This window comes from Hordeum vulgare, chromosome 4H (genome assembly GCF_904849725.1).
Source record: "Hordeum vulgare subsp. vulgare chromosome 4H, MorexV3_pseudomolecules_assembly, whole genome shotgun sequence".
NCBI classification, from domain to species: Eukaryota; Viridiplantae; Streptophyta; class Magnoliopsida; order Poales; family Poaceae; genus Hordeum; species Hordeum vulgare.
In genome coordinates, this window is record NC_058521.1 from 325,104,387 (window position 1) to 325,248,565 (window position 144,179).

Sequence of the window (144,179 nt, forward strand, 5' to 3'; positions counted from 1 at the left end):
CGACAGCACACGCACGCGCACTCGGCATCGTTCAAATCTTGTTTTTAAAAGTGTGATGAAAACTTTCTTTTATTGGGGTGAGATTTGACGTGCAGTGGTATTTTTATTTAGGTAGGCCGCCTGTCAAGTTTCGTCGCAATCTGAGTCCATCTCGTACCCGAACGGTCGACCGTAGCGGCACCGTATTCGGTCTACCGACGGATGGTTGTCGATGTTTTTTAAAATATGTTGCCGGGTGCCCGTTTTCCTTCTCATCTCCGCCTAACCCCTCTGCACAATGCATCGACCCTACGCGTAGCCCAGTACGAAAACCTCCCGGAACCCGAACCGGGCGATCGTGACCGTTGGGTCCGGATCAACCCCATTTTACCGCAAACAGTCATCAGTTTGTCCAATGGTCTCCCTAACCTAGTTATTTTCCGACCGTCTGATTTAATTGAAGGGTCCAAATGCCCCTTTGGACTAACCAAATTATTATTTGTAGTCCACCTGGACCTAACCCTAGCCCAATCCGGATCCCCGCTATTTTCCTCGATCTCCTCTCCCTCCTCCCGACAACGCCGCCACTTCCCACCTCGATTTCCTCATCTCGTCAACACGCTGCGCCGATTTCTCGTTGCTCCACCCCGCGCCGTCTTCCCCAACCGAGCTTCCCAGGTAGCACCGAGCTCTCTCCAGTGCCTCCTCGAGCCGACGACCAGCAGCACATCCAGGAGCAACCGCTGCCCGATTGACCCGCTAACCGTCCCCGGGAACGGATCCCACCTCGCGACCCCGCGCCAACTGGATTTCGCAGTGCCGCCACGCCTGTCCCCGCTCGGAGTCGAGCAGAGCACGGCGCTCCAGGGGCGTTGACCCCGACGCCAACCGCGCCCGTGTCTGTCTCGTTGCGGGAGAAGCAGCGATCCTGGCCAAGCCCCTCGCTTCTCTTCTCCTCCCGTGCTCTCTTCTCTCCCTCTGGTTCTCACCCCCTGCTCTCTGTCTTTCATCTGCAGGAGTCAACCATGGATGAGCTCTAGCATGAGGTTCTCCCGCATCCAACCCAGCAGATCTTGCCGTCTCGCGTTGGGATCTCGTTGGATCCGCGGCCCCTCGCCCAGCCTCGCCCATCCTCAGCTGATTCGACCCGCCGGCCCTCCACAACTGCAGCAACTGCTGCTGTTGACTTCCGTCACAGCCATGGTCTTCGCGAGTCCATGGTGAGAAAGGCAGGCCTCGCCGTACATCTACTTCAATAATGCAGTGCCCTCACTATAGCACGAGCACGGGTAGTAGCGCAGTGGTAGAAGTCACTACACCGGGTCAAGGAGATCCCGGGATCGAGTCCCCACGGGTGCATACATTTTCTTGCATTTTTGTTTGCATTGGAGCAGCTGGGCTTAGTGTTCATTACATTCAGCTCCTGATGGTTCTATTTGCAAGCACATGTGCAGCCGAGGTGGTAGCCGATCCGCGCCATGAACCACGGTGTCTCGGGTTCGAATCCCAAACACCCCATATTTTTTGTCAATTCTTTCCCTTTGCACACGCAGCCACCACTCTGCTAAGTTCTGCCATGCGCGTCGTTTAGTTAAGTTGCGCCATGCCTGTTGGGCCCAATAGTAACAGATTCGGTCCGTGTATTTTTTTAAAGCATCGTGTGATTTTCCAATTGCAGGGATTTTCAAAAAAACAACATATTTTTCAAATGCCCATAGTTTCTAATCCGTTATTCAGATTGCGATGAGTTATATATGTAACTTGGCTAGAATTTTGCGTAGAGTAATATTTTTCAACTCTCATGCATAATTAGATCTTTTTAGTGTGCTAGTTGCATCGGTTTGCGTGTCGCCTTGTTCAAAACGGTTTAGATCGTAACTATTTGTCCGTAGCTCCGTTGGAGATGTGCCATATATGAAAATGGTGCAGAACGAAGAGTAGAATCAGGTGAACCACTCTGTTTTTCTGTTTAACAAACCTAATATGTGATTAGGACAAATCTGGTCAGAATTAAGATTTAACACGTGGGGTCATTCCGGAGATGCTATATGTCGTTTCCGGTCTCATTTTAAATGCCTAGCTAGATAGATTAATTATTCTTCACCCTCGTGCCATGTTAACAACATTTATTATAGCCGTGAACCTAAACGGGAATGAACTAAATAATTCAACATGGAGTTTCGTCGATATGCAACTCGTTGCATATCGACCTTCACTTAATGTGTAGTGTTTGATTGTTGTGATTGTCATGCCTTGCATTAATCCGTTCATGCATCATATGTGTTGTGCATCATGTGGTGAATATCGTGTGTTGATTCTTGTTTTCGGTTTCCTCCGTCTCGATAGAGTTCCGCAAGCGTGTCGGATTGTGAGGACCCATTCGACTACATCGCTTCGTCTGCTTCACGGAATCATTCTTCTTCCAAGCGGGATCTCAGGCAAGATGACCATTTCCCCAGATACCATTACTATCATTGCCATGCTAGTTTTATTGCTTCTGTCGCTTATGTCTCGTTGCCTACCACTTGTTAAATATCAGCCTCTCAACCATGCCATGATAACCTTCAACCTGTTCGATCTAGCAAACCACTCATTGGCTATGTTACCGCTTGCTTAACCCTGTGTTAGCGTTGCTAGTTGCAGGTGCAGTTGCTTCCATGTGACAACATGGGTTCCTTGTTATATCACCATATTAAATGCTATATAATTTGATGCACCTATATACTTGGTAAAAGGTGGAAGGCTCGGCCTTTTTAGCCTGGTGTTTTGTTCCACCTTTGCCCCCTTAGTTTCGGTGTTATGTTCCATAAACGAGCGCTCCTTACACGATCGGGGTTGTTATGGGGACCCCCTTGATAATTCGTTTTAGATTAAAGCTGGTCCGGCAAGGCCCAACTTTGGTTTTACATTTGTCCAACATAATAATTTTGTTAACTCTGAAATGCATAGGGCGTCATGAACCCGCGGAGTAATTTTACATAAACAGGGGGGCCAGTGCTGATGGTGGTGGTCCCAAACGGTCTGCCTACGGGGCCACCACGGGGAAACCCGAGGTTTGGCACCCGTAGCTAGTTCCATCCGTCGTGTCCTGAGAACGAGATACGCGGCACCTATCGGGATCGTCGACACGCCGGGCGGCCTTGCTGGATTAGTTTTACCTTTAACGAGATATCTTGTGCATCGGGATTCCGGTGATGCTTTGGGTAATCGCAGAGTTGAGGTTTTCCACTAGGGAATCCGACGAGATCGCGAGCTTCGTGATTGAGGATTTCTATGCGGCTTGTGGTAATTTGTGATGGACTAGTTGGAGCACCCCTGCAGGGTTAAATCTTTCGGAAAGCCATGCCCGCGGTTTTGTGGCAACGTGGAAACTTTGTTTAACACTAGTTCTAGATAACTTGAAGTGAACTTAATTAAAACTTGCCAATGGTGTGTGTAACCGTGACTGTCTCTTTCGTGAGTTCCTTCTCCGATCGAGGACACGGTGGGGTTATGTCTGACGTAGATAGGTGTTCAGGATCATTCGTTTGATCATCAGTAGTCACGTCCACTTTGCGTAGATCTTCCCCCCTCTTATTTCTTGTACTCGTAAGTTAGCCATCATCTATATATGCTTAGCCGCTGCTGCAACCTCACCACTTAACCATGCCTCATCCATTAAGCTTTGCTAGTCTTGATACCTTTGGAAATGAGATTGTTGAGTCCCCTGTGGCTCAGAGATTACTACAACACCAGTTGCACGTACAGGTAAAGGTTACTTGACGCGAGCGCGTTGATTGTTCATTTGGAGTTGCTTCTTCTTCTTCTTCATCATCGATCTAGGATGGGTTCCAGGCCGACAGCCTAGGATAGCAAGGATGGACGTCGTTCTTCTTTTCTCGTTTGTTTTCGTCCGTAGTCGGACCCTGCTCTTACTCTTGATGGTTATGTAATGTACTAATGTGACTATGATGTAGCTTGTGGCGAGTGTAAGCCAATTATCTATATATATCTCTTCTTTTTAGTACATGTACTTGTAACGATATCCATTCTTGCGACACGACGAGATATGCTTCTATCCCTGACGAGGCCTTCGTGCCAAATTGAGGATACGGTCGCATCTTGGGCGTGACACCACACTTGCACGCGCCCACGACATCGTCAAAACCTTGTTTTTAAACGTGTGTATAAAAGTTTCTCTGATTGGGTTGAAACTTGGCATGCGGTCTTATTTATACGTAGGTACGCCGCGTGCCAAATTTCGTCACAATCGGAGTCGGTTTGGTACCCGAACGGTCGACTGTAGCGGCACCGTCTTTGGTTATTCGTCGGACGTGTTTCGGTGTTTTAAAAACTCGTTGCCGGGTCGCCTGTTTTCCCCCTCGTCTCCGGCTAGCCACTCTACACAACCACTTAGCCGTCTCCGCGTGCGAGTCCGTCTGATTCCGATCGCGTGGTCGAAACCGGGGCGAAAAACTGCTAAACCTAGCCCCTCCATTGTTATAAATAGACCCCAAAACCTGCCAATCTAGCACCTCTCTCTCACCTCCTCGTTTTCTGCGACACCCCACCAACCCCTAGCGCAGCCTCCCACCTCTCTCGCCTCCTCAGCCACCGGGCCCGCTTGAGCCCGCTTCCGGCCCGACAAGCCCGCAGCGCCGCTCGCCCTTCTCTGCCCGAAGCCGCCGCGTGCCCCGAGGGGAGCAGCAGCCCAAGCTGCCCCTCATGCTCCGGATCGGGAGAAGTCTGATCACCCTGCCCCGCCGCGCCGCCCTTGGTGCCTTGCTGGAGTACCGCCTCGTGCCGTGCCGCAGGTAGTCGTCGCGCCGTTCTTTGTCGCGCCGAGCGTCACCTCCGCTCGAGCGGGATCTGGATCAGCCAGATCCATCGCCGCCCTGGCATTGACTCGAGGATGGGCCGGCCTCGTGCGCCTGGGCCGCCATGCTCGACTGACCCGACTGGCCTGCCACGCCACGCCGGCCTAGTTGCCAAGCCCCAACGACCGCATCAGCCCCGGCCCACGTCGCCTTCGGTCAGCCGGGCCGTTGACCCGAGCCGGCCAGATCCGGCCCAAGTGGTCGAGGTGAGCCTCTCCTCCCCTTCTGCCCTATCTAGCACCGCAGGCGCGTTATAATATATCGCGCTGCCCCTGTTCGGCCCACTAGCTGCCGATTCGGCCCATGGATTTATTCAGAATAACATGCGAATTAATCCAATTTCAGGAAATTTGCTAAATGTTAAAACGCCCATAACTTTTATTTCGTGTTTCGGATCGAGATGATTTAAATAAGTAACTTGTGTACTTTTTCACGTAGATTCACATTTTACAGCTTGTATGCATGTTTGAAGTGGTTTGAGCCGCCGTATGCCTAGGTTTACGTGATGTCCTAATAGGGGATTATCCCGTATTTAGCTTTGTGCGTGTCCGGATTGCTCAAACCCCATAGTTGAAATGTTCATGTTATTAAGGACCCTTTGCCATGTATTTTAGAGTAGTTGTGTGCATTTTTGCATGTAGGTTCCGTCACTAGTTTGCTCTGACATATTTAGCACATACTCTCGCATATACATGTGGCGGTAATTTTATTTTTGCAACCCCACATGTTATATATGTTTTCCGGGTAGAAAAATCCATAGAATTTAACTGTGCATTTAGTTTTAGCCTTTGAGCAAGTTAGTGCGCGTGATATTTTGCCATGTTGCCCTATTGTTTAATTTGTGGGATTTAATCCATGCATGATATGAATTAGTTGTCAACTAGAGATATGCCCTTGGATGTGTAGGCTAGCCTCTGGTAATTTTGGTTGCAATAGAAATCCATGTTTAGGTGTTGTTTGCTTGCTCTCAACATGCGAGAAAATAGTGCTGATTTGGAGATGCTGAAGTATTTCTAAGTCTGAAATCTATTATATTTTGTCGTTGTCTTGTCATGAGTTTATCTGGCGATTTGTAACCATTTTGAGGTTGGTGCCATGGAGTTAGTTGTAGTCCTTCAGATTCTCTAGCATGCTGTGGATTTTCATGTCATTTGGTGCCATGTAGCATATAGTTTTGTTGCTGTCAAAATGCCTTCAGATCGAAAACTGCACTGTCTAAAACTAATATTTTCACTAAGTCTGAAACTGTGTGTGACATGCCATTTTGTGAGTTCTTTTCCTAGTGATCCATGCTTCCATGCTAGAGGTTATTAGTGCTATGTTGTAGTGAATCTTGCCCTCTACTGTCTCATGCATTGTTTGAGCATTTTGGAATTATGTAGCTCGTTGTTGTGGGGTGTAGAAAATGCCATGTTGCTGTTTCGGGCAGATTGTAGTGATTTCTTGTTTAGCTCGTAGTTGTTGGACCGTTGCTCCATTTTGATCGTGTCCTACATGAAACTTGCGTAGAATCTTGTGTAGTTTCATAATATGTTGCTGCCTTCTTGGTTTGGGATGCTTGTGACTGTCGTTGCACACATATTGCATTCATGCCATCATATCCTCCGGTGGTTGTATCTTTTGAACTGTAGCTACGCTGGAGAGGTTCTCTACGTGTAAATTGATTGGAATGACACGTAGAGTCACGTGAACCTATTTATTTTGCGGTTTAACAAGTATTTAAAAGTGATTAGGACAGATCTGGATAGAATTATAAATTGACGTATGAGGTAATCTCAGAGATGCTATATGTCGTTTCTGACCTCATTTGAAATGCCTAGATAGGTAGATTAATTATGCTTCACCTCTTTCCATGTTTAACCACATTTAATATTCTCGAGTAAATAATCGGGATAGAACTAAATAATTCGTATGTGGAGTTTTGTCAATATGCGACTCGTTGCATATTGAACTTCACTTAATGTGTAGTGTTTGATTGTTGTGATTTGCCATGCCATGTCTTGCACATATACAACTGATCATGCATCATATGTGGATTGCATCTTGTCGTGCATGTGCCGTGGTGAATATGTGTGTTGATGCTTGTTTCTGGTTTGCTTCGTCTCGATAGAGTTCTGCAAGCGTGTCGGAAAGTGAGGACCCGTTCGACTACATCGGTTCTTCTGCTTCACGGAGTCATTCTTCTTCCAAGCGGGATCTCAGGCAAGTTGACCATTTCCACAGATATCATTATTATCAATGCCATGCTAGTTGTATCGTTTCTATCGATATGTCTCGTTGCCTACCACCTGTTAAATGTCAGCCTCTCAACATTGTCATGAACCCTTCAACCTGTTCACAACCTAGCAAACCACTGATTGGCTATGTTACTGCTTGCTGAACCATTTGTTAGCGTTGCTAGTTGGAGGTGCAGTTGCTTCCATATGATAACATGGGTTCCATGTTATATCACCATATTAAATGCTATTTAAATTAATGCACTATATACTTGGTAAAAGGTGCAAGGCTCGGCCTTTCTAGCCTGGTGTTTTGTTCCACCTTTGCCCCCATAGTTTCGGCTACCGGTGTTATATTCCATAAATGAGCGCTTCTAACACGATCAAGGTTATTATGGGGACCCCCTTGATAATTCGTCTTAGATTAAAAATAGTCTGGCAAGGCCCAACTTTGGTACTACATTTGCCTAATAACCTAGTAAAGTTGCATAGGGACCCACCAGCACCTGCGGAGTAATTATTCAACCCCCGGGCCAGTGCTCCGCATGAGTGTTGGTCCAAACCGGGCGATGTCCGGCGCCCCTGGTCACCCGGGGTTTAACCAACCCGACGTCCTGCCCATCCATCGTGTCCTGAGAACGATATACGCGGCTCCTATCGGGATCGTCGACACGTCGGGCGGCCTTGCTAGATTTGTTTTACCTTTGACGAATGTCTTGTGCATCTGGATTCCGGTGATGCTTTGGATAATCTCATAGTTGAGGTTTTCCACTAAGGAGTCCGACGAGATCACGAGTTTCGTGATCGAGGATTTCTATGCGGCTTGTGGTAATTTGTGATGGACTAGTTGGAGCACCCCTGCAGGGTTTAATCTTTCGGAAAGCCGTGCCCGTAGTTATGTGGCAACGTGGAAACTTTGTTTAACACTCGTTCTAGATAACTTGAAGTTAACTTAATTAAAACATGCCAACTGAGTGCGTAACCGTGACTGTCTCTTTCATGAGTCCTTCTCCGATTGAGGACACGGTGGGGTTATGTCTGACGTAAGTAGGTGTTGAGGATCATTCATTTGATCATTATTAGGTCACGTCCGCTATGCATAGATCATCCCCCTCTTTATTCTTGTACTCGTAAGTTAGCCACTAAATAAATGCTTAGTCGCTTGCTGCAGCCTCACCACTTAACCTTACGTCACCTATTAAGCTTTGCTAGTCTTGATACCATTGGAAATGAGATTGCCGAGTCCCCTGTGGCTCACAGATTACTACAACACCAGTTGGAGGTACAGGTAAAGATTACTTGACGTGAGCGCGATGATTGTTCATTTGGAGTTTCTTCTTCTTGTTGTTCATCGATCTAGGATGGGTTCTAGGCCGGCAGCCTGGGATAACAAGGATGGACGTCTTTCTTTTCTCATTTGTTTTCGTCCATAGTCGGACCCTGCTCTTCTTCATGATATTAATGTATTGTACTAATGTAACTCTGATGCAGCTTGTGGCGAGTGTAATCCAATTGCATATACTCTTCTCTTCGGTACATGTACTTGTAACGATATCCATTCTTGCGAAACGACGAGATGCGCTTCTATCCCGGTCAAGGCCTTCGTGCCAAAATAAAGATAGGATCGCATCTTAGGCGTGACACACTTCACCAAAAGTGGCCACCTAAATTATAATCACCCTCGGGCATTAGTGGCACCCGATGGGGTTTTCATAAACTCTTGATTTATACCAACAACATGCTCATGCTATTATTCTAGTATTACTTGTCAACATGATAATATCGTGATCCTCAAAGGGGGTAGGATCAAGCTCAATGTATGTGCTCCGGAGGAGCCGTCGGTAACACCACATCAAATGATTTACTGGCACTTATGATCATATGGAACGGAAATACTTGGTATTTTAACATGCAATATAGCATATGTTCACTCATGGTCAAAGGGATGCTTGCCTTGGTCAGCTAGGTATCATGGGTCTTAGCGGTCTTCCACTCCAATTCCCTCGTCACACGGATTTTCAATCATCGACAAAAGAATAATAGGAAATAGCTCACTCGAAAACAGATCCCAAAGTCATTTTTAAAATGTTGTTTATTACTGATAAATGTAAGTTGTTATTTTGAAAAATATTTGTCTCTCTTTCCAATGAAGGACCATTTTTAAAATCAACCAAACAGAAGCAAAACTATTCCAATTTAGTCCTTTTTATTATTGGAAAACAAAATAGTTGTAGAAAAATTCATCCCAAGGTCTTATTAAATACTACATATTTTTAGAAGAATAACAGTGGAAAAATTATATTTTTACACTGGTTAAATGTTTTTATAAAAATCTTAGAAATCAGATTTTAAAAATGAAAGAAAAATGGGCTAAGTCCCTAGCCTGGCTCGGCCTGGAACTGGGTCGGCCCAAGGCCAGACGACAACCTGCCCAGCCACACGCACCGTCAGGTTTGAACCTGACGTGCGGGGCCCTACGGTCAGCGGCTACGGGTAGCGCGGGGGAGGGAGCTGGGCCACTCATAGGTGGGGCACACCTGTCGGGGTCGTCTCATACCTCTGGCCAGAGAGGAGGAGGAGCACGCCGGTGATGTTGTCGACCTTCTCAAGCCCCAGTGAGGACAGAAATGGGCTCAACATGACGCCGCCTACCTGTTGGTGGTCGGAACAACGGCGGAGAGGCAAGGGTTTGTCGGCGATGAGGAGGCCACGACTGAGGAGTTTCGGGAGGTGGTCGAGGAGGCAGCTAGGGGCACAGAAATGCTCGGGGAAGTTGGGGAAAAGCTTCATGGGGTCGAGGGGATCAGTATAGTGGGTCGAGGTATGCAGGAGCCGTCGTCTAGCTTGCGAACGACCGGAGCTCCGAGGCAGAGGGGCGTCGGTCGATCTCGAGCACCGGGGCTCTGCTGGCTTGTTGGGGTGGCTAGGAAGGTGCTAGTGGTCATGGTGAAGCTATCTGAGGGGTGTAGGAGCGAGGGGGAGGGATATAAATATGCCCACGACGGTGAGCCGATTCTGGAGCGCCGGTTACTCACCGTGGCGTGCATGGGGGTGCAGGGAGGAGCTGGGGTCGAAACCACGGTCTCAGGACGTGGTTTTGGACTGCCAGAACCATCTGCAACAAGGGAGACTGAGAGGAGTCGAGCATCCGTGGCCGCGTAACCTTGGTCGGTTCTGGTACGCGCGGGCACGCGTCGCACGAGCTCTAGCACGGAAGAGGAGGGGCCCTGAGGGTTGGTCGATGCAGAGGGGTTGTCGGGGAAGAGGTTGGACACCTCGTGGGAGGCTGGAACAAGACGAGAGCGTCGCCCCCACCTTGGTGGCTTCTTGTAGCGCGCCCAAAGCGCAGTTTTCGCATGCCACGGCATGTTGGTGCGCTCTGAGGGACTTTGGACGTGTCTAGCATGTCCTGGCACTAGCTGGGAGTGAGGCTAGCCGTTTGGGTCTCGTGGGAACTTTGGCTGGTCAAGGGAGACAAGGACTACTGGTGCTGTCAGCCTTGAACTGAAGCTTAGATTAGGTTTTTGGCATTTGCACTTTGAACTAGTGCGGCGCCAGTTAACTGGGGTTAGGCATTGATACTGGCCACCTAATCTATGAGTTTGGAGCAAAGGGGTTGGGTTTAGCTGTGGCTAAGAGGGCTTTTTCCCATACGTCAGAAGGTGCTGGACAGTGGTTTGAGGGGGGTGCACTCGACCACTGATGCTACAACTTAACATGTTTGGGTTTGGTGCTAAAACATGGGGTTTCACCAAGTCTGAGCTCGAATGGACAAGTTTAGCTTTGTAAACTTGAAAACACAACTATTTGACCAGATCTGTCCTTTCCAAAGAGAGTGTGGGCAAACTAAGTCCCACAAATCCTAGTTTTGGTGTGGAACCCTCATTTGAGGTATTCGGCATCCCTGCAAAGTTTAAGCATCATAGGACAAACTCTGCCATGTGGAGTTACTCTAACTACAATCTGGACAGAAGGGTTTTTTGCGGTCCTTAATCACCTTGGATCAAGGTGATATTTTATGTGGACACCAAATATGGCTTAGGGATACCACTGGAATTTTCTAGGATTTTATTGAGAATATTTCCTTTGGAAATATTTCAAAAGGTCAAAAGAGACAAAAATGGGTTTCAGGGTTTTACTCAAATAATTATAATAAAAATAGGGGTTTAAAATCTTATGAATTGAAAATATATGTCCTTCTCATCATCTCCAAATTTAATCAGATTTTTCTAAGGCAGAAAATTATTTTTCCATGCAGGAATACCATTTCTGGCCTTAGAAATGGACTTGTAAATAAATTAAGAAAACAATTCTCAAAATAATTATTTTTGTGGTTTTGGAATACTAAAATAAGTTAAAATCGGATCACCAACTTTGGGTAGAGACCAATCTTGCCATCAAGGGCAAGTAGTGCAACTCAAAGTAGGGTTTTACGATGATCAGAAACAATAAGAAGGTTTTGAAAATAATTCAATATTCTGAAATGGGGTTTTATCATCACATGATCATAAGACAAGTCATTCAATGACAAACATGTCACTCACATCATTAGTTTTGAAAAAGTTTTAACAAGCTCAGATTTTTGCATTACAAAGAAAGTGGTAGCAAAAATAGGGTGTGACATACTTGATGGAGACGACGAAGAACTCACTCGATGGTGAGGAGAACACAGAACACAATAGTTTACCCAGGTTCGGGCCGCTGTGAAGCGTAAAACCCTACTGCTTCTTTTGGTGGATTGCCTCTCACAAAGGTTGGTGGATGAACTAGTACAGTGCTCTCGAGCCTCCGGAGGCCAAGTGTCTAGGCGTGTTGTTCTAGGGTTTGAATGATCCGATCCCTTTGCCACGTATCCTACCCTCCCTATTTATAGTGGAGGCCCGGGTGCTCTTCCCTTACCGTAGGCGGGAAGGGATCCCATGACGGCCAGTTTCGGTGGGGGACAAGGGAACATACTTCCCATGTGAAAAGTGGTCTTCGCCTGCAAAGCAGCCGCCAACGCCGCAGCGGTGGGCATAGGGATGACGCTCGTCCTTCTGGCGGGCGACCGTGGTCTTGTTGCACCGGAAGGGAAACCTATGGGAGATGCCTTCGGGGCCCTGATACGCTCCTTCCTCTTTTGCACTAAAAGGGTAACTGCCTCGTCCTATGATCTCCTGCTCGTCTGTCCTTCCATGGAGTCATCCTTGTCTCCTGAGGCCCGGCCTTACCTTGAAATATCCGTCGCTCTGGAGGGGTCCTGAGGAGGACCCATGCGGGTCTTGATGTCGCTCTTCCTCGCGAGGCTTGGCCCCTCGTGAGGGCCTTGTTCAAGGTGTTGTTGTTCCTTGTTGATCTTGTTTTGGTGGAGTGGGCCAGCCCTGGGCCGAAGGCAGACATGTCTGGGTACCCCCATTCCCAGAACACCGACAACCATATTCAATATGGGTCAACCTAAAATAAGTGTTAGCTGCATCTTGCGAGACATCTTATCTGATCGTTCCCACGCGCGATGTAAGGGCTTCAACTAGGGTGTGGGCATATTCTTGGTTCGATAGTCATTCTGCCAACATATAGCGTAGGGACTTCCACTTGGACGTGGTAGGGTCCTCCACCGCAGCCACAACGCGACCCGTTGTGGGGTTACACATAGGAGGCCCGGGCGTGTACAACCGCCACTTTATTACGTGAGAGGGTCACGGGTAGAACCTCTAGAGATGTTAAATGGTCCACCCGTTGGCCACGTGCTCCCACCCTCAGTCTCCAAGCGCGCGGCGCCAGGCCCGGAGACAGGGCCGATCTTGAAGGGGCCCTCCCACCCAAGGGAGAGCTTTGAACGCCCTCCCTAGATAGGACCCTCCTAAGGACAAGGTCTCCAACTTCGAGTGTGCGGGGGGGCGGACGTGGCGGCTGTAGTAGTGCCGGAGGGATTGCTGATATCTTGTGGGGCGAAGGGCGGACCGACGGCGGGCCTCCTCGAGGAGCAGGAGGTCGGCTTCCTGCGAGTCAGCTTGATGCATCTCATCAAATGCCAAAACCTGCGGGGAACCGTACTTGAGCTCCGCGGGGAGGACGTCCTCCGCCACGTAGACGAGGAAGAAGTTGGTCTCGCCGATGGGGTTGCTCAGTGTGGTGCAAATAGACCATAGCACACACTGTAGCTCGTCATGCCACCCCTTTACGCAAGCTTCGAGCTTCTTCTTGAAGTTCCTTGTTTTGAGACCCATGAGGACCTCGGTGTTAGTGCTCTCAGCTTGGTCGTTGCTGCGTGGGTGCGCCAAGGAGGCGTAGCATATCTGCGTAGCAAGGTTAGAACAATATGACTTAAAAATACCGCTCGTGAATTGGGACCCCTTGTCGGTAATGACGCAATTGGGGACGCCGAAGCGGCGCACAAGACCCTTGATGAACTTAATGGCCGAGTCGGTGAAGATGGTGGAGACGGCTTCGACTTCCGTCCACTTGGTGAAATTGTCGATGACGATGTAGAGGTAGGTGTATCTGCCGGTCGTGCGGGGGAAGGGGCCTAGGATGTCCAGCCCCCGCACCGCAAAGGGCCAGGAGAGAGGAATAGTTTGCAGCCCCTGCGCGGGTTGGTGGATCTGTTTGGCATGGAAATGGCAAACCTCATAGGACTGGACCGACTCAATGGCATCGCGAAGAACAATGGGAAAGTAGAAACCGCTACGGAATGCCTTGCCAACGAGGGTGCACGAGGAGGAATGGTGCCCGCAGTATCCTTCATGCATGTTGGCAAGTAGCTCACACCCTTGCTACTCTGAGATGCACCGCATCGAGACGCCGTTGGGTCGACTGCATTACAGCTCCCTGTCGTATAGGCAATAGGAGGTGTCCTGTTGGACGACACACTCTACATCCTCGTCCTCAGCGGGGAGGTCACCGTGGGTCAGGTAGACCTTGAGCTTAACGGTCCAATCGCCCTTTTTGAGGCTCAAGTGCAAGTAGAAGCCGACCCCTGAGGGCGGACCATTGTCCAGCGCGCCCGTTGTTCGTGCCGGCGGCAGCCTTTCAGGCAGCGGGGCAGTGTTGTCAACAGGCGGCACAACCGACGGCTTGAGGACCCACTTCTCCAGGACACCCGGTCGCTCGGACTCCCGACACGATGCCCGCTCGACGATATCGTCAGCCTCCTGGTTGGCATTGCGAGGGATGCGCTGCAATTTCAAATCAAAAAATCGTTTCTCAAGTTTACGTACCTCCTCCAGGTGTGCTCATACTTGGGCGTGTACTTCTTGTAGGAAAAGTTGACCAAGAGTTGCGAGTCGCCCTTTACCATGAGGTTCTTGACGCGAAGGGCTAAGGCATCTTTAAGGCTCGCGATCAGGCCCTCTTACTCAACAATGTTGTTGGAGACCTTCATGTCATGCTTAAAGCATAACTGGGCCATAGAATAGAGCATGTCACGTTTCGGCAAAGTGAGCCCCACGCCAGCCCCTGGGCCATGTACAGAGAAGGCGTCGTTGAAGTACATGGTCCAACCGCGAGGTGCTTTGTCCCCACGCAAGGTGAACTCAACCTCACAAGGTTCTCCTTCACTCAGGTCCGTCCATTCCGCGACAAAGTCCGCTATGGCCGTGCCCTGATGACTCTGGTGGTGCAGAAATTCCTACTCGGAGGCTTGCAGCTTGATATTCCATTCGGCGAACCTGCCAGCGGCACTAGGGTACACAGGATCTTCTCCACAGGGTAGTCTGAACTGACCTTGCTCGGATGCCCCTAGAAGTAGTGGTGTAGCTTTGTGGAGGACACCAGGAGCGCAAGGAGGGGCTTCTAAAGCATGGGATAACGCTCACACGCATCCCTCAACACCATGCTGATGTGGTACATAGGGTGCTCCATGTGCCTCGCGATTGTGGAGTCATCGTCGCACTGATCGAAGGGCTCGTGGGGTGAAGCCACAGGCACAATCGAAGGTGCGGAGTCGCGGGTCTCGGGAGCCCCCGGCGGTGAGGCAGCCTCCCAAGGCGAGAAGTCCTTTAAGGGGAGAATGTCTCCGAGAGGCGACACCCCGAGGACAGTGGCGGCCTCCTGAGGGTCACACGCTCCATGGCTGACAGGACCCGCGCCGGACCCCTCTGTGGGTGTCAAAATCGGCGGATCTCCGACAAGGGGTCCCGAACTGTGCACCTTGGATCGATGGGTTGTAGGAGACACAGGGGACAGTGTTTGACCCAGGTTAGGGCCCTCCTAAGGAGGTAAAACCCTACGTCCTGCTTGTATCTATTGATGGAGTATGAGGATTACAAAGCTGATATACCTCGAGATCGTATGAGCTAAACCCTAGATGAATCAATTTGTCTATGTGGATGAAACCCCCTGGTTTATATAGACACTAGGGGTCCCTAGGGTTACATACAACCGACCTAAGCCAGGGGTGAACGTGCCAATCTAGCCAACACAACTTGGATTACATTCCAATCTTTGGAGCATTCCTACTTGTTTACGAGATTTTCATGTAGTCCGGTGTTCAATACTACGGCCCATAAGGTCATCTCATGAACAACAGCTCTACCGCCCGAGGACCCCTTAATACTGGACTCCCTGAGTAACCCACAAACTAGCATCCAATGCTGATGTAAATGGTCTTCGACAGCTCTCGAGTAATAGGATTATGAGGCAAGTTCCCCTTATGTTCAAATGCTTTTAAACTTCATCCTTTGGTGATATCATGCCTTCTAAACAGCCACTGGTTATTAGAAGACTGAAAGTCCCGAGTGTGAATAGTTCCTCAACTGATAGCCTTTCTAGCAAAAGGTCGCAATAGTTAGTTATGACAAAAACTCGATTCGCGGCTCGAGGCCTCTTTCCCACAAGCACGTCTTGTCAACACGGAGATCGTGCCCCGCATTTAAGGGGATAAGGGTAATGGTTTGGGTAATCCCAGGCGCATTTACCGGCTCGGTCGTTTGAGGAAGTGCCCGGGCCGGCGGCGCAATAAATAAGAACCCTTGGCTCAGTGCCACCCATAAAAAGCAAAAATATCCATAGAGCAGCCACCCACACTCCTGACTCAACCTCCTCTCATCCTTGCTTCCAAGAGCTCAGATCCGATGTGCTTTCCGTCCTCTCCCCTTTGTCCTCCCCCAAGCCCAGCCATGGCCGAATCAAGTTCTCACGTCAAGTGGAAGATTTCCTCTGTCTTCGACAAAGACATCCGGGGGATGAAGGAGGCTGACTATCTTTCGCCAGATATCGTTCACCGTGCACCACATGAAGGTCAGGTGATGTCCACTCCAAGGCCGGGCGAAAGAGTGGTGCTTGTTTCCCAGTTCACACAGGGACTAGGTTTCCCAGTCCACCCCTTGGTCAGGGGCCTGATGTTCTACTACGGGTTAGATTTTCATGCTCTTCCCCCGAACTCCTTCATGAACATTTCTTCCTTCATCATCGTTTGCGAGGCCTTCTTGCGGGTTCATCCAAATTTTGGTTTATGGCTTAAGACCTTCAATGTCAAGCCAAAATCTGCCAGCGGCCAATACGTTGATTGTGGCGGAGCCATGATCAGCAAGCTTCCCCGAGTTTAATGGTCGGAGGGCATCTTCACCTACACCATCAAAGCATGGCAGAAGGAATGGTTTTACATCACCGAGCCTGGGGAGGCTGGCTGGCTCGCTCCTGCCGGGTTTAGATCTGGACCCCCTGACAGGGTAACCTCGTGGGTGAAAATGGGTCTCGATTGGGGATCATCCTCGAAGGTGGACGAGCTGCAGAAGCGCGTCAAGGAGACGGTGAAGAAGAACGTCGAGCTAACCGACGTGGTTCAAGTTATGCTCCATCACCGCATCCTTCCCCGCCAGCGTCACAACACCCCAATGTGGTCCTACAAGCTCCGAGACCATGGTGTCATGAAACAGTTCTACCACATCACCCTCGAGAAGTTGTGGAAGGTGTTATTCTAACTTCAACTAGAGTGGCCAGCCGAGCAAGAAGACGTCGGCTTGGATGCCGCTAACCCCCCCTTTGGAGGTATATTAATCATGCCTCTTGTTATTAAAGCTTTTCACTTTATCAGAGCTCTCATTTTCTTTCCCCACCGTCTCTGCAGGACTGGGTGGAGAATGCCAAGAAAATAGATGGCCCGGCCCCCTTGCCCGAGGAAACGAGGTCGCAATTGCTGACCACGGTGCTGGTGTTGGAGCCGTACACGACGCCGGATAAAAGGAGAAGAAGAAGGAGGAGACCTGCGAGGGTCTCCGCTCAAGGGGTCCTCCAGAGACTAAGTATGGCAAGAACTATGCTTCGTCTGCCTATGAGGAGGAGCAGGAAGAGGATGGAGGGGAAAAAGATTCCCTCCAAGTGAGGAAAAGGTCGGCGCCAGAGGACGCCAACGAGGGCTTGCCTCCCTAGGTCCCGAAGAAACCTTACAGATGCAAGGTAATCCTGCCCGATGATAGCCCGGATTGGACTTTGAGGCCTTTGAGAGGGGTCCCTGAAGGACCCCTACTATCAAACCCCAAGCCCAAGGGTACAGAATCCAACTAATATTCAATGAATTATGCTGAGCTTTCTTTGTTAACCATACATGCTCTTTTTCTGATGCAGCCATGCCCGAGACCTCCCAATCGAACAAGTCTTGGGGGGTCCTCTACGAGCCGAACTGGGAGAGGGCGGGAATGCACGCCGTACTACTATCCCTTCATTTGATGAGGCTACGAAGGTGATGTACAACCAAGCCCCTCCAAACACGGGGGACGAGGTGGTGATGGCCGAAGTAAACACTTCGGTCAGCGAATATCAGGAGGTCCCGGCAGAGGTTCATGCTTCGATCACAAAAGACCAGGAGGTCCCAACCGAGGTTCACGCCTCGGTCACTAGGACCCAGGAAGTCGATCCCTCTTTGTGATGGGAGAAAAGGACCTGGACTCTTCCAAGCTTATTCCTGATACAGCTCCACGGAGCTCTCGTCCTCTTGCTTCTTCACCGTTGCCTCTGATGCCGCCTGTGCCAGTACAGACTGCGGCCGAATGGCCCATAAAGAGGCGAGGGCCCTATCCCGCGCTCCCATCGCCGATGAACATAACAACCTTATGGGTGCTATTCTGCAAAGCATTCAATCCGTTGATAGTGGACTGAAGGGGACCTTCAGTAGTCTATTGACAGGCTTCGAGGTAAAATGATTAGTGTTTAGTTTTATTTGTAACGTTTTTATAAGCCTTATAGGTATGATATCCCACCAAGATATGGGTGAGTTGAAAAGCTTGCCCATGGCTCGAGATAATTTACCAACTTTGAGAAAAATTAGTTCGGGGGACCCATGGACTATTACAACTCAGTAGGATACTTCGGCCAACTAACCCAATCCCATTGACATGGATGCTTATAAAACCTTATCTTGTTGTTGCAGGCCTCGTCCTTGGCTGTGGCTACTAACAACCTAGAACTAGCCCAGCTGAATTGGAAACTCTAGGTTTTTGATGAGGAGCTTAGCCGACTTAATAGTAGGCTAGACGAGAAGCAGGGTAAGCTTAACGAATGCCACTGATACTTTTGTACTACTTGAATAATTTAATAGTGTCTGGCATTTATACACGACATCATGGTTCCGATTAGGACAACTGCCATAGACATGCAGTTTGAGAAACTCTGGGACGAATTGGAGAAGGCCAAGCAGGAGGCCGCCACTCAAAAGATGGTGGCGAAGAAAACCGCCGCCGAGCTAGACTCGCCGAAGATCGCGAGCGATGGGCACAGGGCTAGAGTGATTGAGGTTCAGCAGGAGCTACAAGATACGAGTGCTAAACACGAGGCCTTGGAACAAAAGTTGGAGGAACTGGCGACTCAGATCTCCAAGCTGTCCACCACACTCAAATTGGAGCGAGAAGAGAGGCGCTTCTTCAAAGAGGAAGTGTGCTCAAGATTGCGCGTGGTAAGCCATACTTACTACAAAGTTCCTTTGATGGAAACATGTTTTCCTTTCTTAAATGGCTATGGGGTTCCCAATGCGCCTTTACAAGCCACCCGTGGAGTGCAACAGACACGACCAAGCACTATGTGGTCCGTGACGGGGACGTTGGGCAGAGACTTTTCTGGGCGCAGTCTGAAGCTCCCGAGGACAACCCCCTTATTGTTAACAAAATGAAGCAGCTGATGGAGATTCACAGGATGGCGGAGCAAGCCATGAAGGACCTCTACATCCGGTTATGGCCTACCGAGCCTCTCAAGAGCAGTTATTTCGGCTTAATGCAAAAGTTGTGCGATGTCGTGACCCATCTCGAGGTCCTGAAGCGCTCCGTCTGCATAGAGGGAGCTCAGATGAACTTTCCGAGGACCATGATGCACCGGCCAGGAGTGAAGCCCCTGACGATGGCAACTATGCCTCCGCCTCCTGGGAAGGAACATTGGTGGCCGAAGCTTTATTTCTCTGTTGTGACGGAGGGTGCTCGAGACATCGAAACCCAATGTCCCAAAGATGTAATTTACGAGTAGGGATATAGTAGTGTGCCTTGGAACAATTCGTTATTATGAAACTTGTCTCGATAATGAACTTTTAAATTATTTTTTGACTCCTATTTTGGTCGCTTAGTATAAAAGTTTCCAGTCGTAGGCTTCAGCCACCATGTGGAAACTACAAAGGGTGTTTCGACATCCGCACTGTAACCCTTAGTCGATGTATCGCGACCCGGAGGCAATAGTGTGTGAAGGAAACGAGGCAATCAGACTATTCGGCTTTAGTTCTTTCACTTCGCCTTAGAAGCTTTGAATGCGGGGGATAGCCCCTAGTTTCGCGTGGTAATCGGATGAACCGAATTTTCCAAATAGTTACCACCTGTTTTGCAAAGGTACAAACCTCTTTGTATAACACGGAATAAAACCTCCATGAGTCTTTAATTTTTAACTCAGATTGCAGAGTGGTTCTCGCTTATTATGACAGCCAGTTTTTGGGTCTCTCCACTGAGGTATTTTTAGCCAGGCTAGCTAGGAATACAATCACAATATTTCTCCCTTTACCCCTTTAGCCAAACTAGCAGAATGTAAGGGGGTAAGCACAGGAGCGGGGCAACCCAACTATTGACCCAAGACATAATTCGGAACCGATACATATAAAGAAATATCCATGAAACCGAACACTAAAAAAGGTAGTGGCGGGACAGTGCTCGGGGCGGTGTTTTATCCAAGCCCCCGTCCTATTAGCCGACCGCACTTGATACCTGTCAAATAAATCTACCGTTCGGCAGCGATGAACAAAACACATATGAATGTAAAGATGTTGTAAAAAAGGTATATGAATAATATTTATTATAAATCATGGCGCCAAGGCAGCTGTTACAGGGAACTATTGTTAGGATCATCATATTTAAAGGCGAGCTTTTCTACACGGCTTATCATGGGTGACTTGACGCCAGCCCTGCTTCCAGCTATGCGGTTTCTCCTATGCTTCTTAGGAAGGAGGGGTAATCTCCTTTAATATTTTCTTTATTGTCGGCAGGCGGACCTTGAATAGGAGTGTCTTGAGAAGCTGTCGTGCTATAGGTAGAGGAAGCTAATGCTCGAGAGATCCTTAACGACATCTCGTTCTTGTCTGTAAAGACATGTTATTCATAGTTCGGTCGAGTTGAACATATGGTCCTTGGTTGTGGATCACCACAACTGCCCATGGTATTTTGAGAATGAAATTTTGTCTACAAGGGACATACTTGACGGATGATCGAGTTGTGCCGTGGGATGTGTATCTCTATTTGTTTTGGGTTGGACACTCCTCCGGGGGATCTGATTGAGCTCGGGCTCTTCTGCCCGCTTGTCATGCCTCGATGACGAGCTTTCTGCTTGATGCTTCAGCATTGTACTGGCATTCAGCTAGCAAGGACGACGTTTGCTCCTCAGTCCAGAGAGTTCACTCTCCATTGCTAGCAAGGACGGTGATAACACCTCTGGGTCTGGGCATCTTGAACTCTAGGTAAGCGTAATGAGGCACGACATTTAAGCGGGAAAACACTATGCGACCGAGTAAATTTTGGTACCTGTTGCAGAAAGGGACGATATTGAAGATTAAATCTTCACTATGAAAGGTGTCGGGTGAGCCGAACACAACCTCCAGTGTTACTGTGCCCAAGCAACAGGCATCGACATGTGGAATTACTCCTTTAAAGGTAGTGTTGCTGGGTTTATTTCTTGATGGTCTATGCCCATCTTTTCACCGTATCTGTGTAAATAAGATTATGGTTACTTCCTCTGTCCATAAGGACTCTGGTGAGGTGATACCCATCTATGATGGGATCGAGGACAAGGGAGGCCGACCCTCCATGATGAATACTGCTCGAATGATCCCTACGATCGTACGTAATCAGGCAAGCCAAACATGGTTGCACTTTGGGGCTATGGGCTCTACACCGTAGACCTTCCGAAGGGTTCACTTCCTTTCCTGCTTTGGTATGTGAGTGACATATATAATCTTCATGGATTTCACTTCTAGGGGGGACTATTTTTGGCCCCCAGTGTTCGGACGACGAGGCTCTTCATCGTCCTCTCTTCGTTGGCTTTTGCCTTGTTCTTCGGGGGCTAGTTTGCCAACCTGCTTAAACACCCAACAGTTATGGTTGCTGTGGGTGGCGGGCTTGTCTTGGGTGCCCTAGATCTGGCAGGGCCTCTGCACAATTTTATCTAATGGAGTCAACCCATCCCTGTCCCCTTTGAAAGGTTTCTTCCACTATCCGGATTTCGAACTCTAGAACCCGGCATTGACGGCCACGTCAATGGCGTCACAGTTACGGTTACGACTTTTGCTTTTGTTTCGCCTTGACTTGCCATTCCCATCCCAAACATCAGAGGTACCGGGATAGTCCACATTATGGCTATGCCGAGATAGCCAATTGTCTTCTCCCACGTTAAAGCAGGTCATGAGGGAAGTGAGAGCAGACATCATTCTTGGCCTGTCCTGGCCGAGCTGCCGAGACATCCAGTCGTCTCAGATGTTATGCCTGAATGAGTCCATTGCTTCGGCATCCGGACAGTCCACTATCTGGTTCTTTTTGGTGAGGAACCTATTCCATAATTCTTTGCCCTCTCGCCAGCCTTTTGGACGACGTTGCTGAGGTTGGAGAAGTCTAGGGGTCGGACGTAGGTTCCCTGAAAGTTGTACAGGAAGGCTTCCTTGAGCTCTTGCCAACTTACGATAGAGTCTTCAAGTAAGCCGTTTAGCCACTTCCGTGTTGGCCCCTTTAACTTTAGGGCGGTACTTCATGGCATGGAGGTCATCTCCCCTAGTCATATGGATATGGAGAAGGAAATCCTCTATCAACACGGCAGGGTCCATAGTTCCATCGTATTGCTCTATGTTCACGGGTTTAAAACCTTCAGAGAATTGGTGCTCCATGACCTCATTTGGGAAGCATAGTGGGTGAGCGGCGCCTCTGACCCGAGCTATACTGTGCCGGAGATCATTTTTTTATTGTGCTCGGTATGATTCCCGATCTTGTTACTATGAGTACACCTAGGTTGATCTCCATCCCATCGAGTCAGAGAGTGCCTTGTGGATCCATAGATGGATCTGTTGCAACTTGCTGTGTTGTCTAAGTCATGACGTAGGTGCCCCTCGGCTGCACGTGTTCCTATCCTTTCCCATGGGGAGGCTCGGGTCTATACTCAGCTTCTTCGAGGTGGACGATCAGGCTCGTCGTACTATGTGTGCTTGTGGGACACGGGTTCTGGGGCCTCGTCATCAAACTAAGGCAGCAATCGCTGGCGTGGGTAGCTTTTGTTTTGAGCCGGCCACTCAGTGCTATATCCTTCTTCGGCTGCTAATACTTTTGTCCATCTATTGTAGATGGTTTCTTCTTTGGCTTCAAGCCACTGTTGCTTCGCCTGGAGGCTGCAGATCCTAGCTTTGAGCTACTACCTGAATTATTCCTAACCCTAAGGGTCCTCGGGAACTGTGAAGTCCTCGGCCTCCAAGCTGTCCTCCACGTCGTCGGCAGGGAGGTAGTTGTCATCGTCTGAATCGCCGGGGCCGTCGGGATCGGATTGGCCCTCGGGCCTGTTTTGGATCTTCCAGTGGTTGCTCGGAGCTCCGAGGTTACCGGTGTCCTGTGGGTCATGTTCTATCCATGTCGTGTATGGTCCCCCTTCCCTTGTTCACCTTGGATTGTTTGTGTTTCTTTCGACCCTTTGATGGCTTGTCCCCCGGACATATCATCGTTTTGTGGAACTCGGTTGTTGTCACCATTGTAGTTAGGCATGTCCAAGATGAAGACATCGTACGTGGAGGTGGCAGTCCATCGCCCAGTGTTTATAGGGGCGAGGTCATTAGCCGCGTAATCCATGTCTTCGACCACCTCGGAGGCGTAATCCAGCACGTCGGTTAAGTCTTCGACGGTGGCTACCAACTCGGTGGTGGGTAGGCTGTAAAAGTCCTCGTAATCAGCCTCCGGGTCGGCCCGAGTATAGCTCGGGTCTAGTCCATCCGCGATATTCAATGATTGGAACTGGCCGAGCACCTTGTTTAACATCAAGAGGATATCCATATCGATTTCTTGATGGTTTTCGAAGATGACCTCCGTAGATTCCACGGGGGAAGTGGGTTTGACCATGGTCGTCTGTAGTTGTTCGAGAGTAGAGGTCGAGTCGGGGCTCGAAGCCAACTCTCCAAAGAGGGAACCGATGTCATGGCCTTACAAGATACACGTAGTCAAGGCTTCAGGAATTTGGAGCTCATCGGGCGAAACCGTGAGCTTAGCTGGGAGAAGATTGCCCTGGGAGTTGGTGGACAACTCGAGGTTCCTGAACCCTATCTCCTGATCCGGGACGGGACAGACGACCTGGCCAAGGAGGCCGGCTCGGTCAGCTTGCAGCGTGAAGCTGCTGAACGTGAGAACCAGCCTGGGGACGAAGATGTCCCCATTGAGGATTCGATCGCATATGATTAAGCGGGACATCAATCCTCGGCAATCCCAGAATGGAACTTTCAATGAAAGCACCAGTGTCGGTGTCTAAACCGGCGGATCTTGGGTAGGGGGTCCCGAACTGTGGACGTTGTATAGATGGGTTGCAGCAGACACAAGGGACACTGTTTTACCCAGGTTCGGGCCCTCTTAAGGAGGTAAAACCCTATGTACTTCTCGATTATATTGATGGTGTATGTGGATTACAGAGTTGATCTACCTCGAGATCATATGAGCTAAACCCTAGATGAATCAACTTGCCTATGCGGATTAAACCCTCTAGTTTATATAGAGACCAGGGGTCGCTAGGGTTACATACAACTGACATTGATTCGAGGACAGAGGAGCCGACCTAGACTGCTGAACTTGGATGATACGCCAGTCTTCAGAGCTTTCCTTCTTGAACATGAAGTCATCATGCAGTCGGAGGTAAAATCATGCGTCCTGCTTGATTATATTGGTGGAGTATGAGGATTACACAGTTGATCTACATCGAGATCGTATGAGCTAAACCCTAGATGAATCAACTTGTCTATGCTGATGAAACCCCATGGTTAATATAGACACCAGGGGTCCCTAGGGTTACAAACAACCAACCTAAGCTAGTGGTAAACGTGCCAATCTAACCAACACAACTTGGATGACACGCCAGTCTTTGGAGCTTTCCTACTTGTTCACGAGATCGTCATGTAATCCCATCTTCAATAATGTGGCCCATTAGGACGGCCCATGAACAACCGCCCGACCGCCCGAGGACCCCTTAATCCTGGACTCCGTCACCCGCGACATGTGTCGGGCGGCCGTTGGCTTCTTCTTGGGGCAAGCGGGCCCTTCCCTCTCCACGATAATGGATGCACTCGCCGTGTGTGGGGTGGCCACCAGGTATAGTAGGAGGGGCTCCTGAGGCCACGGCGCGACCATGATGGGAGGGCTCATGAGTTACCACTTGAGATCCGCGAAGGCGGCGTCAGTCTCCAAAGTCCACGTGATGGGCCTGACCTCTTCATTGACTTGAAGAACGGCAACGCCCGCTCTCCGAACTTTGAGATGAAGCGCCCCACGGAGGCCAGGCATCCAATCAGCTTCTGCATTTCCATGAGGGTTCGGGGAGGGCGCATTTTCTCGATGGCCTTGACCTTCTCTAGGTTTGCGTCGATGCCTCAACGGGACACGAGAAAGCCTAGGAGCTTGCTAGTGGGGACCATGGAGACACATTTGTCGGGGTTAAGGTTTAGGTTGACCCTTCGTAGGTTGGCGAAAGTCTCCTCTAGATCCCCGACGAGTGTTGTGGCCTCGCGTGTCTTGACCATGGTGTCATTGAAATAAGGCTCAGCATTCCTCCTGAGCTGGGGCCCCAACGCAATCTGCACCAATCGTTGGAAGGTGGCGCCAGCACTCTTCAGGTCGAAGGGCATGCTCACTTAGTAGTATACCCCGCAAGGGGAGACGAAGGCCGTCTTCACCACATCTTTCTCTGCCATCTTGATCTGATGGTAGACTTAGAAGGCATCCAGGAAGCATAACAGATCGCAGAAGGTGGTGGAGTCCATGATTTGGTCGATGCACAGGAGCAGGAAGTTGTCCAGTGGGCAGGCCTTGTTGAGGTTGGTGAAGTCGACACACATATGTTCCTTGCCGCCCTTCTTGGGGACGACGACGGGGTTAGCAAGCTACATTGTGTGGCGCACCTTGCGGATGACCCCGGCCTCTTGCTGCTTCTTGTAGGATTGCAAGTATGTCTAGAGGGGGGGTGATTAGACTACTTAACAAGATAAAGTTTTCGCCTTTTCCCAATTTTATTTGAGAGGCAAGTACAATAGTTATAACAGGTGAAGTACACCCTCCACATGCAATTCTAATAGTATAGCAGTGGAAAGTAAAACATGCAAGTGTAAAGTAGAGGAGTAGGGTAGGGAGATAAAATGCATGAGTTCACACGACGATTTTTGGCATGGTTCCGGTAGGTGGCGCTATCGTATGTCTATGTTAGTGGAGACTTCAACCCACGGAGGGTAACGACTATGAGAGTCCATGGAGGGATCCACTCATGGAGGGTCCACAAAAAAGAGGCCTTGTCTATTCCACCACAGCTTCCGCTCACGGTAGATCTTCACCAAGTAGGCGATCTCCTTGCCCTTACAAACATCTTGGTTCAACTCGACAACACGAAGTAGGAGGCTCCCAAGCAACACCTAAACAATCTAGGAGGCACCACCCTCCAAAAGGTAATATATGTGGTAGATCAATGAACTACTTGCTCTTGTGCTTCTAAAAATAGTCTCCTCCACACAAATCACTATCTCACAGAATATGCATGGGTAGGAGAGGTTGATTTGGTGGAAAGTAGTTTGGGGAGGCTAGAGACCAAGTTTCAAATGATAGGATTGGAATATCTTGGTCTCAACACATGAGTAGGTGGTTCTCTATCACAAAATGGATCTGGCAGTGAAGTGTGTGTTCTGAGTGCTTCTCCCACAAATGAGAGGTGGGTGAAGGGATATATATAGGCAGTAGCCAAAATCCAACCGTCACACACAAAAGGGAAAACTCAGTGTCACCGAAGTTGAAATATCGGTGGTACTGATTAGCACAAAGGTGTGAACTTTTGAATCTCGATGAGACCGATATATGAAACTCAATGGCACCGAAAAGGTAACTAACAGTCAGATGACCAAACTCGGTGGCACCGATACTCAAACTCGGAAATTCCAATTTTGTGTATCTTGGCAACAGAATGTTGGTCACACTGAACTCGGTAGCACCGACTTAGTTTCGGTTCCACGGATTTGGTGGAATGGCTAGGGTTTCTGTCTGAGGTCAAACTCGGTGGGTCCGATATGGAAATGTTGGTGACACCTAATGTTTGAATGTAAATCTTGACAGAGTGGATATGTGGGAAAAATGACTTAGTGCTTTGGTGGTTAACTTTGAGCATTTGAGCAATCAGTCCAATTTACTACATCATCCCCTTTTAATAGTATTGGCTTTCCTATAGACTCAAAAGTGATTTCTCAAAAATAAAAAATGAAGAGTCTTCTAGCTTGAAGCTTGAGCCAATATTATTACTTTCTTGCATCCAGGGGCATATCCACATAAACCTTAAGCCATAGCATGTTTTGAATTTTTCTGAAATATACTTGGAAAACATTTTCTTGCAACTTGGAGGCACCAAAATGGGGTATGCGAACGGTTAACCCTAAAAATGTTCTAGTTCTCTAATCTATGGATTCATCTGGTGGATAGAGAGGATGCATACGGTGGCTTGTGGATAACTCTTCCCATTGTGTAAGAATTAGATGGAGCAATGCAGTGGGGATCCGAACCATACCCTAACTTAGAGGTGGTCCGGCTACAGCGACGACAGTGGCGAGGAATCCGTCGGCAGCGGCAATTCCCAGTGGCGGAGACGCAGGGGGATTCACGGGCAACGACCAGGGGTCTAGAGGAAGCGTAGGGTTTTGGGACAAAACGAATTTGACAAAGTGATATCAAATATTCGGTACGCTGGAATATATACCGATTCATTGTCGGTGTCACCGAGATTACGAAATCGGTGTCACCGAGTTTCCCTACTGTCAGCTGACAGGGAAACTCGGTGGAACCGAGTTTGTGATTCCGGTGGTACCGAGATGGCAAACCTAGATCAACTCTGGAATTGTGTGCAACTGAGTTTCTGAAGTTGGTTTCACCGAGTGCATTCACACAGAGGTTTTGAAGGTCGTCCATTGATGATTCGGAACTCCGAGTGCACGTTCACACTGAGGGATCGACAAGTGCTTGTTCAAGTTTTGTGATGAAGCATGAATAGAACTTGAGATGAGATATCATAGATAGCTAGAGAAGGGTCCTAGGCATTCTTGTCCATCTAATTAGTAAAAGATAAATCAAGAGCCAAATCACAACAATTGGAAGTCCTCGAATGATCAAACACATGCAGACCAACATGCTCACATAATAAGAATGATAGAGAAAAACATGGTGAGCATGCAGAAACATCCTAGCAGCTATCAAGCACTTGGGCGATGACAAAGTCATCTATATATGAGTATATTGACATAGGAGCCAAGTAAGATTACTTGATTTTAGGTCATACTCATCGTTAAGCACAAGTGGGGTTACCACTTTTACATAAGCATTAATGTGTTCATATCCCAAGGAGAGGCTTATACTCAAGTCTTAGAGTAAAGCTCCCCCTTTATATGACATCCCCACTAAAAGGGATCAACTAACCTTGGGTTTCATCGTAGAAGACTTAAAATACGTCTAGTAGTGGTGGATGCTCAATGTTGTTGAAGATCATCTTGAGTTGGTAGCAATACTTGTTGTTTTCATGCTCTTCTCACCTACATGGGTTAGTCCCAAAGCACGAGGAACATATGCAAGAATATCTATAGACATGGAGTGAAACGCAAATGGTATGATGTCCAAAGATGCATTAATTACCTTGTTCCTTGCTTACCTTTGAGGGATGTGTGTGACTCCTTGAACTAATGCATATGGTTGATGTTGATTGCAAATAGTTCTTGCCAAAATGAATAAGAGTGAAATTCATTGGCGGAGTCATCCCTCAAGAACTTCCCTTGTTTTTCCTCTTGGGGATCCACATCAAATTGATGGGAATCCTTGGAGTTGTGGTAGCAGTTCTTGAGGTAGAGCTACTAGTGTCCTTGGGAACCCACTTCAACTTGGCTTGGGGGTTTTCTTCAAATAGGTCAATGTCATCTTGAAGCATTCCTTTGCCTTTGTGGTCTTGTGGTAGAAGGCCATCTTCGGAGCTTGTTCCTTTGGGAGGAGTGGGATCACACTTATCCTCTTAGGGAACAAACTTAGGAGTGGGATATGGACCTTCTTCCCAAACATCTCCATTGACGTTGAAGTAGCCAACACCTTGTTTCTTCCGATGTCCTCCTAGCTTTCGCACAATTTCCTCGAATTGTTTACTTCCTGTAAGGCTCTTGAAGACACCTTTCTCTATAATCCCTTTCAATAGGTCATTTTCTTGCGCAAGTGTAACTTGGCTAAGAGAATAGTTAGTGGAATCAATAGAGTTACTAGCAACAACATTATTGGTTTTAGCCTTAGCATGGTTGTTACTAGATGAAGAAACTTCTTGCCTTTGTTACTAGTGTTCCTATGTTTAACTTGTGGAACAATGTTGGACAAGAGTAATTGTTTGGCTAGATAAGAAGAACTCTTCTTTTGAAGATCATCATTGACCGCTTTTAAGAACTCATGCTCTTGCTCCAAGTTGAGCTTCTTGAAGCGTAGCTTCTCATGGGTTCTCGCAAGCTCTCTATGATTTTCTAGAGTAGTCTCATGAGCTAACTTAAGAGTTTTTAATTCTTGAGTTAGTTGTCCAGTTTCTTTCTTATCATCATCATTCGATTTCTCTTGACTAGCACGATAACTAGCAAGTTCATTTTCAGTGCAATCACTAGTTTTATCAAGAAGCAAGTCATCTTCTCCTAACAAGTCATCCTCATCACTATTAAAATCAAGATACTCGGGATGTGATACCTTGGGGACTTTAGCCATGAAGCAGTTTTTGACTCCCTCATTTGGTCAATCAAATAAGTCGTAGGAGTTGGTGCAAACAAGTGCAATCCCGGCAACACCATCATCTTGACTAGTCGGAGTGGGAGTGATAGCTTCTATCGGAGTGGTGATCAGACTCAGAGCCAGAGGCCCATTCACCAACATGAGATTCATGTATTCTTCTTGAACTCCTCTTGGTGTATTTGTCCTCCTTCTCCGGTTCCTTGCCTCTCCATGAGTGTCTTCGTTTATAGTGATCTTCTCTACTCCTTCTCTCTCTGCGAGGTGACTCACCTCTTGAGCTTTGTCTTCGAGGTGACTGTCGAATTTAGGGCTCCGCAAAACCCTTAAGATTAGAACACACGGGCGTGTACGAAGATCTCTCTTGGGCTCACCTCGCCTAGCTCGATACTCGTTGCTGATGGCAAGGAACTCACTCGATGGTGAGGAAGACACAGAACATGGAAGTCTACCCAGGTTAGGGCCGCCGGGAAGCGTAATGCCCTACTCCTACTTTGGTGGATTGCCTCTCGTGGAGGTTGGTGGATGAACTAGTGTAGTGTTCGAGGGCCTCCAGAGGATAGTGGACTTTGTGTGGCATGGGTATGTCGATGAATGAATCTCCCTCGATGAAACTGATCCATCCCCCGTGCAAAGTAACCTATGATATATCTATAGTGGTGGCCCCGGTCCTCTTCCCTTATCGCCAAGGCTGGAAGGGATCCCACAACGGCCAATCTTTTAAGGGGAACAGGGGAACATGCTCCCCTGCCCCAAAGGTGGTTTTTGCCTACAAAAGTGGTTGTTAGCGCAATAGGGACGGGTCTAGGGGTGACGTGTGTCCTGCTGGCGGGCGGCGATGGCCTTGTTGCACCAGAATGGAAACCTTTGGGACATGGCTTCGGCACCCACATACGTCCTTCCCTCCTTTGCACAAAAGGGGAAACTGCACCGTCCTGCAATACACTGCTCGTGTGTCCTTTCTCCGCGTAATCCTTGGCTCCTAAGGCGGGGTCTTGCCTCGGAATATCCGCCGCTCCGGAGGCGCCCTGAGGAGGCCCCCTGCGGGTCTTAAATCTATTCCTCCTCGTGAGGATCGATCCCTCGCGAGGGCCTTTCCTTGAGTGGTGCCGGGCCTGTTGGTTTTGGTCGATGAAGTGGGCCAGCCCTGGGCCTCAAGCACGCAGGTCTGGGTACCCCCATTCCAAAAATGCTGACAGTACCCCCCGGGGCCGAAGGCGCACCTCGGCTGGCATCTCGGCGAAGCCTTGAGGATGGCCTGCAGTGTCGCAGGACCTCATTTTCTACGGGCCAGGCGGCTCTCGTCTCCAGCCGTCATGTGGCGACGCTCTCGCTCCTCGAGGCGTCCAGGGTGCACCAGGCCACGATGACACCATCTCCAAGAACTGTGCTGGCCATCATTGTTCTCACTGAATGGCGCCCGTGCGGTCTAACCACACCCAACGGCCCTTGCGGACGTGACCGCTCGGTTGACAGGTGAAGTGACGTGGGCGGAAGCGCTGCCGTTGGCCCACATCGCGGACCTCGAGGGGGGCGTGACGCTTGCTATCCCATGACGGTTAGTGGCCGCAGCTCGCCTATAAATCTGCCTCGCCCCTGGCGCGGGGCAGGCACTGCGATCTTGAGCTCCCTCTCAGCTCCCTTGCTCCATTGAGAAAAACCTCTCCTCCCCTTCACTTCTTCGTCTTCCATGGCGTCTCCCGGAGTAGATTCCGGCCGGGGAAAGTGTGCGGCTTTGCCCGCGCCCTTGTCAGCCCCCGGGAGTAGCGACGGGGGACCCTCAGGTTCATCGCGTGTCCGCCGTCGCTGGACTCTGTCGATGAGTAAGTTCATCGCTTGCACTCCCTTTCCTTGTTGTCCGGTTAGCTGTTGGTGGTTGATCTTCCCTTTTCTTTAGTGCACCCGCCGCCAAGAAGCCCAAGCTTGGCGAGCTTCAGGAGGACGTGGAAGGGCTGCTGGCCCAGCTCGAGAGCGCCAAGGTTGCCCTCCAACTCACCCGCCAAGGCGAAGCGGAGGCCAAGAAGGAGCTGGGGTCACTGTAGAGGCAGGTCGAGGAGGCGGTCGACGCCGTTCAGGCCGCCCAGGACGAAGCGTCGTATGCCCGGATGCTGGTGTCTCAGCGAGTCAAGCAATTTGAGGGCATCATCGGCTAGGAGGTGCACACGACATGCCGATTCGTGGGGGACGCCCCTGCGCTACCGAACGTGAGAAGTGGCGGGGGCTACCTCGGTCGGATTTCGGGCTCCGCAAAACCCTAAGGATTCGAACACTGGGGCGCATACAAAGGTCTCTCCCTGCTCTGCCTCGCCTAGCCCACTACACGATGGAAATAGCGAAGGACTCACTCGATGCTGAGGGGAACACAGGAGACAGTATTTAGCCAGGTTCGGGACGCTATGAAGCGTAAAACCCTAATCCAGCTTTTTGGTGGATTCCCTCTCACAGAGGTTGTTGAACGATCTAGTACAGTGCTTTCGTGCATCCGGAGGCCAAGTGGCTAGGTGTGTTGATCTAGGGTTTCGATGATCTGATCCCCTTGCCAAGCATCCTACCTTCTATATTTATAGTGGAGGCCTGGGTCCTCTTCCCTTATCACCTTGGCAGGAAGTGATCCCACAGTGACCAATTTTGAAGGGGAACAGGGGAACTTGCTCCCCTGCCCAAAGGTGGTCTTCGCCTGCAAAGTACCTGTCCACGCTGTAGAGACGGGCCCATGAGTGACGATCGCCCTACTGGCGGGCGGTTCTGGCTTTGTTGCACCAGAAGGGAAACCTTTGGAAGATGACTTTGGAAACCCTGTACGCTCCCGCCCCCTTTGCACCAAAGGGGAAACCGCCCCGTCCTTCCATCTGCTGCTTCCCCGTCCTTTCCTGGCGTCACCCTTCACTCCTAAGGCCCGACCTTGCCTCGGAATGTCTGCCGCTCCGGAGGGGTCCTGAGGGGGCCCCTTGTCGGTCTTGGCACTGCTCCTCCTCATGAGGCTTGGCCCCTCACGAGGGCCTTACTATGCACGGTGTCGGGTCCACTGGTTTGTTCTAGTGAGGCGGTCCTGCCCTGGGCCACAGGCAGGCAGGTCTGTGTAGCCCCATTCCCAGAACGCCGACAGTAGCCCCCGGGCCCGCTGAGTGCTCGGACTCGCTCTGGGGCGGAGCCTCAGGGGACAATATGAGGCACCGTCGGCCCTCAAATGCGTGTGGGCCAGGCTGGCACGCGTCACACGGCCTATGTCGGGTCCTCCTTGTGTTCTATTTCTGCCCCCCTTATTAGGTGCAATGCTTGTAGCTTGGGTGCCCTATTGCCTTCCTCCCTCTGTACTCGCCTTTCCTATTTGGTCTCCGACTCCATCCGGCGCTTACCAGATCCATCACCGCATAGTTCCTTGCCAGTTCAGCAATGGTGCCTACTAGCAAGCTAAAGCCAGAGGGACATGGTGTGGCTCCAACTTCTCCACTCCTGGACCGCGCCCTCTCCAAGGACGCAGATCTCGTCCCCGTGCTTCCATGGACTATGGCCGAGTCCAGCGAGCACGGGCAAACCCTGATCTGGCCTGGCGCCGTGGAAGAGAGGCCCGCGCCTGGGGCGGTATTCCCTTTCTTCCTTCACAGTATTTATGTCGGGCTGGTGCAGCCTTTCTTCCGGTTCTTCATCGCTGTTTTGGACCACTATGGGATCCAAGTCCTTCATCTCCAGCCCAACTCCATCTTGCTCTTTTCCGTCTTTGCCTTTTACCGCGAGTATTTTGTTGGCATGCTACCTTAGGTTTCCCTCCTTCGCCACTTCTTCAGCATGCATCTGCATGACAGGGCTCATTTGTCGGTGTGCGTTTCCTTTGTGGCAGCCCAAAGCAGCAACGTGCTCTTGAAGGCCGGGAAGAAGGTGGAGAACTTCAGGCACTGCTGGGTCCTTATGTGTCTCCAGGATGCTAACCCTCGGCTGGAAGAGCTGAAGGAGTTGCCGGAGAAGACCTCCATGTGGAGCTCGGCGAAGTTCTCCAACCCTCGGTTCGTGCCCGTGCTGGAGCGTTTTTCCTGCGACATCAGCGCCAATAGACTGATCGGGGGAATGATAGTGAAGGAGTTCCTGGCGCAGCACTTGGCGCCTCTCCAGGCACATTCCAAGCCCCTGTGGGAGTACCAGGCTGGCAACGACGAGCTCCGGCTTCGGTCCCGGGACCTCCACAAAAAGGACCTGAGCAGGGCCATGGCGATTCTGCTGGGCGGCAACCCTGGTGACCTCCGCAAGGCCCTAGGTCCGTTGTACCGTCGTGACGACCGAGCCGACCTGGTTGCTGCAATGTCTGCCTTAAATGAGCGGGGGCTGCTCCCGGCTGAAGGCTCCTGTTCGGTGGAGGTGTCATCCGGTGACACCTCCGGTGAAGGGGGCTCAGAGAACACCGTCGACGACCGCGGGCCAAGCGTTCCTCTCCCGTCGCAATCCGTCCTTCTGCGCGATCTCGAGGATGATGGCGCCACTAGTGATACCTCCACCGGGACCCCCTCACGCCTGGCCAGGGCCACCAGAGGGTATGTACCGACTCCGCGCACCAGGCGGTCTGCATGCATGCACACTTCCCGGACGCTCGGGGACGAGCCAACGTCGGCGCACCCCGCCTTTGCCGGCGGGATATCCAAGGTACCAAGCTCGCCTCCTTTCATGGGGGGCCTCGTTTCCTCTGTTGTCGTCGGGGCGGAGAGGAGGAAGAGATGGCGCGATGTCAAAGAGTAAGTCACCTGCTTGGGCACGCCTTGTGCGTCTATTTCTCGTGCCTGGATGATTTACTCCTTTTGCTTGAAGTCTAGGGATGTCGTCTCGCCAGGGGCGAAGAAGAAGAAGACGGTCATCAATCCGAAGGTGACTCCCGACATCCCGCCTGCTCTCGTCGGCGTGTCGCGCCTGTCGGTAGGGAGGAGGAGGAGGGGGCTCGTGGGGCGGCCTCAGCGGCCTTGGTCGTCGAGCCCCCCGAGCGCCCGAAGCATCCTGAAGTGACTGCAGGGATGCCGTTGCCCGGGGGGCAGGCTTGCGAGGGTCCTCAGGCTCCTGAGGCATTGATGCCTGCAATTGCTGAGAAGTCTTCGGGGCCCCTTGTTCATCGAGGCGCTGCTCCTCTGGAAGCACCACCCGCGCCAGTGCCTGAGGCTGTTCAGGGGGTCGCCCAGAAGACCTTGATGCCTACCCAAGGTGTCGTGGATGCGGCTTTCTCCGCCCTGGGCAATGTTGCTGCCGAGCTGATGAAGGTCGAGGGAGAGGCCGAGGCCGCCCGCGCCGCATGTGGGAAGGCGTTGAAGGAGACCAGGGCGGCTGTTGAGTGCTGCGAAGTGGTGGAAGCCCGCCTAAAGGTCCTCCAGGGGGAACAGGCTGAGGTGGTCGAGCTGCATCACTCACAGGAGGAGGAGCTTAAGGTCCGCGAGGCCAAGTTCGCCGCCCGAGAGGAAGAACTGTCCCGGGAGATGAGCCGACTGGGCGCTGAGCGGGCGCGCTTGGAGGAGCGGGCGAAGGATGTCACCATGAAGATGGCTCTCCTTGAGGTCCAGGAGAAAGCCCGCACCGTGGCCGAGAAGAGGAAGGCCATTGATCTGGCTTGCTTCCCCAACGTCGAGCTCAGGATTCAAAAGGCGCTCCGCTCCCTCTGTCGGGATGAGTTCGATGCACCTCTGGCCACCCCGGAGGACGGCTTCGCCGTGCTCGCGAAGGGGCTCATCGCGGCGTTGGAGGTTGCCGTCACGCAGATGGATAAGATCTTGGACAGGGAGTGTCGCGACCTCTTCTTCACGTCTATGACTCGCGTCTTCAGTCACCATCATCTTCGCGAACCCGGGTACAATCTGAGCTCCGTGATCGTGCCGGTCCCTGCCGAGGCCAGCGACAATGCCGCGGAGGCGGTGAAGGGTCCTGTGGAGGCGTTCGTGATGAGGTTCGCCCACGTCGGAGCTCCTTCGTCTCCAGGTACTGCTGGGGCCGATGATGGGGATGACGATGCTTCTGACATCGACGACCAGCACCCTATGGAGGGGGTGACTGGTGGTGGCTCCTTCTGATTCCTTATCCTTGTCATTTTCCTGCATTGCACATCGTGCCTCGTGGAGGCGTTAAACTTATTTGCGTTTTTATGAATTGGTTGTGGCCTGTAATAATTGAATGCTTGAATGTTTTCCCTGCCGTGTTCCTATCATGTTTGTTGTGTTACTTTGCATCGGCCGGGCCCGCCTCACGTGTACCTTCCTGCGATTGAACCGACTGAAAACTAAGGACGGCCCAAAGGGGAAAGGGGCTATATGCGTAGTTAGGCTCCTAAGTCGCGATGCTCAGGAGTACCCCTTGACGCGCGAGGTGCCCTCGTGAGGAGAACCTGGCGAAGATTTGGAAACTTGGAACACCTTCCACATAACGCGTCGGCAGCGCCCGCCCCGCGCGTACCTCCCTGCGATTGAACCAACCTGAAACCAAGGGTGGCTCAAAGGGGAGAGGGGCTACGAGCGTAGTTAAGCCCCTGAGTCGTGATGCTCAGGGGCCCCCCTTAACGTGCGAGCAACTCCGATGCTCCTCCAAAGAAACTGATGATATGAACTCTCGAACTCCTTCAGCACTCTGCGTCTGCATAGCCCGCCCCGCGCGTACATCCCCTCGGTTGAACCGACCGGAAAGGACGACTCAAAGGGAAAGGGGCTACGAGCGCAGTTTAGGATCCTGAGTAGCGATGCTGAGGAGTCCCCCTTGACGTACGAGTGAATACAGTGTTCTTTCAAGGGGATCCAAACTGATTGGTCGAGCTCACTGAGCTCTGCGTCTGCAGGGCCCGCCCTGCACATACCATCCCGCGGTTGAACCATTCAAGGACAGCCTAAAGGGGGAAGGGGCTAGGGGCAGAGTTTGGCCCCTGAGTTGCGATGCTCAAGGGTCCCCCTTGACCTGCGAGCGGCTCTGTACCTTCAGTTGTTTGCCCTACACGCTGGGTGTGGGCGAAGTTGCGGGTGGACTACGCTGATCTCCTTGATGGCCGAGGGTGTAGCCATTGGCGGGCTGCATCGGTGCTAGCTATGGGTAGTCATTGGTGGACTGCAATGGTGCCTGCTAAGGGCATAGTCATTGGCGGACTATGTTGGTTGCCCCTATATGTACCCAGCGCGGAGCGTAGGTCTTCCAATAGGCGTAGGATGGACCCCTCCGCGTCCTTGGGGGGGTGGGGGCCTGGGCGTATACAGCCTTGGCTCATTATTACGTGAGAATGTCACGGTGGGGATGTATCTGGGAGGTCGCTAGGACGCTTTGGCCTCGGCAGTGTCCCTACCCTCGAGGCATTGGGGCATGATCTTCTCACCAGCGCGGAGCATAGGGCTATCACTAGGCGTGGGATGGACCACTCCGCGTCCTCAGGGGCCCCTGGGCATATACAGCCTCAGCTCGTTATTACGTGAGAGTTTCACGGTGGGGGTGTATATGGGAAGTCGCGAGGACGCTATTGCCTCGCGGCTGTCCCTACCCCAGAGGCATTGGGGCCTGAGCTTCTAGAGTCATTGTCGGATTGAGCCGACTTTGTTGAGTTCATTCGCAGACCCTGCTGACTTCTTCTTTGGGTGCGAGGCTGTGTATCTGCATGGACAAACTTTGATCGGAGCCCCCAAGCGGGACACCGACTGCCCGACAATATAAGCAGGGCAGAACGTTAGGATTCCGAACAGGTGAGAACAGAACAACCAAACGATGCATAAACAAAAGTAGCAGCCGGAGGAACGTCGTGAGCTCGGGGAGGCCTCATGGCCCCGGGAATTCCCTCAGATGGGGTGAACCAAAAAGTTACCTGGTTGCGGCCCACAAAAAGTTACTTGTCGACCGTGCCGCTGACGTACCGAAGGATTCTTCCGTCGCTTGTTCTCTTTTATCCGCGGTCGCGGCCATCACGGGTCCGCCGCCTCCCGAGGCTCGGGGCCTCCGCCCGTTCCGAGCATCTCCTCCCCTTCTTCGTGGCGTCCCAGTAGGCGGGGTACAAGCATGGCCTTCTGGAGCCTCTGGTAGGTGGCAGACGCGTTCCCCAGCCTGAAGTGCATGAAGGTATTGGCGCCCGGGTACTCCCACCAGTAGCCAGCCGGCGTAGGCCAGACGGGGCCGTGTGCCACTGCTAGGTTGGTTGCGGACGCATTGATGCAGATGCAGGGTCGGTCAACCGTGCCGACGACGGCGACCGCGACTCGTGGTGCGGGGCAGTCACTGCATCGCATGGTATGTCCTCTCGAATTTCTCGGATTGCTCTGATGACGGACTCGCGAGAGCTGGTTGGGCGTGCTCTCGAGCACACCCTCGGGATGTGCTCGAATGCCGCCTCCACCTCATTGATCAAATTAGGGGCCTCCCCGGTGGGATCCCCCAGATTTGACCCAAGAGGGGTGCTGAGCGCGCATCCCTACGCGATGGCGGGCAGGGCCCCGTCCCCGGGCACGGAGCCCGAAGCCCTGAGGCGATACGAGGGGTGGAGCTCCTTTATATTCTTGCGTGAATCCTCGCGTGGCATCTCATCTTCTTCCTCGTCGGAGCGCTCCGCTGCCGCCGCGCGGTAGGCACGCTCCAGTGCAAAGATGACATCCTTATCGTGGCAAGGGATGGTGATGACACCACCGCTCCCTGGCATCTTGAGTACATTGTGTCCATGGTGGACCACTGCCATGAATTTGGCGAGCGTTGGGTACCCGATATGGCGTTGTATGGCAGGTGGATGTGTGCGATGTCAAAGTCGATGATCTTGGTGTGATAGTTCTAGCGCTCGCCGAAGGTGATGGGCAGATGCACTTGCCCAATGGGTACGGTGGATCCCTCTGTTACCCCTGAGAAGCGCTTTGGCTGCATGAGCTTCTCATACAGCAGCTGGAGTTTCTCGAAGGTCTCGACTGAGAGGACATTGAGTCCCGCTCCGCTGTCAATGAGGGTCTTGGTGACGAGGACGTTGCTGATGGTTGGGGTGCACATCATTGGGAGCTTGCCAAACATGAACGAGCACCTGAGCTGGTCGCTTGGGTCGATGGCAATGGTGGTCTGGGACCATTTGAGGGGACGCATCGCTTCACGCCTCGGGACGCCGACGTTCACCTCCCAGGCAAACTGCTTGAAGGCGCGGTTGGAGGATGGGTTCTTGGCGCCGCCCAGGATGGAATCCACTGCTCTGGCCTCCTGGAAGCCCCCAGCCTCGTCGTCATGCCTGTCTTCATCCCTCCTCCTGGGTCGCGGAGGAAACGGGGGCAGCCCGGCCTCCCGAGGGCGAGCCTCACGAGGCTGGCCGCATCGCTCCTCCTCCTGAGGGTTGTCACGCCAGCGGTCCTCCTAAGGTTGGCCACGACAGGTGTCCTCCTGAGGTTATTCACGCCACCCCTGACACTGCTCACGGGTATCCCAGCGGCCCCCATTGCGGCCTCCTCCGCACGCGGGGCTTCTGTCAAACCGTACGGGGTGCCTGTTGAAGTGCTCCGCATGAACCAAACTGAGTTGTTGACAATCAGAGGTATCATGGCCGCTGGTGGCATGGAAGATGCACGTTGGCCCCCCTGCGGACGGGCGCTCTCCCCCGCGGAGATGCTTCGCCTCAGGCTCGGCGGCAAGAACTACCGGGGCCTTGCGCTTCACCTCCTTGGCTTTGGCTTTCTTCTCTTCTCCGCCGCTTGGGGCCCGAGGAGCAACTAGTGTCCTTCTTCAGCCTTGGCGCATTTGCTCGCCAAGTTGAACATCTCCAGTGGCGGTGCTCATTTCATCGTCAATGGCGAGCTCTTCCTTCATCCCGAGGTCGGTGACTCCGTCGGAGAAGGCCGAGATGACGGCTTTGTCCGACGCCTTGGGGATCTTGGGGTGCATAACCATGAAGCGCAGTATGAACTTGTGCATTGTCTCTCCCTCCTGCCGCTTGACGCGCCGCAGGTTGTTCACAGTGGGGGCACGGTCGCGAGTCCCCTGGAAGTTGGCGATGATGCGCTTATGCAGGCCATCCCAGGAGGTAATGGACGCCTTCAGGAGGTTGAGGAGCCACGAGAGAGCGCCACCCTAGAGCACCATTCGGAACCAACACGCTATGATGTGGTCGCCTCCTCCTGCTGCCGAGATGCTCAGCATGTAGAGTTGCAGGAACTTAGCCGGGTGTTGGGTGCCATCGTAACACGGGGGTAGGTCGGGCTTGAACTTGCAGGGCCACGCAGCAGGGTACAGCTCGGGGGCGATGGCGAGGCACTCCACCGGTCCAACGGGTACGTTGCACGCTGGAGCCGCTCGATCTTGTCAATCCGTGGGGTCTTCTTTAAGTGGAGCGGCCTCACGGTGCGAGATTTGGAGCACCGGGGGCGTGCATGCATTGGCGCGGGGCCGGGGGATTATCTCGCAGCTTGCTTCATCTGTGGGTCCCGCCGTGGGTTCACGAGGCCTGGCACGGGGTCACGCTTCTTGCTTGGGCTCTGGGTCCACGACACATCGCGTGGGTGGTGGTGGCGCGTCTTGTTCCTCGTTGTTCGCCAGGGATGGCTGGGGTCAGAGCGAGCAGGAGAGCGCTGCTGAGTCACCGGCGGCGGTGATGAGATCCTCGATGCGCTGGAGCCAGTCAAGAGCAGGCCAATAAGGGAGTAGCTTCGTGGCCATGGCAAGCGCATGCCGGCCGTGGGGCAACTCCAGCCGGGCATGCGATGCCGATCCTGAAGGTCTAGCGAGCGATGGAGTGGCAGTGCGGTTGTCGACCGGCTCGGTCATCGGCTGGGAGGAGCCCTACTGCTCTTGGACTTCGGGGCCGGTGGCGGCGGTAACCATGGGTGACGGTGACCGGCGCATGCCGGAGGCACCAACGGCCGCGGTCTGGACGATCCGGGTGGCGCGGCATTCTGCACGAACCCGGCGAGCGTCAGCCTTCGGAGCCGTGGAGCTTGGTGGAGGCAGAGCTTGGAGGAAACCTCGACACGCCCCTACCTGGCATGCCAAAATGTCGGATTTCGGGCTCCGCAGAACCCTAAGGATTCAAACACTGGGGCGCGTACGAAAGTCTCTTCCTGCTCTCTCTCTTCTAGCCCACTACTCGATGGAAACAACGAAAGACTCACTCGATGGTGAGGGGAACACAGAACATAGTAGTTTACCCAGGTTCGGGCCGGTGCGAAGCGTAAAACCCTACTCCTGCTTTTTGGTGGATTCCCTCTCATAGAGGTTGATGAGCGAACTAATACAATGCTCTTGAGCCTCGAGAGGCCAAGTGGCTAGGTGTGTTGCTCTAGGGTTTCGATGATCCGATCCCCTTGCCAAGTGTCCTACCTTCTCTATTTATAATGGAGGCCTCGGTCCTCTTCCCTTATCGCCTCGACTGGAAGGGATCCCAAAGTGACCAATTTTGAAGGGTAACAGGGAACATGCTCCCCTGTCCAAAGGTGGTCTTCGCGTGTAAAGTAACTGTCTGCGCAGCAGAGACGGGCCCGTGGGTGACGATCGCCCTACTGGCGGGCGGCTGCGGCTTTGTTGCACCAGAACGGAAACCTTTGGAAGATGCCTTTGGAAACCCTGTACGCTCCCGCCCCCTTTGCACCAAAGGGGAAACTGCCCCGTCCTGCCATCTGCTACTTGCCCATCCTTTCCTGGCGTTGATGACCCAGAAGTATAGGAGATCAATCATAGTCCTTTCAATAAGTAAGAGTGTCGAACCCAACAAGGAGCGGAAGGATCTGACAAGTGGTTTTCAGCAAGGAAATATCAACAGGCACTGAAATTGTCACTAACAAGTGATTGTGTAGTGAGATGATTCGTAGCGAGCAACAAGTAACAAAAGTAGCAACGGTGTAGCAAAGTGGCCCAATCCCTTTTGTAGCAAGGGACAAGCCTGGACAAAGTCTTATAGGAGGAAAAACGCTCCCGAGGACACACATGAATTTCTGTCATGCTAGTTTCGTCATGTTCATATGATTCGCGTTCGTTACTTTGATAGTTTGATATGTGGGCGGACCGGCGCTTGGGTACTGCCGTTACTTGGACAAGCATCCCAATTATGATTAACCCCTCTTGCAAGTATCCGCAACTACGAAAGAAGAATTAAGACAAAGTCTAACCATAGCATTAAACTAGTGGATCCAAATGAGCCCCTTACGAAGCAATGCATAAACTAGGGTTTAAGCTGCTATCACTCTAGCAACCCATCATCTACTTACTACTTCCCAGTGCCTTCCTCTAGGCCCAAATAATGGTGAAGTTTTATGTAGTCGACGTTCACATAACACCACTAGAGGAAAAACAACATACAACATATCAAAATACCGAACGAATACCAAATTCACATGACTATTATTAGCATGACTTATCCCATGTCCTGAGGAACAAAAGTAACTACTCACAAAGCATAATCATAATCATGATCAGAGGTGTAATGAGTAGCATCAAGGCTCTGAACATAAACTCTTGCACCAAGTAATCCAACTAGCATCAACTACAAAGAGTAATTCACACTACTAGCAACCTTACAAGTACCAACCGGAGTTGTGAGATGGAGATTGGCTACAAGAGATGAACTAGGGTTTGGAGATGAGATGGTGCTGATAAAGATGTTGATGGTGACGAGTCCCCTCCGATGAGAGGAGTGTTGGTGATGACGATGGCGACGATTTCCCCTTCCGGGAGGGAATTTTCCCCGGCAGGATCGTCCTCCCAGAGCTCTAGATTGGTTCTGCTAGAGTTCCGCCTCGTGGCGGCGGTGAAACCACGGAAAAGCTCCCATCTGATTTTTTCCTGGACGAAACCCTCCATATATAAAAATAGGGGAGCAAGTGGGCCAGTGGGCTGCCCACAAGCCCTCATGGCGCGACTTGGTGGGTGGTCGCGCCGTGCACGCTTGTGGGCACCCCCTGGTGTCCCTCCGGCACTTCTTCAGCCCAGTATTTTTTATAAATCCGGAAAAAATCCTCGTTGATTTTTACGGCGTTTGGAGTTGCGCAGAATAGGTATCTCAACTTTGCTCCACTTTCAGGCCAGAATTCCAGTTGCCGGCATTCTCCCTCTTCATGTAAACCTTGCAAAATAAGAGAGAAAAGGCATAAGAATTGTACCGTGAAGTGAAATAACAGACAAAGAAGCGATAAATATCAACATGAAAACATGATGTAAAATGGACGTATCAGGCGTCACCCTTGACTCATGAGGGCCGCCCTTGCCTCGGAATGTCCGCCGCTCTGGAGAGGTCCTGAGGGGGCGTCCTGCGGGTCTTGGCACTGCTCCTCCTCGTGAGGCTTGGCCTCTCATGAGGACCTTACTGTGAATGGTGTTGGGTCTGCTGGTTTGTTCTGGTGAGGGGGCCCGCCCTGGGCCACATGTAGGCAGGTCTGGGTACCCCCATTCCCATAATGCCGACAACCTCGACTTCTTCCAGAAGGTGGTGGAAATGCTGGAGGCCGGCATCTCCCGCGTGGAGGAGGAGAACGCGTCCGACGTGCCTTGACGCTCGTCTTCTCCAACCTTGCCTTGACGCTCGTCTTCTCCAACCTGCCCCGCCTCGTCCCGGAGCTTGATCTCCAGTGCGTCGCCAACCAGTGCCTGCTGAGTCCCGGCGACTTCTCCGGGACGAAGTCCACCCGTGTGTGGACGCCCTCGTGGAGTGTATGTCCAAGTGACGGTCTCCAGCGAGGAGGAGGGCTCCAACGCTGAGCTCGCCGGCCCGAGGGGCGCGCCGGTGACGACTCCCCCTAGGTGTCTCCTCACTTATGTTCTCCCGTCCGGGTAATAGCTAATCATGAACTTTGCCCTGGTGGGCATTAAACTTTTGCACGTTACCTTCGTCGTTCTCCCTTTTCCACTCGCTCTTGAATCGGCGGCTTGCTCGCTGGTAGTCGTTGCGGCTCGGCTTCCTTGTATAGGGTCGTCAATGACCCATTCGTTGCTCCGGAGCAACGGCAGCCGGGGCCCTTAGGCTGTCCTAGCCTCACGAGGCTTAGTTCGTGCTGCTGCGCGCTTGGTCGGTGGCCTCGTCCTTTGTCGCAGTTTAGTCCTTAGGTCCTGCATTTTCTCGTTAGTGCGCGTGGTTTTAACTCATGGTTAGTTTGACGCGAAACCTGATGGCCATCGTATGGGCCTGCGGGGTACTTAGCTCGTGGGTTTGCCCCGATTCCTTCTGTAACACCTCCTGAGTATCTCCTTCTTTGTAGATTGGGATGGGGTGGGGACCCTTTCGGCACTCTGTGCTTGCAGGTCCCGATCCCGGACATTTCCCTGCTGCCGTGGGGCGCACCCCGTTATGCAGGTTGTTCCTCACGAGGCAAAGCCCCGACGCCCTGGGTGCAGACAAGGGTGACACCTGGGTGTCCTAGTGACTTTGCGACCAGGAAGGCCCCTAAGGCGTGCTGCTGAGGCTACCCCCTTGACACTGAAGCCGCTCTACGCTGGCAGGCCCCTGTTATGACCGGTAAGGCTCCTGAGTCTCTATGCTCAGGAGCCCCCTTTGGCGCTCGAGTGATTCCTCTTCCCGTTCCTTTGGTCATCGCCCCACGACGCCCTGAGGCCTCCTGAGAATCTTTGTGGTGATATCGTGCTTCGATCCGGATCCCCGAGCGGGAGTTGATCGCCAAAAAACTTTGCCCCTGGGAGGGAAAGTCCTTGCTTTCACTCCTTGGCCCCAAGGCGTGGTGCGAAGCGTTCAGCTCCTCAGAAAATGTCATCCCTTTTGTTTTTCAAACAACAACTCTTAAAATTGACAGATTTAAGTCTGGCAGAAGATAGTTTGAAATCCAGGAAGAAGAAAGCAAACACCACATCCAGCACCTAGGCTGCCATAGTCATTGGTGGACTGTGTTGATTTCCTTGCCAGTTGTGGGCATAGTCATTGGTGTACTTAGTTGATTGCCTCTGTGTTCTCCCCAACAAGGAGCGTAGGGCTTCGACTAGGCGTGGGATGGACCCCTTCCACGTCCTCGGGGGGCCCTGGTCATATACAGCCTCGGCTTGTTATTACGTGAGAGTGTCACGATGGGGGTGTATATGGGAGGTCGCGAGGACGTATTGGCCTCGCGAGTGTCCCTACCCCCGAGGCATAGGCGCCGGATTCCGGAAGTCATTGGTGGACTGTGTTGATTGCCTCCGTTTATACCCACCATGGAGCATACATCTTCAACTAGGCGTGGGGTGGACCCTTCCGCGTCCTCGGGGGGCCCTGGGCGTATACAGCCTCGGCTCGTTATTACTTGAGAGTGTCACGGGATGAAGTAGGTTCCGGAAGGATTGAAGGACGATGCATAGGTGTCGCGAGTTGGTGCAGGTCTCGTGGGGATTGCATGGTGAACGTGAAGGTGCTCCCGCTCCGCGATGTTCCCTCCTTCTCCTGAGGCTAGTTAAGGGCTCTTCTACTGCTCCGCATCTGTAGGTCCCAGTCCCGCACATTTCCCTGCCGTCGTGAGGCACCTCACTAGGCAAGGCCCCGATACCCCCCTGATACCGACCGAATGTGCGTGGACGGCACCAGGGTGGTCAAGTGGCTTTGTGACCGGTAAGGCTCCTCAGGCGCGATGCTCAGGAGCCCCCTTTGACGTTCAGTGACTCTGCATCGCCAAGACCCGGTCCCGGACATTTCCCAACCGCCGTTGCTTGCGAACGAATGAACGATCTTAGCTGCGGGGTCAAGCCCTGCCACCCCTGATAACGACCAAATGTCCGTGGACGATATCAAGGGTGGCAGGTGGCCTTATGACCGATAAGGCTACTCGGGCTCGATGCTCAGGAGCCCCCTTTGACACTCAAGCAGCCCCCACATCCTATTGATTGTGGCCCTGGGGAGTCGCGGGGCCTCCCCAGTTCCCGCGCCTCTTGGGCCCAGTGATCCGCCGTCGGGAGCCCTAGGGTGGGACTCGAGGCGAGAACCCCCTGGGCGATCCTTACTCTTGGGGACGGCTGTCATCTGGGGTCGACGCGTGAGGCTCTTCCTCCTCGGGAGGTTCAAGTGTCGTTACATAATACGGTACGTAAGGCTCCGTGTAGGCATTCGATCAACCTCCAAAGCCGTTCAGCAACGCGACGGTAGCGGTCCCTCTTAGCGGCGGGGGAGGTCCCCCTGGTCGCGTTGCTCGGAGTTCTTCCCATGATGGGCCTCCGCATGAAGTCGCTTGTTCATGTTGCCGCCTTTGGGTGGCCCTAGCATTGCTCTGTGCAGACTCCTCCCTTGGTACCCTGGTGTGTCTCCATCGCCGTCGTTTGGCCACATCGCTGCCTCCGCCGCCCGCAGCTGGCTGCGCATGAGGGAGTGCTCCTGCCTGGCCGCCCCGGGCTGTCGGAGGGCTCCCTAGTCTTAGTGATGCACGGCGGTGTGTGCATCGAACGTCCTGCCGTTCTCATCTCAACTCAGGTGGTTGTCGGCATGTTGTGCCTCGAGGCCGGTCACCGGAATCTGGAGGAGGAGGAGGGCAGCATGCGACACGTCTCTCTCGGCCCCGTCTAGCGCCGATGGGCCCCCGCCGCTTTTAGGCCCGAGGGCCAGCAGGTGGTGCGAGCCCCCGGTGTCTGGTGCGTGAGGTTATGAAGAAGGGTGGGGTTGCATGGCCTTCTGGGCGATGGCGATCAACTCCATGATGTTGTCCGCCCAGGCGTCGAAGCCCCCTTACATTGGTCGCTGGTGGAACATCTCACTCGCCATCTGTAGCGCGTCGTGCGCGCTGAGGTCCCCCATGTTGATGCGGCGCGTCGTAGGTGCCGGGGGAGGGGGCTCCCAGGCGCCTTGCGCCTGGGCGGCGCTGGTGGTTGCGGCGGTGGATACTATGTTGACTATTTGGTACGAGCCACCTAGTACCATAACGCCAGTACACGTGCTTCTGGTCGCTGCGGTATGACGGTTGGAAGCCAACTCGACGAGGCTCGTAGAATCTTGTTGGGCGCCGGCCATCGGAGCAGCGGGCTTATGGAAAATGAAGCTCGGAGAAGACCTTGACGCGCCCCCTACCTGCCGTGCCAAATGTCAGATTTTGGGCTCCGCAAAACCCTTAGGATTTGAACACAAGGGCATGTACGAAGATCTCTCTCGGGCTCACCTCGCCTAGAACGCTACTCGTTGTTGGCGGCAAGGAACTCACTCGATGGTGAGGAAGACACAGAACACGGCAGTTTACCCAGGTTCGGGCCGTTGGGAAGTGTAATACCTACTCCTGCTTTTGTGGATTGCCTCTGGTGGAGGTTGGTGGATGAACTAGTACAGTGTTCGAGGGCCTCCGGAGGCTAATGGCCTTTGTTTGGTGTGGGTATGTGGATGAATGAATCTCCCCCGGTGGATCTGATCCATCCCCCGTGCGAAGTAACCTATCATTTATCTATAGTGGTGGCCCCGGTCCTCTTCCCTTATCGCCAGGGAGGGAAGGGATCCCACAATGGCCAATGTTTTAAGGGGAACTGGGTAACATGCTCCCTAGCCCCAAAGGCGGTCTTCGCCTGCAAAAGTGGTTGTCAGTGCAGCAGGGACGGGTCCAGGGGTGATGTCTGTCCTGCTGGCGGGCGGCGATGGCCTTGTTGGACCAGAATGGAAACCTTTGGGAGATGCCTTGGGCACCCGCGTACGTCCTGCCCTCCTTTGCATGAAAGGGGAATCTGCACCGTCCTGCAATCCGCTACTCACCTCTCCTTTCTCCGTGTCATCCTTGGCTCCTGAGGCGGGGTCTTACCTCGGAATCTCCGCCGCTCCATAGGTGACCTAAGGAGCACCCCTGCAAGTCTTGAAGATATTCCTCCTAGCGAGGCTAGGTCCCTCGCAAGGGCCTTGCCTTGAGTGGTGTCATGCCTGTTGGTTTTGGTCGATGAAGTGGGCCAGCCCTAGGACGCAAGCAAGCAGGTCTGGATACCCCCATTCCCAGAACACCGATAGTGACTCTTGACCATGATGCTTATCTCTTCATCAATGACAAGATTGTCCTTTGAAGTAGAAGGAGCATCAAATGAAGCTTTATAAGCACCGCTTGACTTGTTGTGCATCTCATCTTTGTCCTTGAGTGACATCTCATGAGCAACAATTGTTCCAATGAGTTTAGTTGGCTTGAGATCTTTATAATTTGGCATCATTTGGATCAATGCACACACTATGTCATACTTGCCATCAAGAGCTCTAAGTATCTTCTTGATGATGAATTTGTCGGTCATCTCTTCGCTTCCTAAGCCGGCAATCTCATTGGTGATGAGAGCTAGCCTATAGTACATTTCAGCTAAACCTTCACCATCCTTCATCTTGAACTTGTCAAGTTGACTTTGAAGCACATCCAATTTAGATTCTCTAACAGAATCAATACCTTCGGGCATATTAACCAAACTATACCAAATTCCTTTTGCATTCCCAAGACGACTGATTTTGTTGAATTCTTTGGGGCATAGGAAGTTCAAGATGATGTCACAAGCTTGATCATTAAGTTGCAACTTCTTCAGTTCATCAGCTATCGCATCACGATCTGGCTCATGCCCTTCTCCAAAGAAGTTACCTTGCACACCAACACGAATAACAACCCAAACATGAGGATTAAAGCCAAGAATATGAATTTTCATTTTATGTTTCCAACTAGCAAAATTAGTGCCATCGAAATATGGACCTCTACGATCATAATTTCCCTCACTAGATGCCATAGTCTCCTAGGTTGTTAAACCAATGAAATGGAGACCAAAGCTCTGATAGCAATTGTAGGATCGAAAGTATGTCTAGAGCGGGGTGATTAGACAACTTGACAAGATAATTGTTTTCCCTTTTCCCAATTTTACATGAGAGGCAGCTACGATAGTTATAACAGGTCAAGCACACCCTACACATGAAATTCTAATAGTATAGTAGCGGAAATTAAAACATGCAAGTGTAAACTAGAAGAGTAAGGTAGGGAGATCAAACGCATGAGGTTGACATGGCGATTTTTGGCATGGTTGCGATAGGTGGCGCTATCGTACGTCCATGTTAGTGGAGACTTCAACCCACGGAGGGTAACGACTGCGAGAGTGCACGGAGGGTTCCACCCACGGAGGGTCCACAAACAAGGGGACTTCTTATTCCAGCATGGCTTCTGTCCACGAAGGACTAACTTTACTCACGGTAGATCTTCATGAAGTAGGCGATCTCCTTGCCCTTACAAACATCTTGGTTCAACTCCATAACACGAAGTAGGAGGCTCCCAAGCGACACCTAACCAATCTAGGAGGCACCACCCAACCAAAAGGTTATAGATATGGTAGATCAATGAACTCCTTGCTCTTGTGCTTCTAAAGATAGTCTCCTCAACATAAATCATTTTCTCATAGAATATGCATGGGTAGGGGAGGTTAATTTGGTGGAAAACGGTTTGGGGGAGGCTAGAGATCAAGTTTCAAATGATAGGAAATATCTTGGTCTCAACACATGAGTAGGTGGTTCTCTCTCAGAAAATGGATCCGTGAAGTGTGTATCTTGAGTGCTTCTCCCATGAATGAGAGGTGGGTGAAGGGGTATATATATGCAGCAGCCAAAATCCAACCATTACACACAAAAGGGAAAACTCGGGGACACCGAAGTTGAAAACTCGGTGGTACTGATTAGCACAAAGGTGTGAACTTTTGAATCTCAGTGAGACTGATATATGAAACTCAGTGGCACCGAAAAGGTGACTAATGGTCAGATGACCAAACTCGGTGGCACCGATACTCAAACTCGGAAATTCCAATTTTGTGTATCTTGGCAAGAGAGTGTTGGTCACACTGAACTCGGTAGCACCGACTTGGTTTTGGTTTCACCGATTTGGTGGGAATGGCTAGGGTTTCCGTCTGAGGTCAAACTCGGTGGGTCCGATCTGGAAATGTTGGTGACACCGTATTTGTGAATGTGCATCTTGACAGAGTGGATATGTGGGGAAAATGACTAAGTGTTTTGCTGGCTAACTTTGAGCATTTGAGCAATCAGTTCATTTTACTACCTCATCCCCTTTTAATAGTATTGGCTTTCCTATGGACTCAAAGTGATTTCTCACAAATATAAAATGAAGAGTCTTCTAGCTTGAAGCTTGAGCCAATATTATTCCTTTCTTGCATCAAGTGGCATCTCCACATAAACATTAAGCCATAACATGTTTTGAACTTTTTCTGAAATATACTTGGAAAACATATTAGTCCAATGATGCATATGTTGTGATGAATTATCAAAATCACCCTAGGGAGCAATTGTGGTTTCACTTTTGCACTTCCTGCATAACGAAGTGTTTTTTCCAGTGCTTGGCACCATACCTTCTCCTTAACAAGGCACGCGTTGGGGCACACCAGCAAGTGATGCTCAATTGTGTGCCTCGGTACCCCGGTTAGGTTGGTCGTCTTCCATGTGAACACATCCGTGTTGGCCTTAAGGAAGGCGATGAGCACGTTTTCTTGTTCAGGGGGGAGGTCGGCGCCAATGGTGAAGGTGGGGCATGAGCCACCATCATTCAGCGGCACCTTCTTCATATCGGTCCGGTCTTGCGCGAACTGCAGATTTTTCCTTGTTGGGGCTGCCTTGAGTAGGCTCTTGAGAGGCACCACCTCGACCCCGCTTGCCGCACACACAACCGACGAGTTCATGGCTCTGCGCGTTTTCTTCAGGGAACTCACTATGTCCGTCTCATCACACTTGATGGTCAGGACAACGTTACTACCGGGGATCTTGACGATGTTGTACCCCGAATGAGTTGTCTCCACGAACCTGGCGAGCAAGGGGTACCCCAGGACATCATTGTACAAGAGGTTGATGTTCGCCATGTCAAAGTCGATGAGCTTGGTGTGGTAGTTGCGACGGGTGCCGAAGGTAATGGGGAGGCGGATCTAGGCCAGAGAGGCTGCAGCTTCGCCGTCCACCGCATAGAGGGGCCCGGTAGGCTGCAGCTAGGTGTAAGGAACCTGAAGCACCTCAAAGACCGTGATGGAGATGATGCTGAGCCCGACACCCCCGTCGACGTGGGGCTTGGTGATGGCCACTCCGCCGATGATGGGGCCGCTCACCATGGGGAGGGCGCTCGAGGCCACGAAATATACAAGGCGCACCTCTGCGTCAATCGTGATGTCATGCAGAGGGCCCGTGGACCCGGGAATGTTCCCCGGGAACCCACACCCTATCGCCTATCCAAAAGCACATATGCTCCCTTGGTGATTTTTATAATTCATGACAACATAAATGTCTCTTCGACTAACACTTTTACCTAGATATTTCAGGAAAAGTCCATGGAGAGCTATGGCTTAAGGTTTTTGTGGAGATGCCCCTGGATGCAAGAAAAGAAAAATATTGGCTCAAGCTTCAAGCTAGAAGACTCTTCATTTTATATTTGTGAGAAATCACTTTTGCGTCCATAGGAAAGCCAATACTATTAAAAGGGGATGAGGTAGTAAAATGAACTGGTTGCTCAAATGCTCAAAGTTAGCCACTAAAACACTCAGTCATATTTCCCACATATCCACTCTGTCAAGATCCACATACACAAATTCGTTGTCATCAATATGTCCATATCGGACCAACCGAGTTTGATCTCACACAATAACCCTAGCCATTCCCAGCAATTCGATGCAACCGAAACCAAGCCAGTGCTACAGAGTTCAGTGTGAACAACATTTTGTTGCCAAGATAGACAAAATCAGAATTTCTGAGTTTGAGTATTGGTGCCACTGAGTTTGGCCATCTGACCGTTAGTCATCTTTTCAGTGCCACCGCGTTTCATATATCGGTATCACCGATATTCAATAGTTCACACCTTTGTGCTAAACGGTACCAGCGACTTTTCAACTTTGGTGTCATCGAGTTTGCCCTTTTGTGTGTAACAGATGGATTTTGGCTACTTCCTACATATACCCCTTCACCCACCTCTCGTTCGTGGGAGAAGCACTAATAACACACACTTCACTGTCAGATCCATTTTCTGAAAGAGAACCACCTACTCATGTGTTGAGACCAAGATATTCCAATCCTATCATTTGAAACTTGATCTCTAGCTTCCCAAACTGCTTTCCACCAAATCAACCTCTCCTACCCATGCATATTCTGTGAGAGAGTGATTTGTGTTGAGGGGACTATCTTTAGAAGCACAAGAGCAAGTAGTTCATTGATCTACCACATCTATTACCTTTTGGAGAGTGGTGCCACCTATATTGGTTATGTGTCGCTTGGGAGCCTCCTACTTCGTGTTGTGGAGTTGAACCAAGATGTTTTTAAGGGCAAGGCGATCGCCTACTTCATGAAGATCTATCGTGAGTAAGGCTATTCCTTAATGGACAGAAGCCGTGGTGGAATAGACAAGGCCGCTTCTTTTTGGACCCTCTTTGGGTCGAGCCCTCCGTGGACTCTTGCAGCCATTATCCTCTGTGGGTTGAAGTCTCCACCAACATGGACGTACAATAGCACCACCTATCAGAAGCATGCCAAAAATCACCGTGTCAACCGCATGCATTTGATCTTCTTAACTTCTACTCCTCTACATGTGCAAAGTCATTACTTTGCTGCTGCCATATATGTTGACTAGCATGTGTAGGGTGTGTCGGCGTTCTGGGAATGGGGGTACACAGACCTGCCTGCCTATGGTCTAGGGTTCGCCCACTTCATCGACCAAAAACGAATGGGACCGGCACCATTCAAGGCAAGGCCCTCGCGAGGATCCAAGCCTCGCGAGGAGGAACATCATCAAGACCCACAGGGGGCCTCTTCGGGACACCTCCGGAGCGGCGGATATTCCTAGGCGAGACCCGACCTTATGAGTCGAGGATGATGCGGGGGAAGGACAGGCGAGCAGCAGACAACAGGACGGTGCAGTCCTCCCTTTTAGTGCAAAGGGGGCGAGGACGCTCATAGGTCTCCAAGGCATCTCCAAAAGGTTTCCATTCTGGTGCAACAAGTCCACCACCGCCCGCTAGCAGGACGGGCGTCATCCATGGACCCGTCCCTGCTGCATTGACAACCACTTTGCAAGCGTAGACTACTTTTGGACAGGCGAAGCACGTTCCCTTGTCCCCCCTTTAAAATTGGCCGTTGTGGGATCCCTTCCTGCCGAAACGATAAAGGAATAGGACCGGGGCCGCCAATATATATAGATAGTAGGTTACTTCATAGAGGGGGGATTCATTCATTCGCCCACCGGCACCACACAAAGGCCACCCAGACTCTGGAGGCCCTCAAACACTATACTAGTTCATCCACCAACCTCCACGAGAGGCAATCCACCAAAGCAGGAGTAGGGTATTATGCTTCTCAGTGGCCCGAACCTAGGTAAACTGACATATTCTATGTCTTACTCACCATCGAGTAAATTCTCTGCCATCCCCAACGAGTAGCGAGTCAGGCAAAGTGAAGCTGCTAAGTGGCCTTCGCACGTGCCCCAAGTTCGAATCTTTAGGGTTTTGCGGAGCCCCAAGTCCGACATTTTGCGCGCCAGGTAGGGGCAGTGTGTCGGAGCCTCCACGCCAACAGGTAGAGCTAGACCTCGACTAAGCGAATCCATGGCAAACGCGACCACCGACAGTTGCCGACCCCCGGCGATGGACGGCGTCCGGGCGAGCAGGGTCGCCCTGCAGCCGCCTGAATTCTCCGCGGATCGCACGCGCCACCTTCCGGCCGTCACGTCAAGCATTTCCTACAGCGCGAGGGGGCGGTTCACCCAAGGCCCGAGCCCGCAGAACTCCGCGTATGGCCGGAGGTCGACATCACCTTCGGCCCAAACGATCACCCCATGGCCAGGATGGCCACCGGGACACTTCCTATGTTGTGCACGCTGACCAGATGTGGCTTGGACGTCTCCAAGACCATCATCGACGGCGGCGCGGGCCTCAACCTCATCTCAGTAGAGTCCTTCGACGCGCTGCAGTTGACCCGAGAGTGTCTTGCGCCTTCAAAGACCTTCTCCGGGGTGGTGGCAGGATCTCTCACCCCTGTAGGATGGATTCGCCTCCTTCTCACTTTCGGCACCCGCTCCAACTTTCGTACCGAGCAGATCGACTTTGACGTCGCCCGTATCCACCTTTCATACAATGCAATACTCGGCTACCCTGCTCTCGCGCAGTTCATGGTGGCAACGCACCCGGCTACAACGTTGATAAGATGCCCGAGAGCGACGGCGTGCTCACCGTCGTGGGGGACGTCAAGGACGCATCTCGGGTACTCGAGCTCTCCCACAAGGCCGCGGTCGTGGTACGTGCCAACCTCAAGGGCGTGTCGCACGCCGCGGAGGACCCTGGGACGTCCCCGACGTCGCACCCGTGAAGAAGAAGCAGTTGTTCTCCCAGGACCGGGCGGAAACAAAGCAAGTACCGGTGGATGAAGAAATCTTGGCTCCCACCTTCACCATCGGCACAAACCTCCAACAAGACCAAGAGAAGGCATTCGTGGGTTTGCTGAGGGCGAACAAGGACGCGTTCGGCTCGAGCGCCACCGACCTAGTGGGGGTCCCGAGGGACGTCACTGAGCACAACTGTCGGTGTTCTGGGAATGGGGGTACCCAGACCTGCCTGCGTGCGGCCGAGGGCTGGCCCACTTCAAGGACCGAAAACCAACAGGCCAGGCCCCACTCATGGAAAGGCCCTCACGAGGGACCAAGCCTCGCGAGGAGGAACGGTATCAAGACCCGCAGGGAGCCTCTTCATGACCCCTCCGGAGCAACGGATATTCCGAGGTGAGACCCAGCCTGAGGAGAAGGGTGACGTGGGGGAAGGACATGCGAGCAGCGGACAACAGGACTGTGTAGTTTCCCCTTTAGTGCAAAGGGGACAAGTACATGCGCAAGTCTCCAAGGCATCTTCCAAAGGTTTCCATTCTAGGGCAACAAGACCATGGTCGCCCGCCGGCAGGACGGATGTCATCCCTAATCCAGTCCCTGCAGTGCTGGCAGCCACTTTGTAGGCGAAGACCACTTTTTGGCGGGGGAAGCAAGCTCCCCTGCCCCCTTCAAAATTGGCCGTTGTTGTATCCCTTCCCTCCGAGACGATAAGGGAAGAGGACCGGGGTCGCCGCTATATATAGAGGATAGGTTACTTCATAGAGGAGAGATCCATTCATCCACCCACCGATGCCACACAAAGGCCATCCAGCCTCCGGAGCCCTCAAACACTATACTAGATCATCCACCAACCTCCACGAGAGGCAATCTATCAAAGGAGTAGTAGGGTATTACACTTCTCAGCGGCCCGAACCTGGGTAAACTACCGTGTTCTGTGTCTTCCTCACCATCGAGTGAGTTCTTTGCCATCTCCATCGAGTAGCGAGCTAGGTGAGGTGAGCCCGAGAGGGATCTTCACACACCCCCATGGTTTCGAATCTTTAGGGTTCTGGGGAGCCCGAAATTCGGCATTTGGTGCGCCAGGTAGGGGGCATGTCGAGGTCTTCTCCGACCTCCATCTTCCCTAAACCCGTTGCTCCGATGACCAGCGCCTAGCAAGATTCTTCGAGCCTCGTCGAGCTGGCCTCCAACCGTCATACCATAATGGCCGCAACATGTACCAGAGTTGTGGTACAGGGCAGCTCGTTGCAGATCATCAACATCACCTCCAACGTCGCGATCACCTGCGCCACCAAGGCACCCGTTGACTGGACGGCGCCACCGGCATCCCCGACGTGCCGCATCAACTTGGCGGACCTCGGCGCGCACGAGGCGTTGCAGATGGTGAGCGACATGCTCCAACAACGACCGATGAAAGGGGGTTCGACGCCTGGGCAGGCCACATCATGGAGCTGATCGCCATCGCCTAGAAGGCCATCCGACCCCACTCTTCTTCAAGGCCGCACGCGCCAGTCTCTGGGGGCCCACACCTCATGCCGGTCCCCGAGCCTGCAAGCGACGGAGCCCCTCCTGCGCGGGGCGGGACTAGGAGAGGGGCATCTCACGCTGCCCTGCTCCACCTCTAGGTCCCGGCGGCCGTCTTGAGGCGCATCTTGAAGGCAACCACCACGGGCGCAAAGAGAACAACACGGCGTTCGATGCACACGCTGGCGCACATTGCCAAGACCAGATCAGTCCCCGACAACCTGGAGCGGCCAGGCGGGAGCGCTCCCTCTGGCGCAGCCAGTAGGCGGCGGAGGCGTCGACGCGGGCAAACTATAGCAATGGAGACACGCAAGGGCACCAAGGAGGGATCCTGCACCAAGCAGTACCGGGACCAACCAACGGCGGCAACACGAACAAGTGACTTTGCGCAGAGGCCCATCGCAGGAAGATCTTCGAGCAACACGACCGAGGGGATACCCTCCGCCGCTCAGAGGGACCGCCACCGTCACGCTGCTGAATAGCTTTGGACGTCGATCGAACGCCTACATGGAGCCTTACATACCGGAGTATGCGATACCACCTGACCCTCTCGACGAAGAAGATCCTCAAGCGTCCACCCCGGACACCTATTCTCCTCATGAGTAAGGAATGCTCTGGAGGCCCCTAGTGCTCCCAGACCGCATGGCATGATGCCAGCCACCGCCCCCGGGGAGGAACGACCAAGAACCGGACCCTAGGCTTCAAGAGGACAAGTCATATGAAGCACCGAGGCACAAGTGGCGCAGGCCACCCGCAGCAACTACGAAGCTGGAGCAGGCGCCGAGGGCCGAGCCTTACGTGGCGCCCCTCATACGCGAAGAAGCTATGTGAGGTAATTTTTTGAGTTCACTACTCTAGGGAGTGTGTGTTGACCGCATGAACTTCAAGTGTTCACGGCATACCCCTGCCCATCATATTGTTTACTCATGTCTCTATAACTTCTGCTGCATCCATTCGGTGACCTGACATCTTGCCTTGCTTGCATCTTCGGCCGATCTACCCCCTCGCTCGGGGGCCACGATCGGTGCACAATGCCCCATCGCAGGACCTAGGGAGGCCTTGCGACATCACAGGGCCACAATCAACAAGACGAGATGGGGGCCACTTGAGCATCAAAAGGCGGCTCCTGAGCATTGCGCCTCAGGGGCCTTACCAGTCATAAGGCCACCTGCCACCCTTGATATCGTCCATGGACATTCGGTCGTTATCAAGGGTGGCAGTTCGACCTCGTAGCTACGTTCGTTCATTCGGTCGCATGCAATGACGGTTGGGAAATCTGCGGGACTGGATCTTGGCGACACAGAGCCGCTGGAACGTTAAAGGGGGCTCCTGAGCAACGCGCCTCAGGAGCCTTACCGGTCACAAAGCCACTTGGCCACCCTGGTGATGTCCAGGCACATTCGGTCGGTATCAGGGGAGCCAGGGCCTTGCCCTGTGAGGCGCCTCACGCCAGTAGGGAAATGTGCGGGACTGGGACCTGCCAACATAGAGCAATAGAAAATCCCTCAACCGGCCTCAAGAGAAGGTGTGCGCAGGACCTGCATCAATCTGTAACGCCTTTGCATCGACTCTGCAACGACTTTGCATTGTCCTTCAATTCTTCCGGAACCTACTTCATCTTGTGACACTCTCACGTAATAACGAGCCGAGGCTGTATATGCCCAGGCCCCCCCGAGGACGCGGAAGGGGTCCACCCGGCGCCTAGTAGAACACCTATGCTCCGCGTTGGGTACAGATGGAGGCAATCAACACAGTCCAACAATGACTTCCAGAATCAGGCGTCTATTCCTCGGGGGCGGGGACACTCGCGAGGCCAAAGCGTCCTTGCAACCTCCCAGATACACCCCCACTGTGACACTCTCACTTAATAACGAGCCGAGGCTGCATACGCCCAGGGCCCCCGAGGACGCGGAAGGGGTCCACCCCATGCCTAGTGGAATCCTTATGCTCCGCGTTAGGGAGAAGACAGAGGCAATCAACTCAGTACACCAATGACTATGCCTACAGCTGGCAAGGAAACCCACATTGCCCACCAATAACTATGCCAGCCAAGGTGTCGGATGCGGCGTTTGCTTGCTTTTTCCTGGATTTCGAACTATCTTCTCCTGGACTTAAATCTGTCAATTTAAAAAGTTGATGTTTTAGAAACAAAAAGGGGGTGAAATTTTCTCTTGTGCTTTATCGGTTTTGAAGCCTCTCTTTCTGGATTTTCTAAGGAGCTGCATGCTCCGCACCGCCCCTAGGGGCCAATGAGCGAGAGGAAGGACTTGTCGTCCCAGGGGCAAACATTTTCGATGATAAACCCCCACTCGGGGGTCCGGATCGAAGCACGATATCACCACAAAGAGTCTCAGGAGGCCTCAGGGCATCCTGGGGCGATGACCAAAGGTATGGGAAGAGGAATCTCTCAAGCGCCAAAGGGGGCTCCTAAGCATCGAGCCTCAGGAGCCTCGCCGGGCATAATGTGCGGGACCAGGACACGCAAGCAAAGAGTGCCGAAAGGGTCTCCACCACATCCCACTTACAAAGCAGGAGATACTAAGGAGGAGCTACAGAAGGGACCGGGGCAAACCCACGAGGTAAGTGCCATGTAGTCCCTGACGGGGGTCATTTGGTTTCACGCCAAACTGACAACAAATTAAAACTCGATGCTAACGAAGGGATGCACAGCCTAATGATTCAGCTGCAGCGAGGAACGAGGCCATCGAACAAGTGTGCAGCGGCAAGAGCGGTGCCTCGGGAGGACGGGAGCTCACGAGGGCCCTGACCGCTGCTCCCCCCGAGCAATGGCGGGGGCAGCGACGGGCCCTAGGCTTCGAAGCCGAGACGCAACGACCACCAACGATCAAACCATCAATTCAAGGGCGAAAGGGAAAACGGTGAACGACAAAGGTTATAACACAAAAGCTTAACGCCCGATGGGGCAGCGTTCTCGATCCAACATCGCAGGAACAGGTAAGTAGAAGCTGGGGGCGCCTAGGGGGAGAGGTCGTAGACTCGCCCTTGGCGCTTGTAGTCTCGGTGTTGGAGCCCTCCTCCTCACTTGATACGGGCACCCAGATGTACCGCTCCACCAGGACGTCCACGTGCAGGCGTACTTCGTCCCAGAGAAGACGACGGGACTCAGCGGGCGCCGACTCGATGAGCTGTGGGACAAGGCGGCGTAGGTTGGAGAAGACGAGCATCAAGGCAAGGCCGAGAATCTCACGCGCGTCGGTCGCGTTGTCCTCCTCCACGCGGGAGACGCCAGCCTCCACTGTCTCCACCACCTTATGGAAGAAGACGAGGTAGCCCCTGTCGCTGCTCACATTCGACAGCGCCGGGGGGTCTCCCACGAATCGGCGCGTCGCGCCTGCCGCCCTGCGGCGATGGCCTCGAACTGTTTGGCGCACTGGAACACCATCATCCGGGCGTACGCCGCCTCATCCTGGGCAACCTAAACGGCGTCGGTCGCCTCCTGTACATGCTATTGCATAGACGGCAACTCTGCCTTGGCCTCCGCCTTCCCTGGCGGGCGGCCTCGGCGCTCTCGAGCTAGGCCCGCAGCCCCTCCACCTCCTCCTAAAGCATGCCAACCTTGGGTTTCTTGGCAGTGGGCGCACTAGAGAAGAGGAGAGATCAACCACCAAGCAGCAGACGGGATGACCAGGAAAAGAGGCGCACACGAGGGACTTACTCGTGGGCCAGAGCCTAGCGATGACGGGTGCGCGGAGACCCCGAGGGCCCTTGGCCGCTGCTTCGGGGGCGGACGGGGGCGCGGGCAGAGACACGCGCTTCCCCCTGCCAAGTCCGCCTCCCGAAGATGCCATGGAAGACAAAGAAACAAAGAGTTGAGGAGTTTTTTCGATGGAGCAAGAGGAACCTCAGAATTGCAGTGCCTCCCCCTTGATGGGGCGGGGCAAATTTATAGGCGAGCCACGACCACCAACCGTCATGGGAGCACGAGCGTTGCGCGCCCCACGGAGGTCGTGACGTGGGCCGATGGGAGCGTTGCCGCCCACGTCGCTTCACCTGTTGTGACAGCCCGATGTCGACGTTCCAGAAGATTCCCCTTTATTCCCTTTGCGTCGTGTGATTATTTTCTTTTGTCGCGTCATCATCGCATCATGCGCATCATCAACATTGCATCGGCATCCCGTTGCCGCCAGTTTTCAAAAGTTGCATCCGTTGTTAGTTGCTGGTTCTCGTTGTTCTCCGTTCTGAGCCCGACCGCACAGGCAAGCGCCCGCGGCATCATCAAAAACCCTGTTTTAAAAGTGTTTATAAAAAATTCTCTGATTGGGTTGAGATTTGACGTGCGGTCTTATTTTAATATAGGTAGGCCGCCTGTCAAATTTCATCGCGATCGGAGGCCGTCTGGTACCCGAACGGTCGACCGTAGCGGCACCGTATTCGGTCTATCATCGGACGTTTTATCGGTGTTTTTAAATACATTGCCGGTTGCCATTTCCCCTCTCATCCCCGCCTAGCCCCTCTACACAGTGCACCGACCATACACGTAGACTAGTCCGGAAACCTCCCGAAACCCGAACCGGGTGCTCGTGACCGTTGGGTCCAGATCAACCCGGTTTTTCTGTAAATCATCTTCGGTTTGTTCATTGGACTCCCTACCCTAATTATCTAGACCACCCGATCAAAATCGAAAGGTCCAGATGCCCCTATAACCTAACCCCTATGCGTATATAGACCAACCCTAGACCTAAAGCTAGACTAAGCCTACAAACAGAGCCTTGTCCCAGCCATTCCTTCCCCAATTCCCGCAACGCCGGCGCCACCAGCTTCCTCGGGATCTCCTCCCGACCAACCAGGGCGAACCATGCGCTCTAATCCCCCCACCCCCGCGATAGATCCCAGCGCCCGGTCCCGAGCGGCCACCGCCAACCGGTCCTCCGATGGAGGGCCTCGCTACAACAGTCGGTCGGCGCCGTTCCCGCTAAATCTGGATCGAGCCAGATCCGATCAAGCGAAGGGGAATTGACCGCCGATGCAGTCGGCCTTCGTGCGCCCCTGTGCCAGCGCCTAGGCCAGTGTCGGCGCCGCAGCGTATCCTGGGCCGCCTCCCTCTGCTTCGTGCCCCAAGCCGCCATCAGTCGCGCTCCCCACCGACCGTGTCCGCATTGACCGCGTCCCTCGCCGGCCCAGAGCCCCTCCAGTCGGCCCAGCCGGTCGGCTGCGTTGACTGGCCCAGGCCAGGGCGCCCCTCCAGGCCCAGCTGGTGACTTCCCCGCCGGCCCAGTCTAGGCCGGCCCAAGGTGAGATCCCCCTGCCCTCTTTTCCCTTGCCTGAGGCGAGTGTTGCTAAACTACGCCCATGTAGTCGGCCCGTTAGTTAATTTAGGTCAATTTTCGGAATTATCTAAATTCCATTAAAAAATAAACGTATATTAGATTGTCCGTAACTTTTATTCCGTAAGTCGGATCGCGACGTGTAGCATATGGTTTTTGTGTAGTTTTGCGCGTAGATTATGAATTTATAACTTGCATAATTGTTTGACGTAGTTTGACGTGCTAAATGCATAATTTTACGTGTTGTTCCAATAGGATCTGTTCCGTAGTTATTTCTCGTGCGTGTCCGGTTTTCTCGAATGCCGTAGGTAAAATGTTCATGTTTTACGATCCCCTTTGCCGTGTATTTTAGAGTAGTCTTTGGTATTTTTGCGTGTAGGGATTTGCCGATAGTTTATCTTCCGTGTTTAGGACATTATCTCGCATTTACGTGCGGTGGTATTATTGTTGTGCAACCCCACATGTTTTATATGTTTTGGGAGTAGAAAAATCCATAGGATTTATCCGTGCTATTAGTTTTAGCTTTTGAGCAAGTTAGTTCGCGCGATATTTTGCCATGTTGCCCTCTTGTCTATTTCGTAGGATTTATTCCGTGCTTCGTTTGAAGGAGTTGTCAACAAGAGAGTTGCCCGTGGATGTTTACTCTAGCCCCTGGTATTTTTGGTTGCAATAGAAATCCATGTTTAGATGTGCTTTTATTGTTCTTTTCTCGCTAGCAAATAGTGTAGTTTTAGTGATGCTGAAATATTTCTAAGTATGAATCTGTTATATTTTGTTGTTGTCTTGTCTTGCTTCTATCTTGTGATCTGTAGCTCTTTTGAGGTTGGTGCAATGGAGTTAGTTGTAGACTTTGTGATTCTCTAGCATGTTGTGAATTTTCTTGCCATTTGGAGTCCTGTAGCTTATGGTTTTGGTGCTGTCAATATGCCTTCAGATCGAAAACTGCAGCTTCATAAACTCCTATTTTCCCTAAGTCTGAAACTGTGTGTGAGAAGCCATTTTGAGACTTCTTTTCCTAGTGACCTATGCTTCCATGCTAGGTGTTGTTAGTTGTATGTTGTAGTGCTTCTTGCCCTCTATCGTCTCTTGCCTTGGTTTAGCATATTGGGATTTTGTAGCTCGTAGTTGTGGGGTGTAGAAAATACTATGTGGCAGTTTATAGTGATTTCCTGTTTTGCTCGTAGTTGTTGAACCGTAGCTCCGTTTTGATCGTGTCCTATATGAAACTTGCTTATAATCTCGTGTAGTTTCATTTTATATTGATGGTTGTATGTTTTGAAATGCTCGTGACCGTCGTTGCACACATTTTGCATTCATGCCATCATATCCTGCGGGGTCCGTATATTTTTATCCGTAGCTCCGTTGGAGATGTTCTCTATGTGTAAATTGCTTGTAACGACGCGTAGAATAACGTTAACCTATTTGTTTTTCTGTTTAACAACTAATTATACGTGTTATTTCAGATCTGGACAAAATTGTAAATTAACATGTGAGGTTATCTCGGAGATGCTATATGTCATTTCCGACCTCATTTAAAAGGCCTAGATAGGTAGTTTAATTACTTCACCTCTTCCCATGTGTAAGCACATTTAATATTGTCGTGTACCTAATCGGGATAGAACTAAATAACTCGTATGTGGAGTTTCGCTAATATGCAACTCGTTGCATATTGAACAACACTTAATGTGTAGTGTTTGATTGTTGTGAATTGTCATGCCGTGACTTGCATGTATTCAGATGTTCATGCATCATATGTGTTGCGCATCGTGTGGTGAATATCGTGTGTTGATGCTTGTTTCTGGTTTCCTTCGTCTCGATAGAGTTATGCAAGCGTGTCGGAAAGTGAGGACCCGTTCGACTACATCGGTTCGTCTGCTTCATGGAGTCATTCTTCTTCCAAGCGGGATCTCAGGCAAGATGACCATTTCCCCAGATACCATTACTATCATTGCCATGCTAGTTTTATCGCTTCTATCGATTATGTCTCGTTGCCTACCACCTGTTAAATATCAGCCTATCAACAATGCCATGAAACCTTCAACCTGTTCAACCTAGGAAACCATTGATTGGCTATGTTACCGCTTGCTTAACCCTATGTTAGCGTTGCTAGTTGCAGGTGTAGTTGCTTCCATGTGATAACATGGGTTCCTTGTCATATCACCATAGTAATTCTATTTAATTTAATGCACCTATATACTTCGTAAAAGGTGGAAGGTTTGGCCTTTCTAGCCTGGTGTTTTGTTCCACCTTTGCCCCCTTTGTTTCGGCTACTAGTGTTATGTTTCATAATTGAGCTCTCCTAACACTATCGGGGTTGTTATGGGGACCCCCTTGATAATTCGTTTTAGATTAAGGCTGGTCTGGCAAGGCCCAACATTGGTACTATTTGCCCAACATAAAAACTTTGTTAATACTGAAAGCATAGGGCGTCATGAACCCGAGGAGTAATTTACATAATACAGGGAGGGCCAGTGCTGATGGTGCTGGTCTAAAACAGAGCAGCTTACTAACGCTACCCGGGGCAACTCGGCGTTTGGCGTGCTAACCATCGCTCATCCGTCGTGTCCTGAGAACGAGATACGCAGCTCCTATCGGGATCGTCGACACGCCGGGCGGCCTTGATGGATTAGTTTTACCTTTGACGAGATATCTTCTGCATCGGGACTCCGATGATGCTTTGAGTAATCTCAGAGTTGAGGTTTTCCACTAAGGAGTCCGACGAGATCGCGAGCTTCGTGATCAAGGATTTCTATGCGGCTTGTGGTAATTTGTGATGGACTAGTTGGAGCACCCCTGCAGGGTTAAATCTTTCGGAAAGCCATTCCCGCAGTTATGTGGCAACGTGGAAACTTTGTTTAACACTGGTTCTAGATAACTTGAAGTTAACTTAATTAAAATATGCCAATTGTGTGCGTAACTGTGACTGTCTCTTTCGTGAGTTTCTTCTCCGATCGAGGACACGGTGGCGTTATGTCTGACGTAGGTAGGTGTTCAGGATCACTCATTTGATCATCAGTAGTTCACGCCCGTTATGCATAGATCTTCCCCTTCTTATTTCTTGTACTTGTAAGTTTAGCCACCAAATATATGCTTAGTCACTTGATTCAGCCTCACCAGTTAACCTTATCTCACCCATTAAGCTTTGCTAGTCTTGATACCTTTGGAAATGAGATTGCTGAGTCCCCTGTGGCTCACAAATTACTACAACACCAGTTGCAGGTACAAGTAAAGGTTACTTGACGCGAGCGCGTTGATTGTTCATTTGGAGTTGCTTCTTCTTCTTCTTCATCATCGATCTAGGATGGGTTCCAGGCCGGCAGCCTGGATAGCAAGGATGGACGTCGTTCTTCTTTTCTCGTATGTTTTCGTCTTTAGTCGGACCCTGCACTTATTCATGATATTTATGTATTGTACAGTTGTGACTCTGATGTTGCTTGTGGCGAGTGTAAGCCAATTCTATATATATCTCTTCTTTTCAGTACATGTACTTGTAACGATATCCATTCTTGCGAAACGACGAGATGCGCTTCTATCCCTGATGAGTCCCTCGTGCCAAATTTAGGATAGGATCGCATCTTGGGCGTGACAAGTTGGTATCAGAGCAGTACCGACCTAGGAGCCCCCTTGATTGATCAAACTTGGCCGAGTCGAGTCTAGTGAAAAATTAGTTTGAGTCTAGTTATATATCGGAGAGTAGGATTCTTTTTTTCTCCTCTTCTATGCTCTGGTGAGGAAGCTTGACGTAATTATTTATTCTACTCCTCTTCTCACTCAAAATTTTATTTAAGATCACGCGGATATTTTTGGAATCTATATGATGCCGATGTGACGGAGTTCTGTCTTGGTGCCTCCTGTCTGTCTTGATTTCTTCCGGGGAGTTGAGCTCCAGGGGATTCTCGAGCACATCATTATCATTCAGATTTCTTAGTATCTCAGCACGAAGGATGTTCGTAATTGCTTCAATACTAGAAGTGGCGAGATAACCCCGATGTCCCCAGTACCGGTGCAGATTGTTCAGGAGTACTGCCATACTTTGTATCGTTGTGATCACGAGGGTCTATAGTAGATGAAGGTCCGAGATTCTGGTTGTGTGTTGACAGATGTGATACATTGGACGGGTTAGTATAGGAGTTGTGTGATATATTAGTCCTTGTATCCGTGTACCAGATTGCATGACCAGATATTTCAGGAATTCTTAGGTGGGAATTCAAGTAGTTACTTATAGGACAATCTTCCAACAAATGCATGATGTTGGGTTGGGGTTCGACATCTAGTGGATTCGTTTGTTGACGGTCATCTTAAATCGGTTCACGTTGTGTCTTAAAGAGTCCTTGTAGCTTGCTACGACTCGGGGACGCTTCGTATGTCGGGTGTACTGCCTTGCACTTGATGGCTACTGTAAGGATCGAGCCCGTGCGATCCTGTCCATGAAAATATTGAATGGAAATCTTTCTCATGAGTTTGTTCTGGCTTGTTTCGTGAGCCTCAGCCTTTGTTTTGTTGAAATATGGTAATTCGAGTTGCTTCTATGTCAAGAGGTGATTTCATATCTTTTCTAAGCAGTGTTCTCATATTCATATGAGAGTGCTAATCCTTTTGCTTAATCAATTGTCCTATCAATTCTTGTCAACTAGAGTCGTCATATCAATTATGTTCAACCGGTGTGCTTCTCTTCAACTTAATTCAATCCTTTCCAATTTTGCAAGATCGTTCTCTCATTTTATTCCGGAGTTCATCTCATTTGTCCCAAGTTTTCTTTGTTTTTCCCCGCCCTCCCGCCCTGTTCTTTGGTGTTTGGATTTCATCCAAGTGCCTTTCTTTTCATCAATGCTTTCGCTCTTTTGTCTTTTATTTTGTTTCCGGTGTTTAGTGTTCATCTTTATCCAATCTTGTTACCTTTTCCGGTGAATTTAATTCGGTTATCCGTGTTCATCATATCCTGGCCATCCTTTAAATTATTTCCCATGTTGGGATTTCTTATCAGCCTATCTTGTTATTCATTCATCTGTTTTCTGTCTGGAGTGTTGAAAATATCTCAGAGTTTCTTGTTTTCAGATCTTTCATTATTTTGAGGTGCTCAACCTCATCAAGTTTTCATTTGCACTGGTGCAGTATCTTTCTTTGTTAGCAATCTTTTCAACGGTGGTTTGTTTCAGTGGGCCCATAACCCACAAGTTTTCCCAGAATCTTACCTCGCTCTTGTAATTTTTTTTCCGGAGATTTCTAATTATTTCAGCTATGACGTAAGTATGAATTTCATCAGTCATATCCCTTCTCCGAGGCCTATTCGAATTAATTCTCTTATTTGGCAAAACCTTGCATTCTTCTTTATTCCGGAGTACTTCAGTAATTGTTGGTGGTGTTCTTCTCATCATTCTCTCCTTTGAAGACCGAAGGAGCGTTCTCTCAAATCTTGGTCTATTATCTCGGATATTCGTCATTACAGCTTGGTGTTATCATCTTGAATTTGTTTTCAATCATGAGTATTCCCTTTCTGCTATCCGGTGCGTTTCTGAGGTGTTTTCATTCTCGATCCTCTGAAGGCCATCATTTTAGAAGATTCTTCATTCTCAGCTTTCAGCTTTCATCCTCAATTCTTCTCAATTGTTGTTTCTTTGTTTGTCTCTCAATTATTCTGGTGGTTTTTTCAAGTTTTCTCTCACGTGGTTCATGATCTCTTCATTCTCTTGTATCTCCATTAATTCATGGTGTTCCCATTCAAGTGTGAATTCTTACCGATGCTTCCTTCATTTATACTTCAAGTGGTGCTTATCTCTCTGTCTCTTCAAGATTCTTTCAAGAGGAATAAGTTGTATGCTAAATCCGTTGCTTTTCATCAATTAAACTTGATTAAGGATAAGCATAACATAATTCTTATTCTTGTTCATAGTAATCTGAATTCTTCTTCCGGAGCGGCTCATGATGTCAATTCATTCTCCAAGTGTTCTTCAAGATTCTTAGTGGAGAACCTCAAATTTTCTTCTCTTGTATTCCCAAGTGCATTTGTTCTTCCTTTTCCTTTGAGGTGGTATTATAGCATTCTTGTTAGTGTAGGAGGCTCGAAGAGTGTTCCTTTCAAGAATGAGATAATTAAACCCACCAATTCTATGATCATGAGATATTTTTCAACCCATGATTTCTTCATTGAGCTATCTTGGTTTGGGTTTCACCTAAAGCTTTTCCTATGGATTGTTAGTATCATGGTGCTTGTCATTAATCCAAGTTCACAATGTATCCTCTTGGTGTAAGAAATTGTTCATATCTTGTTTCTCACAAACAATCCTTGTTTCTGTTAGTGGCTGGTTGTCACTTCATTAGTTTGAAAAGGTTTCCATAAGCCCACTACTATCTTGTTGTTTTCGTTGTTGTTTTTCCAACAACTCCGTTCAATTCTTCTTGCAAGGATGCGTGCCAAGTTCAGTTGTGATAGTAGTTGTCATTCTTTTCTTCCTTCTCTTCTTCTGTATGAGCTAGTTCCTATTCTATTTTTCCGGACGCATCGTGATGTTGCTCTTTTGGGTCTATCTTGTTGATCTATCAAGATCATGGTGTTCCCTTGTACTATTTAGTTGTTTGTTATGAATATTGTCTAATTCTTCCATCTTATCGAATTTTTTGTCCCATTTTCCTACCGAAGTGCTGCGGAAAACTAGGCAGGGGCGTGGATTTCGAGGAAGAGAGAGGGTGAAGGGGCTAGATTAGGTAGGTGGGGCTGTTTAAAGAGGGAAGGGGGCTAGGGTTAGCAGAATTTCGTCCCGGATCCAACCGCGCGGTCGAAATCGAACAATTCCATACGTGGGATGAACTAAGTGGCCGTGTAGAGTAGGTTAGCCGGAGAAGAGAGGGAAACGGCACACGACAACCTAATTTTTAAAACACCGATAAACGTTCGACGGTAGACCGAATACAGTGCCGCTACGGTCGACCGTTCGGGTACCAGACGAACTCTGATTGTGACGAAATTTCATAGACGGCCTAGCTATATTAAAATAAGACCGCACGTCAAATTCCAACCCAATCAGATAAAGTTTTATACACACTTTTAAAAACAGGGTTTTGACAACGCCGCGGGCGCGTGCGTGTGTGGTCGGGCTCAGAGCAAACAACAACGAGAACCGGCAACTAACAACGGATGCGAGTTTGAAAACTGGTGGCAACGGAGGTTCCAATGCAATGTTGATGATGCGCATGATGCGATGTTTATGTGATAAATAAAAATAATCACACGACGGAAACAAAATAAAAGGGGAATCTTCTGGAACGTCGTTCTCGGGCTGTCCCACGCGCCTTGGGCCCGGGGGCTACTATCGACGTTCTGGGAATGGGGGTACCCAGACTTGCCTGCCTGCGGCCCAGGGCTGGCCCACTTCATCGACCGAAAACCAACATGCTAAGCATCACTCAAGGTGAGGCCCTCGCGAGGGACCAAGCCTCGCGAGGAGGAACAGTATCAAGACCCGCAGGGAGCCTCCTCTGGACCCCTCCGGAGCAGCGTATATTCCGAGGCGAAACCCAGCCTCGGGAGAAGGGTGACGTTGTTGAAAGACAGGCGAGCAGCGGACAGCAAGACGGTGCAGTTTACCCTTTAGTGCAAAGGGGACAAGGACGCGCACAAGTCTCCAAGGAATCTTCCAAAGGTTTCTATTCTGGTGCAATAAGACCATGGCCACCGGCCGGTAGGACGAACGTCATCCCGTAACCCGTCCCTATAGTGCTGGCATCCACATTGCAGGCGTAGACAACTTTTTGGCAGGGGAAGCGTGTTCCCCTGTCCCCCTTTGAAATTGCCCGTTGTGGGATCCTTTCCCGCCGAGACGATAAGGGAAGAGGACCGGGGCCGCCTCTATATAGAGGATAGGTTACTTCGTAGAGGAGAGATCCATTCATTCACCCACCGACGCCACGCAAAGTCCATCCAGCCTCCGGAGGCCCTCAAACACTGTACTAGTTCATCCACCAACCTCCACGAGAGACAATCCACCAAAGCAGGAGTAGGGTATTACGCTTCTCAGCGGCCCGAACCTCGGTCAACTGTCGTGTTGTGTCTTCCTCACCATCGAGTGAGTTCTTTGCCATCTCCATCGAGTAGCGAGCTAGGTGATGTGAGCCCGAGAGAGATCTTTGCACACGCCCCTGTTTTCAAATATTTAGGGTTTTGCGGAGCCCAAAATCCAACAACCACCTCATGGTGTGCCCGAACGCGCGCCCGGTGAAGCAGAAGGCAAGGAGGCAAGCTCCAAAGAAGCAGGCGTTCATCGCTGAGGAGGTGCGCAAACTGAAGGAGGTAGGGGTCATTCGAGAGGTGCGCTACCCGGAATGGGTGGCCAACCCGGTGGTCGTCCCGAAGAAGTGCGGGAAGGACCGCATGTGCGTCGACTTCACGAGGCTTAACAAGGCTTGCCCTCAGGACCTGTTCCTGCTACCACGCATCGACCAGATCCTGGATTCCACCACGGAGTGAGAACTCCTGTGCTTCCTGGATGCATTCTCGGGCTACCACCAGATCAAGATGGTGGTGGAGGACGTCGAGAAGACAGCCTTCCTCCCTCCGTGTAGGGTATACGGCATCGTGTGCGATCTCCTGTGCTTCCTGGATGCATTCTCGTGCTATCCTATGCAACAGAAACTCCTTCTAGCGCTCCTCATTGCTTCGCGCAGGCTGCACCAATACATTGAGGGCACCCAATCAACGTCGTCTCCACCTACCCCTTAGAGAATATCCTGCATAACCCAAACCCGGCGGGAAGGGTTGCTGAATGGAACATCTTGTGTCAGGCCTTTAACTTTGAATTCAGCATGAACAAGGTCATCAAGGGAGCGGCCTTGGCTGACTTCATGGTGGAGTGGACGGACGCACCGGACCGGGGGCTGGAAGGGTGCCAGTCCCTTGCCCCCGGTGTGGAGGCACCCAAGGGATAGACCATGCACTTCGATGGAGCCTTCACACGCAGAGGAGTAGGGGCTAGAGTCGTGCTCACTGCCCCGACGGGAGACAAGTTCCGCTACACCATACAACTCTACTTCGAGTGTGGGGAGAAGGTCTCCAACAAAATAGTGGAGTACGAGGGCCTCATCACCGTCCTCAAAGCGGCAGCGGCCTTGGGGGTCCGACGCCTCTCCGTGTTGGGTGACTCCCAGCTTCTCGTCAACTTCTCCAACAAAGAGTACACGCCCAAGGACGAGCACATGGAAGCGTATCTGCAAGAGGTACGTAAGATTGAGAAACGTTTTCAGGGCCTGGAGCTGCAGCACGTCCTGTCTGGCGAGAACAAGGAACCGAACGACATCACCAAAAGAGCTTCGCTTCGCGAGGCTCAAGAGATAGGCATCTTCGAGGAGAAACTCTTCAAGCCTTCCGTGACATCGTCACCCGAGGGCCCGGCGCCACATGGAGAGGAGCTCCCCCCAGCACCACCCTCGGGAGCTCCGAATTGCAGCCAGTCCTCTGGGGCTCGACTGCTCCTGGACCTAGAGGCGCGGGCCGATGATTGGATGCACGAACTCGGGGCGTACCTGCTCCACGACACATTGCCGGAGAGGGAGGAAGACACGGAGCGCGTAGCATGACAAGCCTCGACCTACTGCTTACGGGATGGCGACTTGTACCGCAGACGCCCGAACGACGTCACGCTGTGGTGCATTTCCATGGAGCAGGGGCGCGAACTACTGGCCTACATCCATGGAGGGGACTACGAGCATCACTCCTCTTCGCGCACGCTCGTAGGTAAGGCGTTTAGGTCGGGTTTCTACTAGCCTACAGTGTTGGACGACGCCACCAGTTGGTCTGGTCTTGCGAGGCCTGCCAGTTCCACGCCAAGTAGATCCACCATCCCGTGCAGGGCATCCAGACCATATCGCTTTCCTGGCCTTCGCTATCTGGGGGCTGGACATACTGGGCCCCTTCCCGCGTGCGTCAGGCATCTTGTGCTACCTCTACCTCGCCATCTACAAATTCACCAAGTGGACGGAAGTGGAGCCCGTGCGCACCATCCCTGCCGGGTAAGCCACCAAATTCATGAAGGGCCTCATGAGCCGATTTCGTGTCCCCAACCACATAATCACCGACGACGGTTCACAGTTCACTAGTCAGCTCTTCTAGGTTTATTGTGCTAACCTAGGAACTATTGGAATTATGCCCTAGAGGCAATAATGAATATAGTTATTATTATAATTCCTGTATCAAGATAATCGTTTATTATCCATGCTATAATTGTATTGAATGAAGACTCATTTACATGTGTGGATACATAGACAAAACACTGTCCCTAGCAAGCCTCTAGTTGGCTAGCCAGTTGATGATAGATAGTCAGTGTCTTCTGATTATGAACAACGTGTTGTTGCTTGATAAATGGATCACGTCATTAGGAGAATCACGTGATGGACTAGACCCAAATTAATAGACGTAGCATGTTGATCGTGTCATTTTGTTGCTACTGTTTTCTGCGTGTCAAGTATTTGTTCCTATGACCATGAGATCATATAACTCACTAACACTGGAGGAATACTTTGTGTGTATCAAACGTCGCAACGTAACTGGGTGACTATAAAGATGCTCTACAGGTATCTCCGAAGGTGTTCGTTGAGTTAGTATGGATCAAGACTGGGATTTGTCACTCCGTGTGACGGAGAGGTATCTCGGGGCCCACTCGGTAATACAACATCACACACAAGCCTTGCAAGAAATGTAACTTAGTGTAAGTTGCGGGATCTTGTATTACGGAACGAGTAAAGAGACTTGCCGGTAAATGAGATTGAAATAGGTATGCGGATACTGACGATCGAATCTCGGGCAAGTAACATACCGAAGGACAAAAGGAATGACATACGGGATTATATGAATGCTTGGCACTAAGGTTCAAACGATAAGATCTTCGTAGAATATGTAGGATCCAATATGGGCATCCAGGTCCCGCTATTGGATATTGACCGAGGAGTCTCTCGGGTCATGTCTACATAGTTCTCGAACCCGCAGGGTCTGCACACTTAAGGTTCGACGTTGTTTTATGCGTATTTGATTTATATGGTTGGTTACCAAATGTTGTTCGGAGTCCCGGATGAGATCACGGATGTCACGAGGGTTTCCGGAATGGTCCGGAAACGAAGATTGATATATAGGATGACGTCATTTGATTACCGGAAGGTTTTCGGAGTTACCGGGAATGACGAATGGGTTCCGGGAGTTCACCGGGGGGGGCAACCCACCCCGGGGAAGCCCATAGGCCTTGAGGGTGGCGCACCAGCCCTTAGTGCACTGGTGGGACAGCCCAAAAGGGCCCTATGCGCATTGGAAGAAAAATCAAAGAGAAAAAGAAAAAAAAGGGGACGTGGGAAAGGAAAGAAGGACTCCACCCACCAAACCAAGTAGGACTCGGTTTGGGGGGAGTCCTTCCCCCCTTTGGCTCGGCCGACCCCCTTGGGGCTCCTTGAGCCCCAAGGCAAGGTCCCCCCTCTCCCACCTATATATACGGAGGTTTTAGGGCTGATTTGAGATGACTTTTTCACGGGAGCCCGACCACATACCTCCACGATTTTTCCTCTAGATCGTGTTTCTGTGGAGCTCGGGCGGAGCCCTGCTGAGACAAGGTCATCACCAACCTCCGGAGCACCGTCATGCTGCCGGAGAACTCTTCTACCTCTCCGTCTCTCTTGCTGGATCAAGAAGGCCGAGATCATCGTCGAGCTGTACGTGTGCTGAACGCGGAGGTGCCGTCGTTCGGCACTAGATCGTGGGACTGATCGCCGGATAGTTCGCGGGGCGGATCGAGGGACCTGAGGACGTTCCACTACATCAACCGCGTTCACTAACGCTTCTGCTGTACGGTCTACAAGGGTACGTACATCACTCATCCCCTCTCGTGGATGGACATCACCATGATAGGTCTTCGTGCGCGTAGGAAAATTTTTGCTTCCCATGCGAAGTTCCCCAACAGTGGCATCATGAGCTAGGTTCATGCGTAGATGTCTTCTCGAGTAGATGTGCATTTTGCTGCCCTCCTTAGTTTTTTCTTGATTCCACGGTATTGTTGGATTGAAGCGGCTTGGACCGACATTACTCGTACGCTTACGAGAGACTGGTTTCATCGCTACGAGTAACCCCGTTGCTCAAAGATGACTGGCAAGTGTCGGTTTCTCCAACTTTAGTTGAATCAGATTTGACCGAGGAGGTCCTTGGATGAGGTTAAATAGAAACTCATATATCTCTATTGTGGTGTTTGCGTAAGTAAGATGCGATCCTACTAGATACCCATGGTCACCATGTAAAACATGCAACAACAAAATTAGAGGACGTCTAACTTGTTTTTGCAGGGTATGCTTGTGATGTGATATGGCCAACGATGTGATGTGATATATTGTATGTATGAGATGATCATGTTGTAATAGATAATATCGACTTGCACGTCGATGGTACGGCAACCGGCAGGAGCCATAGGGTTGTCTTTATACTAATGTTTGTGCTTGCAGATGCGTTTACTATTTTGCTAGGATGTAGCTTTAGTACTAATAGCATGAGTAGCACGACAACCCCCATGGCGACACGTTGATGGAGATCATGGTGTGGCGCCGGTGACAAGAAGATCGTGCCGGTGCTTTGGTGATGGAGATCAAGAAGCACGTGATGATGGCCATATCATGTCACTTATGAATTGCATGTGATGTTAATCCTTTTATGCACCTTGTTTTGCTTAGAACGACGGTAGCATTATGAGGTGATCTCTCACTAAAATTTCAAGACGAAATTGTGTTCTCCCCGACTGTGCACCATTGCTACAGTTCGTCGTTTCGAGACACCACGTGATGATCGGGTGTGATAGACTCAACGTTCACATACAACGGGTGCAAAACAGTTGCGCACGCGGAACACTCGGGTTAAGCTTGACGAGCCTAGCATGTGCAGACATGGCCTCGGAACACATGAGACCGAAAGGTTGATCATGAATCATATAGATGATATGATTAGCATAGGGATGCTTACCACTGAAACTATACTCAACTCACGTGATGATCGGACTTGAGCTAGTGTAAGTGGATCATGAACCACTCAAATGACTAGAGAGATGTACTTTTTGAGTGGGAGTTTAGCGAATAATTTGATTAAGTTAAACTCTAATTATCTTGAACATAGTCTAAGTCCACTTTGAATATATTTGTGTTGTAGATCATGGCTCACGTGACAGTCACCCTGAATTTTAATATGTTCCTAGAGAAAGCTAAGTTGAAAGATGATGGAAGCAACTTTGTAGACTGCGCTCGTAATCTTAAGCTAATCTTACAAGCTGGGAAGAAGGATTATGTCCTGAATGCTGCGCTAGGAGATGAACCACCCGCTACGGCTGATCAGGATGTTAAGAACGCTTGGTTAGCACGTAAGGAGGACTACTCAGTAGTTCAATGTGCAGTCTTGTATGGCTTAGAACCGGGACTTCAACGTCGCTTTGAGCGTCATGGAGCATTTGATATGTTCCAGGAGTTGAAGTTTATCTTTCAGAAGAACGCCCGGATCGAGAGGTATGAGACCTCCGATAAATTCTATGCTTGCAAGATGGAGGCGAACTCGTCTGTCAGTGAACATGTGCTCAAAATGTCTGGGTACTCAAACCGTCTAGCTGAGCTGGGGATTGAACTCCCGCAAGAGGCTATCACTGACAGAATCCTTCAATCACTACCGCCAAGCTATAAAGGCTTTGTGTTGAACTACAGCATGCAAGGGATGAACAAGTCACCCGGCGAGTTGTTTGCGATGCTGAAAGTCGCAGAGTCTGAGCTCCGTAAAGAGCATCAAGTGTTGATGGTGAATAAGACCACTAGTTTCAAGAGAAACGGCAAAGGCAAGAAGGTTAATTCAAAGAAGAGCGGCAAGCCTGTTGCCAATCCGACGAAGAAACCCAAAGCTGGACCTAGGCCTGAAACAGACTGTTACTATTGCAAGGCTATGGGTCACTGGAAGCGCAATTGCCCCAAGTATCTGGCAGATAAGAAGGCGGCCAAAGAAAAATCAGGTATATTTGATATACATGTTATTGATGTGTAGTTAACCGGCTCTCGTAGTAGTGCCTGGGTATTCGATACCGGTTCTGTTGCTCATATTTGCAACTCGAACCAGGAACTGCGGAATAGATGAAGGCTGGCGAAAGATGAAGTGACGATGCGCGTAGGAAATGGTTCCAAGGTTGATGCAATCGCCGTCGGCACAGTTTCACTTCAGTTACCATCAGGATTAGTTATGAACTTGAATCATTGTTATTTAGTGCCTGCGTTGAGCACGAACATTATATCTGGATCTTGTTTATTGCGAGACGGTTACTCTTTTAAGTCAGAGAATAATGGTTGTTCTATTTCTATGAGTAACATCTTTTATGGTCATGCACCCAATGTGAGAGGATTGTTCATATTGAATCTTGATAGCGATACACACATACATAACACTGAGACCAAAAGAGTTAGAGTTAACAATGATAGCGCCATATTTTTGTGGCACTACCGCTTAGGTCATATTGGTGTAAAGCGCATGAAGAAACTCCATGCCGATGGACTTTTGGAGTCGCTTGACTTTGATTCACTTGACACGTGCGAACCATGCCTCATGGGCAAGATGAATAAAACTCCGTTCTCCGGAACAATGGAGCGTGCAAGTGACTTGTTGGGAATCATACATACCGATGTGTGTGGTCCAATGAGCGTAGAGGCACGTGGCGGATATCGTTATTTTCTCACCTTCACTGACGATTTGAGTAGATATGGTTATGTCTACTTAATGAAGCACAAGTCTGAAACATTTGAAAAGTTCAAGCAATTTCAGAGTGAAATTGAAAATCATCGTAACAAGAAGATCAAGTTCCTGCGGTCTGATCGTGGGGGTGAATATCCGAATTTCGAGTTTGGTGCTCACTTAAGACAATGTGGAATTGTTTCACAGTTAAGACCGCCTGGAACACCACAGCGTAATGGTGTGTCCGAACGTCGTAATTGTACTTTATTAGAGATGGTGCAATCTATGATGTCTCTTACGGATTTGCCGTTATCGTTTTGGGGTTATGCATTAGAAACAGTTGCATTCACTTTAAATAGGGCACCATCAAAATCCGTTGAGACGACACCATACGAACTGTGGTATGGCAAAAGGCCAAAGTTGTCGTTTCTTAAAGTTTGGGGATGTGATGCTTATGTCAAAAAGCTTCATCCTGAAAAGCTGGAACCCAAAGCGGAAAAGTGTGTCTTCATAGGTTACCCAAAAGAGACAGTTGGGTACACCTTCTATCTCAAATCCGAGGGCAAAGTGTTTGTTGCTAAAAGCGGAGCTTTTCTCGAGAAGGAGTTTCTCTCGAGAGAATTGAGTGGGAGGAAGATAGAACTTGACGAGGTTGTCGAACCTCTCATCCCTCTGGATGGTGGCGCAGGGCAAGGGGAAACCTCTGTCATTGCAACGCCGGTTGAGGAGGAAGTTAATGATAATGATCATGAAACTCCGGTTCAAGTTTCTGTCGAACCACGCAGGTCGACGAGACCACGTGCTGCTCCAGAGTGGTACGGTAATCCCGTCTTATCAATCATGTTGTTGGACAACAATGAACCTGCAAATTATGAAGAAGCAATGGTGGGCCCAGATTCCAACAAATGGCTAGAAGCCATGAAGTCCGAGATAGGATCCATGTATGAGAACAAAGTGTGGACTTTGGAGGTACTGCCTGAGGGCCGCAAGGCTATTCAGAACAAATGGATCTTTAAGAGGAAGACGGACGCTGACGGCAATGTGACCGTTTATAAAGCTCGACTTGTGGCAAAGGGTTTTTCACAAGTTCAAGGAGTTGACTACGATGAGACATTCTCACCCGTGGCGATGCTTAAGTCCGTCAGAATCATGTTAGCAATAGCTGCATTTTTCGATTATGAAATCTGGCAGATGGATGTCAAAACGGCGTTCCTTAACGGTTTCCTTAAGGAAGAATTGTATATGATGCAACCCGAAGGTTTTGTCGATCCTAAGAATGCTAACAAGGTGTGCAAGCTCCAGCGATCCATTTAGGGACTGGTGCAAGCATCTCGGAGTTGGAACAAACGCTTTGATGAGGTGATCAAAGCATTTGGGTTTATACAAGTGGTTGGAGAATCTTGTATTTACAAGAAAGTGAGTGGGAGCTCTGTGGCGTTTCTAATATTATATGTGGATGACATATTGTTGATTGGAAACAACGTAGAGTTTTTGGAGAGCATAAAGAATTACTTGAATAAAAGTTTCTCTATGAAGGACCTAGGAGAAGCTGCTTACATTCTAGGCATTAAGATCTATAGGGATAGATCAAAACGCCTGATAGGACTTTCACAAAGCACATACCTTGATAAAGTTTTGAAGAGTTTCAAAATGGAACAGTCCAAGAAGGGGTTCTTGCCAGTTTTACAAGGTACGAGATTGAGTAAGACTCAGTGCCCAACAACTGATGAGGATAGAGAGCATATGCGCTCCGTCCCCTATGCTTCAGCCATAGGCTCTATCATGTATGCAATGTTGTGCACTAGACCGGACGTTAGCCTGGCCATAAGTATGGCAGGTAGGTTCCAGAGTAATCCAGGAGTGGATCACTGGACGGCGGTCAACAATATCCTGAAGTACCTGAAAAGGACTAAGGAGATGTTTCTCGTGTATGGAGGTGACGAAGAGCTCGCCGTAAAAGGTTACGTCGATGCAAGCTTTGACACAGGTCCGGACGACTCTAAGTCGCAAACCGGATACGTATTTATTCTTAATGGGGGTGCGGTAAGCTGGTGCAGTTCCAAGCAAAGCATCGTAGCACATTCTACATGTGAAGCGGAGTACATGGCTGCCTCGGAGGCGGCTAAGGAGGGTGTCTGGATGAAGCAGTTCATGACGGATCTTGGAGTGGTGCCAAGCGCACTGAATCCAATAACCTTGTTCTGTGACAACACAGGTGCCATTGCCTTAGCAAAGGAACCACGGTTTCACAAGAAGTCCAGACACATCAAACGACGCATCAACCTCATCCGCGACTACGTCAAAGGAGAGGACGTAAATATATGCAAAGTGCACACGCATCTGAATGTAGCAGACCCGCTGACTAAGCCTCTTCCACGGCCAAAGCATGATCAACACGAGAACTGTATGGGTGCTAGATTTATTACAATGTAATTCGCATGATGATGTGAGGGCTAGATTATTGACTCTAGTGCAAGTGGGAGACTGTTGGAATTATGCCCTAGAGGCAATAATAAATAATTTATAATTCCTGTATCAAGATAATCGTTTATTATCCATGCTATAATTGTATTGAATGAAGACTGATTTACATGTGTGGATACATAGACAAAACACTGACCCTAGCAACCCTCTAGTTGGCTAGCTAGTTGATCAAAGATAGTTAGTGTCTTCTGATTATGAACAAGGTGTTGTTGCTCGATAACTGGATCACGTCATTAGGAGAATCACGTGATGGACTAGACCCAAACTAATAGACGTAGCATGTTGATCGTGTCATTTTGTTGCTACTGTTTTCTGCGTGTCAAGTATTTGTTCCTATGACCATGAGATCATATAAGTCACTAACATCGGAGGAATACTTTGTGTGTATCAAACGTCGCAACGTAACTGGTGACTATAAAGATGCTCTATAGGTATCTCCGAAGGTGTTCGTTGAGTTAGTATGGATCAAGACTGGGATTTGTCACTCCGTGTGACGGAGAGGTATCTCGGGGCCCACTCGGTAATACAACATCACACACAAGCCTTGCAAGCAATGTAACTTAGTGTAAGTTGCGGGATCTTGTATTACGGAACGAGTAAAGAGACTTGCCGGTAAACGAGATTGAAATAGGTATGCGGATACTGACGATCGAATCTCGGGCAAGTAACATACCGAAGGACAAAGGGAATGACATACGGGATTATACGAATCCTTGGCACTGAGGTTCAAACGATAAGATCTTCGTAGAATATGTAGGATCCAATATGGGCATCCAGGTCCCGCTATTGGATATTGACCAAGGAGTCTCTCGGATCATGTCTACATAGTTCTCGAACCCGCAGGGTCAACACACTTAAGGTTTGACGTTGTTTTATGCGTATTTGAGTTATATGGTTGGTTACCGAATGTTGTTCGGAGTCCCGGATGAGATCACGGACGTCACGAGGGTTTTCGGAATGGTCCGGAAACAAAGATTGATATATAGGATGACCTCATTTGATTACCGGAAGGTTTTCGGAGTTACCGGGAATGTACCGGGAATGACGAATGGGTTCCGGGAGTTCACCGGGGGGGCAACCCACCCCGGGGAAGCCCATAGGCCTTGAGGGTGGCGCACCAGCCCTTAGTGGGCTGGTGGGACAGCCCAAAAGGGCCCTGTGCGCATTGGAAGAAAAATCAAAGAGAAAAAGAAAAAAAAAGGGAGGTGGGAAAGGAAAGAAGGACTCCACCCACCAAACCAAGTAGGACTCGGTTTGGGGGGGAGTCCTTCCCCCCTTTGGCTCGGCCGACCCCCTTGGGGCTCCTTGAGCCCCAAGGCAAGGTCCCCCCTCTCCCACCTATATATACGGAGGTTTTAGGGCTGATTTGAGACGACTTTTTCACGGCAGCCCGACCACATACCTCCACGGTTTTTGCTCTAGATCGCGTTTCTGCTGAGCTTGGGCGGAGCCCTGCTGAGACAAGGCCATCACCAACCTCCGGAGTGCCGTCACGCTGCCGGAGAACTCTTCTACCTCTTCGTCTCTCTTGCTGGATCAAGAAGGCCGAGATCATCGTCGAGTTGTACATGTGCTGAACGCGGAGGTGCCGTCCGTTCGACAGTAGATCGTGGGACTGATCGCGGGATAGTTCGCGGGGCGCATCGAGGGACGTGAGGACGTTCCACTACATCAACCGCGTTCACTAACGCTTCTGATGTACGGTCTACAAGGGTACGTAGATCACTCATCCCCTCTCGTAGATGGACATCACAATGATAGGTCTTCGTGCGCGTTGGAAAATTTTTGTTTCCCATGCGACGTTCCCCAACAGGAACGTAGGTATGATGCATCGGTGGCCCACCCCCGGAGAAATGGCCAGGCGGAGCGTGCAAACGCAGAGGTCCTGCGAGGCCTCAAGGTGAGGACCTTCAAGAAGAAGCTAGAAGCTTGCGGCCGGGGTTGGGTCGACGAGCTCCCGTTGGTGTTGTGGTACATCTGCACCATCGCGACTAAGCCTACCGGCGAAATCTCGTTCTACCTCGTCTACAGAGCCAAGGCGGTCCTTCCCCACGAGATCAAGCACCGGTCCCCGCGGGTCATGGCGTTCGATGAGGAGAGTCGGGAGGCTGCACGGGGGACGAACCTCGTGCTTGGAGAGGAGGCGCGTCCTGGACCTCACTCCCAGCCACGAGGTACCGGCAGGCCTTACGGCGCTATCATAGCCGTAACATCCTCTCCAGGACCCTGGAAGTTGGCGACCTTGTTCTGAGGCGGGTTCAATCCAGGGAGGGCTTGCATAAGCTCTCGCCCATGTGGGAGGGCCCGTTTGAGGTTGTCCATGTCTCCAAGCCTGGCGCCGTGCGCCTGGAGACTCAAGACGGAGTTCCCATCCAGAACGCGTGGAACATCCAACATCTCCAGAAGTTCTACCCGTAAGCCTCTGCACCGCCTCTGCATCGTCCTTCAATTCTTCCGGAACCTACTTCAACCCGTGACACTCTCACGTAACAACGAGCTGCGACTGTATACGCCCGAGGTACCCCGAGGATGCGGAGGGGCCCCTCCCACACCAACTGGAAGCCCTACGGTCTGTGCTGGGGGGAAGACCGTGACACTCTTCTCACTCCCGAAGAAGAAGAAGTCAGCAGGGTTTACCAATGACCCAAAAGGAATCAGTCGCCTATGCCTCAGGGGTAGGGACACTCACGAGGCCAAAGCGTCCTCGCAACCTCCCAGATAAACACCCCCCCCCCCCGTGACACTCTCACGTAATAACGATATGCGACTGTATACGCCCGAGCCCCACCCCCCCCCCCCCCCCCGAGGACGGGGAGGGGTCCCTCCCAGGCCTAGTGGAAGCCCTATGCTCCGCGCTGGGGGGAGACCGAAGCGTAGAATAGATTAGTCGCCGAACGCGGCTTTCATTTGCTTTTCTCTGGCTTGGATTTGCTGATATTTAGAAAATCAAACTCGGGGCTTTTCCAAATGAAGTCTTTTACAAAAACTTGTTTTCTTGGCCGTTTTTCGTAGCACACTCTCTTCGGGGGCTAGGGGCACGGTGCTAACACCTCACCAAGGCCTTGGCGCATGGACCCTCGCATGGCACTCATCGACGAGTTGGCAGACTCATGCGAACTAATACTCGCTCAAGAGTCCCATTTACGGCTCGCGCGCCATCGTGGAGAGGGAACAAAATTTGGTCTTTTCTTACAACAATTGTTTCTCTTGGGACAGCCTGAGCTTCTAAGAGGGCTCCTGAGCATCACGCCTCTGGAGCCTCACCAGTCACAAAGCCACGTGGCCACCCTGGTGCCATCTAGGAACATTTGTTCGACATCGGGGGTGTTAGGACCTTGCCCGTGAGGAACGACCTTGCTAACGGGTCGCGCCTCACAACAACAGGGAGATGTGCGGGACCGGGACATGCCGATGCTGAGCTTGCTGAATGCAGACCAGGGATCTCCAGAAACCAGACCATTCAAAAGCAGGAAGAAGAATCCCCGAGGGCCTCTTCGACGTGTAAGGGGGCTCCTGAGGATCGCGCCTTAGGAGCCTTACTTGTGCCGTCCAGGCACATTCGGTCTGTATCAGGGGTGTCAGGTCCTTGCCCCATGAGGAACGACCTTGGTAACGGGTCGCGCCACACCATGGCAGGGTAATGTGCGGGACTGGGACGTGTCGACGTAGAGGCGCTTGAGTGTCTAAGGGGACTCCTGAGCATCGCGCCTCAGGAGCCTTACCGGTCTGGTGCCGTCCAGGTACATTCGGTAGGTCTCAGGGGTGTTAGGGCCCTTCCCCATGAGGAACGACCTTCGTAACAGGTCGCACCCCATGGCAGCACGGAAATGTGCGGGCATGGGGCTTGTTGACATAGAGCATCGACCCACTTCCCCCGCAACGAGGAGAAGCCTACCGAGCAACAAGCCCCTCGAACGTCATAACCACGCCTCACACCCAAAGAGGTTCACTGCAAGCACACCGGGCTAAGTATCCAATCCAACCAATAGCCACAATACTAACAAAATCCATTACATGCCCGAAGGGCCCTTCCTTGTTTTCATGGACGCATGGTCAGAAGTAAGGACGAGACAGCGAGCGACGAAGTCTCAAGGGGCTGTCGTCGCTGGCGTCCGACAACCGCGCGCCGGTACTTAGTCCGTGCCCTCCTCCTTCTTCATGGGCTCCACAGGAGCAGACGAGTGACACCGCGCTTGGGGGCCTCCCTGTTGGAAATATGCCCTAGAGGAAATAAGAAATTGGTTATTATTATATTTCTTTGTTTTTGATAATCGTTTATTATCCATGCTATAATTGTATTGATTGGAAACTCAAATACATGTGTGGATACATAGCCAAAACACTGTCCCTAGTAAGCCTCTAGTTGACTAGCTCGTTGATCAAAGATGGTCAAGGTTTCCTGACCATAGACAAGTGTTGTCACTTGATAAACGGGATCACATCATTAGGAGAATCATGTGATGGACAAGACCCAAAATTATGAATGTAGCATATTGATCGTGTCATTTTATTGCTATTGTTTTCTATGTGTCAATTATTTGTTCCTATGACCATGAGATCATATAACTCACTGGCACTGGAGGAATACCTTGTGTGCATCAAACGTGGCAACGTAACTAGGTGACTATAAAGGTGCTCTGCAGGTATCTTCGAAGGTGTCCATTGAGTTAGTATGGATGAAGACTCGGATTTGTCACTCCGTGTGACGGAGAGGTATCTCGGGGCCCACTCGGTAATACAACATCGCACACAAGCCTTGCAAGCAATGTGACTAAGTGTAAGTCACGGGATCTTGTATTACGGAACGAGTAAAGAGACTTGCCGGTAATGAGATTGAAATAAGTATGCGGATACCGACGATGGAATCTCGGGCAAGTAACATACCGAAGGACAAAGGGAATAAGATACGGGATTATATGAATCCTTGACACTGAGGTTCAACCGATAAGTTATTCGGAGAATATGTAGGATCCAATATGGGCATCCAGGTCCCGCTATTGGATATTGACCGAGGAGTACCTCGGGGCATGTCTACGTAGTTCTTGAACCCGCAGGGTCTGCACACTTAAGGTTCGTTGATGTTTTAGTATAGTTGAGTTATATGTGTGGTTACCAAATGTTGTTCGGAGTCCCGCATGAGATCACGGACGTCACGAGGGTTTCTGGAATGGTCCGGAGACGAAGATTGATATATAGGATGACCTCATTTGATTACCGGAAACTTTTCGGGCATTACGAGGAATGTACCGGGAGTGACGAATGGGTTCCAGTAGTTCACCGGGAGGGGGCCAGCCCACCCGGGGAAGCCCATCGGCCCCAGGGGTGGCGCACCAGCCCTTGATGGGCTGGTGGGCTGCCCAAAAGGGCCCAATGCGCCAAGGATAGAAAATCAAAGAGAAAAAAAGGGAGGTGGGAAGGAAGGGAAGGACTCCACCTTCCAATCCTAGTTGGACTAGGATTGGAGGTGGACTCCTCCACCTCCTAGCCGGCACACAATAGGGGGGCCTTGGCCATCAGGGCAAGCCTCCCCTCCCCTCCTCCTATATATAGTGGAGTTTTAGGGCTGATTTGAGACAACTTTGGCCACGGCAGCCCGACCACAAACACCACGGTTTTTCCCCTAGATTGTATTTCTGCGGAGCTCGGGCGGAGCCCTGCACGAGTGGATCCTTCACCACCACCGGAGCGCTGTCATGCTGCCGGAGAACTCATCTACTTCTCCGTCTTGCTTGCTGGATCAAGAAGGCCGAGATCATCGTCGAGCTGTACGTGTGCTGAACGCGGAGGCGTCGTCCGTTCGGCACTAGATCGGAGCGGATCGTGGGACGGATCGCGGGATGGTTCGTGGGACGGTTCGCGGGGCGAATCGAGGGACGAGAGGAGTGAGGACGTTCCACAACATCAACCGCGTTTCTTAACGCTTCCTTCTGTGCGATCTACAAGGGTACGTAGATCCAAATCTACTCTCGTAGATGGACATCACCATGATAGGTCTTCGTGCGTGTAGGAAATTTTTTGTTTCCCATGCGACGTTCCCCAACAGTGGCATCATGACCTAGGTTCATGCGTAGATGTTATCTAGAGTAGAACACAAAGGGTTTTGTGGACGGTGATGTTCAATTTTCTTCCCTCCTTTCTTTTCTCGGTTCGGCGGTATTGTTGGATTGAAGCGGCCCGGACCGACATTATTCGTACGCTTACGAAAGACTGGTTTCATCGATTGACATGCAACCTCTTTGCATAAAGATGACTGGCGGGTGTCGGTTTCTTCAACTTTAGCTGAATTGGTTTTGACCGAGGCGGTCCTTGGAGAGGTTAAATAGCAATTTGCACATCTCCGTTGTGGTTTTTGCGTAAGTATGATGCGATCTAGTAGATACCCATAGCAGCCACGTAAAACATGCAACAACAATTAGAGGACGTCTAACTTGTTTTTGTAGGGTATGCTTGTGATATGATATGGCCAATGACGTGATGTGATATATTGTATGTATGAGATGATCATGTTGTAATAGTTAATATCGACTTGCACATCGATGGTACGGCAACCGGCAGGAGCCATAGGGTTGTCGTTAAACTAACGTTTGTGCTTGCACATGTGTTTACTATATTGCTAGGACGTAGCTTTAGTAGTAATAGCATGAGTAGCACGACAACCCCGATGGCGACACGTTGATCGAGATCATGATGATAGAGATCATGGTGTGGTGCCGGTGACAAGAAGATCGTGCCGGTGCTTTGGTGATGGAGATCAAGAAGCAGATGATGATGGCCATATCATGTCACTTATGAATTGCATGTGATGTTAATCCTTTTATGCACCTTATTTTTCTTAGAACGGCGGTAGCATTATGAGGTGATCTCTCACTAAAATTTCAAGACGAAATTGTGTTCTCCCTGACTGTGCACCGTTGGGACAGTTCGTCGTTTTGAGACACCACGTGATGATTGGGTGTGATAGACTCAACGTTCACATACAACGGGTGCAAAATAGTTGCACACGCGGAACACTCGGGTTAAACTTGACGAGCCTACAATGTGCAGACATGGCCTCGGAACACAAGAGACCGAAAGGTCGAGCATGAATCGTATAGTTGATATTATTAGCATAGAGATGCTTACCACTGAAACTATTCTCGACTCACGTGATGATCGGACCTGAGATAGTGGATTTTGATCATGTACCACACAAATGACTAGAGAGAAGTACTTTTTGAGTGGGAGTTCTTAAGTAATATGATTAATTGAACTAATTATCATGAACATAGTCTAATGGTCTTTGCGAATTACGATGTAGCTTGTGCTATAGCTCTACTGTTTTATATGTTCCTAGAGAAAATTTAGTTGAAAGTTGATAGTAGCAACTTTGCGGACGGAGTCCGTAAAACGGAGGATTGTCCTCATTGCTGCGCTGAAGGCTTATGTCCTTAATGCACTATTCGGTGTGCTGCACCTCGAGCGTCGTCTGTGGATGTTGCGCACATCTGACATACACATTTTTGATGACTACGTGATAGTTCAACGCATAATACTTAATAGCTTAGAAGCAAGGCGCCGAAGACGTTTTGAAATATCTCGGAACATATGAGATGTTCTAAGAGATGAAATTGGGATTTCATGCTCGTGCCCTTGTTGAGAGGTATGAGACCTACGACAAGATTCTTTGTCTACAAAGTAAAGGAGAAAAACTCAAATTGTTGAGCATGTTCTCAGATTGTCTGAGTACAACAATCGCTTGAATCAAGTGGGAGTTAATCTTCCAGATGAGATAGTGATGGTTCTCCAAAGTCACTACCACTAAGCTGCTAGAGCTTTGTGATGAACTATAACATATCAAGGATAGACGTGATGATCCTTGAGAGGTTCGCAATGTCTGACACTGCGAAAGTAGAAATCAAGAAGGAGCATCAATTGTTGATGGTTAGTAAAACCACTAGTTTCAAGTAGGGCAAGGGCTAGAAGGGATACTTCATGAAACGACAAACCAATTGTTGATCTAATGAAGAAACCTAAGATTGAACCCAAACCCGAGACTAAGTTCTTCTGTCATGAGGGGAACGGTCACTGAGGCAGGGCTTCCCTAGATACTTGGTTGATAAGAAGGCTGGCAAAGTCGACAGATGTGTATTTGATATACATGATATTGATGTGTACTTTACTAGTACTCCTAGTAGCACGAGGGTCTTAGATACCGGTTCGAATGCTAAGTAATTAGTAACTCTAAATTAAAGTTGTGATATAAATGGAGACTAGCTAAAGTTGAGGTGACGATTCGTGTTGGAAGTGTTTCCAAGGTTGATGTGATCAAAACATCGCACGCTCCCTCTATCATCGGGATTGGTGGTAAAACCTAAATAATTTTTATTTAGTGCTTGCGTTGAGCATGAACATGATTGGATCGTGTTTATTGCAATACGATTATTCATTCAAGGAGAATAATGGTTATTCTATTTGCTTGAATAATTACCTTCAATGGTTTATTGAATCTCGATCGTAGGGTTACACATGTTCATAAAATTGGTGCCAAAAGATACAAAGTAATAATGATAGTACCACTTAGTTGTGGCACTGGCACTTGAGTCATGTTGGTATAAAATGCATGAAGAAGCTCTATGCCGATGGATCTTTGTACTCACTCATTTTTGAAATCTTTGAGACATGCAAACCATTCCTGTTGGTATAAATGCATGAAGAAGCTCCATAGAGATGGATCGTTTGGACTCACTTGATTTTGCATCACTTGAGACATGCAAATCATGCCACATGAAACAAGAGAGTAACTTGTTGGGAGTAATGCATTTTTGATGTGTGTAGTCCAATAAGTGATGAGGTACGCACTAGATATCGTTATGTTCTTACTTCAGTGACGATTTGAGTAGATACAGGAGTATTTACTTGATGAATCATAAGTCTGAAATATTGAAAAGTTCAAAGCTATTCCAGAGTAAAGATCGTCGTGACAAGAGGATAAACTGTCTACGATATGATCATAGAAATGAATATGTGAGTTACGAGTCTTTGGTACACAGCTAAGACAATGTGAAAATTGTTTCGCAGTTCATGCCACCTAGAACACCATAGTGTGATGATGTGTCTGAACGTCATAGCCACGCCCTATTTGATATGGTGCATACTATGATGTCTCTTATCGAATTACCACTATCATTTATGGGTTATGCATTACAACCGCATTCACTTTAAATACGGCACCGCGTATTTCCATTGAGATGACACAGTATAGACTATGGTTTGGAGAAACCTGAGTTGTCGTTTCTTAAAAGTTTGGGGTTGCGACGCTTATGTGAAAAAGTTTCAGTCTGATAAGCTCGAACCCAAAGCGGATAAATGCATCTTCATAATATATCCAAAATAGTTGGATACATCTCCTATCTCAGATCCGGAAGCAAAGTATTTGTTTCTAGAAACGGGTCCTTTCTCGAGGAAAGGTTTCTCTCGAAAGAATTGAGTGGGAACGTGATGGAACTTGATGAGGTTAGTGAAACGTCACTTCAAGCAGTGTGTAGCAGGGTGCAGGAAGATGTTCCTATGGCGCCTACACCAATTGAAGTGGAAGCTGATGATGGTGATCATTGAGCTTCGGATCAAGTTACTACAAACCTCGTAGGTCGACAAGGTCGCATACTACTACAGAGTGGTACGGTAACCCTGTCTTGGAGGTCATGTTGTTGAACAACAATGAACCTACGAGCTATGGAGAAGTGATGGTGGGCCCGGATTCCAACAAATGGCTGGAAGCCATGAAATCCGAGAGAGGATCCATGTATGAAAACAAAGTGTAGACTTTGGAGGAACTACTTGATGGTCGTAGGACTATTGAGTAAAGATGGATCTTTAAAAGGAAGACACACAATGATGGTGATAAGTCACTATTAAGAGAAGCTCGACTTGTCGCAAAGATGTTTCCGACAAGATCAAATAGTTGACTATGATGAGACTTTCTCACTCGTAGCGATGCTAAAAGTTTGTTAGAATTATGTTAGTAGTTGCTGCATTATATATAAAATATTGCACATAGGATGTCAAAACTTTGTTTCCTCGACGGTTTCCTTGAGGAAAGATTGTATGTGATACAACCAGACGGTTTTGTCGATCCTAAAGATACTAACAAGTATGCTAGTTGCAGTGATCCTTTTATGGACTGGGGCAAGCATCTCGGAGTTGGAATATATGCTTTGATGGGATGATCAAAGCTTTTGGGTTTGTATAAGGTTTATTAGAAAACTTGTATTTCCAAATAAGTGAGTGGGAGCACTATAGTATTTCTGATAAAGTATATGTGGTTGACATATTGTTGATCGGAAGTAATGTAGAATTTTTGTGAAGCATAAAGGTTGTTTGAAAGGGGTTTTTCAAAGGAAGACCTGGATGGAGCTACTTGAACATTGAGTATCAAGATCTATGGAGATAGATCAAAATGCTAAAACAGAACTTTCAAATGAAATGCATGCCTTGACAAGTTTTTGAAGGAGTTCAAAATAGGTCAGCAAAGAAAGAGTTCTTCGCTGTGTTGTAAGGTGTGAATTTGAGTAAGACTCAGAAGCCCGACCACGGAAGAAGAAAGAGAAAGGATGAAGGTCGTCCCCTATGCCTTAGCCATAGACTCTACAGTGTGCCATGTTGTGTACCGCACCTAATGTGTGCCTTGCTACAAGTCTGTTAAGAGGTACAGAGAATGATCCAAGATTGAATCATTGAACAGTGGTCTAAGTTATCCTTAGTAAGCAATGGACTAATGAATTTTTCTCGATTATGGAGGTGGTTAAAGAGTTCATCGTAAAGGGTTACGTTGATGGAAGCTTTGACACTAATCCGAATAACTATGAGTAGTGAAACAGATTCGTATAGTAGAGTAGATATTTAGAGTATTTCCAAATTGCACGTAGTAGCAACATCTATAAGATGACATAAAGATTTGTAAAGCACGCATGGATATGAAGGATTCAGAACCGTTGACTAAAACCTCTCTCACGAGAAAGACGTGATCGGACCCCAGAACTATATGGGTGTTGGATTCACTGAAATCATATGGTGATGTGAACTAAATTATTGACTCTAGTGCAAGTGGGAGACTTTTGGAAATATGACCTAGAGACAATAATAAATTGGTTATTATTATATTTCTTTGTTCGTGATAATCGTTTATTATCCATGCTATAATTGTATTGATTGGAAACTCAAATACATGTGTGGATACATAGACAAAACATTGTCCCTAGTAAGCCTCTAGTTGACTAGCTCGTTGATCAAAGATGGTCAAGGTTTCCTGACCATAGACAAGTGTTGTCACTTGATAAACGAGATCACATCCTTAGGAGAATCATGTGATGGACAAGACCCAAAACTATGAATGTAGCATATTGATCGTGTCGTTTTATTGCTATTGTTTTCTGCGTGTCAAGTATTTGTTCCTATGACCATGAGATCATATAACTCACTGGCACCGGAGGAATACCTTGTGTGCATCAAACGTCGCAACGTAACTGGGTGACTATAAAGGTGCTCTACAGGTATCTCCGAATGTGCCCCTTGAGTTAGTATGGATCAAGACTGGGATTTGTCACTCCATGCGACAGAGAGGTATCTCGGGGCCCACTCGGTAATACAACATCACACACAAGCCTTGCAAGCAATGTGACTAAGTGTAAGTCACGGGATCTTGTATTATGGAACGATTAAAGAGACTTTCCGGTAACGATATTGAAATAGGTATGCGGATACCGACAATCGAATCTTGGGCAAGTAACATACCGAAGGATAAAGGGAATGAGATACGTGATTATACGAATCCTTGACACTGAGGTTCAACCGATAAGTTATTCGGAGAATGTGTAGGATCCAATATGGGCATACAGGTCCTGCTATTGGATATTGACTGGGGAGTACCTCGGGGCATGTCTACATAGTTCTCGAACCCGCAGGGACTCCACACTTAAGGTTCGTTGATGTTTTAGTATAGTTGAGTTATATGTGTGGTTACTGAATGTTGTTCGGAGTCCCGGATGATATCACAGACGTCACGAGGGTCTCTGGAATGGTCCAGAGACGAAGATTGATATATAGGATCACCTCATTTGATTACCGGATGGTTTTCGGGCATTATCGGGAATGTACCGGGAGTGACGAATGGGTTCCGGATGTTCACCGAGAGGGGGTGATACGTCCATTTTGCATCATGTTTTCATGTTGATATTTATCACTTCTTTTGCTGTTATTTCACTTCACGGTACTATTCTTATGCCTTTTCTCTCTTATTTTGCAAGGTTTACATGAAGAGGGAGAATACCGGCAACTGGAATTCTGGCCACAAAGTGGAGCAAAGTTGAGATACCTATTCTACACAACTCCAAGCGCTGTGAAAATAAATGCAGATTTTTTCCCAATTTATAAAAAATACTGGGCCAAAGAAGTGCCGGAGGGTCACCAGGGGGTGCCCACAAGCCTGCACAGCGCGGCCGCGCCATGGGGGCTTGTGGGCAGCCCACTGGCCCACTGGCCCCCCTCTTTTGCTATATGCAGGGTTTCTTCCAGGAAAAATCAGAAGGGAGCTTTTTCGTGGTTTCGCCGCCGCCACGAGGCGGTACTTGAGCAGAACCAATCTAGAGCTCCGACAGGACGATCCTGCCGGGGAAACTTCCCTCCCGGAGGGGGAAATCGTTGCCATCGTCATCACCAACACTCCTCTCATCGAAGAGGACTCATCTCCATCAATACCTTCGTCAGCAGCATCTCTTCTTCAAACCCTAGTTCATCTCTTGTAACCAATATCCGTCTCGCGACTCCGATTGGTACTTGTAAGGTTGCTAGTAGTGTTGATTACTCTTTGTAGTTGATGCTAGTTGGATTACTTGGTGCAAGAGTTTATGTTCAGATCCTTGATGCTACTCATTACCCCCCTGATCATGATTACGATTATGCTTTGTGAGTAGTTACTTTTGTTCCTGAGGACATGGGATAAGTCATGCTAATAATAGTCATGTGAATTTGGTATTCGTTCGATATTTTGATATGTTGTATGTTGTTTTTCTTCTAGTGGTGTTATATGAACGTCGACTACATAACACTTCACCATTATTTTGGGCCTAGAGGAAGGCATTGGGAAGTAGTAAGTACATGATGGGTTGCTAGAGTGACAGAAGCTTAAACCCTAGTTTATGCGTTGCTTCGTAAGGGGCTGATTTGGATCCACTAGTTTAATGCTATGGTTAGACTTTGCCTTAATTCTTCTTTCATAGTTGCGGATGCTTGCAAGAGGGGTTAATCATAAGTGGGATGCTTGTCCAAGTAAGGGCAGTATCCAAGTACAGGTCCACCCATATATCAAACTATCAAAGTAACGAACGCGAATCATATGAACATGATGAAACTACCATGACAGAAATTCATGTGTGTCCTTGGGAGCGTTTTTCCTCTTATAAGACTTTGTCTAGCCTTGTCCCTTGCTACAAAAGGGATTGGGCCACTTTTCTGCACCGTTGCTACTTTTCTTACTTGATGGTTGCTACGAATCATCTCACCACACAATCACTTGTTACCGACAATTTCAGTGCTTGCAAATTTTCCTTGCTGAAAACCACTTGTCAGATCCTTCTGCTCCTCGTTGGGTTCGACACTCTTACTTATCCAAAGGACTACCATTGATCCCCTATACTTTTGGGTCATCAAGACTCTTTCCTGGCGCCGTTGCCGGGGAGTGAAGCGCCTTTGGTAAGTGGAACTTGGTAAGGAAACATTCATATAGTGTGCTGAAATTTATTGTCACTTGTCACTATGGATACTAATCCTTTGATGGGCTTGTTCGGGGTATCTTCACCTCGAACGGAAGCACAAAGAGTTGCTCCTCAACCTGCTGCACCTACTGAAAATATTTTCCTTGAATTTCCTTCGGGTATGCTTGAGAATCTGCTAGCTAATCCTTTTACAGGAGATGGAACATCACATCCTGGCTTGCATGTGATCTATGTAGATGAGGTTTGTGGTTTATTTAAGCTTGTAGGTGTGCCCGAGGATGAGGTCAAGAAGAAGGTATTTCCTTTATCTTTGAAGGATAAGGCGTTGACATGGTATAGGCTATGTGATGATACTGGATCATGGGACTACAATCGGTTGAAATTGGAATTTCATCAAAAGTTTTATCCTATGCATTTAGTACATCGTGATCGGAATTATATTTATAATTTTTGGCCTCGTGACAGAGAAAGCATCACTCAAGCTTGGGGGAGGCTTAAATCAATGCTATATTCATGCCCCAATCATGACCTCTCGATAGAAATTATCATTCAGAACTTCTATGCTCGGATTTCTCATGATGATCGCACCATGATTGACACTTCTTGTACCGGTTCTTTTATGAAGAGAGATATTGACTTCAAGTGGAATTTATTGGAGATAATTAAACGCAACTCTGAAGACTGGGAGGTTGAAGAAGGTAAGGAGTCAGGTATGAATTTCACGTTTGATTGCGTTAAATCCTTTGTTGAGACAAATACTTTTTGTGACTTTAGCGCTAAGTATGGACTTGACTCTAAGATAGTAGCTTCATTGTGTGAATCTTTTGCTGCTCATATTGATCTCCCCAAAGAGAAGTGGTTTAAATATCATCCTCCTTTAGAAGTCAATGTAGTCAAACCCACTCCAGTTGAAGAGAAAGTCATTGCCTTTAATGATCATGTGGTTCCCAGTGCTTACATTGAGAAACCACCTTTCCCTGTTAGGATAAAGGATCATTCCAAAGCTTCAACTATGATACGTAGAGGCTATAATAGAACACCTACACCCCCTAGGCAAATTAGAGTTGACCATAGCATTGCTATTATCAAAGATCTTCTGTCTGAAGAAGTTGAGGGACATAATATTCACTTTTGTGAAGATGTTGCTAGAATCGCTAAACCTCACGTTAGCGACAAACATAGGCATGTTGTTGGCATGCATGTGGTTTCTGTTAAGATAGGAGATCATTGTTATCATGGTTTATGTGACTTGGGTGCTAGTGTTAGTGCAATACCTCAATCCTTATACGATGAAGTCAAAGATGAGATTGCACCTGTTGAGATAGAACCTATAGATGTCACTATTCAGCTTGCCAATAGAGATAATATCTTCCCTGTGGGAATTGTTAGGGATGTTGACGTCTTGTGTGGTAAAACGAAGTATCCTGCTGATTTCCTCGTTCTTGCTACCACTCAAGATAGCTTTTGTCCCATCATATTTGGCAGACCTTTTCTCAATACCGTCAATGCTCATATTGATTGTGAGAAGTAAATTGTCACTGTTGGCTTTGAAGGTGTGTCACATGAGTTCAATTTCTTTAAGTTTGGTAGACAACCTCATGAAAAGGAGTTTCCTAGTAGGGATGAAACTATTGCCTTAGCCTCTATTGCCGTACCTCCTACTGATCCCTTAGAGCAATACTTGCTTGAGCATGAAAATGATATGCATATGGATGAAAGGGATGAAATAGATAGAGTTGTCTTAGAACAATATCCTATCCTTAAGAATAATGTGCATGTTGAACTGCTTGGGGATCCACCCCCACCAAAGGGTGATCCTGTGTTCGAGCTTAAACAGTTTCCTGATACTCTTAAGTATGCCTATCTTGATGAAAAATAGATATATCCTGTTATTATTAGTGTTAGCCTCTGAGAGCATGAAGAAAAGAAGTTACTAAAAACTCTTAGGAAGCACCGTGCTGCTATTGGATATACTCTTGATGATCTTAAGGGCATTAGTCCCACTCTATGCCAGCACAAGATCAAAACTGATCCTGAATACAAACGAGTTGCTGATCATCAAAGGAGATTGAATCCTAAGATGAAAGAAGTAGTGAGAAAAGAAATACTAAAGCTCCTGGAAGCGGGTATTATCTATCATGTTGCTCACAGCGATTGGGTGAGTCCGGTGCATTGCGTTCCTAAGAAGGGAGGCATCACCATTGTCCCTAATGATAAGGATGAGTTGATCCCACAGAGGATTATTACTGGCTATAGGATGGTGATTGATTTTAGGAAGTTGAATAAGGCGACTAGGAAAGATCATTACCCTTTGCCTTTTATCGACCAAATGCTAGAAAGGTTGTCCAAACACACACACTTTTGCTTTCTAGACGGTTATTCTGGTTTCTCCCAAATACCAGTTGCACAATCTGATCAGGAGAAGAACCACTTTCACCTGCCCTTTCGGTACCTTTGCTTATGGATGTATGCCTTTTGGCTTATGTAATGCACCTGCCACTTTTCAAAGATGTATGATGGCTATATTCTCTGACTTTTGTGAATAGATTGTTGAGGTTTTCATGGATGATTTCTCCGTTTATGGGTCTTCCTTTGATGATTGCCTCAACAACCTTGATCGAGTCTTACAAAGATGTAAAGACAACAAACTTGTCTTGAATTGGGAGAAGTGCCACTTTATGGTTAATGAAGGCATCGTCTTAGGACATAAAATTTCTGAAAGAGGTATTGAAGTTGATAAGGCTAAGGTTGATGCAATCGAGAAAATGCCATACCCCACAGATATCAAAGGTATAAGAAGTTTCCTTGGTCATGTTGGTTTCTATAGAAGGTTCATTAAAGACTTCTCTAAGATTTCTAGGCCTCTTACCAATCTCTTGCAAAAGGATATTCCTTTTGTCTTTGACGAGAATTGTGAGGAAGCCTTCGAAATACTTAAGAGGGCTTTGATAACTACACCTATTGTTCAACCACCTGATTGGAACCTACCCTTTGAAATCATGTGTGATGCTAGCGATTATATTTTTGGTGTTGTCCTTGGGCAAAGAGTTGATAAGAAGTTGAATGTTATTCACTATGCTAGTAAAACTCTAGACAGTGCACAGAGAAACTATGCTACTACGGAGAAGGAATTTTTAGCAGTCATGTTTGCTTGTGAAAAGTTCAGGTCTTACATAGTTGATTCCAAAGTCACTATTCACATTGATCATGCTGCTATTAAGTACCTCATGGAGAAGAAGGACGCTAAACCTAGACTTATCAGATGGGTTCTCTAGCTAGAAGAATTTGATTTGCACGTTGTCGACAAAAATGGTGCTGATAACCCACTAGCAGATAACTTGTCTAGGTTGGAGAATGTTCTTGATGACCCACAACCTATTGATGATAGCTTTCCCGATGAGCAACTGAATGTCATCAATGCTTCACGTAGTGCACCGTGGTATGCTGATTATGCAAACTATATCGTTGCCAAATACATACCACCTAGTTTCACGTACCAGCAAAAGAAGAAATTCTTCTTTGACTTGAGACCCTACTTTTGGGATGATCCTCACCTTTATAATTAAGGAGTAGATGGTGTTATTAGACGTTGTGTACCTGAACATGAACAGGGACAGATCCTACAGAAGTGTCACTCCGAGGCCTACGGAGGACACCATGCGAAGATAGAACTGCACACAAGGTATTGCAATCAGGTTTCTATTGGCCCATTCTCTTCAAGGATGCCAGTAAGTTTGTCTTCTCTTGTGACAAATGTCAAAGAATAGGTAATATTAGCAAACGTCAGGAAATGCCTATGAACTATTCACTTGTCATTGAACCATTTGATGTTTGGGGCTTTGATTATATGAGACCTTTTCCAAAATCCAACGGGTATACTCACATCTTAGTTGATGTTGATTACGTCACTAAGTGGGTAGAAGCTATCCCCACTAGTAGTGCTAATCACAACACCTCCATCAAGATGCTGAAAGAAGTTCTCTTCCATAGATTTGGAGTCCCTAGATATCTAATGACCGACGATGGTTCACACTTCATTCATGGTGCTTTCGGTAAAACGCTTGCTAAGTACGATATCAACCATAGAATTGCGTCTCCCTACCACCCTCAGTCTAGTGGTCAAGTAGAGCTAAGTAATAGAGAGATTAAACTGATTCTGCAAAAGACTGTCAACAGGTCTAGAAAGGATTGGTCTAAGAAGCTCGATGACGCACTGTGGGCTTATAGAACTGCCTATAAGAATCCCATGGGCATGTCTCCGTACAAAATGGTGTATTGTAAAGCATGTCACTTACCTCTTGAGCTAGAGCATAAAGCTTATTGGGCAATCAAAGAGCTCAACTTTGATTTCAAACTTGCCGGTGAGAAGAGGTTATTTGACATTAGCTCGCTTGATGAGTGGAGAACTCAATCATATGAGAATGTCAAGCTCTTCAAAGAGAAGATTAAGAGGTGGCATGATAAGAGGATACAAAAGCGTGAGTTCAATGTAGGTGATTATGTCTTGCTATATAACTCTCATTTAAGATTCTTTGTAGGCAAGCTCCTCTCTAAGTTGGAAGGTCCCTATGTTGTTGAGGAAGTATACCGTTCTGGTGCTATCAAGACCAACAACACGGAAGGTAATTGTCCGAGAGAGGTAAATGGGCAGAGAATCAAGCATTATATCTCAGGTACTCCCATAAATGTTGAAAGCAATATCATCAATACCATAACTCCGGAAGAATACCTAAGGGACATTTATCAGCATGTTTCACACTCCAAAAACGAAGAGGTATGTGATTCGGTAAGAAAAAAAGTACAAAACTTTTCCAATAGGAATTTTTCTCCGTTTTCGAATATTTGGGAAAAATAAAAAAATTGGAAGTAGTCCGGAAAGTGCGCGAGGAGGCGACAAGCCTGCACGACGCGGGCCCACCCCCTGGCCGCGCCATGAGGGCTTGTGGCCACCTCGTGCGCCTCCCGGACTCTGTTTTCGTGCAGGGGACTCCTTTTGGTCTGGAAAAAATCATTATATATACTTCCGTTTGGTCTGACCCCTGCATCACGCAGATTTCCTTTGTTTTTTGTTTCGAGCCTGTTTTCTGCCGCAGATCTAGGTCAAGATGTCGTCCCAGGAATCTGTGGGGGAGAACAACCTCTGTCAAATCTATGGGGAAGTTCATGCTGATCTGAAAAGGATGGAGGCCATGGAGGCTAGAGAGAGGCTACCTAAAGAAAACAAGGGAAAGCCAAGGAGAAGGATCAGGCATGGGATGAAGTGCAATCTGTGCTCAACAAGGAAGAAGTTGAAGGAGTGGATTTCCTCCAACCCTACCTCCACCTACTGTCTCCATCCTTGATTGAACTCTTGTGGTTTTGTGAAACAACTCGTGCTTGCAATACTTGTCTCACTCGTGAAGTTGTTTTCCTGGAAAAACATATCGCAAACCTCCAAGGCATAAATCAAAGATTAATGGCCCTCTTGGAGTCAAAGATCGCAAAAACTCCACCATCACCACCAAAGGAAGACAACTGAGCATTGGTATGGGCAATCCCCTTGGCTTGTGCCAATCTTGGGGGAGTTTCCCCGGTATTGTATCACCATCACATATTTTTCCTTTACCTTTGTTTTAGTTTTCCTTTTCAGGTTTCTCTTTTTTCTAGTAGAGTAAAAGTCTTAGTGTTTTAGTCTTAAGTTTTTCCTTGTGTCACCCCCGATGTATTCTTGCTCGTGAGCCATATAATAAAGAGTGTCTTAGTTGAAGGGCTTTGCCTCTTGCCATGATCAAAAGAGTGAGAATAGAACAAAAGCATGAAAGATCATGTAATGATCTTATGGGAAGTGATGGCTTCACATATAAAAAGAATGAGGATTGAAACTTGTTGAGGGTAGGCAAACGTAGACCTTGGTCATGGTTGCAATTAATAGGAACTGATAAAGAAGGATAGGTTCACATATAAATATATCATCTCTGACACCATCTATGATTTTGAACACTCACAAAACTATTGCATGCCTAGAAGTAGATGTTGGACAAGGAAGACAACGTAATGGATTGTGTTTGCTTGGCTCTGAACAATGTTATATGATTAGAGATCCCTTAGCATGTGACGATTGCTTCCACCTCACATTAAACTCCATCACCAAGTAGAGATACTACTTGTGCATCCATAAACCTTCAAACCAGTTTTGCCATGAGTGTCCAACATACCTACCTATGGATTGATTAAGATCCCTCAAGTAAGTTGTCATCGGTGCAAGCAATAAAAATTGGTCTGTAATATGTATGATCTATTAGTGTGTGGAAAATAAGCTTTATACAAACCTGTGATGAAGAAGACATAAAAGCGACAGACTGCATAGTAAAGTTCTTTATCACAGGAGGCAATATAAAGTGACGTTTCTCCGCACTAAGAGGACACACATACAAACTTCAAAAGCGCATGACAACCTATGCTCCCCTCTGCGAAGGGCCTATTTTGTACCTTTACTTTTTGCCCTTGAAAGAGTCATGGTGATCTTCACCAATTCCCTATTTTCCCTTTGTCTTGGCTACCGTCACATGGTTGGGAAAGATCTATATTCATATGTCAACTTGGAGGTAAGTATTCATGAATTATTATTGTTGACATTACCCTTGAGGTGAGCAGTTGGGAGGCAAATATAAGCCCCTATCTTTCTCTGTGTTCAGCTGAAACTTTGATCTCGTGAGTAACAGGTGATTTGTAGCAATTGTAGAGAAGGAAAGAATGATTGAATATGTGGATTTGCTTTACAAGCTCTTACTTGACTATTTCTGATGTTGTGATAAATTGCAATTGCTTCAATGACTAAAGGCTATCGGTTGTTACTTCTCGGTAAGGTTCTTGATCCTTGCTTTACTTTGTGAAGGAATTATCACTTTAGCATGAGAGATTATATGTTGGTATTGCTGTTCTGATCATGATCATGATGCATGCATGTTCGTATCTTGTTTTGTCGACACCTTCCTCCCTAAACATGTGGACATATTTATTGAGCTCGGCTTTCGCTTGAGGACAAGCGAGGTCTAAGCTTGGCGGAGTTGATACGTCCATTTTGCATCATGTTTTCATGTTGATATCTATCGCTTCTTTTGCTGTTATTTCACTTCACGGTACTATTCTTATGCCTTTTCTCTCTTATTTTGCAAGGTTTACATGAAGAGGGAGAATACCGGCAACTGGAATTCTGGCATGAAAGTGGAGCAAAGTTGAGATACCTATTCTGCGCAACTCCAAATGCCGTGGAAATCAACGGAGAATTTTTTCCCAATTTATCAAAAATACTGGGCCGAAGAAGTGTCGGAGGGGCACCAGGGGTGCCCACAAGCCCGCACGGCGCGGCCACCCCCCCCCCCCAGGCCGTGCCATGGGGGCTTGTAGGCAGCCCACTCGCCCACTGGCCCCCCTCTTTTGCTATATGGAGGGTTTCGTCCAGGAAAAAATCAGAAGGGAGCTTTTTCGTGGTTTCGCCGCCGCCACGAGGCGGAACTTGAGAAGAACAAATCTAGAGCTCCGGCAGGACGATCCTGCCGGGGAAACTTCCCTCCGGGAGGGGGAAATCGCCGTCATCGTCATCACCAACACTCCTCTCATCGGAGGGGACTCATCTCCATCAACATCTTCATCAGCACCATCTCATCTCCAAACCCTAGTTCATCTCTTCTAACCAATCTTCGTCTCGCAACTCCGATTGGTACTTGTAAGGTTGCTAGTAGTGTTGATTACTCTTTATAGTTGATGCTAGTTGGATTACTTGGTGGAAGAGTTTATGTTCAGATCCTTGATGCTACTCATTAGCCCTCTGATCATGATTATGATTATGCTTTGTGAGTGGTTACTTTTGTTCCTGAAGACATGGGATAAGTCATGCTAATGATAGTCATGTGAATTCGGTATTCGTTCGGTATTTTGATATGTTGTATGTTGTTTTTCCTCTAGTGGTGTTATGTGAACATCAACTACATAACACTTCACCATTATTTTGTGCCTAGAGGAACGCATTGGGAAGTAGTAAGTAGATGATGGGTTGCTAGAGTGACAGAAGCTTAAACCCTAGTTTATGTGTTGCTTCGTAAGGGGCTGATTTGGATCCACTAGTTTAATGCTATGGTTAGACTTTGTCTTAATTCTTCTTTCGTAGTTGCGGATTCTTGCGAGAGGGGTCAATCATAAGTGGGATGCTTGTCCAAGTAAGGGTAGTACCCAAGCGCCGGTCCACCCACATATCAAACTATCAAAGTAACGAACGCGAATCATATGAACATGATGAAACTAGGATGACAGAAATTCCCGTGTGTCCTTGGGAGCGTTTTTCCTCTTATAGGACTTTGTCCAGGCTTGTCCCTTGCTACAAAAGGGATTGGACCACTTTGCTGCACCGTTGTTACTTTTGTTACTTGTTGCTTGCTACGAATCATCTCACCACACAATCACTTGATACAAACAATTTCAGTGCTTGCAGATTTTCCTTGCTGAAAACGACTTGTCAGATACTTCTGCTCCTCGTTGGGTTCGACACTCTTACTTATCGAAAGGACTACGATTGATCCCCTATACTTATGGGTCATCAGGGGGCCATCCCAGCCGGGGAAGCCCATAGGCCCTAGGGGTAGCGCACCATCCCTTGGTGGGCTGGTGGGACAGCCCAAAAGGGCCCTATGCGCCAAGGATAGAAAATCAAAGGGAAAAGAAAAAAAAAAGGTAGGTGGGAAGGAAGGGAAGGACTCCACCTTCCAATCCTAGTTGGACTAGGATTGGAGGTGGACTCCTCCACCTCCTAGCCGGCGCACCATAGGGGGCCTTGGCCCTCAAGGCAAGCCTCCCCTCCCCTCCTCTTATATATAGTGGAGTTTTAGGGCTCATTTGAGACAACTTTGGCCACGGCAGCCCGACCACAAACACCGCGGTTTTTCCTCTAGATCGTATTTCTGCGGAGCTCGAGCGGAGCCCTGCAGGAGTAGATCCTTCACCACCACCGGAGTACCGTCACTCTGCCGAAGAACTCATCTACTTCTCCGTCTTGCTTGCTGCATCAAGAAGGCCGAGATCATCGTCGAGCTGTACGTGTGCTGAACGTGGAGGTGTCGTCCGTTCGGCACTAGATCGGAGCGAATCGTGGGACGGATAGCTGGATGGTTCGTGGGACGGTTCGCGGGGCGGATCGAGGGACGTGAGGACGTTCCACTACATCAACCACGTTTCTTAACGCTTCCTTCTGTGCGATCTTCAAGGGTATGTAGATCCAAATCTCCTCCCGTAGATGGACATCACCATGATAGGTCTTCGTGCGAGTAGGAAAATTTTTGTTTCCCATGCGACGTTCCCCAACACTCCCCCCATGGTCTGGGCGCGGCGGCCAGGCGGCTCATCATAGCTGCTGTCACTGATGTCGCTCGGGCTCCCTTCGGAATGGGTGTCGCTACCGGTCGGCGACCTCTGGGCAGTAAACTAGACGCTCGCCCTCGCCCCAAAAGATCTTGACGACGAGCGTCGCCTCCCGTTCAGGCCTCGAGTGCGGGCGAACGTCTTCCGCCCGCGGTTTAGGTACACGTAACCGTGGCGGGTGACCACGACCTCCACCCAGGATGCCCCACCACGGTAGTCGTTGGCCTGCAACCAGAGGCCTGGGAGCCCGCCGGTCGGCAGCATCGTCGTGAAGAAGTTTGGGAGCTGGAACCATGCAATTTTCGGCCTATCCACCCACATCACGAACTCCATTGTCGTGTTAGCTGAATGAAGCCATGGGCGTGGCGGCCGGGTGGCCACCGCCGACCTCCCACCTCGGCTACTGTAGATGATCGCGCCAATCAACGCCCACCGACGCAGCTGATGGTGATTCCAGGGCGGGCGACACCACGGTCGGGCCCACCGGAGATCGCTATCGAGACCACCGCGTACTTCCGAAGGCGGCTGTGGCCCCTCTTGGGTGGCGGGGCGGTGAAACCTTCATCGGAAGCCTTCCCCTTCTCGGCAGCGGAATACTTCCTCACCCTCGCCATGCTGAGGGGGTGCAGGGCTCGAGGTGGAAGATGGAGAAGACAGAGGCAATGTGGACCTTATCGCCCTTGCGAGGTCAAATACATGGCCGATGGCAGACTGGCGTCCCTCCGCATTCCTGGGCCCACGTGGTTCATGAGGAAGAGCGCCCGCGTGACGTGCGTAGAGGTGACCTCCCCAAGGAGCAATCATGGCTGGCGCAGCACCCGGGCGTCATGACAGTTTGACTAGGCACGTCTTCGAGCGCCTCGGGAACTGGGGGTGTTGCCACTTGGCTATGCGGCGCACGTGAAGCCTGGTCCGCATAATTTTAGGGCCCGCGACGCTTCAGACCAGTCTCAAGGCTTCGCCAAGAAGCCAACCCACGCGCGCCTTGGGCCCGAGGGCTACTGTCGGCGTTCTGGGAATGGGGGAACCCAGACCTGCCTGCCTGCGGCCCAGGGTTAGCCCACTTCATCGACCAAAAACCAATAGGCCCGGCACCACTCAAGGCAAGGCCCTCGTGAGGGGCCAAGCCTCGCGAGGAGGAACAACATCAAGACCCGCAAGGGGCCTCCTCAGGACCCCTCCGTAGCGGCGGATATTCCGAGGCGAAACCCGGCCTCAGGAGTCGAGGATGATGCGGGGGAAGGATAGGCGAGCAGCAGACAACAGGACGGTGCAGTTCCCCCTTTTAGTGCAAAGGTGGCGAGGACACACGCAGGTCTCCAAGGCATCTCCCAAAGGTTTCCATTCTGGTGCAACAAGGCAACCACCGCCCGCCAGCAGGACGAGCGTCATCCCTGGACCTGTCCCTGCTGCGTTGACAGCCACTTTGCAGGCAAAGACTACTTTTGGACAGGTGAACCATGTTCCCCTGTCCCCCTTTAAAATTGACCATTGTGGGATGCCTTGCCGCCGAAATGATAAAGGAAAAGGACCGGGGCCGCCACTATATATAGAGAGTAGGTTATTTCATAGAGGGGGGGTTCATTCATTCTCCCATTGGCACCACACAAAGGACACCCAGCCTCCGGAGGCCCTCGGACACTATACTTGTTCATCCACCAACCTCCATGATAGGCAATCCACCAAAGCAGGAGTAGGGTATTACGCTTCTCAGCGGCCCGAACCTAGGTAAACTGCCATGTTCTATGTCTTCCTCACCATCGAGTGAGTTCTCTTCCATCCCCAGCGAGTAGCGAGTCCGGCGAACTGAACTGCCAAGTGGCCTCCGCACGCACCCCCGAGTTCGAATCTTCAGGGTTTTGCGGAGCCCGAAATCCGACTGGGTGCACTAGACTTGTTAGTAATGCTCAGTTTCTGCCCTCCTAGAATTTGGGTTGGGGTAGAAATTTTTATCTTGACAAGTAGTCTATTCATCCCCCTCTAGACACATCTTCTATCGATCCCTCATTTTGTATTAGTGCAAGGTCTCCAAAACCTTGGTTTAACCGCCATTAGAGGAAGATGAATGTGACTAGTTCCCAGGTTTTTAGTTGTAGAGTGCATATTCTTGATGGGAAGTACTTTAGACGATGGAAAGATGAAATGCTTGTTATATTTAATGAGTTCCTATTGTGCAACTATGTTGATTATCCCTATGCGCCTCCCATTGACCCCATACATCCTTCGCATGATGATGAAGTTAATATGCTTGGTAACCTTAACACTTTCAATCTAATCATTAGAGGTTTACCAAGAAATGTGCTTAATCAGTTGCAAAACTTTGAGTGTGCTCATACCTTGTGGAAAGACTTAGAGAAAATAAATCAAAATTATTCCTTGAAAAATCTTGATATAACTTTCCGCAAATGCATTGCTTTTCACGAAATGAAGCCAACCAATCCTAACTTTGATAAATGCCTATTTGAGCTTCGTGACCTCATGCGTGCTAAAGGAGATGTCATTACTATTAACAATATCATTGTTGAAGCCATTCGAATGCAAAACCATGAGCATTGTCGTAGTAAAATTTCTCATTAAATTCTTGTTTCTTATGATGAGAGAACTTCATCAGATGATCACAATGTGGAGCATGGCTACAACAATGAAGATGAAGAATTTGACATCGGGTATGAGAAGACCATGAGGAACCTTAGTCTAATGGCTAACCTTAAAGACAACATGGCTGGTGGAAAGGAGTGGTTTCTCAATAGTGGATGCATGTCACACCCTGTGTTTGATTCTCCTGACTAAATTAACTTATCCAAAAAATTAGGACCAATTAAATTTTTTATGACTGATTGTCATGCTTGATGTGATTGCTGCTTGCTTGCTTGTTTGCTTGTGTTTGAATTCCAATGTTCCTGCTACTCTCTAGACTCACCTCCTTGACCCAAACCCTTTCCTAATGATCATGCCATGTGTAGTGGACCAGAAACTATTTTTACCAAATATTATTTTTACCAAAAAGCTTTTATTTAATTTAAGCTTTCAAAAACCCCTGAGTTGGGATTTGTACTACAAGTCCTCAAATTAGGGAAGTTATTTTGCACCAAATATTTTATTTAAAACCCGTTATCAAAATGGCTTCCCAAAACCACAATATTATTATTTTAAAAGTTATTTTACTATTTTATTTAAATACCTTTCTCTAAAGCCAGAAATGGTCCCTTATGAAGGAAAGTTATTTTTGTTGCTTTCAAAATATTTGATAAAATTTAGAGAAACTCAATGGACATATATATTACATTTATATGAGTTTCAATACATGGCCGTGTTCAAAATATTAGGCAAAACTCTTCAAAACACTTCCTGCCTATTTCAAGCTTTTGGAATATTTCTATAAGAAATATTATCAATAAATACGAGTAAAATTCTAGCATGTCACACATGTCATATGTGATGATCTTGCATACTTTCATCTCAATCCAAGTTAATTTGATTCGGCTAAATATTCCAAAACCCTATTTGTCCAGATCCAAATTTGAACAACTCTACATTGTCAAGTGTCTCCAATTGTTCTCACAATTGGTGGGCATGTTCTCATACTCTAATAATGCATCCACACCAAGTGTTGCACCAAGGAGAATAGAAGAACCTGCCCCAAACCCCTCAAAACCTTCTCTGTTGATTTCTAACTTTGGGAAACTTTACATTATAAAGGTTCTCCACTTGATCCCAAACTGTTTGGGCATGCTCTAATGCTCAAATAATTCCATCACACCAAGTTGTCGATTAGTGGGAATTGATTTTCATTGTTTTGTAAGCAGAAAGCCATTTTTGCCCATTTCATGGGTTTTTAAGTCTACACTAGATACTTTGTCCACCAAATCCCAAATTTGGTTTCCAAGCTTATTTTCACCTATTATGCTATCATGTTATGTTCCGTAGCAAATGGAGTCCATTTGCTAGACCTAGCATCCATCAAACACCTTCTGCCTAATTACCAAAATTGCTACTTTTGCCCCTTACACTATTCTCCTTGAGCTTAAAACCTTACCACAACTCTATCTAGTTACCTTTTACCTCCAGTAACCTTGCCATGGCCACTGGTCAACTATTGGAGGGTGACTCCATGTATCTACCTATCATTTTTACCTTGGCAGCACTATTTTACACCTCTTGCCATACTTCTGCTGAAGCAAATGCCCCCACCTCTTTCCAGAGAGCCTCTAGCATGCTAATGCATCATTAAAAAACCAAAATAAGGGATGCTCTTGTGGGAAATATGAGCAGCCCATCTAAAACCAGATTCTCGCATAAATATAGCTTTGAACTGCAAGTACTAGCTACACTCCTCCTCCTGAGCTGAAATTTAGCAGTATTGTAGGTCTTACATAGCTAACACTGCTAGCCATAGTTTCATTCCCAAATTCCCCTAGTAAGCACCCTCATTTCCAACCCTAAGTTTGCTGCTGCAAACTTAATGGCAGTCAAAACCCAGTCCAACCCGATCCACTTGGGTCCAAACCTCACCAGTGCTCCCTAGCACGCATGCCTTGCATGCTTGACACCTCGGTCTGGCCAAGGGGTGGCCCTGGACATGAATTGGGGTGGTGACCACCTCCCTGGTCTACACAAACAGCGCTCTGCGCCTTATCTCCTTCGTCCAGCTTGTATTAGGCATGAACAGCATATATGGGGACTCCCTTTTACTAGTCCTGCCCCTCCCCGATGCCAGCTTGCCTTCAAACTACCCCTGGCACGCATGCTCTCTCGTGCCCAGGGCATCCGAGGCACTCGAGGCTTCCATGTCGCTCCCTCCTGCTTATCCCTCCCCCCCCCCCCCCCCGAGCCCTGCTGCCCATTCCCTTTCTCTCCCTCCTACTAGCTTCCGGGACCTCCCCTTCTTCCCTCCTGAGCTCTCCTCCTCCCCCCATGGCCTCAAGGTAACGCCTCAGCCTCACTCTAGTGCGGGCTCCCCCGAGCCCCTCCTCACCTCACGGGCTCAATTGAGCCACGCTAGGACCCTAATAATCCTCCATGTAGCCCTTTCCTCCCCTTCCGGCGACCGCCATGCCCTGCCAGTGAAGCCACCGAATTCCAGAGATTCTTGCGGCACTCAAATCAACTTCAAGTGGAGTGATTCCAAATTCGAGAGACTTATAAAATTATTCTCTATTTTTTCAGCCATAGTCAACATTTTTATCTATCATATTTATGTTGCATCAAATAAATAGTCCTTTTTGCTACTTATTGAATGATAAAAATCCCTAAAATATTCATACCAATTCCAAATCTAGTGAAACCACTTCCCAAATGTTTCTAAATTCATGCTCTATGAAATGAGTGCCTCCACTCAATTTTAGTAGAATGTTTTCTTTAGACTTCTTATAGGATCACCTATTCGTTCTTTCCTCCATTCAGAAACTGCTGATGATCCAAATCTCCTAGAACAAGCTTCATGTATTTTTCTTATGACCAGAGAGGTCCAAAAAAATAAAATTCCTATTTTTAGAGCACTTATGTTTCTGCTTGTTGTGTGGCTTATTGTTGTTGTTACAGACGATAGTTGATGGAATAGACGGAGTACTAGGAGTTGGACCAGAAGACCTCGAAGACCCAGAGACCTATTAGAGCAAGGCAAGCAGCCCTTTGACCATGTATGAGAAAATGTGTTATGCGTGACATGTTGATTACTTTATTCCGATGCGTATAGTCATGATTAATCTGTTCACCCTGGTATGGTGTTATCGATGGATCCTCTGGAGCACTTGCATTGAGCAAAACCGTACCACCTATGAAGGTCACGCTGATAAAAGTTGACAAGTAGATAGTAGTGCTACGCATAGGATGAGCATATGCATGGTGATCGTATCACAAAGGTGATTACAAAGGTTTTAGGAAAACCCCGTCAGGTACCACTAATGCCCAAGGGAGATGGTGTTGAACTCGAGGACCACTTGGGAAAGAAGTGGTGTACTAGAAAGGTTTTGTGTGAGTGGATTCAGGAATGGGATTAGATTTAAGATTTTCTCACCATCCGAACCTTACATGTGCGACCACGATACCCCTTTATGCGACAGGGTGTGTTGATTACTCTGTTCGTGCTAGCAAGGAACCCGCATTAGTAGTGGCGGGAGTGTTATGGTCACTCCCGTGATGGGGTCGTGCCAGGTAGGACAACTATACCGTTTTTACGTGTTCCGGGCACACCATTGGTCCCTGCATGGATGATACGGTCTAGAATTGGTGCTCGTAAGACGTACCTCATGTGGGCTAGGCACCATTCGGGTGGACTCTTTGTCTATTGTCATCAGGGGAAAGGCATTGGTCGGGTACTTACCTCGGGTATGTTATATACCACGAGTCGTGGATGACACAGAAGTTGCCCGAATCTCGTGGGTACAGCGTACAACCTCTATATAGTGTAAAACAATTCGAATAGACGTGTCCACAGTCATGGACAGTTGGGTAATCCTCCTTAGACTATGACCAGTCATTTCTGCATAAACCAAGTGTTCGTGTGTATAAAGGTCTTACACGAGGAAGTGATTACTTGGTCAAGTTTGGTGACTTGACATGGAGGATGAACATGAGGTGTTCAGTCCTCAGATTATTTATGTTGATATCTGTAACCTATTCCTATGGTTACTATTTACCTAGTGATGCATGACCATCTAAATACTTGATCATGTTTATGCATTAATAAAACATGCTTTCCGCAAAGGTTACAATATTCTTTATATTACACTCAACTGCATAACCCGCATCATGGGCAGTTTGCGAGTACATTCAAAGTACTCATTGTCTTGCCACTGGTTATTTCATTGACCATATAAGAGAGAACAGCAGATGGTGAAGAGTACCTTGGTGATGTTCCTGCAAACTAGGATGCTTCCTAGTCAGAATACCTTTAGCTTAAGGCTGATGGCATGGGTTCACGCTTTCGACCAATATTTCCGCTATATTGGTCAAGTTTGATGTATTGGCCTCCAAGGCCCTATCTATGTAATATTTGACCACAAGGTCATTATTTGTATCAACGGTATGTATGGATGTAAGACTCTTGTTATTCAGTTTCTGTGTGTTCGGTGAGCATTGATCTATGGGATCACTGAGCGCATTCATTCGGCAGTCTCGACTCGTAAGTCAGGGTCCCTACAATGCACTGATCACATGACCGGAGATAAAGACATGTTCCATGAGATTACACCAAACCGTGGAACTCAGAAGTATCTTACTTTTGGAGACAACTCCAAAGGTAAGGTACTTGGTCTTGGTAAGGTGGTCGTATCTCATGACAGTTCCATTTAGAATGTCATGCTTGTTGAATCCATTGGCTACAATCTTATTTCTATATCTAGATTAGCAGACTTTGGTTTTAATGTGCTATTTACGAAAATTGAATGCCGAGTGTTTCGTAGCAACAATCATAACATCGTCTTTACTGGTTTCCGTAGAGGTGATCTATTAATTGTTGATTTCTCTAAGATATCCAAACCTCATACGTGTATTATCGCAAAATCTTCTAAAGGTTGGTTATGTCCTAGAAGGCTTGGACATGTTGGCATGCGTAATCTTGACAAACTTATCAAAGGTGATCATATTCTTGGTGTTAAAGATGTTATCTTTGACAAAGATAGACTTTGTAGTGCTTGTCAACCAGGAAAGCAATTTGGTGGAAGTCATCCCGCGAAGAACATCATGACCACAAGAAGACACCTCGAGCTGCTTCACATGGATCTCTTTGGTCCCAACACTTACAAGAGTCTCAGGGGAAATTTTTATGGTTTAGTCATTGTTGATGATTTTCCAGATTTACTTGGGTGTTCTTTCTCAATGATAAGTCGTAGGTACAAATGATCTTTGCTCGAAAAGCTCAAAACTAGTTTGAAGTGAAGATCAATAAGGTTCAAACAGACAACGGAACGGAGTTCAAGAACACTAATGAGGATACTTTTCTTGACGAAGAAGGTATCTTTCATGAGTTCTCGGCGACGTACACGCCTCAACAAAATGGAGTTGTTGATAGGAACAACGGGACGCTCATAGAGATGGCGAGAATGATGCTTAACGAATACAAGACTCCAAGACACATTTGGGAAGAAGTCGTGTAAACAGATTACCATCCCATAAACCGACTCTACATGCACAAGCTTCTCGGTAAAACGGCATACGAGATGCACACCGGTAACAAACCCCAAGTTGGATACTTTCGGGTATTCGGCTCTAAGTACTATATTCTTGATAAGCATCATAGATCTAAACTTGCACCTAAATCTTATGAAGGTTTCCTTCTTGGTTACGGATCAAATTCTCAAGCTTAACATGTCTACATCAACTTCACTCAAAAAGTTGAAGAGATGATTGATGTGAAGCTTGATGAGACTAATGGTTCGCAAGTCGAACAATTGCCAATTGATGTAGGAGATAAGGAACCTTCGGAAGCTATTGAAGATTTGTTTATTGGCAAGATTCGTCCCATGGAGGTAAAGGAAAGCACTTCATCAACTCAAGTGGATGCTCCCACTTCGCGTCAAGGCGAACCACAAAATAACATGGAAGCATCCACAAGCGGTACACGACATGTTGAAGAAGAGGAAGAAGTACATCATGATGATCCACCTGAACCTTCCTCACCACCACCACAAGGAGATGATGATGTCAACGACAACACTCAAGATGATGAAGAAGAAGCTCCTCCAACCAACAAGAACAAGCTGTCAAGAATTAGAGCAAGAGTGGACACAGATCATCAATTAAAACTAATCTACGGTGATATAAAAATGGGAGAATCACTCGCTCTAAATCTTGATTAGCTAACTTTTGTGAACATTATTCTTTCATCTCTAGTATTGAACCCTTGAAGATAGAAGAAGCTCTTCAAGATATGGATTGGGTAAATGCTATGTGCGAAGATCTACACAACTTCGAGAGGAACCAAGAATGGACACTTGTTGAAAAACCTGAAAGCGAGCAGAATATCATTGGTACCAAGCACGTCTCATAGCCCAAGGATACACGCAAGTCGACGGTATGGACTATGGTGAGACTTATGCTCATGTTTCTAAACTTGAAGCCATTCGCATTCTTCTAGCTTATGCCAATCACCATGATACAACTCTTTACCAAATGGCTATTAAAAGTGCCTTTCCCAATGGAGAAATTAAAGAGGAAGTTTATGTTAAACAAGCTCCTAGTTTTGTGAACCCTAAGAAACCTGATCATGTTTACAAACTTCGTTAAACTTTAGATGGTCTCAAACAAGCACCTAGAGCTTGGTAGAAATGCCTAACAAAGTTTCTTATTGAAAAGGGTTTTGAGATTGGTAAAATTGATGCAACCTTATTCACTAAAAGAGTTAATAACGAACTATTTGTTTGTCAAATATATGTGGATGATATTATCTTTGGTTCCACTAACCCACATTTTAGCCTAAAGTTTGGAAAGCTGATGTCACAGAAGTATGAGATGTCTATGATGAGTGAACTGAAGTTCTTCCTTGGATTGCAAAATCAAACAATCGAGAGAGGGTACGTTTATCTCTCAAACCAAGTACACCAAGGACTTGATTAGGAAGTTAAACATGCAAGAATGCAAAGGTATGAGAACCCCCATGCCTACTAGTGGACATCTTGACCTCACTAAGGAGGACAAACCCGTTGATCAAAAGGTTTATAGATCAATGATTGGTTCATTGTTATACTTATGTGCCTCCCGTCCATACAACATGCTGAGTGTTCGCATGTGTGCCCGTTATCAAGCAGCACCTAAAGAGTGTCATCAATTGGCTGTGAAAAGGATAGTGAGATACCTTATACATACACAAAACTTTGGCATATGGTATCCCAAGGGATCTTCTTTTAATCTTGTTGGCTATTCCGATTCGGACTATGCCAGAGACATGGTTGATAGAAAATCCACCTCGGGTACATGTCAATTTCTTGGGAGATCTCTTGTCTCTTGGACATCCAAGAAACAAAACTCGGTATCCTTATCTACTATCAAAGCCGAATACATTGCCACTGGATCATGTTGTGCCCAATTACTATGGATGACTCAAACGCTTAAGGATTATGGCATTCATGTTAGAAAAGTTCCATTGTTGTGTGACAATTGAAGTGCTATTAAGATTGCCTATAATCATGTGCAACATTCTAGAACAGAAGACATCCAAGTGTGACATCATTTCATTAGTGATCATGTTGCTAAAGGAGATATCGATCTCAAGCACGTTCGTACTGACAAACAACTTGTTGATATCTTCACGAAACCACCTGATGAGAAAGTGTTCTGACATTTGAGGAGTGAGCTGAAAATCATTGATGCGTCAAACTTGAGCTTGACTCACTCGGATGCATGCAAGGGCATGAACTTGATTGACTAATCCTTGATGCCATTGATTTGATTATCTTCGATCTTGGAAACTATGCTCCCGTGTATTGCATCTAACCTTTTGTAGGTACTTGGAAGAAATACACACCACAAGATTGCCATCAACTCCAATCAAAAGCAATCTTGACATGGCCAAGAATGAACAACCCCTCTTCGAGGATGAAGGAAGAAGACAACAAAGTCATATCCTTGACTATCATTTGATGAAGTATTCACTCTTGTCATTCGGATATATAATGGTCTTCCTTGCATGACTAACCATTGTAGGTGAAAAGTGAACCCAAACGAGATGGATTGCTCCCAACTCAAGATGATCTTCCTCAACTTTGAGCATCCACAATAAGTTCACCTATATGCCACATCATCAACAGCATTCAAAGGTATGTACTCATATCCTTGATAAAGCTCTACACCAATTCATGGAGTAAAGCAACTCAAGTGATATGAAGACATTGAAAAGCTTAATCGACAAATGGAGACCCCATTTCACGATTAACGATGAGTATGACCTATGGTCAAGCATCCTTGCTTGACTCCTCAAGTCAACTACTCTAATATAGGTGACCTTGTCACCGCCCCGCATCTAGATGGAGATAAATATATGGTTCACATTTGACCTTTCACACTCTTAGAACCATTCAACTCTCATCTACATGTATGTATATATCTTATATCTCTAAACACAAAAATAATCTTTGACTTTCTTCTACTTTTGTTTCTCTTTTTCAATTAGTACCTTCTTTTATAATTGGAATCTTCAAACAAATCTTCCGACTAGCCTATTCTTCTGTTAAAGAGTTGACTATCATTACAACTCGGTCCAACCGATTTCATGCAAGAGGCCTGAATATCATACTCGATTCTACCGAACCGTTTAGCCTCGGTGACTCCAATTTTTCTGACAAACATTACTACTCTTAAAAATTCTTCTGAACGTATGTTTTAGGGGGAGAAAACTTCTCTAGGGGGAGAAACAACTCAATGATCCCTAACATAGGAGGAGATAATTCAAGGAACTCTTATTCATAAGTGAGATGTATCCAGGATCCCTTTCTCTCAATGAGCCCTTACTCTCTGACCTTCTTTTTGGTAATTTATGCCAAAGAAGGATAAATATCGAAGTATCGAAGGTTCCATTCAATGAACCCATGGGATAAATATCACCAAGAAGCTTCTACGAAAGAGGAAGAAAAAACACTAAGGGGAAATATTTGTTCCCAAAGGGAGACGTATCAAACCTTACATGTTAAGGAGGAGAGAAATAAATATGTCTTTATTGGTTTGAACTTGCTTTACCTGCCTACTCCTAGTATCTACATGCTATGATTCAGGGGGGGAGGAATCCTTACATATTCATCCTTAGGGGAGAAAAATTCTTGTTCTTTGGAGATGTATCCTTTTATCCAAACCTATCTTCAATATGTCATCAATTTCTTGGTATTTTTGAGGCTCTTTGGATCTTTACAACAAGGTACTCTTGTGTTATCTAATATCTTTTTCCCAAGTGTACTCTTATGTCAAGACGCTCAACATCCTCAAGGTAAGTATATGCATCATATCCTTATTCATGATGACCTCTTATTTCTTGCACATACTATTTGCAAGAGGGAGGCTTGAACTTGCAACTTTTTCATTTACATATGTTTGATGCATTTAGCCAGGATGTCTATGACTTGTCTTGTCCGTCTACCTTGTGTGTGCCCATGCATTCCAAAGAAACTATCCTATAAAAGGGATTGCACACATTTAGGGGGAGCTTGTACTAGTCATGTTTCTTTCAAAGCTGTCATATCCTTATGATTATCATTATTTGAAGCTTTGATTGTATGTTGTCATCAATTACCAAGAAGGGGGAGATTGAAAGCACATATGTTCCCTTGGTGAATTTGATAATTCATGAGAACATACAGCGTCTCTTGTACTAACACTTTTACCTAGATATTTCAGGAAAAGTCCATGGAGAACTATAGCTTAAGGTTTTTGTGGAGATGCCCCTGGATACAAGAAACGAATAGTATTGGCTCAAGATTCAAGCTAGAAGAATCTTCATTTTATATTTGTGAGAAATCACTTTTGTGTGCATAGGAAAGCCAAAACTATTAAAAGGGGATGAGGTAGAAAAATGAACTGATTGCTCAAATGCTCAAAGTTAGCCAATAAAACACTCAGTCATTTTCCCACATATCCACTCTGTCAAGATCCACATACACAAATTCGGTGTCACCAACATTTCGATATCGGACCCATCGAGTTTGACCTCAGACAAAAACCCTATACATTTCCAACAAATCGGTGCAATCGAAACCAAGTCGGTGTTGCCGAGTTCAGTGTGACCAACATCTGTTGCCAAGATACAAAAAATCGGAATTTCCAAGTTTGAGTATCGGTGCCACCGAGTTTGGCCATCTGGCCATTAGTCACCTTTTCGGTGCCACCGAGTTTCATGTATCGGTCTCATCAAGATTCAAAAGTTCACACCTTTGTGCTAATCTATAACACCGAGATTTCAACTTCGGTGTCACCGAGTTTGCCCTTTTGTTTGTAACGGTTTGATTTCAACTGCTGCCTATATATAACCCTTCACCCACCTCTCATTTGTGGGAGAGGCACTCAAAACACACACTTGACTGCCAGATCCATTTTCTGAGAGGGAAACACCTACTCATGTGTTGAGACCAAGATATTAAATCCTATCATTTGAACCTTGATCTCTAGCCTCCCAAACTGCTTTCCACCAAATCAACCTCTCCTACCCATTCATATTCCGTGAGAGGGTGATTTGTGTTGAGGAGACCATCTTTAGAAGCACAAGAGCAAGGAGTTCATTGATCGACCACATCTATTACCTTTTGGAGGGTGGTGCCTCCTAGATTCGTTAGGTGTCTCTTGGGAGCCTCCTACTTCGTGTTGTGGAGTTGAACCAAGATGTTTGTAAGGGCAAGGAGATCGCCTACTTCATGAAGATGTACCATGAGTAAGGCAATACTTCGTTGATGGAAGCCATGGTGAAATAGACAACGTCGCTTCTTTGTGGACCCTCCGTGGGTGGAGCCCTCCATGGATCCTCGCAGTCGTTACCCTCGGTGGGTTGAAGTCCTAACATGGACGTACGATAGCGCCACCTATCGGAACCATGCCAAAAATCGCAATGTCAACGTCATGCATTTGATCTTCTTAACCTGTACTCCTTTACATGTGCAAAGTCACTACTTTTCCACTGCCATATATGTTGACTAGTATGTGTAGGGTGTACTAGACTTGTTGTACTACTGAGTTCCTGCCCTCCTAGAATTTGGGTTGGGCTAGAAGTTTTATCTTGACAAGTAGTCTATTCACCCCCTTTAGACACATCTTATATCGATCCCTCACTCTCGAAATCCGCGCCCACCCTACGGAAGCATGACTTGGAGTGTTGTCCGTCACCCAGTGTTTGGGCTCCGCCCAGGATGCACGCGACCTTGTGTCGCCCTCGGCCCGCCATCGCGTCATCGCAGACCAAGGGCGCCTCGCTCCAACGCATGCCCGGGTCGATGCCCTGAGATCCGTGCCATGTACCCCCTGCTTGCAGCAGCGGGGGCAAGGTGGCGGCGAAAGCACCCTAGCCCCTTTGGGGATAACACCGAGCCTAGCACGCAAGCCCCACGCAGTGGCGGGCCCCCTGCCCTCCAGGTGACAACGGAGGAACCCCCTAGATGACGGGGTGTCGGCACGTGCCTGCTCGGGGGCAGTTGGTTTGGTGAAGGTAGCAGTGCCAATGCATCGAGTGGTTGCTCGCTCGACGCGTGGATGGTGGGTATCCTGCATGGAGCTGGTGAAGCCCGAGTTGAAACCGGAGCCGGAGAACAACTGCACACCCCTACCTGGTGCGCCAAATGTTGGAACCAGGGCTCCGTAGACCCGAGGAAAGGTTCTAACACTCGGGTGTGCTCGCTTCCAACACTGCTAAACCTCTCAACCTGACAGGAGCCCTTCGGTAGAGCAGGCTAGGAAGATGTGCTGAAACACACGACAGTTTTACCCATGTTCAAGCCACCTCGCGGTGTAAAATCCTACTCCTTCTTGTGGTGGGATTGCTTGAGGTGAAAACAAGTACAAAGGCAGGTTCTTGCCCTAGTTCGGGGATGAAAGTTCGATCCGCTCTATGGAGACCAGGCCTCTCCTATATATTAGCCTTGGTCCTCTTCCACCGAAAACATTGGCGGCAAGGGTTTCCACAACAACCATTTTCGAAAGGGGACACGACTTCAGTGGAGGGCTCGGGTGTGACTTCCGTCCTGTCGTGCACGTAGCTTTAGTCCCCTTGCACCAAACGAGAAACCTTTGGGGGCCGCTTCGAAAGCCAGTTAGCTGGCCCAACCTACTTATCCCGGAGGGGCAAATCCTCCTTGTCTGCGCCCACTGGCACCGCTCATGCACTGCCTGCATAGCCTGCCTCGTCCATGTGAAGGAGACGAGTCATGGGACCCTACCAAGGCATCCTCGGCGGGCCCGCTCCACGAGGGCCTCAGGGGAAAAGACCTTGCGACGGATGCTCTCCCAAGGCCTTGGGCGATGATCTTCAAGTGCTCGCCTCATGATGCAAGGGCCCTCTTGAGGTCCCTCCTTTCCAGGCTCACCGATGAGCCGAACCAGGCATATCCCACTACTTTGCGCTCAGGGCCGCAGGCCGATGGGCCTGGGTACCCCGGTCAGATTGGCCCGACACCACGAAAGACACATAGTCTCCTCAGAAATTCCGATGGAAAATCTCAAACTTGAGATAGGCCAAAGTATCCTCGGAATCTAGCACACCAGATGATCGAGAAGGGTAAAACAAATCCAGCAAGACCGCCTGACGTGGCGACAACCCCAATATGAGCCGTGTATCTCATTCTCAGGACACGTCGGGTAAGCTACACATGCAAAGTCGTGATAGAAATCACCCAAGTTGCCCTGGGTTGGCCCCGCACAGTGCTCTGGGTTGGACCAACACTCATGAGGAGCATTGGCCCGGGGGGTTGATTAATTATCCACGGGCGGATCAATGCCCTATCAAAAAAATTTAGTTGTTATGAAGCAAATAGTACCAATGTTGGGCCTTTCCACACGAGTTTTACACCAAAATGAAAACCAAGGGGGTCCCCATAAGAACCCCAAACATATAAGGATCGCTCAGTATGGAACGTAATACCGGTACACAAGTAACTAGGGCGGCAAAGGTGGAACGAAACACCTAGCTAGAAGGCCAAGCCTTCCACCTCTTACCAAGTAAATAGGTGCATTAAATTAAATACCAATAATATTGTGATATTGTAAAGAATTCATGATGTGACATGGAAATCAACTGCCCCTTCAACTAGAAATGCTATAAGAAGGGTTGAGCATGCAGTAACATAGCCAAACAAGGTTTGCTAGGATGTGTAGGGAGGTTAGAGGCTTTTCATGGCAATGTTGGGAGGCTTGACATAACAGGAGGTACGTAGTGAGACATGGTGATAGAGACGAGACAACTAGCATAGCAATGATAGTAGTGATATCTAGGGAAAAGATCATCTTGCATGAGATCCCGCTTAGAAGAAGAATGAATCCGTGAAGAAGATGAACCAATGTAGTCGATCAAATCCTCACTCAGAAATGCTTTCAGAACTCTATTGAGAAGAAACATTCTAGAAAAAACAATCAACAAACAAAAAACACCACAACATATACATGGCATGATGCACGATCAAATATGATGCATGTCCTTATAAATATGCAATGCATGGCAATCACAACAACTAAATACTACACAGTAAGTGAAGCTCAATATGCAACGAGTTGCACATTGACGAAACTCCACATTTGAATAACATAGTTCACCCCTGTTTAGGTACACAACAATGTTAAATGTTGCTAAACATGGCAATAGGTGAAGCATAAATAACTACACTTTCTAGGCATTTTAAATGAGGTCGGAAACATCATATAGCATTTCCGAAACGACCCCATATGTTAATTTCGAAATTCGTCCAGATCTGAACTAAACATGTTTTATATTTTCTAAACAACAAATAAGGTGGACCATGTGATTCTACACGTCATTCTAGTCGATTTACATATATGGATCATCTAAAATGGAGTTACAATCTAAAAGATATGACCATCACAAGATAATATGCCATGAATGCAAAATGTATGCAAATAACAACCACAAACATTCCAAACTATGGATGCAGCAAGACATTATGAAATTAAATGATATTCTAAGCAAGTTCCATATATGGCATGTTCAAAACAGGGCGTCGGTTTCACAACTACATCCCATACAAGAAATAGACATAATCTGCCCAAAAAGAGCAACATGGCATTTTAGACACATCAAGACACCAAGCTATAGAAATGTAAAAATCTCAAACAAGACATGAGGCAGTAGTGGACAAGATGGACAAAAACCATCTCCTAACGGCAAACTTAATATAAGCATGTATCACTAGGAAACGAGGTCACAAAATGGCTAGTTGAACACAGTTTCACACTTAGTGAAATTATGAGTTTCAACAGTGCAATTTTTATCATGAAGGCATATTGGCAGCAAGAAAACATATTCTACAGGTCATATAATGGCACTAAAGTTTACCGCATGTTAGTAGGCATGATGCACTTCATTTCATTCCACAATAGCAAGGTCTAAATATGCACACATTCATAGCTAGCATCAACACAACATGGCATGCTGAAATATCAGATTCTCAGACTTGGAAATATTTGACCATACCAAATAGCAACATCATCTTAGCATGTTCACATGATGAAAACCACAGATAAGCATGACGCACATGGCATATAAACATACTAAGAGGAACTAGGCATATCCTACTACAAATCACTCTATTTTGCACAATCCAAAAAGGCATGGTTTGCTTAATTCAAGCTTCTAGAAATGGAACTTTACGAAAACAGATTACAGTTTTTAACATTAGAGGACATTGGGAGTAACAAACGAACATGTTAATATAATCTACATGGCAACCAGAGGCATGGCATCAATGTATACATAATATAGAGCACATCCCATGAAGAAACCACATGCAAAAGGCCTACAATTTGCTTGCTATCATCCATGCAACTTAGAAGAAAATAACAGATTTACCAACTATGTTGGGATGCACTTTTGTAACACAATTAACATCATCTATATGAATCCTAATATGCATGCAAATGCTTAAATAATGTAAAGCACAAAAAATAGAACACCTTTCATATATATAACATTTCCATTCGATGCACACACACCAAGTTTCGACCATCACAAAATGCTTGTATGTTTATTTTGACAAAAAGGGACTTAGAAAAACGTGAGGGGGTGGAGGGCTGCTCGCAGTGGGCTGGATCAGAGTGAGGCAGGGCATGGTGGCGCGGGAGCTTGTCGAAGGCGCAAGGGCGCTGGATATGGCGAGGCAGAGGCATACCCAGCCGGATCATACTGGATTTGGGCCGGAGGTGGCCATGGCGACGGCAAGGAAGTGATGCGGTGGCGAGCTCGGGGCGAGGTGGTGTAGGAACCTACGAGGAGAGGGAGAGAGCACGACGGCTTCGGGTGGCGGTGAGGTCGCCGGAGAGGCGTGGTGGTGGGGCGGAGGCAGCTCCTCGTGGTGCCTCCGTTGGAGGAAGATGGATGTGTCTAGTTTGAGTAATCTTAGTTGTGGAGTGCCTATTCTCAATGGCGAGTACTATAGTCAATGGAAAGATGAAATGCTTGATATATTTGACAAATTCCATTTGATAAAGTGTGTTGAAAACCCCTATGTGCCTCCCATTTATCCCTTATATCCTTTTCATGAGGAAGAATTTTATATGCTTTGCAATCTTAATACTATTAATTTTATCAAGGATTGCCAAGAATTGTGCCCAACCAAATGAAGAACTTTGAGTGTGCTTATACTTTGTGGAAGGATTGGAGAAAAGATATCCCAATTATTCTTGTAGAACATAGGGGTGTCATTTTCCATAAATCTATTTCCTTTCACAAAATGAAGCCCAATGATCCAAACTTTGATAATTACTTGTTTGAGCTTCATGACCTAATGTGTGTTAAAGGAGATGTCATCACCATCAATAACATCATTGTTGAAGCTATTCACATTCATAACTTGAATGTTTTCGTGATCAAAGTTCTAACGAATCTCTTGATTCTTGTGACGAGGATATTCCATTTGACGATACCAATGTGTAGCATGGCTATTACGATGGTGACGAGAGGATTGACATCAAATCTGATAAGAACATGAGAAGCCTAAGTCTTATGGAAAACTTTAGAGGCTACATGGCTAGAGGAAAAGAGTGGATTCTCGATAGTGGATGCACAGATCACATGACCGGGGATAGATGTTGAGTAAATAGGCAATTTTACGATTAAATTAACACATGAGATAATCACTACCATGGCATTGACTAGATTACTGACATACTGATTACGAAGTAGATTGGTGTATACTACACATATAGTAGAGACATCTACGCATATTGCTAGTACTCTTAAGACTAAAATAGACAAGAGCCGGATAAACGAGTTATACCCTCCAATCGGCTAGTTGTACGTAGCAACAGCAGTGGCGGCAGGTGCATCCTCGACCGCCTTCTTGTCGGCTTCGCCCTTCTCGAGAGCAAGATAGTCGCAGTCGGTTTGTGGAAACATGTCAAGGATGAATGCAATGCGGACATAGAGGAAGCAGATGAACAAAGGCAAGCACTCATGTAGTCGCTCCCTAAAAACCTAATCGCCCCTCTCCCTTACAAGATGTGGAGAGGCGGGGTTTCGGAGGCATGCTCTCCCATCGACCGTGTAAGCGATGAACGGGACGGAGTCACCGACAGCAGCAGCAACAAAATGAATGAGCGTGTGGAGCGGATGTGATATGTTCGTGGCGGCTAGGGTTGGCCGGGACCTCGCGTATATATATGTGCATCCGGGTGGAGGGACGTGGGCTGAACTCACGTCCGAATCGGCAAGAGCCCACGATTCAAAGTCTCAGATCGTGGCCCGTTACATATTCCCCATTCATGACCGGAAAAAATAAGCGCGTAGGGATGAGCTCTGCTAGGCTCAATCTCGCAACTCGTGACGCATCGTGACAAGGCATGGCATGGTGAGTCGGGCGGCAGAGGAGTGCACGAGGGCCTCTTCTCTTCTCAAGCTCCAATAGCATGAAGACGAGAGACCTTTATAAAGAGGTCTAACTCCTTCTCGACTAGAAAGGTGGAACTAAACTTCCCACCACCCCTTGTCATGCCACCACCTACATGGGCCCTTATAGATTTTTTTTGAAATTGTCTTCTGGTCCCAAAGCCCATCTCATATTTCAATAATTCCCCACCAGATCTCGAGGGCACATTATGTGCTCTTGTTCCAATCACTCTTTTGGTATACCAGCATTTCAATGAAGACCTCGTAAGGTTGAGCTTGACTTACATCAAGTAGCTATAGTCCTTCACAAGTGAACAATGGACTATGCCTTGAATTGTCAGTTTGGCATAAAGAAGTTTCTCCACAAGTCTTACTAGTACTAGGCTGCCAAAGGCTGACCCCTCGGGTGGAGCATATCAGTGACACCCCTGACCTATTTATGAATTTAACAGAGATCACCCCAATCTCATAGACCGTGACTCACAGTCGAGATCATATAGGTGTGTTCCTCCAAGGATCGATCTGTAGTACAGCATCTTGCTTACACATAAACTTTAGAACACATTAAGACAGTAGTCGTCCTACCATATCATATCTGAGAGTATTGCATCTCCAACAGAGTGGGTTAGTAAAGTTACTCTCCTTAGTTCACCACTGGTTTGTTTTCCCACATCCTACTTCAAGGGATCTTCGATCACATAGTCTGGGTTATCACCATGGCAACTTGTGTGGTTCTCATACCCATCTCCCTCGAAGCATTATCTATCAAACACATGATAGCCCTTTAGTAAACGGGTCTTCCATATTCTTAGTCGTTTGGATGTAATCCAACGCTATCACTCCGGAACTTCTTATACCACAAAATTATTATTTACAAAGTCATTTTCCTATTTTATTTAAGTACCCTTTTCCAAGGCCAAAAATGGTCTTTTACAAAGCAAGATTATTTTTCTTGCTTTCAAAATATTTGATAAATTTTAGGGAAACTCAGTGGACATATATATTCCATATAAAAGAGTTTCAACACATGGTCATGTTCAAAATATTGGACAAAACCCTTCAAACCCATTTTTTCCTATTTCAAGCTTTTGAAATATTTCTACAAGAAATATTCTCAATAAATTCCAGGAAAATTCTAGAAAGTCACACATGATATATGTGATGATCTTGCCAAGTTTCCTCCCAATGCAAGCTGATTTGATTCACCTAAATATCCAAAAACTTGATCTCTCCAGGTCCAAATTTGAGCAACTCTATGTTGCCAAGTGTCTCCAATTGTGCTCGATTTTTCTGGGCATGTCCTAATGCTCCAATTATGAATCCACGCCAAGTGGTGCATCAAGGAGAACAAATGAACTTGCCCTAAGCCCCTCAAAACCACTTTTGTTGATTTTTAGAATTGGGGAACATTACATTGTGAAGTTTCTCCAATTGGTCCCAAACTTTTTGGGCATGCTCTAATACTCAATTAATGTCACGACACCAAGTGTTGCATTAGTGGGAATTAATTTGCATGGGTTTATCTTCAGAAATCCATTTATACCATTTTCCAAGGTTTTTCAAGTCTACATTGGAAACTTTCTCCAACAAATCCCAAATTTGGTGCGCAACCTTATTTATCCCCACCATTTGATACTCTTAATTTTCAAAATCAATGGAGCACGAGACGTAGCCCAACCAGTAATCAAACACCTTCTGTTGGAATCCAAAGTCCAATAATAGAGCCCCCAAATGACTTCTCCTTGGCCTCCAATTTTTTCCACACCTCCACGAGACCCTCGGCTACCCCCAGTAAAAAACCCACGGCCTCAGCTCAATTATTGGAGGGTGAAACCCTGGATTCCTTCCTTGGGCAGAAAGAAACTACCCCTCTCTCAGCCTTGCTTCTCAACCAAGGCTCCCCGAGAGCATCCAAAGGCATCCCCACATTGTTTTCTCCCCTGGAGCTAGTGGACATGAGAGGCCACGTCAGAGCGCGTCAAAAGTTCTAGCGTGTCTGCCAAAGTCGCACACTGGAGCGCGCCCACGTGCTCCAAAGAGCTAACCTCTCAACCCTGACCACCTCAAGCCCCTCCCCTCGCTTGCAAGTTGTCCTTGGCATGTGTGAGACGTCTAGCTGTCACGCCCATCCTTCCTAGACCCCTTCATCGCCCTGTGGTGCATGCCCGATGCTGCCCGCTTTTGCCACTCCCTGGCCATGTTGCTGGCCCACCTCTGGCCTTGCCTTGCTCCCCCTCCCTCCTCAGCTCGATATGGACCACACCCACAAGAGCCTTAGACACGGTCGTGTGAGCCCCCGAGCACTCCACAGACGGCCAAGGCCCCCATCGGACCTTGCTCCATGGTGGACTCGCGCTCGGCCATATGAGGCTATCCCTAGACCCCCTTTGATCTCCTCTCGCTTCCCCGTCCTCCTAATTATGCCCCCAAACCACCCATCTGTCCTCCTACGCCCTCTCCATTCCCCCATGGCCGAAGCCTCCCCATCGGCCTGTGGTGAAATTGGCGTCGCCTTGAGCCTCTCATCTTCCCCCGAGCACTCCAGCACCTTCTAGCCCCCTTGTGAAGACCCCCCCCACTTGATGCCATGCATCCGCAGGAACATTATGTGCTCGAACCAATGGTGGCTGACAGCCTCTCTTGTGTCCATCTACACTGGCACCGATGCGTCCTTCCCGTGCAACCACCCGGCGTAGGAACGGGTGTGGCACGGCATCCCGATCCCACCAGCGTGCCGGGGCTCATCGGAGGTGGCCAGAGGAGCAAGCACTGGTGCGCTCTCAAACTCCCATGCCTCTCCTCTGTGTGAGCGGGAGGAGGGAGATGAATCTAACGTTGGGGCCCCGCGTGTCGGCCGCACTACGAGGTCACGGGACTGACATGTGGTCCTCCCTCTTTTAAGTGCAGAGGAGAATCGCCGGAAGCCGCCATCGCCAGGGGCTAGCGTAAACCGCTGGGGCGCCTTTGGTCTCACCCCAGCCTCCCGCACAGTTGAGCCAATGGGCCAGCCCAGTCACTGTCCCGCGCGAGTGTGTTGTGGTGCTCAGTGGGACCGGCCCATCTAGGTAATTTATTTTCTATTTTTATTTTTGCCTCAGGGATTAGAAAATCCATGTTAAATTCATCCTAGCTCTCAATTTGATCATTCAAGTTCCTGCATATTTCTAAAATCATGTCTTATCTAAATATGTGCATTGCACATTTTTCAAAATAACTTTTCTATAGTATTAATATTAAAATACAAATTTGAATATTTCAAACCCCACCTTGCAAAAATCCTAGAGAGCTCACATCAACTCCAAATGGAGTGTTTCAAATTTCCACAAAACTCAAAAATCATGCCCTCTTTTTCTAGGCTTAGTTAACTTTTTATCTGCATTATTTCCATTGCACCAAATAAATAGCCCCTTTTACCCACTATTTCCATGTTAGAAAAATCATAGGGAAAGATTCCTAACTCCAAATCCAATGAAACCACCCGCTAAATGTTTCTAAAATATTGCTCCATTAAATAAGTGCCTCACTCAATTTTAATAAAAGATTTTATGTAGACTTCGTGTGGGACCAGTGATGCCTCCATTTCCACCATTCAAAAATATCTGGTGATCCACATCCCTTAGATCAACTTTAGGCATTTTTCTTATGACCAGAGATGTCCAAGAAAAATAAAAATCCTACCTATAATGCACTTTGTTTCTCTGCTTGATTGTGTGTCTTATCGTGGTTGTTTTCGACGATATTTGACGAAGTAAACAGAGTGCTCGGAGTTGGACGAGATGCGTGAGGAGACCTCGAAAACTTTGTTGAACCAGGCAAGAAGCCCTTTGGCCATGTCTAATAAACCATTTATTTTGCATGCCATATAGCATTATTCTGTTGCATTTGCATCATGATTGGGTCGTTGACCACGTTAGTGGGTGTCTCAAGAAACTCGCCGTTGATATTTGCACTTGGGCATGACCCTACCACCTATGAGGGTTGTGCTGGTGGGAAGCAGTTAGGTTGCTAGTAGTTGCTACGCGAATGGGGTGGGACTATGCATGGTGACGATGTAAGATATGAGTTCAAAGGATTTTTGAAAACCCCGTCAGGTGACACTAATGCACGAGGGATATGGTGATGAGATGGGTGACCACTTGGGAAAGAAGTGGTGTGCCGCAAAAGTTTGTGTGTGTGTGTGTGTGTGGTTTCAAAAACGGATTGGTGTAAGTTGCAACCGTTACTCCATTCTTACATGTGCGACCGTGATACCCCTTATGGGACGGGGATTTGTTGATTACTTTGGTCGATGCTAGAAGAGGGCCCTCATTACTAGTGGCGAGAGTGGCATGGTCACTCTCATGATAGGGTTGTGCCAGGTAGGGCGACCATGAGCTATTTTCACATGCATCGGGCACACTATTGGTCCCTTCATGGATGGTACGATCTAGAGCGTGGCTCGTACGATGTACATCATGAGGGCTGGGTACCAATCAAGTGGATTCTTTGTTTAGTGCCGTCACGGGAAAGGCATCGTTCAGGTGCTTACCTCGGGTATGTGACATACCGCGAGTCTTGGATGACATGGAAGCTCCCGGAGTCTTGTGGGTATAGCGTGCAACCATTGCAGAGTGTAAAACTATTCTAATATCCATGTCCACGGTCAAGGACAGTTGGATGACCACTCTTAGGCTACGTCCAGATATTTTCGCATAAACCAGGAGTGCGTGTGTGAAAAAATATGGTTGTGTGTGTAATATGATACTCGAGCTAAGTTAGACGACTTGGCAAGACAAATGAAAGTGGGACGTTCAACCACTGCTTACTATGATACTTGAGTTAAGTAAGATGATTTGACATGGAAAATGAATGTGGGACATTCAACGCCTGCTTATGATGATATCTATGGATGAATGCTTGTTCATATGGATATCTGCAACATGTTGATCCATGCTTTTACAAGATTTATCATGTCATTGCACTCAAAATTAGCTTTCCGCATATTACCTCCTTAGTTCTATATCATGCTTTGTTATTGCCTTGTTCCAAGCATGGCTTGCTTGCGAGTACATTCAAAGTACTCATTGGCTTGCCACTGGTTATTTTATTTGCCATGCATGAGAGAAATAGGATATGATGAAGATTACCAAGGTGACACACGTGCGAGCTAGGACGCTTCCCAGTCATAATGCATGTAGGGTTAAGGGAGATGACATGGGTTAATGCTATCGATGAATATTTCCCTCTGCAATTTATATGAACACTTGTCCATGGAGGCCATATACAAGATAAACAGTATATAATGGATGTCAGACTCTTGTTAATCAGTTTATGTGTGTTCAGTGAGCATTGATCTCTAGGATCACTGTGCTCGTTCATTCGGTGATCACGACTTCCGAGTCGGGATCCACACATCATGGAGGCTACGGTTGGCCGGGTCCTTGTGTATATATATGCGCGTCCGGGTGGAGAGACGTGGTATGGACCCATGTCCGAGTCAGCAATAGCCCATGATCCGATGTCTCAGATCGTGGTGCGTCCATTACGTATTCTTTGTTCCTAACCGACAAAAATTAGTGTGTAGGTATGAGCTCGGCTCGTCTCAATCTCGCATCCCGCAGCGCGTGTGATCACGCGTCGCGTGGCGAAGCGGGTGGTGGAGGAGGAGTACACGAGGGCCTCTTCTCTTCTCAAGCTCTAATAGCATGAAGAAGAGAGACCATTATAAACAAGTCTAACTCCTTCTCCACTAGCAAGGTTGGACTAAACTTCCCAAAACCCCTTGTCATGCCACCACCTACGTGGGCCCTTAGAGATTTTTCTGAAATTGTCTTATGGGCCCTAAGCCCATCTCATATTTGAACAATAGAGACATGTTTCACGATATCACACCAAACCATGGACCATGGAGTTATGTGTCACACCCCAAACATTTAATAATATTTTTATGAAATAAAATATTGCCTAGAATAAAAAATTTGAGAAATAAGTTTCTTCATGACTCTTTTCAAAGCCTCTTTCCAAAAACTTTTCCTTTCAACTGGCTTTTTAAAGATCATTTAGTGCTTGAGCCCTTGCTTGAGACCATTTTATATGAAATGGGGATATTATTTTAATTTGGCTAGGTTTATTTAATACCTGAATTTATGGGGTTTTCAATTGATTTTTGAACCTCTCCTTTTCCTTATTATAAAAAAAATCTTTCCCAAGTAAATGTTTATGAAAATTATGTTGGAACTTGAGTGCTCACATCAAGACATTTTTTTCTTCTTCTAACAAATTAATTGGAGATTTTATTTTAATATTTTCGCCAAGGTTTCTTTTATTCAAAAGTGACTTTTATTTCCTTTAAGAGCCAGTTTTGCACTACAACTCCATGATAACCTTTTCTAAAAATTCTACAAAATTTTGTAGATGACCTATGATGTCCCTGAATCATATTTTGGTCAAAACATATCCAGGTATTTTAGAAAATTTGAGCTTATTAACTCCTTTTCTTTTCTGGCTCAAATTGGAGTTTGTACTACAACCCTTAGTTTTAACCTTTCAAAAAATGTTAAATAAATTTGGGGATGTCAAGTAATGCATGGGATTCACTTTTATACAAAAACCCGACTTTGTGCTTTGGGAAAATTTAGCAAAACAACCTTTTTTTGTTCTGGTCCGGTTTGGTGATTTGTACTACAACCATGTTTTTTCTTTGCTCTAATTGCCTTAATATTTTGCATGCTTGTGTAACACCCTAACAAAACCTTAACTGCATGAGTTGATCCCCATTAGATGATTTTAAATGCATGTGACAATAGGCTCAGCCTGCTGTGCAGATTTGTGTTTTTCAAATATTTAGATTGCCAAGTTTTTCTTTTTGCGAAACTAACTCAATCATCCTGACTAACACCTGGAGAGACCCTAATCTAGAGCTTTGGGTTGACATCAAAGCTACTTGGAAAACTCTGGCATTTCATCAAGAACCAATGGTGCATGGCCAGATTTGGCATAAGCTTTGAACTGCACTTCAGAGTTGCTTCACTAACCCTAAGACCTTGTCCAGCAGCTTGCCCTTAACCGATAGCCTAACCCTGGTAAATCTTAGCAGCCTTGGAGTCCATTTGGTGATGCCTGGTATTTCGTCGAGCAAGTGACTTGTGTGCTCTGGGCGTGGCCAGAGCGCACGTTTTGCACGCGCTCGCCCGAGCTACCTGCAGAGCCGCGTCAAGCCCCGACAGGTATTCCTCTCCCTGTTGTGCTCTTCTACAGCCCCTGTCGCGGCCGAAGCATGGCTGCCACCAGCAAAGCTGCTGCAGCCGACACCCCTGCTTCAGCTTTGCAGTGACATGCACCGGCCAAATGCGCTCTGAGCGCCAGCTAACCCCTTGGACCACCCTTGTGTCGCCCTCCTATTGCCGCTTGTGAAGAACCTGACTTACGAGTCGAGATCGCTGAATGAACGTGCTCAGTGATCCCATAGATCAATGCTCACTGAACACACCGATACCGAATAAAAGATTCTTACATCCAAGTACCGAATTATTATATCACATGACCGAATGGTCAAGCTCACAAGGTTGGGCCTAAGGCCAAATCATACTGTTACAACTAATATCAAAAATCATAGGGGCTAAGCGGGTGCCCATGCCTTCAAGACTACACCGACAGGCATTCTGACTCGGAAGCGTCCTAGTTCGCAGGGGCATCTCCGAAGACGTACTAATCTCCAAACTCCGGCCCTTCCATGTCTTGTCAATAATATAACCAGTGGCAAGCCAATGAGTACTTTTGAATGTACTCGCAAACAGCCCATGATATGAATAATGAAAGTGAAGAATAACAATAACATGCATCTTGGGTGGAATTCATCGTGGTGGAATGATCATCAATATGCATCAAGTTAAAGAATTACTTTTGAAGAACAGGTTACAGATATCAACATATCTGTTGAGGGCTAAACCATTTGGGTTCACCCTATATGCCAAGTCACCAAACTTGGTCATATCATTACTATCATAACAACTCCTTCCATAAAAACTCACACACACTTAGTTTATGAGGAAACGACTGGACGTAGTTTAAGCATGATTAGCCAACTGTCGTTGACCGTGGACTCGGCTATTCGAATAGTTTTACACTCATGGTATATAACATACCCGAGGTAAGTACCCGATCAATGCCTTTCCCCTGATGATACTAGGCAAAGAGGTCCACTCGATTGGTACCCAGCCCACATGTTGTACGTATTATGAGCACCTACTCTGGACAGTATAAACCATGCGGGGTCCAATGGTGTGCCTAGAACTCATAAAAATGGCATAGTCGCCCTACCTGGCACGACCCCATCACGAGAGTGACCACATATCACTCCCGCCACTAGTAATGTGGCTCTTTGCTAGCATCGACCAGAGTAATCAACAAAGCCCCGTCCCATAAAGGGGTAACGTGGTCGTACTGGTTAGGTTGGGATGGTCGACACATCATAAATCTAACCCCATTTCCGAAACCATACTCACACAAATACCCGGTGCACCACTTCACCAAAAGTGGCCACCTAACTCATCATCACCCTCGGGCATTAGTGGCACCCGACGGGGTTTTCTTAAGTCTTTGATTTGTGTCATCATCATCCTCATGCTAATACTATTCTAACTTTACTTGTCAACATGATATTAGCATGACCCTCATAGGTGGTAGGATCAAGGTCCATGCATGTGCTCTGGAGGAGCCATCGGTAACATCACTTCAATGATTTATCGGCACTTATGATCATATGCAACGGAAATATTTTTCTACACTAGCAGTCAATATAACATATGCTCAGTCATGGTCAAAGGGATGCTTGCCTTGGTCAGTTAGGTATCAGGGGTCTTCGAGGTCTTCCGCTCCGATTCCCTCGTCACACGGATTTTCTATCGTCGTCAAAAGAATAAATTAGAAAAATCTCACGCAAAAACAGATCACAAAGTTATTTGTAAAAATTTCTTTATTACTGATAAATCTAAGTGGCTATTTTGAAAAATATTTGCCTCTGATTCCAATGAAGGAACATTTTTAAAGTCAACAAAACAGAAGCAAAACTATTCCAATTTAGTCCTTTTTATTGTAAAACAGAATAGTTTCTGAAAAAATCATCCAATGATCTCATTAAATACTACATATTTTTAGAATAATATCAGTGGACAAATTATATTTTTACACTGGTTAAATATTTTTATAAAAATCTTTGAAATCGGATTTTAAAAACAAAAGAAAAATGGGCTAAGTCCCTGGCCTGGCTCGGCCTGGAACTGGGCTGGCCCAAGGCCAGCCGACAGCCTGCCCAGGCGCGCGCCCCGTCTAGTTTGAACCTAAAGTGCAGGGCCCTGTGGGCAGCGAGGGGGAGAGAGTTGGGCCACCGAAAGGTGGGGCACACCTGTTGGGGTCGTCTGCTACCTGTGTCCAGAGAGGAGGAGGAGCACGCCGGCGAGGCTGTCAACGTTCTCAAGCCCCAACGAGGATAGAAATGTGTTCGTCTCGACACCGCCTACGTGCTAATGGTCGGAACAATGAGGGAGATGCATGGGTTCGTCGGCGACGAGGAGGCCGCAGCGGAGGAGTTTCGGGAGGTGGTCGAGAAGGTAGCTAGGGGCACAGAAATGCTCGAGAAAGTTGGGGGAACGCTTCCTGAGGTCGAGGGGGTCAGTTTGGTGGGTCAAGGGATTCAGGAGCCTTCGTGTAGCCGAAGATCGACCGGAGCTTCGAGGCGGAGGGGCCTCGGTTGATCTCGAGCACCGGGGCTCTCCTGCATTGCTGGGGTGGCTAGGGAGGTGCTAGTGGTCGTGGCGAAGCTGTCTCAGGGGTGCAGGAGCGAAGGGGGCTATTTATAGGCCCGCGACGGTTAGTCAATTCGGGAGCGCCGCTGACTCACCGTGGCATGCAAGGGGGTGCAGAGAGGGGTTGGGGTCGAAACCACGGTCTCACGACGTGGTTTTGGACTGCCAGAACCATCTGCAACAGAAGGGGAGAGAGAGGAGTCGAGCATCCGTGGCCGCATAACCTTGGCCGGTTCTGGTGCGCGCGGGCATGCGTCGCACGAGCTCTAGCGTGGGAGAGGAGGGGCCCCGATGGTCACTCGATGTAGAGGGGTTGTCGGGGAAGAGGTTGGACACCTCGGGGGAGGCTGGAACTGGCCGAGAGCGTCGCGCCCACCTTGGTGGCTTCCTGTAGCGTGCCCAGAGCGCAGTTTTGGCATGCCACGGCATGCTGGTGCGCTTTGAGGCACTTTGGGCGTGTCTAGCATGTCTTGGCACTGGCTGGGAGTGAGGCTAGTTGTTGGGGTCCCTTGGGAGCTTCGGCTGGTCAAGGGAGACAAGGAATACTGGTGCTGTCAGCTTTGAACTAAAGCTTAGATTGGGGTTTTTGGCATTTCCACTTTGAACCAGTGAGGGGCAAGTTAACTGGGGTTGGGCATTGATACTGACCACCTAATCTAAGAGTATGGAGCAAAGGGGTTGGGTTTAGCTATGGGTTAAAGGGGCTTTTACCCATCTGTCAAAAGGTGCTCGACAGTGGTTTGGGGTAGTTGCACCCCACCACTGGTGCTGCAACTGAACAGGTTTGGGTTTGGTTCTAAAACATGGGGTTTCACCAAGTTTGAGCTCCATTGGACAAGTTTATCTTTGTAAAATTGAAAACACCACCATTTGACCAAATATGTCCCTTCCAAAGATAGTGTGGGTAAACTAAGTCCCACAAATCCTATTTTTGGTGTGCAACCCTCATTTGAGGTATTAGGCACTCGTGCAAAGTTTCAGCATCATTGGACAAACTTTGCTATGTAGAGTTGCTCTAACTCCAATCTGGACAGAAGGGAGTTTAGGGTTATTTGGGGTCCTTAATCACCTTGGATCAAAGTGAAACTTTATGTGGACACCAAATATGGCTTAGGGATACCACTGGAATTTTCTAGGATTTTATTGAGAATATTTCCTTTGGAAATATTTCAAAAGGTCAAAATAGATAGAAATGGTTTCCGGGGTTTTACTAAAAAAATTATAATATAAATAGGGTTTAAAAATCTTATGTATGTAAAATATATGTCCTTCTGATCATCTCCAAATTTAATCAGATTTTTCTAAGGCAGAAAAGTATTTTTCCAAGTAGGAATACCAATTCTGGCCTTAGAAATGGACATGCAATTTAATTAGGAAAATAATTCTAAAAAATAATTATTTGTGGTTTTGGAGCACTAAAATGAACTTAAAATCAGATTACCAACTTTTGGTAGAAACACTCCTTTCCATCAAGGGTATGTAGTGCAACTCAAAGTAGGACTTTACCCTGATCAGAAACAAGTAAAGGATTTTGGAAATATTTCAATATTGTGAAATGTGATTTTTATCATCACATGATCAAACACACAAGCATACAATGACAATCATGGCACCCACATCATTAGTTTTGAAAAAGTTTAAACAAGCTCAAATTTTTGCATTACACAGAAAGTGGAAGTAAAAACAGGGTGTGACACCGCTGCACCTCGTGAGCCCTGCCGCCGCCCCTGCTTCGCCCTGCTGCTCCCCTACCTTTGCTAGAATCTATCGTCGTCGGTCTTATCCAAGAGCCATTGTGGAACTGCCTCGACAACGGCTATAAAAGGAGGCCTCGATCCCCTTTTGAGCAACCAGCGCCTCCCCTGGACCCTCAGGACCGTGCCCCTCGCTCCAATTCGGCCGAAGCCCCTCGCCGCAGCACCGCCGGCCATATCCGGCTAAATTCCGGCAACCCAAGCATCTCCCACTTCCTCTTGGCCCTGGATAGCCTCCCCAAGACCTCGAGAACTCATTTTCCCCTGCCCTTTGGAGCCACAGTATGCCTTGGTGGAACTTCCAGGACGCCCGAGCCACCGCCGCCATGGACGAAGGTGTACTCGCCTCCGAGTACTTCGATGACCATCTCCGCCCCATGTGATGTAGTTGCTTCCCCCAAACATGTTGGTAGGCTCAGCGTGACAAACGATGCCCCCTAGCGCCGGCTAGCCTCGCTGGTGCTTGCCACTTTCCTTGCCAGGCACGCGCGGGAGGAGCAGGATGAATCCGATAGGTGGCCCCCACCTGTCGGTGAGAGAGTCGTCGCCCTAGTAGCGCTAGCCTGCTGGTGCGTCTTCCTCGCAAGTAAGCGCCTTCGCGCGAGTACGTTTTCATTTCTGGATGGCATATTCACCACCTCAAACCGTTTTCTTTTTTATAACGCTTTGAGAAAAAATAGATTAAGACAGGAACTTAAACTGGCCACAACCTTTTATTTATAACTCCAAATGGACTCATTCTCTTTCCTACATCTTTCAAATTGCCTCTAGCTTATTTACATATATTTTTTCAAAAATATTCAAACAACTTTTGTGAGTTGTTTTGTGTTTGCGTGTTAATTCAAATATTTTCAAAATATTATTTTGGAGAGGGGAGACCGACTTCAAGATTTTGGGGTACACATCACCCACAAACTCCAAAGGCAAGAATCTTGAACTCTGATTTGCATAAAGTTGTGTGATGTTTGTGGTGGTGCATCTATTGTGTGATTTTAGGTTATGCTGGTAAAAATCTCGCATGAAATCATACTTTGCATAAGAGCATGTGATGGATATTTTTGTTGCTAAGTTTGTGGAAGGCAAGTGGTGAGTGGTTACTGCCTCATACCTCGTATATTATGTTGGTCTGGACAACCTCGTAGTAAGGTATGTCGTGGTGGAAATAAGACCATGGGCTGACATATGGGGGACGAGAGTGGTCAATGAAAGCATGTCGGAGTGTGATGGTAGTAACCCTCAGATATTCCTTCAGCAAGATTATGTGGTACTAACCCTTGCCGGAAAATATTAAACCTCCTAAGTCAACTGTAGATCGAGTCTTGTCTGTGTGTCACCTTACCTTTTGTACTGCCACAGGTCTTTTCGAAAGAGAATACGGTCTAGTAGGTCGTAAATCTATTACCAGCTACACACCAAATAGAGAGGCCGGGATGAAGGTATCCATGGACCTGGACTAAATCCAGTCATCCGGACAGGGGGCATGGGTGTTTCCAGTCTCGGACTGAGGGGGAATGGCCATTCCCTTGTAGCGCGCGGTATAAATTTGATCCCATGCTAATCGAGGTTGGAGCCTCCCCGTCTTATGGTTTTTCTCTGGCAGCGTAGTCCGAGTGATGTCGGTCTTCGCGGGAGAAAAATGGGTGTGTACTCATTCTGAGTGTTTACTTCTGAGATACCATACGCGGCATTAGTCCAAGTGACTATTGAAACCCATGGATTGTGGGTAAAGAGTACGCCCTCTACAGAGTCAAAACTATTCGAGTAGTCGTGTCCACGGTCAAGGATGACTAGTTGACTAGTCAAGTGTCGGGCTGAGTGTCGGTGTTTGAAGGAAGTTAAAGAAATCATGAGACTAATCATGAAATGTGGTGGATGATCATAATATTATTTCTCTGTGGACTAACTCATATGATTATGTTTGTTGAATACCCCTGGGACAGTTCTACCTCCTGGATATTCAATATTTATTATTGTTTCTTATAATCCCTTTATGTGGTGTCGCCCAGACGCCCGACTGTGGCATGCTCGTTATTACTTCTTATAAGCCCTTTGTGTGGTGTCGCTTAGACGCCCGACTGTGGAAACTGTTATTACTTGCATGTGAACCCTTTAGGCGGTGTCGCTCCGACACCCGACTGCGGCACGCATGTTATTACTTATTCATTATTACCTTCCTTGCTTGTTTATTCAACATTGGTGGAAATTGCTTATCTGCATAAATGCGCCCATGAATTAAATTCTGATGGCATGGTAGAGTTATTAAGTGAATTATGCATGCACTACAGGAGTTAGCTTCTTTGACGTCTTCCATCACAAACGGCAAAGAGTATATCCCGGACGGCAAAGAGAATATAACAGACGGCAAAGAATCTCACGGCCGGCAAAATTTCTGCGTCAGCCTACGACGGCATTGTAGCTTCTTTGCCGTCTGTCTCCCCAAAGTGGACGGCAAAGAGCTTTTCCGTCAGCTTTTCATAGGAGCACTCGGCAAAGTGGTCGAGACGGCAGCCGATAGGCGTTGCCTCCGTTATGGGCTAACAGAGGCTTTGTCGTCTGCCTCCCCTCTTCTTTCCTGTCTGCCTCCCCCTCCTCCTCCCCCTCCTCTTTGTCGTCTGCCTCCCCCCCCCACTTCTTTGCCGTCTGCCTCCCCCCTCTTCTGTGCCGTCTGCCTCCCCCTCTTCTTTGCCGTCAGCCTCCACCTCCTCCCCCATCCTCTGTGCCCTCTTCATTGCCGTTTGTCCCCCTGGAAGCAGACAATATGGCCAGCTGCTACTGCCCAGGTTGCTACTGCCCAGGTTGCACAGCTGGGCGCCACGTGGCACCTTTGTCGTCGGTCAGCTGATGGTAAAGGCCTTTGCCATCAGCTGGGAGACGGCAAAGAGCCTATATTGTCACATTTTTGTTTATTTTTTATATTTCACACCACATATACATATAATTCATAGCACATATATGATAAATAGGTCACAACACATATATGATATACATATAAAGCCCATCAATGCCATTTGTTCATCAACGTACATCCCATATATCAAAAGAACCAACACATACAAAGTTTCATCCATATATACATACATATAGTTGCACATATATTGTTCATCCAAATATACATATACATATAGTTCCACATTGTTCATCAACTGAAATAAAAACGGAAACTAAAGCACTCCAATGCCAGCTTCCATGCATGTAGTACATCCAATCTGCAAAATGGGAATAAGAAAGTCAAAAGAAGAATAACAACGACATATATACGACAAATAAGCTAAATTGAAGAAGAAAGAGAAGAAGCAATAAGAGAACAAGAAGAAGAAAAACAAGAAGGAGGAGGAGTGGGAGGAGGAGGAGGAGGATGGGAAGCAGAAGGAGAAGGAGGAGGAGAAGAAGAAAAAAGAAGAAGCAGAAGAAGGAGGAGAAGGAGGAGAGAAGAAGAAGGAGAAGAAGGAGGGCTCGTTCTCCTTCTTCTCCTCCTTCTCCTTCTTCTTCTCTTCTTCTCTCCTCCTTCTTCTTCTCCTTCTCCGTCTCCTTCCCTTCTTCTTCTCTTCTTCTTCTTCTTCTTCCTTCTTTTCATTTCTCCTCTTCTCCTCTTATTGGAGCTAAATTAGCTAACTATGTATTTTTGGAGATAAATGGGCTAATTATGTCATTATAGAGGAAAACAAGCTAAGTATATAATATTAATTAGCTAACCAAGGTTCTTATGCCATTTTGAGCTTATAATGTCTTTTAGGAGCTAAATTGGCTAATTATGTCATTGTTGGGGAAATTAAGGCAAGGAGAATATGAAAGAGGAGAAGAAAGAGGAGGAGGAGGAGAAGAAGAAGAAAAAAAGGAGGAGGAGAAGTACTAGAAGGTCCTTGGCCTTCTCCTCCTTCTCCTCCTCCTCGTCCTCCTCCTCCTCCTCCTTCTTATCTTCTTCTTCTTCTTCATTCTTTCATTTTTCCTATTTCTTCTCCTCTTCGAGGAGCTAAATTAGCTAACTATGTCTTTTTGGAGCTAAATGGTATAATTATCCCATTTTAGAGGAAAACAAGCTAAGTATATAATATTAATGAGCTAACCAAGGTTCTTATGCCATTTTGAGCTTATTATGGCATTTTGGAGCTAAATGGGCAAATTATGTCATTGTTGGGGAAATTAAGGCAAGGAGAATATGAAAGAGGAGAAGAAAGAGGAGGAGGAGGATAAGAAGAAGAAATAAAGAAGAAGGAGGAGAAGGAGGAGGACGAGGAGAAGGACTAGAAGGTCCTTGGCCTTCTCCTCCTTCTCCTCCTCCTCCTCCTCCTCCTCCTTCTTCTTCTCTTCTTCTTCTTCTTCTTTCTTTTCATTTTTCCTATTTCTTCTCCTCTTCTCCTCTTCTTGGAGCTAAATTAGCTAACTATGTCTTTTTGGAGCTAAATGGGCTAATTATCCCATTTTAGAGGAAAACAAGCTAAGTATATAATATTAATGAGCTAACCAAGGTTCTTATGCCATTTTGAGGTTATTATGGCATTTTGGAGCTAAATGGGCTAATTATGTCATTGTTGGGGAAATTAAGGCAAGGAGAATATGAAAGAGGGGAAGAAAGAGGAGCACGAGGATAAGAATAAGAAATAAAGAAGAAGGAGGAGGAGGAGGAGGAGAAGGACTAGAAGGTCCTTGGCCTTCTCCTCCTTCTCCTCCTCCTCCTCCTCCTCCTCCTCCTTCTCCTTCTTCTCCTCCTCCTTCTTCTCCTTCTCCTTCTCTTCTCTTTCTCTTCTTCTTTTTGTTCTTCCTTTTCATTTCTCCTCTTCGCCTCTTCTTGGAGCTAAATTAGCTAACTATGTCTTTTTGGAGCTAAATGGGCTAATTATCCCATTTTAGAGGAAAACAAGCTAAGTATATAATATTAATGAGCTAACCAAGGTTCTTATGCCATTTTGAGGTTATTAGGGCATTTTAGAGCTAAATGGGCTAATTATGTCATTGTTGGGGATATTAAGGCAAGGAGAATATGAAAGAGGAGAAGAAAGAGGAGGAGGAGGAGAAGAAGAAGAAATAAAGGAGGAGGAGGAGGAGGAGGAGAAGGACTAGAAGGTCCTTGGCCTTCTCCACCTTCTCCTCCTCCTCCTCCTCCTCCTTCTCCTTCTTCTCTTCTTCTTCTTCTTTCTTTCTTTTCATTTTTCCTATTTCTTCTCCTCTTCTCCTCTTCTTGGCGCTAAATTAGCTAACTATGTCTTTTTGGAGCTAAATGGGTTAATTATCTCATTTTAGAGGAAAACAAGCTAAGTATATAATATTAATGAGCTAACCAAGGTTCTTATGCCATTTTGAGCTTATTATGGCATTTTGGAGCTAAATGGGCTAATTATGTCATTGTTGGGGAAATTAAGGCAAGGAGAATATGAAAGAGGAGAAGAAAGAGGAGGAGGACAAGAAGAAATAAAGAAGAAGGAGGAGAAGGAGGAGGAGGAGGAGGAGAAGGACTAAAAGGTCCTTGGCCTTCTCCTCCTTCTCCTCCTCCTCCTCCTCCTCCTCCTTCTCCTCCTCCTTCTTCTCCTTCTCCTTCTCTTCTCTTTCTCTTTTTCTTTTTGTTCTTCCTTTTCATTTCCCCTCTTCTCCTCTTATTGGAGCTAAATTAGCTAACTATGTATTTTTGGAGCTAAATGGGCTAATTATCTCATTTTAGAGGAAAACAAGCTAAGTATATAATATTAATGAGCTAACCAAGGTTCTTATGCCATTTTGAGCTTATTATGGCATTTTGGAGCTAAATGGGCTAATTATGTCATTGTTGGGGAAATTAAGGCAAGGAGAATATGAAAGAGGAGAAGAAAGAGGAGGAGGAGGAGAAGAAGAAGAAATAAAGAAGAAGGAGGAGAAGGAGGAGGAGGAGGAGAAGGACTAGAAGGTCCTTGGCCTTCTCCTCCTTCTCCTCCTCCTCCTCGTCCTCCTTCTTCTCTTCTTCTTCTTCTTCTTTCTTTTCGTGGGTCCTATTTCTTCTCCTCTTCTCGTATTCTTGGAGCTAAGTTAGCTAACTATGTCTTTTTGGAGCTAAATGGGCTAATTATGTCATTGTTGGGGAAATTAAGGCAAGGAGAATATGAAAGAGGGGAAGAGAAACTTACCGTAGTGGTCATCAAGGAGGAGAAACACCTGGACAAGGGTCGTGCGATGCCGCTCGGGAGTTATTCTACAGAATAGATATTTTGCAGTGTCTCAGTTAGCATGATGACACTCAATTATTAATACTAGTTTATAATGAAACTCAGCGTGCCAATCGAAGAGAAGACGGGCATCGGCGGAGGGACTTGACCGATGTTCTCGCACAGACCGTGAAGAGTGGGTCGTATTAGTTAGTAATGAAATAGACATTACACACATGATTTGGCTAATGTGAAAAAAAAACTTACCACAAAAAGCTCGTACAGGGCCCGTTGACCCGCCTCATTCCGGGACCTCTCCTCCTCAATCAATCGTGGCGTGGTCTGGTCCCTCTCATCAAGAGCAGCCTGACTTGCCAATCTCTCTTTCTCAAGAGCAGCCTGGCTTGCCAATCTCTCTTTCTCAAGAGCAGCCTGGTTTGCCAATCTCTCTTTCTGAAGAGCAGCCTGAAACACCATTCCTCGTTACCGCAGTAATGATCTATGGTGACAGACATAATGAAATGGATGAAAGTGTTCTTAATCCGTACAACTAACCTCGATGGCAAGATCGACTGGCCGTGGACGACGCATTATCTCAGGACAGCTGCTCGACTGGCGCGCCTTGTTCTTCGGGAGAGTGAGTGGACAACGTATTATCCCATCTCCAATGGCTATCGAGCCATAGGGCCTCCCGCCACCAGATATCATCACCAGCTCTGGATCCAAAGGTTCCTGGCTAGGGTTAAAGTCATCCCCTTTCGTAGCCTTCCCCGCGTCCCTGTATGCCACGAGCTTCTGGTGGGATGATATGTTGGTGAAGTTATTGGGATCATCCAGGTCAGACTCAGAGAATGCCTTCGCCTTCTTGTATGAGGCAGTATGGGCCATGCCATAAAGGTCGTACAAGTGTGGCATCTCCGTCTTATTGTGATGCGCCTAAAAGAGAGGAACAAAATATTAGCATGAAGAATGAATTGCATGAATCATGAAGCAAATCACATACCTAATTTCGTCCGAACTGAAGTAAGTTGGCGCTGCCTTGATGGTGTGGCACACCAACCATTTGGCTACGCCGATCCTTCGCATTCTCGTGGACGGCTCACCAGCTGCTTGTGCACCACTCATCAACCAACACCTCCCAACAATCCATCTTATCCGCACAGCATCTCGGGGGCACCTGTAAGTTATTAGAAAGAATTTTGAGCGCTACGCCTATGAATGAAATCAAGAAAACTACGTAGAAGGACTTAAGAATAGGTAATTACCTTCATGTATTGCTCCTTCTTCAGAAACTTTCCGCGGCAATCCTTCTTCTACTTCTTAATACCACGCGTGGCGTAGTAGTCTTGAATAGCCTGCGGCCGAGCCTCGTGGCGTAAGTTCTGTAGTAACCGCCTACACTCGGCCTCGAGAACCCTGGCCGCCTCCTCCTCATATCCATCCTCACACCTATAGAAGGTCTGCAATCAAACGTGAAAACACCGATTAGTACAATAATTAGCTATATTGTTAATTTTAGATTGTGTAAAAGGATAAATTACCCAAAAGCTCTTGATCGCCATCTCGGTCCTCGTGTGGCACAAGACACCATCTATAATCTCCTCCGGCGGGGCCTGCGCAGCCTGGTAGTGCTCCCAAGAATATCCTAGTGTAGGAACCTGACCCTCACCACGCAACGTGACAAACCCCGGGAAATTTGTCCGGCAAAGCACACCAAGGATGGAGTTCGGCCTGCGGACTCCAAGAGAGTGTACCCATCCCCTGCAGTATGATAAGGTCAACGCATTAGATATTTGAACAAACTTGAAGGCAAAAGCTAAAAGAAGAGTAAATGTACTTACCTATCTCCTTCAGGTTTAATCATCGGCCTCTGCTCGTGGGTAGCCGGCACGACCGGGAGACGTGTACTACCTCGCTTGTACACGGTGGCCCCGTCCACCTGCACATCGCCCTCACTATCCGTAAGCTCATCCCCGCCATCCCCGCCCCCTGAGCCACCCGGACCCTCGGTGCAATCCGGCAACTCGGTCCGATCCGGCCAGGTCTCCCATCCAGGCCTCTCCACGTCGCGTGAAGCCCGTGGAACCGTAGTCTCGTGGGCCGAATACACCTCGACCCGAGGCTGCTCCTGCACCGGAGTCTCATGGGACAAATTCCTGTCAACACCACGCTCCTGGAATGGAGTCCCCGTAGCCTCCTCCGCAAATAGGTCGACCATAGTAGTCCTATGCTCGGGTGAATGAGCTGGTGGTGGTGGTGAGGACGGCTCAACAGTCCTCCTAGATCTTCTGCGGCCACCACCTCTCCCTGTACCCTTCCCCTTCTTCCCTACCCGACCAGCACCTCTCCCAGTGGGCAATGCCGCCGACGAAGAAGAACCCACGGGTGGTGTCGACAGACTATCTGCCAAGGCTCTACGGAGAGATAGGGGTGGAAGGGAAGTACCACCCCTCGTGCGGGGCGCCTGGGAAGAACCCGTCGAGCGATCTGGACAAGCGCCCACCATCTTTCAACACCTAGTGACCTGCCATGATAAAGATTAAAAGAAATTAGTACAACATAAAAAATTGAATAACTGACATGAATAATAATATGTACATGAATAATAAAGATTAAAATATATATAATTTAAGTTATGAATCTTACAAACTAATAATCATCATCAATAAATGCATCATCATCATCACTATCACGCATGTCTTCATGAATGACGTGCTCGTCGGGTTCAACGGCATGAAGTTGTGAAAGGCCTTTCTTTAATCGTTGAAGCATTGACAGGTCATCCGCATCAGTAACCTCTACGAGTTCTAGGTCTTCTAGTTCCAGCTTAGGGCTGGAGTCGGATTCATTGTCGTTGTCTACTTCCATGTTCTTGGGTGAAGCACGGCGGTTCTTGAAACGTTTCTCGGAAAGACGTGTTTCTTGGAAGAATTCTCCATCATATGTGTCTGGGATAATGTGAGGTTCATAATCCTGTTCATTTGGGAGAGGTGGTCTGACATGTGGTGGCACTTCATAAACAACATACGAACCTTCCAGATTCTTATCGGTTTGGCATGCCCACGGTAGATAGAAAACTTGGGTCGCCTGTTGAGCCGTAATATAGACATCGGGAACATCTAAATGGGTGTTTGGATTGATTTCGACTAGTCCTATATGTTCATGAGTCCTTCTAGTCTCCTTCGGCTGGAACCAATAACATTTGAAGACTATGACGTTCGGTGGGTTTTCACCATAGAATTGAAGTTCATAAATTGCTTCAACTCTTCAATAATACTCGATAACACCTTCGTGGATAGCAGAGACACCACAATTTGTAGATTTCCGGTCGGGCATAGATAGCTCTTTGCTAAAGGTACGAAAGAGATACCTGTTGATGTTGTATTTCTCAAATGAACGGACCTTATAGTCAAAACCATTAGAGACTTGTCTCAATTCGGCGTCCATAGACTCTGAATTAGCCTACAAGTTTAATACGAAACGATTGTTGCATTAGCCGCAAGTTAGACCAAGAAATGAAATGGTCCATTATTGATAATTACCGTTTGTTTGAACCAACAAATGAAACCGGGATAGCCGCCTCCTGTCTTTGACAGAAGCTCATACTCTTCGACGGAATCATTTTCGATCACCGCTCCATCCGAGAATTTGGCAACGTAAGGGCTGTTTGAAATATCCGGGAATAAGAGCAGTTCAAATGAATTAGAAGTTATGGGAAAATGTGCCGAGAACTCACTCGATGTACGGCCGCACTTATGTTAAGTTGTTGAAGATATACAACGAAATGTTCTGCCATTCTTCGACATCCAACGTTATTGGTTTCGAAGCACCGGCTGGTGCAAGCTTCCCTTTGAATAGGCTGAGGTTGGACCCACCTTTTTTAGGGTATGCATCATTGTGCCGAGGCTTTGGATTATGCAAATGATGATTTTTGGCTTCATAGTGTGTTGTCACAAAGTTTGCCACCTCCTCGGTAATGAATGCCTCATCCATCGATGCTTCAATTCTACGCTTATTTTTAAATTTAGCTCGAAGGGTCTTCTGCATCCTCTCAGTTGCATAGCACCAACAATCTTGCACGGGCCCACCCAATCTTGCCTCGGTCGGTAGATGTAAAATCAAATGCTGCATTGGATTAAAGAAGCCCGGTGGAAAGATCTTCTCTAACTTGCACAACAACTCCGGTGCAAACTCCTCCATGTCTTCTACCATGCCAGGCGACAATTCTTTCGCACAAAGGACACGGAAGAAATAGCTCAACTCCGCCAGTACTAGCCATTCATCCTCAGGAATAAAGCCACGTAACATCAACGGCATTACCCGCTCTAGCCATATGTGCCAATCATGACTCTTGAGACCAAAGATTTTTAATTTTTCAAGACTCGCTCCCCTCTTTAGATTAGCTGCATACCCATCGGGGAACATCAAGTGCATTTTGACCCACAAGATAATGTCCCTCATAGTTGGCCTTCCAAGATTGAACAAGGCTTTGGCTTCGACCACTTCTGCTTTCCTTTGCCTTCTCGCATGTTTTGTAACGGTCTAAGACATAGTGTCTCTTGATCGACTCTAGCCTTAGTATTATCCTTTGTCTTCCCATCTATGTCGAACAATGTACCAAAAATAGCCTCTCCGATATTCTTTTCAGTGTGCCTCATGTCGATATTTTGTGGAAGAAGGAGGTCTTTGAAGTAAGGCCAATCCCAGAAGCATGGCTTGTGAGTCCATGCGTGTTTTGAATTATACCCCTTGAAATACCCTGGACGCACTGGATCAGGCTCGAGGGCGTTTAACTGATCCAGGATCTGTTGGCCTGTCAACGCAGGTGGTGCCAAGTTTTTGACAACTTTACCTTTGGTAAGTTCTTCTTGTCTTTTTTGAACTGATAGTCAGGATCCAGGAACTGTCTATGAAAGTCAAAGCAAGAATACTTCCCACCGTCCTGCAACCAATGAAACTGAAGAGCTGCCTTGCATTGGGGGCACGGGAACCTTCCATGCACACACCATCGAGAGAATAGCGCATACGCTGGCAAGTCATGCATAGAGTACATGTACCACACATGCATTTTGAAGTTTTCTTTTCTAGCGGCATCATATGTCTTGACCCCATTATCCCAAGCTTCTTCCAATTCATCCTTAAGCGGTTGCAGGTACACATTCATATTCTTCCCCGGATAATTGGGTCCTGGAATTATCAACGTCAGAAATATGTTCTTTCTTTGCATAATCTGCCGAGGGGGAGATTGAGTGGAATGACAAATACAGGCCAACAACTGTATTGGGTTGCCGTCATGCCGAAGGGCTTAAAATCATCCGTGGTGGCGCACACTCGAGGATTCCTTGGATCTGTCGCTTTATCCGGATGCAATCCATCGAAATGTTTCCACGCTTCCCCATCCGATGTGTGTACCACCATCTTATTCCCATCCGCATCTAGTTCAGTTCTTTTGCCCAATTTGTGCCATGTCATCTGTCTGGCTGTCTCTTCGGCCATGAAAAGACGTTGAAGTCTTGGTATGATTGGCATATACCGAAGAACACTAACTGCGATTTTGGTCTGCCTCTTCTCACCCATACTGTTGTCTACCACAAGATACCTGCAAGACTCGCAATTGGGACAATAGTCCAAGTGTGCATACTCCTTCCTAAATAAGACACATCCTTTCTCACATGCATCTATCTTCTCATAGGGCATCTTAAGTACATGAAGTATTTTGTCCGACTGGTACAAGTTTGCAGGCATGACATGGCCTTTGGGTAGGAAGCGTCCAAATAGTGTCATCATCGCGTCATAGCATTCTCTTCCCAAGTTGAACTGAGCCTTCAGAGCCATTACTTGTGCAATTGCATCCAGCTGACAGAGCTCAGTGTGCTCATGGACAGGGCGTTTTGAAGACTCCAACATTTCATAAAAGGCCTTTGCAGATTCCTCCATCTCATGTTCCGAATCCCGAGCATCATCAAAGTCTGGCACCATGTCTTCGATCCCGGTACCATGCTCGTCCGTGCGACGACGGACCACCTCAGCTCTTGTGCATTGTATAGACTCAACATGAAATGTCCACACCGTATAATTAGGCTTAAAACCCCTCCTCTGCAGGTGTTTAATCATTATAGCCTCTGTCGTCTTTTTATAGTTGTCGCATCCAGGACAGGGGCAATAGTTTCTTTCCTGGCCATTTGCGAATGCGACTTTCACAAATTCCTTTGTTTTTACAAACCA